This window comes from Peromyscus leucopus, chromosome 12 (genome assembly GCF_004664715.2).
Source record: "Peromyscus leucopus breed LL Stock chromosome 12, UCI_PerLeu_2.1, whole genome shotgun sequence".
Classification (NCBI taxonomy): Eukaryota; Metazoa; Chordata; class Mammalia; order Rodentia; family Cricetidae; genus Peromyscus; species Peromyscus leucopus.
This window is the reverse complement of record NC_051073.1, coordinates 77,833,192-77,976,277: the sequence shown is the minus strand read 5'-3', so window position 1 is coordinate 77,976,277 and position 143,086 is coordinate 77,833,192. Positions and strand designations below refer to the sequence as shown.

Here is a 143,086-nt window from a genome sequence, read left to right as displayed (position 1 = left end):
TGAGACAGGGTTTCTCTGTGTAGTTTTGCGCCTTTCCTGGAACTCACTTGGTAGCCCAGGCTGGCCTCGAACTCACAGAGATCCGCCTGGCTCTGCCTCCCGAGTGCTGGGATTAAAGGCGTGCGCCACCACCGCCGGGCCTATTAGCATAATTAATTGTACAAAATGATGGCACTAGCTGCTCTCACTGCTGTCGCACCCTACAGAAACAGCTTGGGAGAAAGGGTTTGTTTGGTGGCTCCCTGCGGCAGCAGAAGCCTCTGCCTGATTCTTCACATGGCAGCCAGGTCAGGCAGCAGAGAGGGCTCTGGATGGAATGTAACTTCCCTTCCCATCCACCGACCTGTTTCCTCCAACTGTGCCCCACCTCTCAAAGGCTCCGTAACCTTCTGAAGGTGCTGTCAGGTGAGGCACAAGTGTTCAGGGTTGTGGGGAGCATGTTACACATACACCAGAAGATGGTTGTGATCGTTTGAATGAAATTGGCCCCCATGGTCTCATAGGGAGTGGCGCTCTGAAGAGGTCTGGCTTTGTTGGAGTGAGTGTGGACTTATTGGAGGAAGTGTGTCACTATGGGGGCAGGCTTTGAGGTCTCTTTTGCTTTAGCTTCACTCAGTGTGACAGTCAGACCACTTCCTGTTGTCTGTAAGATGTAGGATGCTCAGCTGCTTCTCCAGCACCTCGTCTGCCTGCATGCTGCCATGTCCCTCCATGATGATAATGGGCTCAACATCTGAGTTGTAAGTAAGCCACCTCAATTAAATGTTTTCATTTATAAGAGGTGCCATATAATGGTTCTTTCTTTATATCTCTAGCTCTTGAATAATGACTTGGAGACTTTCTATTAATTATGAAAGCTTGGCCTTAGCTTAGGCTTGTTCCCAACTATCTCTTAAAGCTTAAATTAACCCATTTATATTAATGTATGTTTTGTCACATGACTCATTACCTCTCCTCAGTACTGTATGTCCGACTTCCTCTGCATCTGGCTGGAAAAATCCCCCTAGCCTCCAATTCTTTTCCAGAGTTCCTATCTCTCCTCAGAATTCCTGCCTATCCTCTCTTACCTAGCTATTGGCTATTCAGCTATTTATTAGTCCAATCAGAAGGTGCCTTAGGCAGGTGAGGTTAAACAGAGACATATCTTCACACAGTGTAACAAAAGGTTATCCCAACATATTCCCCTTTTAGTTCAATAAAAAGCTCCTTCTTGAACATCAATAAACTATATACAATAAGAACAATTATCAGGTAAGAACTGCATGTGGAGAAGGTATTCTATTATCTGTTCTATCTTGATGAGTCCAAAGTTTTGTACTTAAATCACTTTCTATCATAACTTGTATTACCAACCTAAAAAATATCTTTTTAGACCTTAAAACATTTTCTTATTAATTAATTAATTAATTAATTTTGGTTTTTTGAGACAGGGTTTCTCTGTGTAGCTTTGCACCTTCCCTGGAACTTACTCTGTAGCCCAGGCTGGCCACCAACTCACAGAGATCCACCTGGCTCTGCCTCCCAAGTGCTGGGATTAAAGGCACGTGCCACCACCGCCCGGCTCTTAAAACATTTTCTTTTCTTTTTTTAAATGCCAAGTGTCGTTTATTGAAGGAGGGAGGAGGTCTTAAATACAGGCTTACAGCACAATGGGAGAACCCCAGAGGGCAGAAGTTCGCTACCAATGTTCTACAATCTTGCATCTAAGCTGTTAATACCCAATATGCAGGATACACAGACAAGGAACTTCCCTTAAGCATTCAGGAGGGTGCAACCTGGCAGGGAATTAGCATAGGGAGGACATTAAGGTCAAGGTCAGCAAGCAAGGCAACAGTTACCCAAAACAGGGGTCAGGACCCTACAGGTCCCCCCTTTTTACTAAAAAATGAGCTTCTGACTTAGGTTGCATGGGACATCAGCAGATCACCTTACCTGTCATGGAGACGCCTGCCCAGGCCACACATGTGCTCTGTCTTAGGTTGGTGAACGCCCCCCAGGCATTACCCGTCTCTGAATACTCATTATCATAGAGGCTCAATCGTGTGTGAGCTGCAGAGTTAACTGCTGCCAAAGATCTTAAAGTGGCACTGGGCTTGCAATCTGTGTGTTCAACACAGAAAAGACCAACAGAAGTCCTAACCCACCCATTGCCATTAGGCTAAAGGCAACTGAGCCATTCCCTTCCTTAATGAGCCTTACTGCAAATTGGAGTCCTTATAAGATGGTATCCCAAAAGCAAATGGAACTTGAGTTTAAAACATTTTCTTCGATAAGCAATTTAGCTTTTATGTCTCTTAACCTATATAAACTTTACATCTCTTTTGTGAGTTTCTTTTCTGAATTTGGTTAACAAGGAAAACTGTAAAACTATAACTATCTAGTCTTCAACATCATCAGAGACCCAAGGATTAACTATTACCTGAGTAAACAGGAAGTACAGAGCAAGCAACTTCCAAAGCTATAGAAATGACAGAGACAGATGACCGCCTAGACAGTTACCCAAGGCTCCTCTGCAACATTGGGGCATCCATCTTCAGCCTACAGGCCTAGAATATCTGACAGACTTTTCTGTGAAGCAGGAATTTTTGAAGGACTGGCCTACCCTGTCTTGACAAAGTTTGGCAATCAACTTCCTTTGTGCACTGTTTGTTAAATTTGGACAGCATTCTGTCAGCAGTCAAGACAAGGGCAGTATTTTGCTCAGTGGATAACTTTGCCACATTTGAAGCAAACTCCATATGGAGGTTCTTCGACGCCCATTATTTTCTTTGAAATAGATTGGTGCTGCCAGAAGAGATGTATCTCACTATAATGAAAAGTCTTATGTTATTAAAACATCTTAAATGCCATATTCTGTAGATCTCTGAAGTGTTTGAATACCACATATCTATCTAAAATATAACTCTGTTTAACCTTGAAAACATACCTAACATGACAAAAGTTTGATTGTTATAGCTGACTAACTACTAACCTGAGTTTCTTAATTATCCTAAACAGTGTGTAATAATACCTTTCAAGAACTAGAACTTTACATTTTTAAATGAATTGCATAGGTGCAATACCTTAAACAAGAGTAGAAACATATATACAGCATGTTGTAACAAAAATAACCAATATACAAAAATCCATACCAATGTAAAATGTTTGAGACTAGTTGCTTTTTAGGTTAAAAGTAGATTCTATAATCTACCCTTTTATCTTATAGTTCCTACAGCCCCCCTTTTTTCTTTTCATCCTGTATCCCTCTTTCCCCCCAAACACTAGATAGGAGAGAATGAGGGATAGAGGAAAAAAAAGGAAAGAAAGAGATACCTAAATCTAACCTCCTTTGCTTAGTTTTCTCCCTAACCATGGCCAATAACAACTTGTAGCCATTCCCCCTAAATGATGACAAACGTCCATAACCCACCAAATGACCAAAAACCACATGTCCCACCTCTTGGAAAGGTGGACATTGTGTCTTTAAAATTACTTCCTGATGTCTGGGGGTCATGGCATCTTTAAGGGAGCCTAAAAAATTAGGATATTGACCCTGGAAGAGCTAGATGTATCATCTATTGTGCAGTCTTTGTGTGATGAGAAAGTACAGGACTTATCTGAAGTCTTGACTGGAGTAGTCTGTGAGGCTGGACCCTCTCAGCTAGCTGCTTTGAAATTGTCCTGGATGCAGATTTTTGAGGAAATGGTGACAGAGACATTCTGAGAGGCTGGATCACCTGGGCTACTTGTCTTCATTGGTATCTGGTCCTTTTGTTCTGAAAACACACAGACTTTTAAAAGCAACATACACACCTGTATTTACACAAGTATGGAATGTGTGTTGTGTGCCAATCAGCTAAAGATGATTTTTGTCCTATGTTTGAGGAGGTAAAAGGCATCTGTCAACTTTATAAATCTGTTTGGACTGCATAACCAAACTGTAATATAAATCTCCATCCATGCCATATGAAAGGATGGCTTGTAATAATAAGTCACAAGGACTCTGTAGCCAGCAAGATTTATCATGTCTCATCCAGTCTCAGAGCTGTTCCTATGTAGAGGGATCAGCATATACCTCACCTGTCCTGTAGTCTTCCTTGGTTTCCTTCTTCATGTCTGTAGCCAAGATTTTCAGGAGGTGTCTCCCAATCAAATCTGATCTTCATTAATTTTGAAGGAATCCATAGCTTTTCATTTCCTGTAGATACAAAAAGGCATAACCTCTCCCTCAATGCAACACATTTCCTGACTTCCATTCTGAAGTTAAGATATCTTTAAACTGTATAGGCTGGTTTAATTCAGCAGTTTTCTCCCCCCACTATCCAGCGTCTCTCAGCAGCTGTTTTTTTTTTTTTTTTATAATTGGCATTAAAAAAAATTAAAGTTAATAAAATACAATACAGGGTCTAAACACCCTGTGTTATGGTATTTCCCATCCTTATGTGGCTTTTAAAAAATATTACTTGGCCGGGCGGTGGTGGCGCACGCCTTTAATCCCAGCACTTGGGAGGCAGAGGCAGGCGGATCTCTGTGAGTTCGAGGCCAGTCTGGGCTACCGAGTGAGTTCCAGGAAAGGCGCAAAGCTACATAGAGAAACCCTGTCTCGAAAAACCAAAAAAAAAAAAAAAAAAAAAAAAATATTACTTTACTCTGTTTTTAAAGACTTCACTTTATTATTTTCAAACTATTATTTTTTCTTAGTGACTGTTTATACCCATTTTCTTTCTTCAGCTCCTAGGCAAGCACCGGGACTGCCTGAGAGACTGGTTGCTAGGAAGCCTCGTCTGGCTTTGTGTCTGGAACTTTTCTTAGCTTTCTCAAGTCCTATAATTGGATTTACATGCCTCAGTGTTGGATGCCAAATATAAGTCTTTCTTTATATAGCCAGCTCTCAAATAATGAATGGCACAGAGACCAAAAACCAGCTGGACAAACTTCACACTTAGCACCTCCATGTCTAAAGTTAAATCGCTCTCGGGATCTCCACCCCCTTTTAGTTCTGTTGACTGCAGCACACTTCTCTCTCTTGGGCTGGTTGCACTCCCTGTTAGCAGCTTTCCTTGGCAGGTGTTCCATGGCTCTGGAATCTCCAGCATCTTGGGGTCTCCAAGAGAATCCAGGTTTCGACTTCACAGCTTCATGAAACGGCCTCTCTAAGCCTCCATTCAGGGACACCCCTCACACATGCCTGGCCTCAGTAGCTTTCCTTAGGTGTGGAGGTAAATTTCATAACTGCTTTCTTCTTTCCTTAACTCTAAAGCCAGAACCATGTGGCCAAGTTCTGCTGCTTACTAGGGCTGGAACATGGCTCCTTTTTCAATTACATTTTCACCAGATTGCTGTCCTTCACTGCCTAAGTTTGACTGTCCTGAAACTGGACTTCTAGACCAAGATGAGCTCTAACTCAGAGAACTGCTAGTCTCTGGTAAGTGCTGAGATTAATGGCGTGCACCACCACACACAAGTGCTAAGATTTTCTTTAATTCCTTTTCAGAAGTTGGAAACGTTGCTGGGTGGGATCTTGCCTTGAGGTCTCTATTCCCTTTATTCCATTTCTTTATCTGTTTATCTCCTTAATCTGTTAATCTCCTTGAACAGAAGATTTAGCTCTATTCCACTTCCTGGAATAGTGCCCCTTTTCTCAATCTGCACATTTTGTATTTTATTTGCTCATTTTTCTCCTTTTCATTATAAATCTTCATTAGAATTAACACTAATAATCACACGACAAAGTCTATACTAGGCTGTTTTGAGATTTCCTCTGTCAAGGAATTAATCTAAAATCTTTCACTTTAGCCTTGCAGACTAGGACAAGGGAAAAAGTAGCCACATTCTTCACCAAAATACCACAGGAATGATATCTAGGCCCATATTAATATTCTTCTTCTCTGTAACTACTTGAGGAAGGTCCCTACAGTTCATTAAATCACATTCAGCACCACTGTCTTCCATGCTTCTACTAGTATGGTCCATTAAGCAGCACTTAAAGCATTCAACTGCCTTTCTAATCCATAGCCCCAAAGTCCATATTACTCTAAACAAAAACATGGTCCAGCCTATCACAACAATACCCCAGTCCCTAGTACCAACTTCTGTCTTAGGATTTCTACTGCTGTGAAGAGACACCATGACCACAGCAACTCTTATAAAGGAAAACATTTAATTGAAGTGTCAGCTTACAGTTCCAGAGGTTCAGTCCATTATCATCATAGTGAGACATGTCGGCATGCAGGCAGACATAGTGCTGGAGAGGTACCTGAGAGTCCTACATCTTGCAGGCAACAGGAAATCAACTGTCACAATGGGAGTCGTTTGAGCATAGGAAACATCAAAGCCCGCCCCCACAGTAACACACTTCCTCCAACAAGGCCACACCTACTCCAACAAAGCCACATCTCCTAATAGTGCCACTCTCTATGAGATTATGTGCTGCTAGCCACAGGAAAATGTAATGGAATTCAGCTACTGTCACAAAAGATACTACTTGGAAAAGTCAAGGACCTTTCCAAAGGTCAAACCATGGCTTAAGTCTTGGTGATATTTTAGCTGATTCCTACAATGATTTTCTTGTATGCTTTGTGTGCTTCCAAGAACTCTTAACAGTGTATTTATCTAAAATACCTATCAAGAATCCAAGGCCAAACAATCTTCTTATGGAAACAACGCCTGTCTCCTAGGTCAGGTGGATAGCTTTATTTCTTGTGCAGTTTAAGCTGAGACCCTGCTTTCTTATACAGCCTTACTAACATTATAGACTCATAACTTCTTACCTAACCACTTCTAGGAATGTAGACTGAGCACATAAATTCTCTTTTTTATATACTAACTGATCGTTAGTTCTCAGTTGATCTCCTCCTTTACCACTCCCACTTTGGGTTGTAAAAGAAAGCCTGGTGGTCACTGCCTGAGGAAAACTCTAACCTGCCTTCCTGTAGGATTCAAGCCTGGTGACCTGGCTGGAGGAGGGGGATTGCTATTGCTTTGGTTTATAACTGAATACCCTAGAGAACTTAAGGACGGAGGACTGAGAGGTATAAGGAGGATTCTGACCAGGGAGAACTTGAGGATGAGATGGAAGATGAAGAAGAGCCAGATGGGGAAGTACTAGATGGGTAAGAACAAGATGAGAAGGAACTAGATGAGGCAGAATTAAGATGAGGGAATTAAGATAGAACTTAGAGGGGACAGTAGATAAATGTAGAGAGAAATCAGGCAAGAAAGGAGGTAGGCATGAGAACAGAACTGAAGCTGTGTAGATAGGCTTTTATCCCAGAGGAATAAAGTAGACAGACAAAGAGCTTGGTGTACTTAGATTCATTTCCTGAAAATAATTCTCACCGTTTGTAGCTTCTCTTCTGGGCCCCTGGAAAAAGATTATTAAGGCAGGTCCTTGTTAATATTTGAGAACTATGGGGGCCAATGGCATTCAAACTACCGTAGTTCCTCTCTGGCCTAGGACTCCCCACTTAGGCTGGACTGGCTGCCAACAGCCCATTCTCTTGTCCCCACCTCCCCAGAACTGGAATTACAAGCATGTGCCGCCCACAATTCTTAGGTGGGTTCTCAAGATCACAGTTAGGTCCTCACACTTGCAAGAGAGAAGTGTTTCCTTGACTGAGCAAGCCTCACAGCTCCTTCCTTCTACCTTCATGTCGTGTGTGTGTGTGTGTGTGTGTGTGTGTGTGTGTGTGTGTGTGTGTACACAAAATCTAGAGTCTACCAGTAGAGAAAACATAATTGTCTTTCTGAGCTTGGATTATTTTTCTTAGAATGATGTTCTCAAGTTCAACCTTCTCTCTCTCTCTCTCTCTCTCTCTCTCAATATATTTTGTTATAATAGAGTGTCACTATGTAGCTTTCTTGGAACTCACAGAGATCTGCCTGCCTCTCCCTCCTGAGTGCTGGGATTGATGTGTGTGCTCCATGCCTGGCCAGCTTCCTTTATTTTTAATGGTGTGTTTCTGAGTGTGTATCTGGGGCTATAGTTACAAGAGGTTGTGTGCTCCCTGACATGAGTGCTGGGAACTGAATTTAAGGCATCTGCAAGAACAGCTCTGAGACAATTCCTCAGCCTTTCCTGGTGTGTGTGTGTGTCTGTGTGTGTGTGTGTGTGTGTGTGTGTGTGTGTGTTCATGTTGTATGTAAATGACATGTTCATATAGATGCCTGCTTTTGTGCATAGGGGTTCATGGGCATGTGTATGCATGCACACACGTAAAGGCCAGAGGTCAGTAAACGGTGTGTGTCTTTCTCTCTTGATTCCACCTTATTTTTGAGATGGGTCTCACTGAGCCTGGAGCTCACTGATTGGCTAGCCTGGCCGCCCTCCTGCTCTGCCAGGTTCTTGGGGTTACGGAAGTGCACCTCCCTTTGCATGTGGATTCTGAGGATGTGCGCTCAGGTCCTCGTCATCGTGCAGCAAGCACTGGGTCCATCAAACCTTCTCTCAAGCTTTATTTGTTTATTTATTTTGGGTCAGAGTCCCTCACTAAGTCTGGAGCTCATGGTTTGGCTGGGCCAACTGGCCAGTGGGCTCCAGAGGTTTGCCTGTCTCTGCTCCCCTCCCCAAATGCTGAGATTACAGACATGCACTACTGTACATGGCTTTTACATGTGTGCTAGGATTACAGACACGGCTTTTACATGGGTGTTAGGGATCCAAACTCCAACCCCATGTTCACACTGTGGCATTGTGCCAACTAAGCATCTTCTGACCTCTCAATCCATTTTCTTGTAATACCACAACTTCATTCTCCTTTTCTTACTTGTTTCTTGGCTTGTTTTGTTGTTGTAAAGCAAGGTCTGTAGCCCAGGTTGGTCTGGAAGTCACTATAGAGTCCTAGATAGCCACCAACTCAGGGCGCTCATCCTGCTTCAGCCTCCGAGTATGGGGGTCACAGGTGTGAGCCACCACACCGGGCTCTACTTTCCTTTGTTTAAATAGAACTCCATTCTGTGTGTGTGTTGTATGCACGTGTGCCGCATGTTCTATTTTTTTTATTTATTTCTATGTGTGTGTGAAGAAGTATCTAGAAGGTTCACACCAGACACCAAATCTACAGAAGCGGTGTGTACAGTCTCTCCACTTGCCTGGAGTCACATGTAGGACTTGGTCTTTGCCTTCTGCTCCAGGGTTCCTGCCTTGCAGACGAGCCCACTGCCATCCAAGCTCATCTCTCCCTCTGCAGACACCAGCTCCTTCACCTGCCATTCATGCTCCACACGGCAGCCATGGAATAATAAGAGGGTGGGAAGTGATTGGCAGTTATTCCTGCCAATGGTTGTTCACAACTTAACAAGACCTGCAAACCCCCTGCTGCGGCTTGGTCCCTGTCCTGGTTAGGGTTTCTATGGCTGCAGCAAAACACCGTGACCAAAGTAAGTTGGAGAGGGAATGGTTTGTTTGGCTTACACTTCCACACTGTAGTTCATCCCTGAAGGAAGTCAGGACAGGAACTCAAACGGCAGGAACCTGGAGGCAGGAGCTGATGCAGAGGCCAAGGAGGGTGCTGCTTACTGGGCTGGCCCCCTGGGTCTTGCTCAGCCTGCTTTATTAAAGAATCCAGGACCACCAGCCCAGAGATGGCACCACCCACCATGGGCTGGGCCCTTCCCTATCAATCACTAATTAAGAAAATGCCCTACAGCCAGATCTTATGGAGGCATTTCCTCAATTGAGGCTCCCTCCTTTCAGATGGCTCCAGCTTGTGTCAAGTTGACATAAAACTATCCAGGACAGTCCCCTGTGTCACATTTAAAAGTGGGATTTTGGGAAGTGAGGGGTCCTCGAGTCTGACCTAATCAATGAAGTCTCCACTGGTAGATCAGTGCACTGATTGGGCGGTGGTGGGAACTGTGGAGAGGGGCTCAGGTCGGAGGAGGGAGAGGCTGGAGCAGTGCCTTTGACGGGTCTGTCTCCCCAGGGCTTTTCCACTTTCTGCTTCCTGGCTATGGCTAGGTGAGAAGCTTTCCTCTGCCACACTGTCCCACCACACCACTGTGCACCTTTGCAAGCCTAAAGGTGATGGAGTCAACCAAGCACGCACTGGACCTCCGCAACCTGGAGCCAGAAGAGACTTGGCTGCCCTTAAGTTGATTTTCTCAAACATTTGTCGCAGTGACAAAGAAGTGAGGAACACCCCCACCCCCACCCCCACCCGCCACTCCCTACCCCCCATCCCCACTCCCCATCCCCATCCCCACCCCCATCCCCCATTCCCACCCCCTCACCCCCCATCCCCACCCCCCATCACTCATTCTCCCTCTGGGCCCCATCACTCTGGCGTCCCCCAGGCCGAGGGATCACTTGTGAGAACCACAGTTACACTTTAAGTTTTAATTGCTATGCCATAGAGATCCATGAGACAAAAATGCCTCTGGTCCATAAGCCCCATTGCCCTAGGATGGATAGTTCCAGAAGTGCTGGAGGCTACTGTTTATGGGAGACAACAAGCCACGTGTTTTCACTCCCCTGGACAGGTTTGTATGACCCATCTGTTCGAGTGTGCCTGATCACATGTGGGCGGGAGGCTCACGGGCAGGAAATGTGATGTGTGCTTGCCCCTGATTGGACCTGATGGGAAATGTGAATTGTAGGTTTGACCATCTTAAGCCCCTGCAAACCGTGACTTGGACCACTTCTGGGAGCCCCAATATGGACCTGGCCAGAGCCCATCCTCCTGGCCAGTATTTAATTAGAACTTGCTTCAAATTTGGTTTTAAATTGTGGTAGTGGTCTTATTCTCGGCTGGTGGGATTAACACACTGTGCAGTTAAGTCTCACTGCCTGGGATTCCATCCCCCTTCATCCCACAGTGCCCTCTTAATTCCTAGTCTTTCTTCAGCTCTCAGCTCCTGTATTCCACCCCTCCCCCACGGGCTTCCTCTACCTACTGTCTTTATGCTCTGTGATGACTGGCCCTGATTGTAAACTTGACTGGACTAAGAGCTGGCTCAGACAGATGAGACTCAGTCTGTGCATCTGTTGGGGGCATTTCCAGGAAGACTGGCATGTGTGACAGTGCCTAGAAGAGACACACCCTGGATGTGGGTGGCACTTCCAGCAGGCTGACACCCTGGGTGTTAAGGGGAGTTGGTGGAAGGCAGCCTGTGTGGCCCTTTCCCGAGTAAGTGCTGCCGTTGGCTGACACAGACTCAAGCTTCCTCAGCCTTTCAGCGTGGACTCAACACCAGCCACTCTCAGGGTCTTCTGGGCTTTTGGTGCTGGGCTAAAACGCTCAGGTCCACTCCTCAGTGGAACCTGGTTCTCCGTCTCTCCAGAATCACTCAGCCTCTTCCTTCTGCCACTGAGGACATGCTCCCCAGATGGCAGATGAAGCTCAGTCAAAATGCCCACACCAGACGCCAGATGTTGGCGCCTCCATTTGAGCTTCTTGGCCTCTGGAAGTGTAGGAAGTTCATGTCTGCTGTGTACAAATTACCGCTGTCATGTGGATTTTAAGTGTCCCCAAGGTCCATGTGGTAAAGGCTTGCTTTCAAGGGCAGTGATATTGGGAGGAGGTGGGGGCTTTAGGAGACAGAACCTGGGGTGTCTGAGGTCATTGGAGGTGTGGTCTTGAGAGGGAACAAGAGACTCCAGTCCCTTCCTCTCTCTCTCCTTCACCTCCCGGTCACACAAGGTGGATGACTTTGCTGTGCCTTGCCAGGATACGCCTGCTCACAGACCTCAAAGCTGTGGGCCAAGAGACTGTGGACTCAAACCTCTCAAGAAGAGACCTTTTCTCTTTATGAGACATTTAAAAGAGATTTATGATTTTTTTCTTTATGTGTAGGAATGGTTTTGCCTGTATGTATGTAAGTGCACCACATGTGTGCCTGGTGCCCGAGGAGGCCAGGAAAAGGCACCGGGTCCTCTGGAGCTGGAGCCGCTGTGTGGTGCTAGACACGGAGCTGGGGCCAGGCTCTTAACCGCGGAGCCCCGTCTCCAGTCCCACCTCCTAGCAGTTTGTTTTGTTTTCTTTTTCGGATTGTTGTTTGTTTGTTTGTTTTCAGAGACAGGGTTTCTCTGTGTATCCCTGGTTGTCCTGGAACTCCCACTGTAGACCAGGCTGGTCTCGAACTCACAAAGATCCACCTGCCTCTGGGATCAAAGATGTGTGCCACCATGCCTGGCTACGTCATTTTAATTTAAATTGCTGTTAATTTCTTTTTTAAAGACAGAGTTGACTGTAGCTCAGTCAGATCTCAAACTCACTGTGTGGTCAAAGCTGGCTTCCAACCCCTGTTCCTCCGGCTTCCATCTCCCAAATGCCGGAATTACAGCTACGTGCCACCGTGCTCGATGTCAGCTCTGGTATCTCTGATACCTAACACAATTACTGAGACTCGGATATTTTATTATAGTAACATGAGTGGAATAAGGCAAACACTGCATGTGTTTAAAAAACAATTGTATTTTGGAAATACTCTAATGCACAGAAAAGCAGAAGCGGTAATGAACTCGCGCGTACTCACCATTCAACCTCAGCAACTGTCAAGATTCTGCCATTTCACTTTTTGACCACCTGTGTGGTTCACACGGATCGTCAACTTGACAAGATCCAGAACCACCAGGCATGCCAGTTAAATTAGCCTCTGGCACGTGGTGAAGGAGGTGGAAGACCCCTCTTTACTCTGGACGGCACCATTCCCCGGGGTGGGGTCCTGAACTAATTAGGAAGGAGAGCGTGAGCTGAGAAGTCGCATTCATCTTGCTGTGCTCCTGACTGAGGGTGCGACGTGACCTGCCACCTCCGGCTGCTACACCGTGGCTCCGGCCACCGTGATGGACAAACCCTTCCTATTGAAGGTGCTCTCTGGGGTATTTTGTCCCAGCAATCTGCAAAGCAGTGAATACACAGCACATCATCTTTTCTTTCTTTTTCTTCTCTCCTTCCCAGGTCCTCAGCATATAAGGAGATAAACGCTGTTTGAGGAGAAACTCTATGTGTATCGGAGGCCAACGGCCGGCCCCCCGAACCGCACACAACCAGAAATCACCATGCAGGGTGGTGCCAAGGCCTTTGCAGAGCCTTCCCTTCCCCACACTTCATCTGTCTGTCTGGCCATCCTGGATGCTGCAAGCCACAGCAGAGGAACTGCCTCAGGTTCAGGTGCTAAAGTGATTTGGCCTTGAGCCCAGCCCACCCCCCCAGCCAAGCAAACACAAAGAGACGCGTCCCACCGATTCACCTACTTGGCTGAACTGTGCACCTGGTAGCCTCCTCGGGAGCTTCCTTCTTGGGTATTTTCCTCTCCTACACAAAGTGCCTACGCCATCACTGGAGAAGGACAAAAACAGGAAAGTCCCATCTTACGAGAGCTAACAGTAAAGGCTGGCGTGGCCCAAATCCACAGCGAAGACGTGAGGGAAGGCGAGGGGTGTCGCTGTCCACTTCTCGCTAAGAAGTATAGTAAGGAGAGGGAGGGAGGCTCACTCCCGCCAACGACTTCGACACTTGCGATCGTGAGCCGTAACGGGACAAAGGTGTTTATCCTGACTGGTGTCACAAATCATTTCGCAGCTGTCATTGTTGGCAGCTGCTGTGCTGGAGGGCTTGTGGTACATTATCGTCACCTCGGGGAAAGCTACCACAGGCCAAAGCCCATTGTCATCCTAGGGAAAGGAGACGTGAGGGAGAAGAAGGCTTTTCTTTTGTGAGACCAAGCCCCATGCAGCCAAGGCTGACCCTAGGCCACCATGTGGCTGAGGACGCCCTGGGACTTCTGACCCACTGCCTTCAGCTTCCACGGGCTGAGATTGCGGATGTGTGCCGCTCTGCCCGTTTATATAGTACTGGGGGTTGAACCCAGGGCTCTGCGCCTGCTAGGCAAACATGGAGTAACTGTGCTACATCTCTAGCCAGAACTTCTTAAGAGTCCGTCTAAAAGCATCTGAGGGCTGGTGGGGTGGCTTAGCGGGTAACCGCGCTTGCCGCTGGGCCTGGGGGCCTGCGTTCGTTTGTCCCTGGAACCCAGGGATGGCAGGAGAGAACCGGTTCCCGTAGGTTGTCCTCTGGCCTCACAGGAGCGCTGCGGTATACATACACAGACACACTAAACAAAAGCGTCTGAAGGGCTTTCCAAAAAGCAGAGTCATAAAACAGACCCGTGGGCAGAGGGCAGAGGCCAGCACAGAATGCTGGACTAGCAGGGCCACACCGAGGCTTTTGCGTCCCAGCACCCCAAGGAAACAAACAGAACAATGAAGCCAGGCGTCTGGTACAGCCAGGGCTTTGTCCGTTTGTCAGTCCAGTCTTACAACCATCACTAACGGTCTCCCGCGGCCAGATGACCTGATCAAGCTGAGCATGGCAGTGCACACTCTAGTCCCAGCACTTGTGGGCGGCGGCCGGAGGAGTGCTGCGAGTCTGAGGCCAGCTTGGGCTACAAGTCACTCTCAGGCCAGCCTGGGCTACACAGCAAGGCTTTACCTCAACAAAACCAAAACCAGACAAAAGCCAGATGAACCTGTAAGGAATCTTACAAAATGCACTGCAGAGAAGACCAAATCCCGTCCCTGTGGGCCGCAGACTCCTCCGCCCACGCTAGCCCCTTGTACCTGTCTCCCTCCGGCGAGGGGTGCCACGGACTCCTCCAAACTGTCCACCTGTGGGGTAGCCAGGCCATGTGGGGCTCGAGAGTCCTAAAGGCCAGAGAATCAAGTGACAGTTGTGCAGGGTAGGAGACTGGGGGCAGTGGGGGCACCAGAGGCTGAGAAATCTGAAGGCCCCCATGCTACTGAATCGCATTTTTCACACAAAGAAATATTAACTTAGAAAAGCCATCACTTCTTGGTCTTCGGCTAAGATCAAGTATAGAGAAATCATCATCCATGCACATGCTGGACTGTCCTTCTCCACCATGCCAGGGGCTCTGCCTGCCGTCCGCTGCACCTTCCTCTGTGACCCATGTTGTGATGTCACCCCCCACTAGCCACGTGTGCTGTCCTCCTGAAGGCGGAGGCCACTCACTCAACTCAAAGTAGCACAGTTTGTGTGTTCCTCTACGTCCCCTCACAAACCCCTACTTCAGTTAATATGAACAAGAAGTGAAAGAGAAGGTGTGTAAAGGCATGTTACTGCAATTTGGAGGAGTTTCTTCTCAGTGCCAGGTGATACCGGGGAAATTTGGGGGTCCCTCTTGGGGTTAATGAAAACTCAAGGGCAATTTTATTAGCTTTTAAAAGAAAAGGCTCAAAATCACACAAGCTGTACATTTCAGCAGCTTCTGGATGAGGAGAATGGAGGAGAGAAGGCATGCTGTCTACCACACGGCAATAGGCAGTTGCATGTGTGTGTTGGCGGGTTGCTTTGGAGAAAAGCAAGAAGTTGGAAGTGTTGGGAAAGCATGCTTAGAACACAGATGGAAGGAAGATGAGGAGAAGATGCAGTTTACTGGGTAACCTAGAAAAACTGGAGGCCTTACGAAGCCGTACAGCTGCGGCCTGGTGAGCTACTGCACTAGGCACGGGGATGCTGGGAAGGAAAGCTACAGTATTTCATTAAAAGACCGGTTATCCCGCCTATCCCCTATCATGGCAGGAAGCGAGCCCTCCTTCCTAGGAGTGGTCCTTTAGCCCAGCCACTCAACCTGCCTAACTTGACCAGCCTCCACTGAGGCCAGAGATTCTATTCTCTTGACCAGAAATTTCCCCTTAACCATCTTTTAGTTCTACTCTTGAAGTGACTAAGGTAACGCCACCTTGTTCAGACTCCATTTTGTGTCTGCTTAGACACTTCTTAGACAATCGTGTCTGTTCTGACAACACATTCATGATTTCCATGACCCTGACCATAGTCCAGATGTATTAATCAAATGGGTGCAAGCTAAACATAAAGTGAAGAAACTAAAAAAGGTATAAATCAAAATTAATTGTCGCTGGGCGGTGGTGACACACGCCTTTAATGCCAGCACTCGGGAGGCAGAGGCAGGCGGATCTCTGTGAGTTCGAGGTCAGCCTGGGCTACAGAGTGAGATCCAGGACAGGCTCCAAAGCTACACAGAGAAACCCATCTCGAAAAAACAAAAAACAAAAAACAAACAACAACAACAACAAAATGTCATATTGTATCTGAAATAACTACTATGTTCCTCCAGAAACAAATGTTGCAAGGTTAGTTTGACTCTCACCTTAAATAAATGTAATTTTGGGTTTTGTGGGTTTTGCATTTAAAAATGCTGGATCCTTGAGCTTCGACACTGAGATTTTCTGAGCATTAGGCCGCTCTTGGTTGCTGGCCAAAAATTAAATGACTCTTTTTTTCTTTGTGAGACAGGGTTTCTCTGTGTAACCACCCTGGCTGTCCTGGAAGTTGCTCTGTAGACCAGGCTGGCCTCAAACTCACAGAGATCCGCCTGGCTCTGCCTCCCGAGTGCTGGGATTAAAGGTGTGCGCCACCATGCCTGGCTGGCTCTTGTACTCTTAGTTGGCTTAATTATTATGGTGGTCTGCTTCTTTCTTGTGTGAATTATTTTACTCTAACATCAAGACTCAAAAGCTGATGGTTTAGGCTGTTGAATTATAGCTGATCCAGTGAGATCTCAGATGAATCAAACAGGGGAAGAACATGACCAGCAGTCAAGGATTAAGCTTGGAGGCATTATGGACCGAGTTCAAGACGTGATTCTGCCTCTCTCTAACTGAATGACCTTGGACCAGTTACTTACCTTACCTAACCTTCCTCTAGCCTTCTTACCCCTGTCCAGCTGCTGTGGTTGGACATGAAAGGTCTTCAGAGACTCACATGCTGAAGGCATGATGCCCAGCTGGCAGACCCAGCCATTGAGAGGTGACTGGATCATGAGGATTCTGACTTGGATTCATAATTTCATAGCCTATTTATTATATGGGGGGAGCTGGGCGAAGGTTGGAGGAAGAGTACCGGAGACTTGCAGGTAAGAGGTCTTTGTCTTTGATTTTTTCCTGTCTATCTTAATGACTTTCCATTGCTGTGACAAAACACAATGACAAAGCAACCTATAAAAGAAAGTGTTTAATTTGGGACTCAGGGTTAGAGGGGCTTAGAGTCCATGACCACCATGGCCGGGTTCATGGCAGCAGGCAAGACTCTGTGGCAGTTGCTGAGGGTGCTCCGCTTGAGATACAGCCAAGAGGCAGAGCCTGGGAATGGCACGAGTCTTTTGAAACCTCAAAGCCACACATCCCCCAGGACACACATGCTCTAACAAGGATGCACCTCCTAATCCTTCCCACATAGTTCCACCAACTGGAGCTCAAACATTCAAACATGAGCCTAAGGGGCCATGCTCCTTCAAACCACCACATGTCTTCCTATTTCCTGGCTGCCATGAGGTGAGCAGCTTTTCCAACCGGACTCTTTCACCACCATGTTCTACCTTCCCCTGGTCCCACATCAGCTCATGGAGGAACTGATACAAATAAGTCATCCCTCCCTTTAGTTATGTCAATGACTGAGTTACAGTGAAAAATCCTGACAAAAATGTCACCAACCCCCACCTCAATCCACCCCACATCCACCTTGCTCCAGCTCTACACACTTCGGTCTACCTTAGACCACCTTGCCACAAATTCACTCTGACTGTTAGTGAAAACTGTAATGATCACATTAAACACATGGGAAGTTATGTGGGATAATTAAGAAAATGCAGCTGGGCAGTGGTGACACACACCTTTAATCCCAGCACTCACCAGGCAGAGGCAAAGCGATTCTCTGTGAGTTTGAGGCCAGCCTGGTCTACAGAGCAGCTTCTAGAACAACCAGGAGTGTTACACAGAGAAATCCTGTCTTGAAAAACAAAAATAACAACAACAAAGTTAACCTTTAAGTGCTGAATCGATGGCTCAGCAAAGGAGCCAGGTTTAATTCCCAGCATCCACGAGGTGGTTCACAACTGTCTGTAATTCCAGTTCCAGGAAATCTGAGACCCTCTCCCATGGTGTGTGGACATAGATGCAGACAATACTTCTGCACACAAAGAATGAAATAACTCTTTGTGGGATGGAGAGTACCACACGTGGTGGCACACGCCTTTAATCCCAGCACTCAGGAGGCAGAGGCAGGAAGATCTCTGAATTCAGTACTATTCTGGTCTGGTCTCTATAGTAAGTTCCAGACCAACCTCAGAGTTACATAGTGGGAGAGTATGAAGGAGGAGGGGAGAGACAGAGACAGAAAGAGAGACACAGAGGGACAGATGTTTCTTGCCTTTGGGGTCATCCTCTTTGGCCACCAGTTTATGAACCTTCTGTGCCTGGGGCTCCCATTTCCCTGAAATTCAGGGCTCCCTCCTTCAGGAAACCCTCCCTACTCTGTCTTAAGCGAAGATAGAAAATATCTGGAATTAGATATAATAGAAGGTATTCTATGCACTAAAGATAAAATTATCTGGTTATGCGCCTGCCTGTGCTAGTAAATTACAAACACTTTTGGGGAAGACTCTAGACCTTTCTGTTTTTCTATCTCTGATGCATGTGCCTGGTATCAGGCCTGCTCCGGACAGGAACTCAGCTGTCTTAATGATCACAGCAGGCGTTTCATCCCAGACTCCACTTTAACCTGGAGCCACTGGAGCCTGGCAATGACGATCTCTGAAATTTCTCTGGAACTCTGCTTCCTTCTCTGTCCCCTCTGTTAATATTCTGACTAGCCCCTTGGGGCCACCCTGGGTCCTGATGTAAAAACCTCATTTTAAGGAAAAACTCCTCCCTTTCCTCTCTCTCTTCCGCACTCTCTCTCTCTCTCCATTCCCACGAGGTGTGCACATCTCCTCTCCCTTCTCTTTCTTCACTGTCTCCCTCTTTCCTATCTTTCTCTCCATCTATTATAATAAACTCTCCACGTGGATGCAGCGCCTGGGTGTGAATGACTTTCCATGCACAGCTGTCCCCACTGCATCTGCCCAGCATGTTTCCCCTCATGTATGGACCCTGGTCTGGCCAGCCTTGGGTCCCCCACGTGCATGATTCATAACACCCTCCGCAGTCCAGGTTCGTTTGGGCTTCTGTTATTCCTGGAAATCTGACTTAGACCTCCTTCCTCCAACATTCGCTGTGCACGATTCCAGTTCCTGTCTGGTTCCTGACCTACTGACTTCATTGAATCACACTTCTCACGGAAGTCTGAGCTGCACACCCTCTGCTCATGTGCTTTCCATGTCTGCAGGTGAGGGAACTTCCACGGCCTTCCACACTGCTTCCCACCTCCTGCCTCCTCACAGCCCCCGAACTGCTCCAGCAGCTGTTCCCACGCTGTGCAGGCACACACGCCCTGGACAGGCTCTTCAGACACTCTCTTTGCTAGGAGCACCCACTCCCACCTCATTCTTCAAGATCAAGTTCAGTACCAGTGAGATGGTGCGGTGGATAAAACTGCTTGTCTGGCAAGCGTGTGTCCCAAGTTCAAGCCCCAGAACCCACTGGGGAGGAAGAAAACAGACCCCGAAAGTCTTCTGACCTCTACATGCCCCTCGGCATGCTAATGCCCACATCCACTCACATATCTCACACATGGACCTATATTACATACACATCACACATATTACACACAAACACCCAACCCATGTGCATCACACAGGGCATACATACACACATCACACACATTACACACACACTTCACACACAGGGCATACACACCACACACATTACACACACACTACACACGTATTACACACATAGCACATACATTACAAGCATTACATACATCACATACACATCACATACACCACACACACATAAAACACACACCACATATCAAGTTGAGAAATCTCTTCTTGGGGAAACATGAGCCATTCATTACACCTCTCCCACACAGATCTACTCCTTGCCTCCACGCTGTGCCTCCAGGCTCTTTAAGAACTGTTATCCGCTACACCTTCTCCCCAGACCTCCTGGCACCCCACTGTAGCACCCAAAGCAAGCGCGTGCACCGAGTCACTCAAGTGGTCATCCGTTTCCTTCAATTTAATAGTCGGCAGCGTGCAACACATTCACTGTGCGTCCTCCTCATCTTAACAATGGGAGTGAAGAGCTCCGGGGATATGCCGTGCCTGGCCCCCAGCCACTCCGGACCTAGACTTGCCAATTAGGAATCCTATTTACCCATGGCACTTAGCACTTGGCAGGGGAGAGCAGGACTTAAAGACAGGGAGTGGTTTCCCAAGTGGACCTCAGGCCGCCCAGCTCCAGAGCACTCCATGCTTGGTGGACTGCAGCTGTTCTCTCCACAGCGGAGGCCAGCCACGCTGCTCTTGATGGCAGCTGTGTGCCTGGCTGCCTGTGTTGACCGGCCTGGGTGGCGATGGAGGGCGCAGCACAGGCACCGGCTTGCGTGCCGACCTCTGCTCTAGCGCATGGCCTGACTCTCTGGCACTCTTACCACAGCTTAGGTTACGGCTTAGCCAGGCGGCCTCAGGAGAACTTGTCCTGTTGGGGAGGTGGGGTCCCATGCAGGATCTGAGGTGGGAGATGCATGGGCTGAGCTAGGTCAGGGGAGGTAGTGCTAGGTAGGCAGGGGTAGTGTGCCAGCTCACGGAGGGGTGGCCATTGAGTGCCGAGGGTAAGATGGGGGTGTGTGTCAGTGTGCTGACGGTCAAGCTGTGGGACAGACAGGGTGGGCTGACATTTGTACCCTTTTCCCCCTTTGTTTTTTCAAGACAGGGTTTCTCTGTGTAGCCCTGGCTGTCCTGGAACTCACTCTAGACCAGGCTGGCCTCGAACTCCCAGAGATCCACCTGCCTCTGCTGCTACCGAAGTGCTGGAATTTACGGCGTGCGCCGCCACTGCCTGGGGATATTTGTACCTTTTGCTCCTGATTGTTGGCTTGTTCCTGTGGAGTTTCCAATGTGCAGCGAAGCCATGGCTGTTGTGGTAGTCTCCCTCTGTCTCTCTGGCTGAAAGATGCCCGCGTGTCGAGCAGTATCAACTCCAGCAGAGTTTGCAGAGTCAAGTTAAAGTTCCCCGATTTCTTTATCCCAAGTGCATAGGTGGTTACTTCTTCCTTAGTGGTTTCCTTGGCTGGAAGGCCTAGTGATCCCACTTCAGAGTGAGTGCCGCTTCGGAGGTTGGGAGCATGCCCTGGTGGAGAGGAGGCCAGTGGATCCCCGGAGAGCACTGGGGTGGTTTGGCCGTGATTATTACCGTTCATTGCAACAGCAGGTCACAAGCTGGGCGTGGTGACTCAACCTGTGATCCCAGGAAGCTGAGGCAGGAAGACACGGGTTTGAGGCCAGCCTGGACGACATACTGGAGCATGACCTCGTCTTATAAAACAAACAAGAAAACTTATAATTTTGTGTAACTGGAGCATTTAATGGGCCTCTTCCTGTGACCCTGGGACGATGCGTCAGGGCACAAGGGTAAAGACGCACTTAAAGATCTCTAGTATCCCATTCTGTAAAGAGAGCCCCAACACAGTAACACCCAGTACTGCTTCTCAAAGGGCTACAGAGCCGGCCCTGCCTTCCCAGCCAGCACCGCACCGCTGTGTGAGGGTCCACAGATCACCCCACCAAAGACCACCACTCACACATGCAAAGGCAAGAGCATTTATTTCTCGAGAAAAGAATTCCTGTATGCAGGAGTCAGCCACACAACAAAGTGGTGAGGACCCCCAGAGAGGCTCGCAGGTTCCTCTTATAGACAACCAAGAGGGGATTATGTCATCCTAAACAGGACTGGCCAAGTGAGCAGCAGCCACACTAATGTGTTTCTGATTGACTGGGACTGTGAGTGCTGATAGGCCTGGTGTGCCCTACCTCCCTCACCTGCCTTATCAGACACTGAAACAGAAACCTAAACAAAAACTGAAGCTCAGGCCTATTAAAGGCTGGGGCCATGAGAAGCCCACCATGGTTGGTGTTACCGTGGCCTCTCATTCCCCCATCTCGAATCCTAGAGATGTCCTGGTGTCAGGGCCTAGCGAGTCCTGACCTGGTGCTTTGTCTTAGGATCAGCACTGTGGAGATCTGCTTTATGACAAACTTGACCAGAGCATCGATTATACAGGGTCCGTAAGTTAGGGCCAGCGTCAGAGGGACCAAGGCAGATACCAGAGTCGTCAGTCAGAGAAGAGTGACTCATACCACCCCTCACTCCATTGCTTTTTGATCTGTCTATCATGCAGCCTTTTTCTGAGGAGGGTCATAGAGTCTTTGAGTGGTTGGCATGGAACCAACATTTTCTCCCAGAGTCAGACAGAGACCTCCTTGTTGTAGGAACAGCAAGTCTAGTCTCCGTCTATTCTGGAGTACTACCTCTGCCAAGGAAGAGGGGAACTCTTCTAGATGGGTGATAGATTTTTCTAGAGTGGCTATGTCAGCATCTATAGCCACACTTAAGGATCTATAGTTCTGGTCCTGGAGAATGAGAGCTGATGTTCCAACACCTGTAGCCCCGGCCAGGCCAAGGCCTAGGAGAAGGATACTAAGATAGCCATGAAAACCTCCCGTTCGTCCCGTTCTGGGGGTCCTAGCTGGTAGAAAATCTCCTCCTTGTGGAAATAGGTTGTCTTGGGGACTAATGGCACCAAGACACAGAAATCCTGAGTGTGATTCAGAACTTGGGCATGTACACAGGGGGTTAGGCTGGTGGTGCAAGCCCACCAGGCGTCATCTGGGGGAGTTAGGTCCCTGTCCCTGCTCGACTCTGAGTCTCGCTGCACAGATTGGCATAAGTGGGTGGCCCGGGGCCGGCCTACGCAGAGGCCATTCTCTGTCACAGACCGTAAGGCGTGCCTCCCTTTGCCTGACTGTTGCCATCTGCGTGACTGGGTGTCGAGGAGTCGGTACAGTCTCCCACTGCTGCGATCCCTTCATAATAGGGGGGGTTAAAGCCAGCAGGCTTCAGTGAGACGGGTTTTGAGGCATTTAAAACCAAATAGGAAGCTTTTAAAAGATTTAAAGGTCCTGGATTGGGGGGTAGGCCCGTGGGGGCAGTTTTACGTGTCAATGACAGTGTTGTAGTTTCTGTGGGCCTCGGGGGCAAATATGGGTCTGGTTGGGCTTGCTACCTTACATGGGCCCTGGGGCTGCCATGGTTGTAGGGGTGGGTGTCTAATTGTAGGGTGAATAACGCTCCCACATCTGTGGGTGCCATTCTGGCCTTGTCGTACAGCCTTAAACCCCAGGTTTTTCCTGATGTCCAACCAGAGGCCTTTTTGCCAGTGTCAGAGAATCGAATCAATACTGTGTTGCATGCCCCCTTTCCACCAAGCCCAGGGTGACAGGCCGGCTCATATGCCCTTTTTACTCTGATAAGGTCCCCGGTCTTTGGGGCCTCTCACCAAGGGTGACCCGTGGAGACACAACTCCATGAGGCACAGAAATAGTCACTTGCTCCCCACGGGTCCTTTGGCCTTAATTCTATCATGTCCAAGGCAAACACAGAAATAGAGATTGTGGTGATATTTTATTTGTGCTTTAATAAAGATTGCCTGGAGATCAGAGGAAATAGCAAGCCATTATAAGCAAACACAGAGGTCAGGCAGTGGCAGCACACACACTTAATCCAATCACTTAGCAGGCTGAGTCTCTGTGTGTTCAAGGCCACACTGGGGAACAGAGCCAAGCATGGTGACACATGCCTTCTATCCCATTACCAACCATAGAGGCCTGAAGGTCTGTATAGACAGAAAGTGACAGAGCTGTGTAGGAAGAGGAAGTGAGGTAGTTGGGCTTAGAGAGTCAATGAGAGGGCAGAACAGCAAGGCAATAAAGGTGTGGGTAGACAGGAAGTAGCTGGCATTTGGAAGCTGCAGAGTTGGTGAGGTAAGGTTTCCTGGTGACTTTCCCTATTTCTCTGATCTCTATGGCTTTCACCCCTATATCTATCTGGCTCCGTGTTTTTTATTTAATAAGACCATTTTAGAAATTCATCTACAGGAGATAATATTTTTGAATAAACAAGTCAGTATAGACACACCCATATGACACCAGGTTTGCCATTTTGGTGAAAAGTGCCCCCAAGTCAAAGTACAGATCAGGAAACCAGGTTCCCTAAGGGGGCAGATCTAATTTAGGACCTACCTCAAGTTGTATTGATGACCTTCCATCACTTAGCTGGTTCTATGACTTTCTGGATTTTTTTTTTTTTTTTTTTTTTTTTTTTTTTTTTTTTTGGTTTTTCGAGACAGGGTTTCTCTGTGTAGCTTTGCACCTTTCCTGGAACTCACTCTGTAGCCCAGGCTGGCCTTGAACTCACAGAGATCTGCCTGCCTCTGCCTCCCAAGTGCTGGGATTAAAGACGTGCGCCGCCACCACCGCCCGGCTGACTTTCTGGATTCTTAATTTGAGAGGGTCCTGTGGGTGTGTTACAGTCCTCCACAGTCCAGGGTTGGCCTCCTCCAGGGCGTAGTCCTCAGGATCAGTGTGTGGATCTACAGGCTTCACGCGGGAGCGGTGTATCAGGTAGGGATCCCATCCACTTTGACGGCTGTGGGCATTGTCAGGATGACGGTGTAGGGTCCCTTCCAGTCAGGCTCCAAGGTCTTCTCTCGGTGTGCGATTACTCCCGGCTCCGAGAGCCCAGCTGCCGAACTCCCCTCTCGCCCCTCAAAGCGGCATCTCCCTTGTGTGTTCCCAGTCCCTGGCACGCCCTACTGGGCAGCTCCTCTGCCCAGAGCACTAAGACGAGTGGTACCTGACCACCTTCCCGGCAAAGTGTGGCTCTGTGCTTGTTGCCGTATCGCGGGAGGGGTGTTTGTTTATTTGACACAGTCTCTTTGTGTAATCCTGGCTGGCCTGGAACTTTCTATATAGACCAGGCTGGCCTCAAACTCACAGATCGGCCTGATGCAGGTACCTCCTCAGTGCTGGGGTTAAAGGCGTGTGCCACCATGCCCAGCCCCCATGGCTGTTGATTCTAGGAACACAGTGCAATGTTTGACCTTGAGAGGGTCATTTCCAGGCCTGGCTCCTGACAGGAGGCAGCTGACAGTTCTTACACCATGTTGTCTGTATGGTAGCCCCCAGTTTCCAGGGCCTGCTTCTGGGGGGAGGGGGAAGGGGTGCTAGCCAGCAGGAGCCAGCTTCCCACAGTCCTGCCCCAGGCACAGGTCTTATCTGCTTTGACTGCTGCAGGATGGTTGGTGGCAGAGCTGGGCTGTCTGAGGAGGAAGGCAGAGGTATCTGCTGTATGCCCTGCCCGGTGACTTCTCCATAATTGTATTTATATTTGTTTTGTTGTAGAGATAAATAGTTGCATTTAAGGAAGGAAGTGGAAACAGCAATTCCAGCATCAGGAAGGAGGTAGAAGCAGAAGAATAACAAGGTGGAGACCAACCAGGTCTATAGAGAGAGATTTTGTTATAAATAAAGAAAGAAAATATAAAGAAAAGGAAAAATAAAAGATTCTTGTACCCCTGCAGCCCTGCTCCTCTCTAAACTGTTTTTCTTTCTGGTCGATAGTATGGTTAATCCTGCAACTGTAACGAGTATGTCCTACATCTTGATTTTGCCAGTATGCAGAACTGGGAAAATGAAAAAAGAACACGTTGATGGCTCCTCCCGCCTCTCAGCTTCCCCCGCCACCGACTTAATTTACTCCAGCCCAGCATTGTATAAGGCTGGACTATGAAGCACTTAGCTGAGATTCAGATTCCCACCGCTGGACAGGTGTTTGGGATTTGGGGTGTGTAACCGTTACTCTAGCTCGTTTTCTTGCTGATACTGTGAATTGAACCTGGGGCCTTACACACGGGCCATGGGGCCATTTGCTGGCCCAGTCTCTAGCTGATTCTTGTGCACACTGGAGTTCCAGCTTGATCATCCTCAGGCCTCACTTTGAAACTGTATTCATGTCACCTTTCTCCTCTCTGTGACAAAAGCAACTTATGAAAGGAAGGATTTGTTTTCTGTCACAGTCTAAGAAGCTACATCGCTGTGGGAAGGATGGCGAAGGAATGGCCGACGTCTGGTTATACTGGAGCACACACGCTGGAGACAGGGACAGGAGCTGCATCGCTCTGGGAAGGCTGGCAGCAGGAATGGCCGACAGCTGGCCACACTAGGAGGTGGCACAGCAGTGAAGAGCATTTGATGCTCTTTCAGAGGACACAAGTTCAATTCTCAACACAACCGTCTGTGATTCCGGTTAAGGGGCTCTGATGCCCTTTCTGGTCTCTGAGTGCACATGCAACCTAAGTACACATCTACACACACACACACACACACACACACACACACACACCACAACTTTAATCCCAGCACCTGGGAGACAGACAATGCAGGTGGATTTCTGTGAGTTCAAGGCCAGCCTGGTTTATATATCTAGATCTAGGCCAGCCAAAGCGACATGGTAAGACTCTGTCTCAGATAAACAATTCTTTTAATTTTTTTTTTTTAAAGAAAAGGAACCATAAGATCATCTATACAAATCTGGAAAAAGTTGACACAGAAACATTTGACAAAATAAAAGTTTCCCTTCGTGATAAAACATGTAATCAACTGGGAACAGAGAGAGAGCTCTCAGTCTGGTAAGGGGGTCTAGGGAAGTCCACAGCTAACAGGCAGCTCTTCCGGAGACCCAAGAACATTGTGACACTTTTCAGAGCTGTGACTGCCCTCAGCTAGCATCCTAGTGCTGTGAAGAATTCAAACCTGCTTTTTTCGGAATTGTCAACCCCCACATGGCAATCTGCTCAAATTGTTTGTTTTAGGGTTGATAATAAAGTACCCCCTCCACCCCCCCACACACTGTAGTCTTTGCTGTCTGCCATGCCATCCCTGGATGGGGGAGGGACAAACGCCTGGCACCTGAGTCATTCAAGAACCGGGAAGTCACCGGCTCAGAGTGACTTGGGTTTTGAGTTTCCAAGGTCTTAGTTCTCTGGGTTAAGCCGACATGAGTCAAGAAATCGAATCTCTCTCACTCATAGACCCCACAATGATAGTATCAAACCCAGTACTTTGTAAATACATAGAAAAAAATGGTGCTAAACACAAAAGGAAAGAGGTCCTGCTTCCTAGGACTAGACAATTAAAATCTTCAGAATAAATGCAACCCATATTCACATCCCAGCTGCCTCTTTTGAAAGACAGAAATGGGTAAGGTTATTCTAAGTTTCATATGGAATTGGACAGGACCTGTGATCCCAGATACTCCACCTGAAGCAGGGGAACCATAAACTCAAGGAGTTCCTGGGTTACAGATTGAGTCTGAGGTCACTTGGAGGCCTTATATAAAAATAAAAAAGGCTGTAGATACAGACCCATGGGCCAGCACTTGCTCCTCATATTCAATCCTCAGCACCACAAAGGGAAAAAAAAACCTACAGAGAAAAATAAACAGTTATGAAAACAACCATGTTGAAAGGTTCACTCCTGATATCAGTAATCAACATGATGTAATTCTTGTGTGAGCCTCAAGGTGCAAAACTGAAAACCTAGAGATAGGGAACTTCTTGGCTGATTTTGACAAAGCTGCCTGGAACATTCAATGGGGAAGTAATAATCTTTTCAATGATGATATTCCCATGCCAAGAAAAAAAGAACACGGACTCCCACCCTAGATCATATATAAAAATTAATTCAGCTGTGTAGCTCTGTCCTGGCAGCAAAACAAACAGAACCAAAAGTGGCCGAAATATCTAAATGCAAAAGTCAAACTGCAAAGCTCCCAGGAGAGCACTGAGGTGGGATTTCCTCCAAGCTGAAGCACCCTTCCCTGGAGTGAGTCCTGGAGCCTGTGGGGCGGGGTTAGGAAGGTTGCCAAAATTCCTTCCAAGATTCAGCCTCTCCCTCCCCAGGGCTTGAAAGCTGCAAACCATTGCTGGGGGACTCTGAGGAGCGGCCAGCTGCTGAGCAGGGAACTGCAGGGGTGCAGGCTGCTGAGCAGGGAACTGCAGGGATGCAGCTTTCCTGTGCTGGGGGAAGCTTTTGTGTGATGCAGCTGCCTTTGAGTCACCCACAATTCTGTAGTGTCCCGGTAAACTCTCCGAGCCAGATGTGGGAGGGTTGTTTCCTTGATCTGTTGTTAATTGCTTGTCTGAGGTGAGTACATGTTTGTTCCTCCCTGGGAAAATCACACAGCAGCTGAAAAGTCTTCCCCCCAGATACAAACAAAAACTGTAAACTAGCATAGTGCTGCATGACTTTAATCCCAGTATCTGGGAGGCAGAGACCAACATAATCTACATAGCGAGTCCAGGACAGCCAGAGCTATGTAGTAAGACTCTGCCCTATATCAAACAAACAAACAAACAAACAAACAAACAAACAAACAAGCAAGCAAACCACACTCAACAAAAACAGAAACTGGAAAACCAGGCATGTAGCTCAGACCTGTAATTTGAGCACATGGGAGGCTGAGGCAGGGGGATCACAGCAAGTTCCAAGGCAGCCTGTACTACATAGCAAGACCTTGTCTCACCTTCCCCTACCACCACACACACACACACACACACACACACACACACACTTGCTGAGGAACACTTGTTTAATGCACAGATGTGTTGCCGTCTTGTTTTTTTTTTTTTTTTTTTTTTTTTTTTTTTTGTTTTTTGTTTTTTGAGACAGGGTTTCTCTGTGTAGTTTTGCACCTTTCCTGGAGCTCACTTGGTAGCCCAGGCTGGCCTCGAACTCACAGAGATCCACCTGCCTCTGCCTCCCGAGTGCTGGGATTAAAGGTGTGCGCCACCACCGCCCGGTGTGTTGCCGTCTTTCATGCTGCATTTGTTTAACTCTGTGAAGCTGTGTTACTGTGACTGTCTAAAACACCTGATTGGTCTAATAAAGAGCTAAACAGCCAATATCGAGACAGGAGAAAGGACAGGCGGGGCTGGCGGGCAGAGAGAATAAATAGGAGGAGAAATCTGGGAAGAAGAGCTCAAGGAGTGAGAAAAAGGTTTGCAGAGGGTTCCAGGGCCCAAAGCTGGTGGCTGACTCCTGTCCCCAGGCCATGGCTCCTTTAGGTGTGTAGCTGCTTATCTGCACCCCCGGAACTGATGTCTGACCCCGCTTCACACTCCTTCATAATGTCTGCCGATGATTCTCTAAAATCACTTTCTGTCTGCTGGGGGCTCACTAGCTCCCCACATCCTCACTCGTGTTTACCGGGACTTGGGAAGACAGGGAGGCAAATGCGTGGCTCTGTCTGCTCTCTCAGACTTGGTCCCAGCCCTGATGGTCTTAACCCTGCCTCACTTCTGTCTCTTTGTGTCTTGTTTTGTTTGGTTGGGTTTTAGTTGTTTTTCTTTGTTTGAGATAGGGTTTCAGGTAGCCCAGGTTGACCTCGAATTCCCCCAGCAGCTGAGGCTGGCCTTGAACCTCTGCTTCCACCTCCCAAGTGCTGGGGTTCTGCATTCCTGCCTCCTGTGGATTCTCTTCTTCTCTTTTTGGTGGAGAGTCAAACTCAGGACCTCACAAGCTAACAAAGCTTTCTACCCCTGACTCGGTTGTTTGCTGCTGGGCTCTGGACAGAATGTGATGGGGCATATTCTCTCACTACAGAGGCAGAAACTGGTAGGGTTTTTTTTTTTTCATTTGTTTGTTTTGTTGTTTTTGTTGAGACAGGGTCTCTCTATTATATAGCCCTGGCTGTCCTGGAGCTCACTCTGTAGACCAGACTAGACTCGAACTCAGAGACCTGCCTGCCCCTGCCTCCTGAGTGCTAAGACAAAGGCGTGTGTCACCATGCCTGTCTTATTCCTAACCCTGTTCTGTAATAGTCTGTTTTCTATTGCTGTAATAAAATACCTAAGACAAGGCACTTCAAAAAGAAAGGGCTATTTATTTCACAGTTTACAAAGCTGAAAATTCCAAGGGCAGGGGACCTCACTGACTGAACCTCTGGTAGGGGCCCCTTTGGAATCACATGATTTGTAGACAGCATTGGGTTTGAGAGCGCATGCACAAGATCCTGTAGTGAAGGTGAAATGAGACGCCTCAGAGCTTCTCATAGCAAGTTCCAAGGCGGCCTAGACTTCGGCTGTGGCCTCTCTTTGGTATTGCTCTCAGGTTCCCATGGTAACCACTTTAAGCCTTTCAAAGGCAAGAGTGTTGGCTAAGCAGTGGCGCTGCAGCCATGAGGACGGATGTTGCGATGGCGGAAGAATCACGAGTCATGGTTACTTTTCTAGAGCTTTATTGGGAGAGAGAGGGATAGAGAGAGAGACAGACAGACAGAGACAGAGAGACAGAGAGACTGGATGGAGGGAATACGGAAGGAGAGGGTGCAGAAAGAGGGCACAGAGAGAGCACGCCCTCTTTTTAGGCTGGGACTCGGTCGCAGGCTGGTGACGTAATTAAGGACAGAATCCTTACACAGAGTGCCCACTGTTCTGACAAGCTCCCACCAGGCCCAGATTTTTAATGGTCCCACTACATCTTAATACTGTCCACTGCCAGTGAGCACTGAATCAGGCCATCCCATAGTACCCAGCCTCCCAATGATGTTGTTTCACCTTTCCTTAAGCTCTGCGAGGGGCCACCTAAGTGTGGCCCTTTGAGCTCCCTTCCAGGCCTCCACATGGCTTTTTTCCTACTGCCTTAGTCCCCATGCTGTTCATGATGCTGCTTGTGCACAAAGGCTCCCCCTGCCTGTCTCCACCTCCTTGGCTAGGTGGTTGAGAACTACTGATTTCTCTTGGTGATTCCCCAGCCTCCTAGAAGGGTAGCCCTCTTCCCTGTCATTTTAGGTTAGGCTGTAGGGCCTCTTTCATCCCTGGCTTGGTACACTGTAGTAGGACAGGCTCATAGGGTCAAGGAAATTGGCTCAAGCCAGTTGCCAAGGCATGCACATAATGTGCTTCCTTATGAGCCAACCTGGAGTGTGCCTGAGGGCCTAGCAACAGGTGCTATCAGAGTTCCTTGTCTCTGTCAGAGTTCCTGATCATGCCCAGCCAATGAGGGACGACCATGCAATGCCACCAGATTGTGACACAGACTGGGTGCTGGGAGGAGGGTATATTGCAGTGAGCTGCAAGAATATATTATAGAGATTCAGCTGTATATAATAAGCTATACCTTGACCGACCAAGGTGTCCTTCAAGAGGAAGCCATTTATTAAGGAATATTTAGTGTTATTTAGCTTATTAATATATATCATCTGTCTTCTGCTATAAAGTTCTTGTGCACCCATATACTACTAGGCCACAATGGCAAATAGAAAAGCTTCTCAGACCTACTGCTGATCCACTAGGTAACTAACACCCCCCCCCAGGGCCTAGGAGACAGGCGAGTTGTAGATGCATAGCTTTATTTTCTGTGGAAATGAAGCTCAGACCATCCCTTGCATTCAGGCCTAGTAGCATTGCAGAGCTACTGACTCAGGACAATAGGGCTTTTTGCATAACCAGGTGCAGTAAGAACTGGAGCCGAATTCCATAGGCAGGCAGAGCTGCATGGCCAGAGAGACGAGAACAAGGAGAATTTCTGTAAATGGTGAGCAGAGCCTCGTGGCTTAGAGAGATGAGAGGACAGCAGAGTATCTCAGAGCCAGGGTAAGGAGCAAGGAAGGAAAGATGGAGAATGAGGGAACAGAGGACGAAGTGAGCAAAGCATATGAGCAGTGGCAGCCTCCTGGGCAACTCGAGGCTTGCTCCACAGCATGTGCTGCAGGTGAGCCTGGCCAGGGCCACTCATGAGCTAGAGTCTCCATCTTGGGTGTCTTTGGTATAATATAAAGAGCGACAGGATGGAAGAACACATGAGTGTGCATGTCCAGGCCCTGCTAGCCTCCCCCACAGCTGAAGGTAGAAGGGACGCACACCACATCCCAGGGAGCCCTGATCCCAAGACCAGATCCTGGTGAGGGCTGCAAGCCCAAGAGTGGCCTTATGTTCCTGGCACAGTGTGACCTGGCCCTGGATGCCCAGCTCTGGCTTCTCCCTTGTTTGGGCAGGGCTGACCCAGGCCAGGTCTGGGTGCCAAGTCCTGAGGGCTGGACAAAGGCAGGGAGAGCAGATAGGATCTGAGGCCCAGCTCCTGGGAACTGTGAGGGTGCCCGCCCTGTGCTTATACTGACTTCCTGCTCCTGGGATCTCGGTCTAGCAAGTTGGGTGTGGGCACAGTCTGAGGGTAGGGAGGTGGGGTGGACATCCTCTCTCAGCCCTCCTCATGGACCCTGCACATCAGACACAGAGCAGTGGGAAGCAACAGTGTGTAGTGGGGTTTAAAAAACCTAAGTTTCTGGTGTTGTGTGGGAAGGGGGCAAACACACCAACTTCTAATGTTATTTACCTAAGAGAGGGAGCGATGACTGAGACAGACACAGGATGTGGGACAGACAAGAAGATAGACAGGAAAATGGGGACTAAGAAACACAATCCTGCACACACACACACACACACACACACACCACTCACACATACACCAATTAATTTAAAAGAAGATGGAGTTGGCCTACCTTTAATCCCAACACTCAGGAAACAGGTAGGCAGATCTCTATGAGTTTGAGGCTAGCCTGATCTACATAGGGAGCTCTAGGCCAGCCAGGGCTACATCCTGTCTCAAAAAAGGAGATGGAAAGGAGCATGTGGAGATGAAACATAGGATATTACAAATAAATTCAAATGCAACTGTAATTACAGAAGACATGAAAGATCACGAAAGGTCAAGTACTCTGGGTAAGGAAAATGCAATGTCTTATTTTATGTTAATAAAACAAAATGCCTGAGACCGGTTAATTTACACAGATTTTCTCTTTCTTTGCTCCAGGTTTGAGAAGACCAAGAGCATGGCCTTGGAATGTGCTTGGCCTCTAGTGAAGAGCTCATGTTGCTTCAGCTTGCGGCGGGAAGAGAAGGGGCAGGAGGCACATGACTTACAAAGGAAGTACAGGGCAGCCTTGCTTTGTGGTGGTGACTAACCCAGTCCCAGGGAGCAAGAACTGGCTTCTCTGAAGCAACATGAAGCCTTCACAAAGGTGCTGGGTTGGTGCCCTAAAGACTTCTGGCTAGGATCCACCTCTCAACCCTGTCATGCAGAAGCATGAAGACTTGGCAGGAGCATCAGCATGTTCAAACCTCAGTATAAAAGGCCTTTCTGAGACACTAAGACTTTGAAGGCCAAAGGACAGAAAGACATGCCACGAAAATACACCAGTTGTGTCCGATCAGATGACAGGCAGCAAGGCCATGAATGTGCAGAGATGTTAACAGCAAATCAAGCTCCTGGAAATTCTAATAAGAGACAGAGAGGAGAGCTGGGCAGTGGTGGTGCACGCCTTTAATCCCAGCACTTGGGAGGCAGAGGCAGGTGGATCTCTGTGAGTTTGAGGCCAGCCTGGTCTACACAGTGAGTTCCAAGACAGGCTCCAAAGCCACACAGAGAAACCCTGTCTCGAAAAACCAAAACCCCAAACAAAACAAAACCAGAGAGAGAGAGAGAGAGAGAGAGAGAGAGAGAGAGAGAGAGAGAGAGAGAGAGAGAGAGGAGGCACAGACGAGAACACACAGAAAGAGAGGGGTTCTCCGTCTGTGTGTGTTTTCTTGTGCTCGCCTCTGCTGCTCAGGGTGACTCTGAACTCTTCGGATAAAGTGATTCTCTTGCCTCTGCCTGAGAAGCTGCTGATACTGTAGGCACCTGTCATGTAGTCTACATTGATTTAGGAGTCAGTGGTATTTTTAAAATTCATTTTATGTATAAGTGTTCTGCATGCACACGTGTATGTACACTGTCTGTACTCAGTGGCTGCCAGGGCCAGAGGAGGGTACAGCATCCTCTGGAATTGGAGTCATGGACGGTTGTGACAAGCATGTGGGTGCTGGAAATCAAGCCCCAGTCTTCTGCCAAAGAGACAAGCATTTTTAACTGCTGAGCTGTCTCTCTGGCCCCCAGGAGTCAGCGTGTGTGTGTGTGTGTAGGCTGGAGGTCAGCCTTGGATATCAATCCTCACGAACCATCTCCTTGCTCTGGAAGCAGGGTCTCTCACTGACTCTTGCCAATTAGGCTGGATGACCAGAGAGCCCCACAGATCTTCCTGCCTCTGCCTTCCCAGCACTGAGACCACGGTGTGCTCTTCATGTGGGTTGTGGGAGTTGAACTCAGGGCCTCGTGCTTGCAAATCAATCTCTTTACTCTGCTGGGAGTCGTGAGGCCTAGTTTTGGGCCGGTATATGAGTGCTTGTCCAACTCCAGATGAGGCAAAGCCCACGGGGACAGTCTCACTGGGCAAGGACCAGAGCACTTAGGGACAGCGCGGCCGGCACCCGCCCTTCTCTCTCATAATATTGATGATCCTCTTGGCGGTTTTCAGTGTCACTTTGTCAGTCATGCATGGACAGATGTGATCATTCCTGGAAACCACTTTTTTTTTTCCTCCAGTATTTTTCCTAAAATTCTTTGGAAGCTGATGCTTGTCAGGTTTCTTGTCTGGGGACGCCAGCTGTCACTCCAGACCCCGGGAGCTGTCCTGACTCAGTGCTGACAGGATCAGAGGTAGAGCACCCCTGTTTCTGTAAACAGGCTTTGTTAAGTTTTGAACAATATTGCAGTTCTTGAAACTGTTTGCCTATGTCAACAACCTTTTGGTTTTGTAAGACAGGACGTACTTGGCTCAGTATTTGGCCAAGCTAGCAAAATGAAAAGTGTTGTTTTTTTGTTTAAAAGATGTTTTGATGTAAACGTTGGGGGAAAAAGCATATTGACATATTTGTTTTTGCTGGAGGTTAACGTTGGAGGGTGGGAAAAACATGACTGTCAGTGTGGGAAAACACGCTTGTTTTTTATGTATAAATAAAGATGGCTGGAGCCGGCCGGCCGGCCGGCCATTTGGGTGAAACTCATTTCTTCACGCCGACACCCCTTCCCCATCTCAGGACCTGAACCTAGGCTGTGATGGGACCACAGCATTACCCCAACTTTTGTGTCAACTTTTGCCAGAAAAATTGAAAACATATAGACTGGGTTTCTTGGGAAAACACAGTTTTCCAGAACAGACTGAACCTAAAAAAAAAAAAAAAAAAAAAAAAAATTTCAAATTTTGATGGCTTTACAAAATTATACAAGTGTCGTTGTCGTCGTCGTCGTCGTCGTCGTCGTCGGTGATTTAAAATCCTTATGTGCAGCCCCTCACACTGTTTAAATAGCTCCACAAGCAAACTCTGACTTTGAAGAAACCAATCATTCCAGTCATGAACCAATGATTTCAGAGACTGAAAAAGTAATGAACGTTTTTGTTTCATTTTGAAAAGCTAATACAAGCTTGATATGCAAACTACAGAAGAATAGGACAAAAGACAAAACGATGCTGAATTCAGCTCACAAGCAAAAATGCAAGCTGACTCTAATATTTGCAAAATGGACAACTCTTCACAGTCACTGTGCAGTTGGGCAGGGCGTGGTGGTGCACACCTTTAGTCTCAGCTTTTATATGTTCTTGGGCTCTGACTTGGTCCTCATGAGTATGCAGAAGCGCTTTACCAACACGGAGTCTCCCCTCAGCCCTCAAAGTGGTGATATTTGTAATAGGCCCAAATTGGAAACACCATAAATGTCCCGAAGGAAACTGGTGATCAAGTGCCATGCTAGAGTCACAGCACAAACTACAACTCTGTACTGAAACTGGCCAGTTGGAGCACACACCTTTAATCCCAGCGCTAGGGAGGCAGAGGCAGGCGGATCTCTGTGAGTTCGAGTCCAGTCTGGTCTACAGAGTGAGATCCAGGACAACCAGGGCTACACAGAGACCATGTCTAAGAAAGGGGGTGTGGGAAGCCGGAGAAATGGCCCAGGGATTAGGAGCACCTATTGCTCCTGGAGAGGACCTGGGTTTGATCCTAGGTCCCACACATTTGTTCACCGCTGTACCTATAGTTCCAGAGGAACTGACTCCCTCTTCTGACTTCTGAGGGCACCAAATGCTTGCATAGTACATACACATGCATGCAGGGAAAACACCCACACATAAAGTGAATAAGAAAGTCCATACACATGTAAATATGTATGCTGTGTTAGTGTTATGTATGTGTGTGTGCACATATGTTTGTGTTTCTACATCCACAAAACAAAAGAGAAAACTACATGAGTATTTCAGTAGATGCTGAAAATCACCCAGGAAACTCAATAGTCATTCACATACTGAATAAATTAACAATGAAAAGAGGAATCTGCTCAGAGAGAATGAAAAGTACTTGGGAGATCAGAAACACAGTGTAAACGCCATCACCCAAGACTATTCCTGAAAACCACACCCCATAGGCAACTTAAAGAAGGGTGGGTTTATTCTGGCTGTAGAGGTTCCAATCAACGTCTAGAAATGGAATGGTAAAGCAGCAGCCAGAGGAGACCAGCTCACCTCATGCAATGCCCTTGGGGTCTCTCCAAGTTGTGTGCAGTGGACTGGTCAGTTTTTTCTTTCTTTTTGAGACAACATCTCACTACTTAGCTCTGGCTGGCCTTGAACTCACAGAGATCCTCCTGCCTCTGCCTCCCTAGTGCTGGGATTAAAGGTGTGCGCTCCAACTGGCCAGTTTCAAGTACAGAGTTGTAGTTTGTGCTGTGACTCTAGCATGGCACTTGATCACCAGTTTCCTTCGGGACATTTATGGTGTTTCCAATTTGGGCCTATTACAAATATCACCACTTTGAGGGCTGAGGGGAGACTCCGTGTTGGTAAAGCGCTTCTGCGTACACATGAGGACCAAGTCAGAGCCCAAGAACTCACCTAAAAGCTGAACATGGCAACGTGTGTCCATAACCCCAGCACTGGGTGGGGTCCCTGTGGCCACTGGCCAGCCAGTCTAGCTAAGATGATGAGATTCAGTGAGAAATCCTATCTAAAAGTAGAGAATGAGAGGGAAAGAAGACCAGTGTTAACCTTTGCTCTCCATATGGACATCATGCATGCACCTGAGGGGAGGATTCTTAAAAATTAAAAACCAAAGCTTTCATGAACAGTCATGTGCATGTTTTGTGGGGACATGGTTTTCATGTTTTCTGAGATAAATCCCCAAATGTTCAGTTGCTGGATTATGTGGTAATATACATTTAGCTTACTGTTTTAGATTATTATTTTCTGTATTTTGAGTATTTTGCCTTCATGTGTGTTTGTGTACCACATGTGTGCCTGACCCCCAAAGAGATCAGAAGAGGGTGTTAGATCCCCTAGGACTGGAGTTAGGGATAGTTATGAGCTGTCGTGGGTGCTGGGAACCAAACCCAGGTCCTGGGCAAGAGCAGACAGTACTCTTAACCGCTGCATCTCCCCAGCACTCCGAGTTTAGCTTTTGAGGAAGTGGATGAACTGCTTCTGTGGGTGCCCATGTCCTTCCACTTTCCCAGTGGAGTGTGGTCTTCTGCTTTCTCTGTGTTCTCACCAGAGCTTGGTGGTAATGATCCTATTTTTCATGGGCCTGATGGACAGTGAGGTGGAACCTCCTTTTACCTGCTCCGTTTTCTCTGGAGAGAAGTCTCTTCATGTCTTTTGTTCAATTTATACTTGAGTTGCTTTGGTTTAAAAATGTTGAATTGGGACATGTTTGTGCATTCTGAGAGAGAGTCCCCCGTTGCCTGTGATAGCGCAGCCCTTTCTATGTGCTTTTTTAAACCTGTTTTCAGGTCTTCCACAAACCAAAGACTAATTTTTTTTTTTTTTTTTGATGCAGTAGCAAGAGGTTTTATTAAAGAAGCTTCTATATGGAAGGGCAAACTCCGCTCCTAAGAGCAAGAGCTGCATCTTACTGCAGCCACATGGGGGTTTTTAAAGGAAAAACCCACAAAAGCCATAAGATTACAGTTCCCATACAATTTCGTTTCACAAGATCATGGTCTGATCACAGAGGGGGTACAGTTACGTCAACAGGTACATTTTTCCTGAAACCTCAAGGGGGGATATCAAGGCAGGAGTGGAGTTTACACAAAGGTCACAGTGGTCCTTCCTGGAACACCTGCAACTATCCCAGTCACAGTTGAGCATATCCCTTAACAGAAATCTTTTTACATTGTTCTATGGTGCAGGGGAGATTGAACAATGGCTAAGTCAGGTTGCCCTTGGAACTAGATTTTTAGTTTCTCATTTCCTGGTGCTTGAAGTTTCTCTTTTCCTGAGGCTTGGGGGTGTAAGCCTGAAGGGCTAGGTTTTATGTTGTTACTAAAAATATTTGTGTTGCTATCTTTGAGTAATGTCTATTTTGCACAAATAATACTAATATAAAGAAAACATAATGCTCTAATTGAGAAACTCACAGTTGTCCTGATAAACACAAAAACTCACCAAAATTTCATAGGACCTTGTTTTCCATTAACCTAGACTTACCAGTCACATTATTCCATACTTTTGTTTGACTACAAAGAAATTCAAAAAAATTTTTTTTTTCAGGTGCTGGAGAATCTGGTAAAAGTACCATTGTGAAACAGATGAAGTAAGTTCACACAAGGCCTACAAGGATGAATTTCTCCCTCTTCATAAAAAGTTCATAATGTTTTTATTTTCCATTCATGGTATTGACTTGTGGCTTTTTTCCTTTTGAAGAATCATTCATGAGGATGGCTATTCAGAGGACGAATGTAAACAGTATAAAGTAGTTGTCTACAGCAATACTATTCAGTCCATCATTGCAATCATAAGAGCCATGGGACGGTTAAAGATTGATTTTGGGGAAGCTGCCAGAGCAGTAAGTATTTCTCATTTCCTCTTTTCTTGCTGCTCCTCTGTAGATTCAGTTAAGCCAAATTTGCGTCATGTTTTAGGGAACAAGAAGATAAGATGGATAAGATGGCGTACAATACTGTGTGCTTGTTTTTGAAGGGCTGTCTGTCTGACTCAATAGATAGTGAGTTACCACTGCCAGCAGAGCCCTGGAAATGGGGTTCTGTAGATAGACTGTAGGTTTCGGTGATGGCTCTATTCGGGGCTTCCTTCACAGTACCATTGACTTCTGTTTTATAATAGTTGATAAGAGTAAATATAGACTCTAAAAGACACATTGCGTATTTAGCCCTCCTTTCAGAGCTCTAGGGGTCAAGGGAAAAAAAGTTTCCCAAAATAGATTCTGTAAGGACATAACACAAACTCCCCAATTTAGAAATGATTTTAGGTAGGTTAAATATAACTCTTTAGTGCTTTACACACATCAGAATTTAAAAGTCAGTTAATAATAATATTTAGTAGACTTTGAGGGCACTTTGAAGTAGAATATTTGATGGCAGTGGAGAAAGGACCAGGATGAAGACAGGAGACCTTTATATTATCACCACCTCAATTTCAGGCAAGTGCTAGAGAAGTAGAGAGCCCATCAAAGGATGCCAGCTGTGGTCAGTGACACGCTACTTCAGTGCCATGGGAAAAGAAATGAAAGGGACTTGGGGGCTTTGCTTGGAAAGACAAAACTGTATGCTTGTGAGTAGCTTAGAGACTCTTATCAGCTACTCAGTTTATCAAGTGCAAGTTAATATTTGATAAGTGGGAAGTTGAAGGGGAAAATGTTAAAAGGGACATTGTGACTTCGATTTGTTCTTGAGTAGATATATCTTTGAGGTGAAGTAAGGGAACAGGATGTAGATTAAGTGATATGGAAGAAAAAAATGGCAAAAGGGGGGAGGAAAGTGTGAGTGACGTTCATTGTCATAGGACATACAGTTCAGGGCCTCTTCTTCCCCCGGGCATTGTACTAAGGGTTCAGCAACGCTAAGTGAATGAGTAAGTGAACAACATTTAGCCCAGAGGCTGTTTTCTGGCCTTTTCTTCTTTTTCTCTTTGAGTTTTATTTAAATTATGTGTATGTATGTATCTGGATGTGGATATGCACATGTCTGTGTGGATCCCCTTGGAAGCCAGAGGGGTTTGATTTTCTGGAGCTGGAATTATAGGCACTTGGAAGCTACTTTATGTGGGTGCTGGTTCTCTGCAAGAGCAGTACATGCTCTTGACTACTAAGCCTTTTCTTCAGACCCCCGTGTTTGGTTTTTAGAGACAGTGTCTTATACTATAGTCTGGGCTGGACTTGAACTCATAGTAGTCTTCCTGCACAGACTAGTTTTTTCTTCTCCTCAGGGAAATTTGGGAGTTCAATAAAGTCAGGTTTTTATTTTATCTCAGCCCCTTTCTTTTCTTTGTCTCTCATTGACTTTTCTTCTGGACTAGAATTCTCCTGTGTTGTTCTTCTCTCTCCTTCATGTTCTCTAACGACTTCTCTCTAATATTTGTTGTAGTTGATAGTTGATCAGTAATACTCTGTTTCTTGACGTTTCTTCTCTGTGTTGACCTGTTCTCTTCTTTATTCCTCTTAGTTTATTTCTCGGATGTCTTCCTTTTGCTCCCCTTCCTTCTTTTCCATCATCTTTCCACCTCTATCCCTCTCTCTTGCGTTTGCTTCCTTCATCAGATGTCATCAGGGCCTGTCCCTCTCTTAACTGTCTTCCTCAGGATGACGCCCTGCAGTTATTTGTCCTAGCTGGCAGTGCTGAAGAAGGGGTCATGACTTCAGAACTTGCAGGCGTGATTAAACGGCTCTGGCGAGATGGTGGGGTGCAGGCATGTTTCAGCAGGTCCAGGGAGTATCAGCTCAATGATTCTGCGTCCTAGTAAGTCATTTTCCTTCCTTGAAACTGAGACACGGGAGGAAGTCCAGTGTGTTGCACGTCTGTCTCCATTGCACACTTTTGCCATGGTCTGAATGCATGTCTAGGAGTGTTGGTTTAGCGGGATCGGCATCTTCACATGCTGCTGGTCATGGCGGCGGCTGCAGTGTCTCTCCCCCAAAGACTAATTTTTTTTTTTTTTTTTTTTTTTTTTGGTTTTTTGAGACAGGGTTTCTCTGTGTAGCTTTGCGCCTTTCCTGGGACTCACTTGGTAGCCCAGGCTGGCCTCGAACTCACAGAGATCCGCCTGCCTCTGCCTCCCGAGTGCTGGGATTAAAGGCGTGCACCACCACCGCCCGGCCCAAAGACTAATTTTTATGAACATCAGTTTTGTCATTTTTTTCCCTGTAATTGAGCATGCTTTTGAAGGTCTTTTATGCCTCCCCCCAATTTTTCTGTTCTCATCTAAAAGGTACTTGGGTAGCTTCCTGTCTCAGCTGGGAGCAGTGGTGAACTCACGTCCGTGACAGTCACTGATTTCAGCTCTTGTGTTGCTGAGTTGCTTTGAATGCTTATAAAAATGTGAGTTGGCTAAACGTGTGTGGGCCTAGTTCTGGGGTCTCCGTTGTTTCACTGAACACACGCAGCCGTCACCCCACAGTGTCACACGGTCTCTGTGGAAGCCCAAAAATATGGCATTGGGGGCTGGGGGCTGGCTCGGTGGGGAAGGTGCTTTCTGTGGAAGTGTGAGAGCTTGAGTTAGAAAAACCATCGTGCCGGGCATGGTGGGACACGCCTTCAGTCCCAGCACTCTGGAGGGGAGGCAGGCAGATCTCTTGAGTTCGAGGCCAGCCTAGTCCACAGAGTAAGTTCCAAGACAGCCAAAGATACACAGAGAAACTCTGTCTCAGAAAGCCAAAACCAAACTGTGGCTTAGACAGACACACAGTGTGAACAACTGTAATCCCAATGCTACTACAGGATAATGAGAGAGGTGAGACAAAAGAACTTCTGGAAGCTCCTAGGCCAGCTAGCCTGGCACAGACAGCAGGAAACAGCAAAGACTCAATTTTAAAACAGGGTAGAGGTGTTGGTTCCACCAACCTACTCCGTACACATTCATGTCCTCCTCCATGGTCTAGCCTATGAGCTTCCCTACCTTCAGTGCAGAGGCACTCTAGGTTTGGGCCAGGATCCCCCCCCCCCCACCTATCTGTCATACTCTAGGACTCTCTCACCTCTATCTACCCCCACACTCCCAGCTTGGAACAGGAAGCTCTGTCCACTTGCCTGAATACTACCCAAGCTACTTCTGACTTCTAGACCTAACCCACATCCATGCCCTCTCTTCTCCCCAACCCTGCTCCATCCATAACAAACTTAAAACTAACGGAGGAAGTCAACACGTCCAGATCTCATAGCAGTGACAGTTTAAAAGATCTGTTTCCTTGATTGGAATGAAATGTCTGTCTTCATCTTTTCTGATTAGTTTTAGTTTGAATTCTGTTTTGTCAGATGTGAGGATAGCAATGCCTGCTTGCTTCCTGATCCCATTTGATTAGAGCTCTTTGTCAGCTCTTTACTCTAAAGTGGTAGAAAAAACGCCTTTGACAAAATCCAACATGCCTTCATTATAAAAGTCTTGGAGAAGCCAGGCGGTGGTGGCGCACGCCTTTAATCCCAGCACTCGGGAGGCAGAGCCAGGCGGATCTCTGTGAGTTCGAGGCCAGCCTGGGCTACCAAGTGAGTTCCAGGAAAGGCACAAAGCTACACAGAGAAACCCTGTCTCGGAAAACAAACAAACAAACAAACAAACAAGCAAAAAGTCTTGGAGAATGTAGGACTAAAGAGAACATATCTCAGACAATAAAAGCAACATATGAGAAGAACACAGCCAATATCATCATAAATGGAGAAAAGCTTGAAGCAATCCCAGAAGTCAGGAATGAGACAGGAATGTCCCCTGTCCCTATCCTTTTCGACACTGTTTGAAGTAGTAGGAGCAGTAAGGCCAGAGAAAAATATTAAAGAGACACAAGTCAGGAAAAAAGAAGCCACACTTCCCTCATTTGTAGATAATATGATACTATCTGTAGAATTAACCGTCTTATTCAATAAGAAACACAGAGTCAATACAGAGATGAAAGCCAAGAGGTCAGAGCAATAGCTAAGAGCTAAAAACCTTACCCTTTACTCTTGCTGTTGCCCTACCTCTCAGAAAAAGACCTACTTCCTGTGTCTGCCTTTTTTTAGTTTCTGTTCTGCCTTCTCATTGGTTGTAAACCCAACCACATGACCTCCTAGTCATTGCCTGTCTGTACAGACCTCCAGGTCTTCTATGGTTGGTATTGAGATTAAAGGTGTGTGTCTCCATGCTGGCTGTATCCTTGACCACACAGAGATCTACCTAGCTCTGCCTACCAAGTGCTGGGATTAAAGGTGTGCACCACCACCGCCCAGCTTTTGCTATGGCTTGCTAATAGCTCTGACCCCCAGGCAACTTTATTTATTAACATACAAATCACATTTCAGTACAAATAAAATATCACTATAACTATCTATTAGAGATCACAAAAATTCTATCAGAAAACTTTTAGAAATGATAATCAAATGCAATATGGCAGGATATAGAATCAGCTTGCAGAAATCAATAGCTTTTCTGTGAATCAACGTCAAACATATAGAGAAGCTGATCATGGGCACACTCCTATTTACAATAACATCAAAGAAAATAATAAATATCCAGGAATAAACCTAACCAAGGAAGTGAAGGACCTCTGCAATGAAAACTTTAAAACTCTGAAGAAAGAGATAAAGACACTAGAGATGGAATGACATCCCCTGCTCATGGATGGATTCGTAGAATTAACATTGTGAAAATGACCACTTCACCAAAAGCTATTTACAGATTCAACGCAATCTCAATCCAAACCCTACCTCCTTCTTCTCAGAAACAGAAAAACTATCCTAAAATTCATATGAAACAAGAGACCAAAGACAGCTAAAGCAATCTTGACCACCCCCCCACCCCCACCCCACCCCCACCCCACCCCACCCCTCCTGCCACACACAATGCTGCAGGGATTAACATTACAGATCTTTTTTTTTTTTTTTTTTTTTTTTTTTTTTTGGTTTTTGGTTTTTGGTTTTTCGAGACAGGGTTTCTCTGTGTAGCTTTGCGCCTTTCCTGGAACTCACTTGGTAGCCCAGGCTGGCCTCGAACTCACAGAGATCCACCTGCCTCTGCCTCCCAAGTGCTGGGATTAAAGGCGTGCGCCACCACTGCCCGGCTACATTACAGATCTTAAAAGATATTGCAGAGACAAAGTAATAAAATCAATATGGTATTGGCACATAAACAGACATGTAGATCAATGGAGCAAAATCAAAGACCCAAATGAGTACACATAACTTCAGCCACTTAATGTTTGACAAATACATTTCACTGGGAAAAAGCAAGCATCTTCAACAAGTGTTTCTGGAAAAAATGGATGTCCCCATGCAGAAGAATGCAATTAGACCCATATCTATCACCTTGCACAAAAACTACCTCCTCATGGATTAAGGACCTAAACCTGAAATACTGAAATTGCTAGAAGGAAACGCAGGCAGTAGTCTACATGATACAGGCGCAGGAAATGACTTCCTAGATAGAACTGCACTTGTCTGAGAAATAAGGCCCAAAACTGACTAGTGGGAATCTCAGGAACAGCTAGAGAAACTGTCGACCAGGCCAGTTCCTGGGGGCCCAGAGTGGACCTGATCAGAGTCCATCCTAGTTAGTATTTAATTAAAGCTTGCTTCAAATTTGGCTCAAAAAAAAAAAAAAAAAAGAGGAGGAGGAGGAGCAGGAGGAGGAAGAAGAAGAAACAAACAAACAAACAAACAAACAAATAAAAAGAAAGAAACAGTCAACCAATCGAAGAGAAGCAAACAGAATGGGAGAGAGTCTGTCAGCTGTACATCTGACAGAGGATTAATATCCAAAATACATATAGAACTAAAAAAACAGACAAAGAAAGAAAGAAAATAAAAAGACCCTTTCAAAAAATAAGCCTGGGGACCTGAATAGAGAGTTCTCAAAAGAAGAAAAAGAATGACTAAGAAATATCTCAAAAAATGTCCATCTCCCTAGCAACTAGGGAAATACACAACAACTTTGAGATTTCATCTTTTCCCAGTCAGAACAGCAAAGATCAACAGATACATCTTCAAAACACTCCTGCACCTGAGGCTCAGGGAACCTTGCAGAAGAGGGGGTGGAAAGACTGTAAGAGCCAGAGGACCAGGGAGTTCTGTGAGGTTGTGTCTCCTAGCAACATCAGAAGCTACACCCATAAAGTCGCACTAACATGACTGCCCAAGTGTGAGCTGAACAAGGAGGACACCAACAACCATGTCAAACTGGACAGAGAAAAGCCTATGAGGCCTTTCTCTACACAAAGAACTACAGGCAAGTGAGTGAGCTGTGAGTGAGAGGTGGTTCTCCCCAGGGAAGAGCACACCAATTGGTTGTCCAGTGCCGAACTATCGGCTCTAAAAACATACATGCAAATAACATTATACAGACTTAATAGGCTATATTTAGGAACATATATGTATACACAAACACATATATGCATGCAATAACAGTTAATAAAAAAGAGGTCGTGGATTTGAATGAGAGCAGGGAGGGGTATATTGAATGGTGGAGAGGGAGGGGAGAAATGTAAAATTACACTCTCACAAACAAACAAATAAACAAAAAGCCAAGGTAGAGTGTTAGGGTTAGAGTGCCCTCTGATCTCCACATGTCTGCCAAGACACATTTGTGTGCACCCTGCACACACACACACACACACACACACACACACATACACACACACGAACATACACGAGCACACATGTAGACACACATCATGCACACACACAAATATGCATGATTTCATAATTTCAGCATATAATTCTACCCACATAAATCCAAATTTTGTTGGATTTATCCTTTAGTATCCCACTTTGGGATTAATTGTTCTGAAAAAAGAAAAAGCAAAGCAAAACTAAAATATGCCACTTGGAACCAGGCACCTGTCATCTCGTATTTGGAAGCATGTGGAACCACATGTGGAAGCAGGAGGAGGGTGAACTTGGGGCCAGTGTGGGCTACGCACACAAAAACTATACAACTCAGTGGATTTTTAGTATGTTTGTAGACTCGTGCCATTATGGTAAAACATATTCGTGACCCCCAAATAAAACTCTGTACTCCGTAGTAGTTAATTTCCAGCCAGTCCCATTCTCTGCCTTCCTCTCCAGGCCTATGCCAGCCACCAGACCACTCCCTGTGCACATATAGACTCTGGACACATCACACAAGGGAAGCAAGCAGCCTCTGAGCCTCTGTGTGCAAACTCTGCATTCGGCATGCTTCCTGGGTTCATCCCTTCGCAGGGCATGGACCACACGAGCAGTTTGTGGCTCTGTCGTTCAGCTCACAGTGTGTAGGGTCGTTAAGCCTTTTGGCTGATTGGTCCCGTTATCATTAAGTAACATTTTTTTCTTTGACCCTGTAAAGTTCCGTAGTGAATCCTATTTGATGTAAATATGGCCCCTGTATTCATTTGGATAATGCTGGTTCGTCTCTTCCTCACTCTTGAGCCTTCGATTCGCACAGCTCATCAGATTTGAGTTCCTTCTAAGTACAACACATTTGGGTTGGATAATCTGTCCACTCTGTCAGTCTCTGTCATTAACGCTGCTTGTGGATCATCCACATTTGATGCAATTACAGATGTGGTGAGGTTAAGTCTCATGTTTCATTTTGTTTGTCTCCCCAGCCTGGTTACTGCTTACTTTTCCCTGCCTTCCTAAAGTCTACTTGAAAATTTTCTAAGTTCCATTTTGAGTTCTCTATAGGTTTGGGGTCACATCTCTTTCTTTGGTTTCTAAGGGGTTGCTTTAGAATTGTACTGTGTGTTTAACTCAGCAAAGTCTCTGGGTGGCAACATGGTTTGCAGGTGAAATGAGAAAGATTTTATCTCCCCTTTTCTGCTACCCCCCCTTCCTGATGTCACATGTTCAGGTGTCTTCCCCCCCCTTCCTGATGTCACATGTTCAGGTGTCTGCTACTCCCCCTTCCTGATGTCACATGTTCAGGTGTCTGCTACCCCCCCTTCCTGATGTCACATGTTCAGGTGTCTGCTACCCCCCATTCCTGATGTCACATGTTCAGGTGTTGTGTCCTCTTTGTAAATGAGATCCACAACAGGCACTGTAATACTTTTGCTTTACTTATGAAACAGAGCTTAGAAAATGAAATGAGGGGCTGGGCGGTGGTGGCACACGTCTTTAATCCCAGCCTCAGGAGGCAGAGCTAGGCAGATCTCTGTGAGTTCGAGGCCAGCCTGGGCTACCAAGTGAGTTCCAGGAAAGGTGCAAAGCTACACAGAGAAACCCTGTCTCGAAAAACCAAAAAAAAAAAAAAAAAAAAAAAAAAAAAAGAAAGAAAGAAATGAGGGGAAAGTCTATTGTATTCACCAATAGTTTGCTTATCATGTTCTTTCTTCCCAACATCTTGGAGTTCTTCTGCTATGAAAATATCTGAACAACTTATTATATGAACTAGTATATAGTTAAATATTTAAGACAAATTGTTGAAGCTGGAGTGATGGCTCTGTGGTTAAGAGCACTTAATATTCTTGTAGAGACATCTGACAACCTTCTGTAACTCCAGTTCCAAGGGGTCCAACACCCTCTCCTGGCCTCCTTGGGTACCAAGCATTCACATGGTGCACAGACATACATGCAGGCAAACACCCATACACATAAAATAAAAATAAATAAATCTAAAAAATTTTAAAAATCCCCACAATTGTCCATTTTCTGTATTCAGGGATGATTAGCAGTAAGATGTGTTTTAAAATTAATTTGCTAGGTTAGCATAAAAGTATCTGGTTCCACATGTTTCCACCTCTTTTACACTTATTTTAAGCAGACCGTAATGATGTCTTTTAGTGATGTTTCATGTTTCTTGTACTCAATACTTCTCCAAGTCCCTGCATGGGTGGCTGTTGTGTTGTTAAATGAACCTGATAAGCTCATGTGTTACACTTGGCTCCCAGCTGGTGGCGCTATTTGGGGAGGTTTTGGAACCTTTAGGAAGTGGGGCCACCTAGCTGGAGAAAGCGGGTCCCTGGGGACAGGCTTGAGGGTGCTTCCATGCACCCCACAGCCATGCTTCCGCCATCACGATATCCCCTGAAAGGGTGAGCCAAACGTACTCTGCTCCCTAAGTGTCAGGCAGCTGGTCACACGGACAGGCAAGTCACGAGTCCAGGTGGTGTACAGTGTTCAACAAATCTGCAATTTTTCAGTTACTGTTTCTTCAGGCATATATTTTTCTTCTCCTTGGACTATTTTTTAGAGACGCTAACTACGCGTCCGTTCCTCTGTCCGAGGTGCCTGGGGCTCAGCTGTCTCCCACCTCGGCCTTGTTCCTTGAGTGTTGCACTCGAGTCAGCTCCTGTTTTTACATCTGTGTGTTCACTCATCATATCCTCTGCAAACTGTGCCAGATTTCTGTCTTTTTGTTTGTTTGACACAGGGTCTCGCTATATAATCCAGGCTGGCCTCTCACTTGCACTCCTCCTGCCTCAGTCGCCTGAGTGTTGGGATTACAGGTGTGCATCACTGCACCCAGTGAATTAATAAACTTTTGAAACTGCGGTTGTCTAATGCTGATCACAGGCAGTGAAAAGGTGGCCTCAGATAACAATATCAGCGATCTAACCTCCCAAATACAAAGAGTTACGAGCAAGGACACGGATAACAGTGTTGTTTGTAATAGAAACACATCACTTGCAGGGCTGGGAATGTAGCTCAATGTAGATTGCTTGTCAAAGACAAAACCATGGTCACTTGTCAAAAGATGCCTGGAGGGATGGCCAAGTAATTAGCTGAATGCAGTCAACCCTCTTGGTCTACAACCACAGACTCAGCCAACTATGTATGAAAATAAGTGAAGCCAGGTGAGGTAGCATATACCTTTAATCCCAGCATTTGGGAAGCAGAGGCAGGTGGCCAGCCTGGCCTACAGAGCAAGTTACTGGACAGCCAGGTCTATATAGTGAGACTCTGTTTCCACCAAGAAAAAAAATTGGCATGTGAAATATATAGACATATATGTATGTCTATATATTTTGTATCATATATGTGAAAGAACATATTTTCACATATATATGAAGAAAATTATATCTGTGCTGAACACTTCTGTATGGTTATGATTCTCTGAACAAAGTAGTACACCAGCTATTCACACATCATTAACAATTTTTTAGGTATCTAAAGTAACCTAGAGATGATTTAAAGTATGCACGGGAATGTCTGCAGACTGAAAGATCACACCATTTATACATTATACCAGCTCTGAGCGTCTGTGGATTTGGGGAATGAGCCCCTAGGTGACATTCTAACATTGATTAGTTCAATGTCCCTCTGAGCCAGAACTCACTCGAGTTCCACTAATCTCCACACCCTTTGGGGTTGTGGCCATTCCCATCTGTGACTCTCAGAGCTTCAGAAGAGGTGGACACATCCACACTCCACCTGCAAGTGTTGGGGACAGACACCACACTGAACACCACAAACGCCCCAATCATGTGGGCATTTTTAACAAAGTGGGAAGTGTTCCCAATCTGATGCCTAGTGACAAAGGAGACTCCAGAAGGACTCGGTGATTCCAAATAGACAAGGGTATAAAGTTGTGCAATGGTGTGTGTGACAAAGGATAGAGGTCATGGAGGTGCTAGACGCTGGAGAGTTGAAGTAGGTGGAGGGAGTGGAGGAAGCTGGTCTGGGTCTTGGAGCATCACTGCTACCTCTCTGGGGCTTGGGGAGAGGTCAGGCTGGACTGTATGGAGACTGCATCCAGTTTGGGTCTTGAAGGCATGATGAATCTACAGGACCCCAGGGCTGTCACATGGGGCTCCCTTCCCACCCTCACAAAACTCTCCTGCTCACTAAAGATGCTGAAAACACAGTGACCCCTGATGATGGCGAGTTGGCACTTACGTGGGTCTGAGGTTCAATGATCTGTGACGGTCAACTGAGCCAGTGAGTGACTTCAAGCCCCTCTGAGGCTCCCAGGAATAGCATCAGGGACATCCAGACTATAATTAGCCACTTCTACAAGTTTATAAACCTGAGGCAGGGGGCTGCTATGAATGGGGGAAATGAGGCACAAGAAGCCAAGCTAGTTTAAAAAGTAGGGACGAATTTAACTCCAGGTCTTCTCTGGGCCACAGAAGACGCCCATATCAACAACTGCAGGGGTCCATGCTTCCTACCCAGACCACCCTGGGTTCCCAACCCAATGGCTAGTGACATGGGAGGTCTCAAGATGCTGCCTTTGGGCCAGTGAGAGCCCAGGCTCTGGGCTTCCGCTAAGAAATGGCTCCGGGCAAGAAGAATTTCGTGGTTCTGTAAACATCTGCTGAACTAGGGGGAAGCATCCTGGACCAGAAGCTGGAAGGGAGGAGGAAGGCTGGCTTTTCACTCCCTTTGAAATAAAGCCTGTTAGCTAAGAGCTTCCCAAATCCAAGCCCTAAATAGATTGTCCATGGAAGGTCAACGGATCCCCTCAGGGCAGGGTCAGCCAGCAGCTGTTGGAGATAAACCTCGCTTTTCTGCAGACTCAGGCCTTTCTCTCACACAATTAATGGGATCCTGTGCCACTTCCCCTGGGGAAGCAGAACAATAGCTGTGCCGGAGCAGGTGGCCTGCCTGGCAATCCCCCTACCAGAGACTGGGATGCATGTCCCCATACAGTGCCTGGCTCTGGCTCCCTGCTGCACTCCAGCCATACTGACCTTCCCCTACTCCAGGATCAGATCCATTCGGAGCCTTGTCCCACCTCTAGGGCGACTGATTTAGTTTTATTTTATTCGGCGAGTGACGGAACTTGCTAAGCAAGTCCTTTACCCCCAGCTGCCTTGCCTAGCCCCAAATGCACAGCACATGTACACCAGGATTTCTGTCTGCTCCCTGGGAACTTCTTCCTGGAATCCTGCTGAGATAGCTCCTCTTCAGGGAGCCTTGCTGCTTCCCTTCCTACCTGGTGCTTCATTGGTGGTTTATTAAGTGTCCTGGGCTGCGTGCTCCGGCGGAGAGAGTGTCCAGAACACAACAAATTCCCAAGGAAGGAAAGCACTTTTCTGTGTCTTGATGGGTCGCTTGGACCACCTTCAATCTCGGAGGAGGCTTGAGGAAGCAATGTGAACCCTAGCTGCCCTTTTCTGGAGTGGTTCTGATCCCATTGCATGCTGGGGAATATGAAGTCTGAGGTTCCGTTGCCAACTCCTAGAGATACTGTGAGGATGTTACCACAGGTACGTGAACTTGCTGGGACCTCCCTGGGTGTCAGGATGGAAATGGTACAAAAATAGTGGGCAGGCGGGAAGGAGGGGAGCATGCCCTGTGGTTTGCAGACCCAACTGGCTGAAAGCAGTAAGCTACTTCTTGTCTAGGACAAATGAATGGCAATAATCACTGTGTTGAGACTCCAGACACTGGTAGGAAAGCCAACAGGCAAAATCTATCCTGGCTTGGACCTTCTGGGGCCTGGATGTAAAGAGGTATCCTCAGATGTGTCCATCAGTGCAACCTTACAGAATAGCAAGACAGACAGACAGACAAGCCAGCAGCAGCAGGAAGAACCAGTTTAAGACCCAGAGGAAGGTGGATCTGATCAATGTGTATGCTTCTGGCCAGTGAGAGCCATAGAGGATTATAGGCAAGGGCCTGCAGGAGCTGCCTTGCTGGGAGGTCTGAAGAGGCTTCAGCAGTTGCTCCAGGAAGATAGCACAGAACTTGAAGGGATGGGGCTGGCAAAATGCATTTCCCTGGCCTAGAGCAGGGGAGCAGGACTGAGAGGGTGAGCCTTGGAGTTTATACCCACTGGGCAGGGGAGAGGGTCTGCAGAAAGGCAGGGAAGGGTTTACAGAGGTGGAAGGCAGCAGAAAATATATGGTGGCTGGGAGGAGCTATTCTACCTATCAGGAGAGTTGGTTTGGTTCAGGAAGGGTGTGTACATGAGGTTCTCCCTGCCCCAAGGCCTGACACCTTGTTCTAAGCACCTTTCCAAGCAGGCACTGGGCTTGCCCCATTGACCTCTCACTCAGAGCCATCTCCAGGAGGAAGTTGGGGCCCAGAAGGGAGAGATTTGCCAAAATCCCCACGTCTGTGGCTGGTCTCAACAATGGCATCCTTTTTCTATAGAGGGAGGCCCCGAGTTCTTCTGAGCATAGGAAAACAACAAAACAAAACTCCAAACACAACAACGACAAAAAACCAGCCCATCCGGAGTCTAGGGCTATCTGGAAAGAAACAAAGGGAATGGGAAGGCGAATGCTGGAAAGGGGATGGTGCCCTAGCTGGGCTGTGGGGCCGGGTGCCTCCACCTGAGCCTCAGGGACCCAGAACGTCCAACCCAGTGGACCTTTCAAGAAATGGCTGGGCCATTGTGCAGAAGAATGCCCGGAAATCCCGCGGCTCCCTCCTCCAGCGAGGATGGGGCTCTTCCTTCTGGCCAGGAAACTCCAAGTTGGCTTCCGGAGGGTGGCCTGGGGGCTGGGGTGGCAAAGCATCACAACTGCTTGCAGGATGGCAAGGCACAGCCTCTTTATGTCCCTTTGTGTCTCTGCTGTGCTGGGACCATAGTCTATGTGCTGGAGGAGACTGGGGACTGAGTGATGGACCTCAGGGGATGGAGGCAGGGAGCATCACAGAAGAGACAGCACAGGCCTTTGCACCGCCCACTTTGTACCAGGCTCTAGGTTCTAGGGAAGAAGTGAGTGTAGGCAGGCGGTGGTTGGGCAGATTCTCTGATGAAGTTATAATCAAGGGCATGACCAACACAGGCTTGCCGAGCATCTCAGCTTGGTGTGCTGAGGGACAAGCAGTGTGGGGGTTTGTTTCACCTCTGCCCAGGGGCTCCGGGAACCTCCATGCCAAGCCTTTGCATGGAGGGGTTGGAATGATCTGGGATGTAGCTAGTGGAATTGGTCGGTTAGGCATGCAGCTAAAATGGAGAGACAGGGCACGCAGATCGCCTGTGAACCCTCCAAGGTCAGCCTGGAGTTGGACAGAAACTGGTAGGGTCTCAGACTGCTGCTGCCCTGCTGGGAGCGGGGGGGGGGGGGGGGGGGGGGGGGGGGGGGGAGGGAGCGGGACTAGTCCTGAGAGCTGTGGTTTCTTCAACTGTAACTGCCCAGGGGGTCCGCGATTGGCTGTAAGACCGAAGGTCTGCTCATGGATTGGCTGGCCTAGCTCGGGGCTGCGCCCTGGGGGCAGAGTCCGCCCCCCTCCTCCCCCAGACTTCAAATAAGAAATCCCCAACAGGCAAAGAAGAACCGAATTGGTGTTGTTGATCCTCCTTTCTGGTTCACGGTGCAGGAGGCGCCGGAGCCAAGGCACCAGAACCAGCTGAGCGCACAGCCCAGGCAGCACCGAGCGCACCCGGGAGGCCCCAGGGTCGTCGGGCATTCGGTCTTTAGCCATGGGGTCCGCAGCGTTGGAAATTCTGGGTCTGGTGTTGTGCCTAGTAGGTTGGGTGGGATTGATCCTGGCGTGTGGGCTGCCCATGTGGCAGGTGACTGCCTTCCTGGACCACAACATCGTGACGGCGCAGACGACTTGGAAGGGGCTGTGGATGTCGTGCGTGGTGCAGAGCACGGGGCACATGCAGTGTAAGGTGTATGAGTCTGTGCTGGCGCTGAGTGCCGAGGTGCAGGCAGCTCGGGCGCTCACCGTGGGCTCTGTGCTGCTGGCGCTGGTGGCGCTCTTTGTTACCTTGACCGGTGCGCAGTGCACCACCTGCGTGGCCGCGGGCCCAGTGAAGGCACGCGTGGCGCTCACCGGCGGAGCGCTTTACGCGTTGTGCGGGCTGCTGGCACTTGTGCCGCTTTGCTGGTTCGCCAACATCGTGGTCCGCGAGTTCTACGATCCCGCGGTGCCGGTGTCTCAGAAGTACGAGCTGGGCGCGGCGCTGTACATCGGTTGGGCGGCCTCGGCTCTGCTCATGTGCGGCGGGGGTCTCGTGTGCTGCGGCGCCTGGGTCTGCACCGGCCGCCCGGAGTTCAGCTTCCCGGTTAAGTACTCGGCGCCGCGGCGGCCCACGGCCAACGGCGAATACGACAAGAAGAATTACGTCTAAGGGCGGGAGGCACGGCGGGGCCCTTCCCGCAGCCAAGCCCGTGTTCGACGGACGCGGGAAGCCGCACGTGGATGGCAACCACAGCCGAGCTGAGTAGCGCAGACTCCGAGGCAAGTCAGGCTGGGTTCCGGCCAGACTTTTCCGCGCCCACAGAGGGTCCTCTGACCGTCACCAGCCAGCTCAGAACAGACTACGGGCACTTGTGAGGACCTGACCGAACTCCTTTTCTATGCGCAGTTGGCCGCGGCGTGGGTGGGGCTCGCGGATTTCATCGGTGAAGCAGGCACCAAATTGCAGCTGACGGTTCCTATTGAGACCCTGGCGAGTTCTGGATGCTGCCTTAATGTCCAGTAGCTCCTGCTGACCTGAGAGGGCAGCTGGAGAACCCGGGGCCCGCAGCGTGGGCAGCCAGAGGGATGTGTCAGAAAGGCATTTTCCTTGTTAGTGGAGAGGAGCCACTGAACCAAAGGACTTAACCTGGACCTCGTCTCACTCCAGCACTCCCCCAACGTGGGGGCAGGGGGGAGAGGGGCGCTGTAAGGTACCAGAGCCTTAGAGGGGCTTCCCTCCTCGCAGCTTGGGTGGGGTGGGGCAGGCAAGAATTTGCTTAGTAAATGGTTTGAACACTCCCAACCGTGTCCTGTCCTCTGTCCAGCTAGCCACTCTGTGCCCAGCACCGCTATTCACCCATCACCCTCCTCAAAGTCTCCCACAGGGATCCCCCCAGTCCTCAACTGGGAGATGCAGTTACATTTGCAAGAAGCCAAGAATGTGGACAGAAAATCCCGGGGTAAGTGCTGGAGTCAGGCTGGGATATATGAGGGGAAGCTGACCCCAGGAGGGGGGTCCAGCTGGAACTTCACCTCGTGAGAATGGATTTGGGAGGTGGGAAGTGCTGAGGGTAGGTAGCCAGGCTGCCAGCTTCTCCCGGAAGACCCTAAAGCATTTTTTCCCAGTGCTTGCTCAATACAGCCGGACCAGGCACTTCCCTCGTTTGTTGGGAGCCAGGGTGAATCAAGGATGTCACCACCGGTCCTCAGCTCGGACTGCAGTGCGTAACTGTTAAATGGGAGGAGAGGCACTTGCTCAGAGAACCTGGGTCTGACTCCAGCCCTTTGTCCTAGCTCCTCTGGTTAGTGTGGCTTTACAAAGGGTCTAGCGTCTGTGTCCTCAGTGTTGGTAATGCAACCGTGTTGACAACCACAGGGAGCCCGGAGTGTGACCATCCTGGGGAAAGACCCCACGAAGGAAAGGCAAGTAAAGCCATCAGCCGCACGGACAGCTTATTGTTTCTTCCTATTCGGGCAATTTTACCTTTTGCTAAAAGACCAGAAACAGCAGATGGAGGGAGGGGTTACTAAGCCCTGACAGCAGGAAGGCTTGGCACCTGCCCCCGACCCTGGCCTCCAGAGGTCTGTTCAGAAACAGTTGGGTCTCTTTCATTATCATGTTTTTCAGGCCTGGCTGGGTTCCTCACAGCAAGGAAGGTGTTAATCCTAAGACTATGAGCTCAGAGAGACTCAGGGTAGATTCTGGAATTGGGAACAGAGAAGGCAAGGGTGGGACAAATGGGGAGGCTGACTTTCCCAGTGAGACAATGCAGTGGGAACCTCATGTGCAGGCGCATGTGCAGAAGGGATCAGGGACAGCCGCAAGCGTGGGGACATGGGGTCCTAGAGCTGGCCCTGCGCCCTAGCTGGCACACTTGGCTGGTGGTGTACTCTTCGCACAGTGGTCTTTGCCCAGTAGTGTGGGAAGGGAGCTGCTCCACCTCCAAACGGCCAGGGTGGCCATGAGAAAGTAGTTAGCTGGTGGCACTACCAGCGGTCAGGAGAGGAGCCAGTCCCCACCCATTGTACCCCCTCATTCCCCCAAGAGCATCCTGGGTATTTGGGACCCCCCTTCTAGGTCACTTTGTGGGCTTCTCACGACTGACTTAAAATTACCACCAGTACTTGGAATAGAGGGCGATGGCTTAGGCTACCTAGTGAGATCCTGTCTCAAAAATCAAAACTGAAAAAAAGTTGAGAAACCTGCCTAAACAACTCCCCCTTCTAGGTCTGTGTGCCGTGCTGAGCTCGGATGCCCAAGTGGGTATCTCTTCCTACCATGTCTGCTCCTCCAGTACTTACGTCCCTAGGAAGTAACCAGTCCTTCTTCACCTTCCAGCCTCTCCAGGGACAAGGACAATGGCACTACCATTCTAAGAAGCGCCTGTTGCAGTTAAGGTGTCAGGGGCCAGAGGTTCCTCTATGTTGAAACGTTCTGTGGGTGGGTGTGAGCGATGCTGAGAGAAGCCTGGAACAGTGTTTCCATTCAGGCACTACTCAGCAGTTAGGCCTCCTTGACTTGAGGCCTTCCCCCATACTTCCCCATTTGCAAAGCAGTGTGACCCTGCATGCTGACCCTGCATGCCTGCAGGGACCACTGGAGCACCTTGAATGGTAGGGAAGCTGAAGGCCATGGTGAAGGGGTGGCGACCACAGTGATACAGCTACAGTCTGGCAGGCAGAGTCCGGTCCTTCCTGGCATTACCGGGCAGCGGCCATCGCAGGTACTGGTTGTGAAGATACTTGGTACTGAAGCCAGCCCAGCCTCTGCCTATTGCCATCAGGAGGCCAGGAGAGCAGGTGGGGCAGACCTTGTCCCAGGGGCTGAGTAGAGAGTCTCTGTATCTGGCATGGAGAATGGCAGCACACAGGAACAATGTTACCCTGGGTCCCAAGAAGGCTCAGAGTACTTCTAAATACTGACTAAGATCTTAGGAACAAATGGGATGGAACCACAAACAAACACTTTACTTTATTAAAAACCACATAGTCCCACACTTCAAATGTATCTTGCAATCTAATAGATGCCAGGTGATATAAATAAGGAAAAGGAGGTCACTTCTGGAGAAATCAAATTCTGGAAGAAAAAAAAAAAGGTTTCACACAATTCATCCTTTCTCCCCATGCATCAAACAGACTGAACAAGGCCTTCCAGGATCTGCTTTGAGTAGCTTCCACAGTAGGGTGAAGGTGAGTGTGGAGCGGAAGGCCACCCAGATCACTGTCCTCCCACATCCCTACAGCGTCTCAACTGTCCCCATGAAAGTACCCAGACCTTCTCACCTGACAGTCCTTGCCTGGCCACTTATCCTGCCAGGGCAGCTTCACGGCTCGACAAGGGCCCCTCCCTTGCCTGGCCAGTCTCCACTGCTCCCCCCATCATGTAGCAGCACCCTCCCCTTCCCTGCCATTACGCCCCTGCTGGACGGCCACACACACGGCAGTGCTGTGGACACAGTGCAGGAGGGAGGTCCGCCTCCGGTCAGCCCTGGCACACGCCGCTCCCCACAAGTCAGTACACACTTGCCACCCGTGGGCCAAGGATGCTGTTGGCTCTTTTTTGGAGTCAGACTGATTATTTACACAGCCAAGGTCACTGCTGATTACCTGCAAGTGTGACCAAGGATTCCCTGGTCCAGTCTGGACACCTTCCTTACTACGGCCCTGAATGTTCAGGCTACCCTGACTGAATGGAGTCCCCGAGACCCATTCTGGTCCCCTACAGCTCAGAGTTTAACAAGGATAGGGCAGTTCCTGTGTCAGAGCCTCGGAAAGGCCGCCTGACCAAACAGAGGCTGAGGAGGTTACACAGGCACAGCAGAAATCCCTACTTCCTTTTTCCCGTGTGGTCCTTCAAATAGAAGGATCATGTGGAAGAACAGCGAGGGCTTCACTAGGGAGGTGTTCTGGGCCACACACATGCAGCAGGCCCCTCAGGATAGCTGTCCACAGCTGAAGGCTCATGCGGAGCCAACATTCTGTGACCTGCAGCTGGGTAGTTGTCAACAGCTTCCTTTCTTATCAAAGAGAAGAACAGCCCAGAGTGCCACTTCTGTGGGCTCCAGCCCAGGGCTTGTGGCTATGGCTGTAAGAAACTTTGGGTGGCCCCTGGGGCTAGCACTGGCTAATCTGTGTGTCACACATGATGCTCAGCCCCATGGTGTGGGCATTCGAGAAAATTTAGGGTTTTCTGGGGGTCAAAGGTGCTTAATGAAATTAAGCTTTCTCAGAAGTGCTCCATTGTGGCCCTGCTGGATTCTTAGGGCAGACATTCCTGGGAAAAATCTGCAAACCCTGCTCTGATCTGGAACACAAGTAAAGCCTCTGTGGAGGGAGACAAAGCAGGAGCGGGGCTGGGGGCCAAGGACTGCCCACCCTGGCTTACCCTAGGACAGCAGAGACACGAGAGCATCCAGGAACTTGCTCCGGTCCTCAGCTTTCAGCTCAATTACTGAAGTAATGAAAGGAAAACATCTTGTGAGTGGGAGGAGTGAGGAACGAGGCCGAGCACATGAACTCCCCTCCTCCCTGAGGCCGACAACCCTCCATCGCATTCCACACTGCAGGCTCCCGCCAGGCTGGAACGCTCTGCAGTATTTGAGTTCATCTTTTCCCACTGTACTCCCACTTAAGATCTGCTGGCTGCACTGTGGAGAGGCCAGAGCCTTGTCCTGCAAGGACTCCCAGGGCATACAAGGGTCAACAATGTCAGCCAGCCGACGGACACAAGGCATGTGACGCCTCTGACAGACTTGGACAGGGATTGGCACAAATGCCTGTCCCCACAGTGATGCAGGCCACGCCGGCCCTGCTCTGTCCTGTGCTTCAGCTTCCGTGTCCGCTCCCGGAGAGGACACGCAGGCTCGGGGTCACGTGGGACGCTCCATGTTGCTGGCCAACTCCCCAGGAGTGCAAAGCCTTTCCTACCAGGCAGGTACTGACCACAGCCACTTCCACACCCCCTACCTCTGGCTCTCCAACCCTCAGGGGAAGCGAGGCATCTTCTAGCCCAAACCCTCCCTGTGTAATAAAGGTGGGCTGTGGTCACAGGCAGGAAACAGGAGCTGTTGTTCAAGGGGGACCAACTCCACAGGCCACAGCTACAGCTGCCTGGCATAAAGAAACCTACCCGAGACAGTGTAGGAACCTGAACACAGGCTAGTGTTATGGAATCAGAGCGTGGTAATTTCTGAGAGATTCAGATAAAATACTGAGGTAGCGAGGTAGTAGTGGCACACACCTTTAATCCCAGCACTTGGGAGGCAGAGGCAGATCTCTGTGAGTCTGAGGACAGCCTGGTCTACATAGTGAGTTCTAGGACAGCCAGTTACATTAGAGAGACCTTGTCTCAAAACAAACAAACAAACAAACAAAAACAACAAACCCAAACCTAAAAACAGAGAGGTGTGATAGAGTGAGCTGTGTTCCCCAAGTTCCTTTGTGGAAACCCCAACTTCCAGTATCAGAATACGACACCTGGAGACAGGACCTTCAAAGAAGTAAATAAGGTACTCAGGGTGGGTCCTAACCCAGCATGAGTTGTGTCCTTCTGAGATCAGGCACAGACACACACAGAGGGGTTTAAGAAAGAAGACAGCCTCATAGCCAAGGACAGAGGCCATCAGCCACTCTGACACCCTGACTTCAGGTGTCAGGCTTGGCACTGGCAGGAATTTTGTCGCCCAGTGAAGCAGTGACAGTAGTGTGTGGCTAAGCTGAATCTGCCTTACTCTAGAATGTGTCAACAAGGGGCTAGAGAGAGGGCTGGCTCGGCAGTTGAGAGCATTTGCTGCACTTGCAGAGGGGCCGGGCATGCAGGCAAAACACCCATAAACATGAAGAGGTGGCTTAGTGGGTAAGAGCACTGACTGCTCTTCCAGAGGACCCAGGTTCAAGTCCCAGCACCACATGGCAGCTCACAACTGTCTCTAACTCCAAGGCTACCTGGAGAAACCCTGTCTTGAAAAACCAAAATAAAATAAAAAATTGTCAACAAGAAGATAGGGCTAGGTGTGGTGGCGCACCCCTTTAATCTCAGCACTTGGCAGGCAGAGGCAGGAGGGTCTGTGTGAGTTTGAGGCAGCCTTGTCTACACAGTGGGACTGTCTTAAAAACAAGATAAGCTAGGCACAGTGGTGCACGGCTTTAATTTCAGCACTCAAGAGGCAGGGGCAGGAGCAGGTGGATCTCTGAGTTCAAGGCTAGCCTTGTCTATGTAGTAAGCTCCAGGACAGCCAGAGCCATGCAGAGAAAGCCTGCCTCACAAAACAAAACAAAACAAAACAAAAACAAACAACAAAAACCAAGACAACAAACCAGCCGACCAAACCTATGAAAGACATGATGGCCATGCTTGCAATCTCGGCACTTGGAAGGCCGAGGCAGGAAATTATGAGACCCAAGGCCAGCTTAGACTATGTAACAAGCCAAACTATGTCCTGTGCTGCGACGTGGTGAAGCTGTCACTGGGCTCTTCATTCTCTAAGTCACACAGTAAATGTGATGAGTGTCAAACTGTCTCGCAGGTACAGAGCTACAGCCTCAGGCAGGGCTCTTCATGCTGCCAACCTTGGGTTGCCACAGACTGCTGTTTCCTTGTCCACACGACAGAAACTGGCCCGACCAGTGAGGCTTGGGCTCGAGGGTCACACAGCTTGCCCTTCAGGGGCGGGAAACGATTTGCAGGGGAGGGCAGTAAGGCTGCATCCAGACTTATAGCTTCCAAGCCAGAGTTCTGTGGATGCTGACAACTTTGCCTGGGGCTGTTTTGGTAGGACAAGGGGCTGGCTGCTGGTTAGGTACCTTCCTTACCAGCTTGCCTAATTCCAGGGCCAGTGCTGGCCTGGAAGGTGTGAGGGCAGAAGTGCGGCCATGGGCAGACTCACCTGAGAGGTCAAAGTGGTTGTGTAGAGTCCGAGAGCTGGTGCTTTCTGCTGCCTTCTCAAATGCTCGACCAAAAAAGCTATAGGTACAGGACAGACATGTTGGGAGACAGACCACAGACAACAGACCCTTCCAACCATGTCCCTGTGATAGACACCAAAGGGCAGATGGCATCCAGGCTCGGCAGAGCTGGTGTGCCAATGTGCCGACACGCCCAGGCCTTCAGCCTTGCTGTCCCAGAGCAAGCAGCAGCTACTCACTTCTTTCTGTCTGAGCTGTCAGTCTCTGGGGGGATGCCCACCACGGTCACCGTGCCCTGCTCTATGCTCAGGGGGGCAGCCATCACCAAGGGCAGCAGCTTGCAGCGTCGATTCTTTGTCTACAGAGACAGGGGCACTCTCAGCACTGCAGAACGGAGCACACTGCTCAGCACCTAGAAACTGATAGCATCAGGCTAGCCCCTAAGGCCTACAGGGGTGTAGTCACCAGGGATGCTAGAATTCCAACTTGATATTTGGCTCTTAGCCTCCCAGTTATCTGCTGGCCCAACCCTCTTAGCACCCTAGCTAGGCCTTGCTTTCCTCCAGTCACCTCCTCCAGGTCTCTAGGAACACCTCCCAACGCCCCTGGCTCGTCTGTTCTCCTTCCTCAGTGCTTCCTGTTGGAAACTCATCCATGCATTCACGTCTCCTGGGTCCCTCCTGCACACAGTTAGGGTGGAGGTGGTGAGGTCTCCCTCAGTGACACACCTACAGCTCTCACAACACCATCCAGGTGACCACCTAAGTGGTCACGCAGTAGTTTATGCAGGACTGAGGTGAGACCCGAGATGTGAACCGGGTCAGCTGGCGGGTGTTTAGCAATGTCTGATAACTGACTAGACCCCTTCTACAGGTGAGGAAGCAGAGGCACAGAGGTCAGACACTCTTTCTCGAAACTGATACATGAGGCTGAGATGTGAAGGAAGCCAACAGGACTGCAAAGCTCTTGTTTGGTCTGGTTCATCTTTTGACACTAATCATTCCTAGGAGGTAAAGGGATCGGTTCAGGACTTCTGTGGACACCCAAATCCAATAATGTCCTGTGGTGGTAATCTAATTGTACTGAAATATTATTTTGATTGTATGTTAATAAATAAAGTTGTCCGGGGGTCAGAGCTATTAGAGCCATAGCAAGAGTGTGGCGGTGGTGGCACACGCCTTTAATCCCATAAGATCTCTGTGTGTTCAGGGTCAGAGCTATTAGAGCCATAGCAAGAGTGTGGCGATGGTGGCACACGCCTTTAATCCCATAAGATTTCTGTGTGTTCAGGGATACAGCCAGCATTGGAGACATATGCCTTTAAGACCTAGGGGGCTGTACATTCAGACAGTGACGAGGCAGTCATGTGTTTGGGTTTACAACCAATGAGAAGGCAGAACAACATACTATAAAAAAAACAAGCCGACAGGAAGTAGGTCCTTTTTCGAGAAGCTGGGACAGCAGGAGGAAGGGTGAGATTTTAGCTCTGAGCTCTGACCTCTCGGCTTTCTCTTTTACATTGTTTCTGTGTTTCTTATTTAATAAGACGGTTGGTTACAAGTTATTGTCAAGGGTTAGGAAAAAGGCTAAGCAAAGGAGATTAGATTTAAGGTTCTTGTTTAAAAAAAAAAAAAAAAAAAAAGAAAGAAAGAAAGAAAAGAAAAAGACAATTACTAGTTTTAAATACTTTACATTGGATTGAATTGTTTTATATTGTATACAAATTTGAAACTGATATTGTTAGAAAATGCTATATGTATATTTCTAATTGTATTTATTCCATCCATTTAACAATGTAATGCAAATTTCTGATCCTTGAATGTTATTATTATCAACTATTAGGATATAAAGAAATGAAAGCTAGTAGTTAGACATTATCATAGAACTTGTAGTCAGATTAGATATGTTTTAAAAATTAAGCAGAGATGTTTTAGACAGGTCATCTTCAAACCCTTCAGAGATCTACAGAATATGGCATTTAAAATGTTTTAATAACTTAGAAAATTTTTCTTTTTTGAGACATGTCAGCTCCTGGCAGTACTAATCTACTTCAGAGAAAATATGGGCATTGAAGAAACTGCATATGGAGTCAACTTTCCTTGTGGCAAAAGTTAGCCACTGGACAACAAAGTATCCTTGAATCAACAGGACAAAATGGACAGACAGAACACTAAACAAGGGACTACTGATTCTTGCCAAAACAAGTGTGGTTATGGCTTTATCAAAAGGCATCTTCTGAGGCCAGGACAATATGGCCCCATCCCTGAAGTGGCCTTTGCATCCGGAAAAGGTACAGTGCCCTTTTCTTCGAAGGCAGCTTAACAGGCAGAGGGCCGATGGATTCTGTTGTACAATGGAACAGCAGCTGAAAGCTCATGCCTCTCAAAAGTAGACTGGCATTTAATAGAGGGATGTGGAGAAGAAGGGGATGCTGAGATGAAGCCATATATACACAGCCAAGAAGAATGGACAGCTGAATTAAAAAACTGTCAACCATTTCCAGAATTTAAAATCCTGAATCATGACAGGACACTAGTGGAATTCAGGTGTTTCTGGTACGTGGACTGCTCTCACCCAATGTGAGGTTGAACTGTTGACCTTGTATACATCCTACTTCACAAATGAGTCTGTCAGATACACTAAGCCTATAGGCTGAAGATGATGCCCCAACACTGCAGAGAAACCTCAGGTGACTGCCCAGGCAGCTGGCTGTTTCTGTCAACTCACAAAATTTTTTGGAAGTTGCTTGCATGCACTTCCTGTTTTTATTTTTGTTAGCTAATATTATTCCCTTCTTGGGTCTCTGAGGGAGTTGAAGATTAGTTAGTTATGATTGAAGATTAGTTAGTTATAGTTGAAAATTAATTAGGATAGAAAGTGCATTAGATACATCTTGGATTTTCCAAAGTAGGATAGATAATGGAATTATTTTCTCTGATTTGTCAAATACCTGTTTAGGTATTTATTACTTGTATATATTGTATATAGTTATTGTACTTTTGTATATAGTTTTTCTTTTGTTAGTTATAACCTTTTGCTTTTTTTCTTTTTATTAAAATAGAAAAGGGGAAATGTGGTGGTAATCTAATTGTACTGAAATATTATTTTGATTGTATGTTAATAAATAAAGTTGTCCGGGGGTCAGAGCTATTAGAGCCATAGCAAGAGTGTGGCGGTGGTGGCACACGCCTTTAATCCATAAGATCTCTGTGTGTTCAGGGTCAGAGCTATTAGAGCCATAGCAAGAGTGTGGCGATGGTGGCACACGCCTTTAATCCCATAAGATTTCTGTGTGTTCAGGGATACAGCCAGCATTGGAGACATATGCCTTTAAGACCTAGGGGGCTGTACATTCAGACAGTGACGAGGCAGTCATGTGTTTGGGTTTACAACCAATGAGAAGGCAGAACAACATACTATAAAAAAAACAAGCCGACAGGAAGTAGGTCCTTTTTCGAGAAGCTGGGACAGCAGGAGGAAGGGTGAGATTTTAGCTCTGAGCTCTGACCTCTCGGCTTTCTCTTTTACATTGTTTCTGTGTTTCTTATTTAATAAGACGGTTGGTTACATCAATAATGTCCTCTTATGAAAACACTGTATAATCTATGTATGCCCTGCATACACTGTCATCATCTCTAGACCACTTAGACCTCCCAGCACAATGCCTCCACATCACTTCACTTACATGAAGTCAGTGCACAAACACAAGTTCTGTTTCTTACAAGTTTCTCAAAAAACTCTTTTCAGGGCTGGGGATCAGATATACTGACAGGGCCTCACATATACTAGGGAGATTCCACCATTGAGCTATTTCCCCAATCTTCACAAGAGAGTTGGATCAAAGACTGGTGAGTCTGAGGAGGCAGAGCCCCCGGGGACAGTGCTCGGTATCTTCAGAACATCAACATCACTGTTTTACTGGCTGACTTGCAGTGTGAGTAATTCTCCTCATAACCTTCATCCTGATGCAGAGAGAGCCTGACAGCTGAAGTCACCAGGAGCTGCCCTTTGTGCTTCCCTACCTAGAAATCCTCTATTAGTTGGCTTAGGACTTGTCTAAAACCAACTGAGTTAGGATGTGTTCTAATTAAGGTACTGCGCCACAAATCTACACAGAGACATTATTCAAACCTTTGTTGGGAAGCAAGTCTATATGACTAACCCCATCTTTTCCTGCTCTGCCACAGATGAATATAAATTCCAGTCACATGGCTTTCGAGGTGTCCCTCCCTATTAGCTGAATGACATGAATAGTGAGTGAGAATATCAGAGTTTGTAGGAAACTGGAAGGTTCCTAGAGGTTAGCTAAGTTAAAATATGGTTAAAATAAAGAGTATGTCCAGTCTCTGCGACTGGTGAATAGCAGGTAAGCCCGGGCCATCATCTAACACTTTGCTTGGCACATTTATCTGCCCTCTTGGACCCACGCCATTGCCGCCTCCTCCCCACTCCATCCAGCTCCTCACCGAATACACAAAGGACTTGAGCAGATGTCTGCTGAGCAGACTCAAGGATGCTGGCTTGGAGAACAGTGTAACATCGGGAGTGCCCTGGAAGGGAAGAGACGGTCAGAGGAATTCATGAGGGTGAGGTGAGGCCTGGCACTGCATGGGTAGGGAAGCCTAACCTCCATGAGGGAGCAGTAGAGAAAAGGGCCCTGGGAGGTGACGAGGTTGGTGCAGAGGCAGCTGGCGATGGTCTGCTGGGTGGCTTGGAGGTGCTTCTTGGCGAGCTCCAGACCGAGGTACAGCTTGTCCAGGTTACTCCTGAAACAGGGCAGACAGTGGCCTTACACGCTGCTTGTTGAGTGCTACTGCTGAAATGCCAAGTCATGAATAAAGAGCCTGATTCCTGGTTCAGGACGGGGTTAGGGATAAGAATTTATCTCCTCAGCCAGGTGCTGGTTGCACAGGCCTTTAATCCCAGTACTCAGAGGGAAAGGCAGGAGAATCTCTGAGTTCGAGACCAGCCTGATCTACAGAGTTGAGTTCCAGGACAGCCAAGGCTATATAGAGAAACCCTGTCTCGAAAATAAAAATTATCTTCTCTCCCTCTTGAGTTCCCCTTCACATGAGAGGTAGGAACAAAAATATTATAAACAGTGATGGAGTAAGAGATTCGAGACTCGGGATCAAAAGAAGAAAGACTAATGGGCGTGCTGGTACACATTTGTAACCCCAGCATTCAGGAAAACTGTGACTCTGAGGCCAGCCTGGGCGACCAAGCAGCGTGGGAATCTAAAGATCCCATAAGGAGGACTCAAGAAGGTATCTGGAGGGCTCTACTAGAGCAGGCTTAGTCACGCAAAGAGGAAGCATCAAGATTCCCCACACCCACCCAACAGGTGGACTCTTATTCTTTCCCCTTCTGAATATTTTAAATGAGCCCTTTGGGAAAGCAGGGCTGGCCTTCAAGCAAAGCCTCTATGCCCAACAAGTTGTGCCCAAACACCCAGGGCTCAGCCAAGATTCCACAGCTTCCTTCCTAAATACAAAACATACCAGACATCTGAGAAACACTTAGAAAGTGCTCCCGAAGGAAGCAGACGTTAGAGAACAGATGACAGGTAAAATGACTCCATTGTCCCGAGAGGTCCGGGTGACCATAACACTCCTTAACAAGAACAGGACACCATGAAGAAAGGTCAGAGACCAGACAGTGTTGGCAGAAGCGAACACTTTGGAAAGAAATAAAACATTTAGTCAAATGCCAGAGGACAAAGTTAGGAAAAGCTACCTCAAAATCCACAGTGAAACAAATCATGGGAACACAAAGCAAAAGCATAAAGCAGGACGTTCCGGGAAGACAGAAACAAGACTAAGTAGCTCTGATGCTGGAGGGTAAAGAACGGTCAGAAGCAGCTGCGGAACTGCAGCGACTTGTCTGCAGACGGAGTACAGTGGGGAGACAAGCTAGAACAGATCCTGCAAGCATCTGTTAGTGGGGCGTTGTAACGAAACAGCAATCAAAACGGGTGTTGATGACCCATACAGCAGCCTCGGCACTTGGGAGGCTGAGGCAGGAGGATCGTAAACTTGAGAGCAGCCAGAGATAGATACAGAAAAATGAAACACAGGAAACTACCGTCAATGAAACCCAAGCTCATTTGAGGGTGGAAAAGGGCGCTGTGACAGAGGGGATGCAGGGTGCCTACGACACACGCTCCTTCTCTGAGGTGGTCTGAGAACTGTGCTGTAGGAACACACAACTGTGGTGACACAGGCAGCCGGCCTCGCAGCTGCAGGTTCAAGCCAGGGTAGGACAATGGTGCAGGTTCTCCTGGAAAGAGGGACTGTGAGATGACATGCGGGGCTCAGTTGGAAGTGCTTACCACTTGAACTGCACCCCCAGCACCCTTGTGGAAAGGCAGCTACAGTGGGCATGTGCCTATGACTCTAGCACTGAGGAGGCGGAGGCAATGGGTCCCTGGGGCTTGTGTGGCCAGCTGGCTGAACTGGTGAGCTCCAGGTTCAGTCTGTCTCAAAATCCAGGGTGGAGAAGTGTGTGTGTGTGTGTGTGTGTGTGTGTGTGTGTGTGTGTGTGTGTGACACAGACAGGAAATGGACCTGAAGAAAGGAAGCAATTAAATTAAATCTTCAAACGGGAGCTGGAGAATTGGCTCATTGGTTACGAGTACCGTCTGCTCTTGCAGAGAACCTGAGTTTGACTCCTAGCATCTACATGGTGGCTCACAGCTGTGCATAAGTCAGTTCTAGGGGATCTTACACTCTCTTCTGACCTTCAAAGGCACCAGGCATGCATGTAGTGCTCATACAGATACGCAGCAAAGCATTCATACATGATAAAATAAAAAATTTAAAAACTAGAGAAAATATACCAAACCAAACAACAAAACAGAGCAACTAAAAGCAGACATTAAGGTTCTAAACTTTCAAGAAAACAAAAGAAGGGACCCCAAGATATAAGAAAAGTGACATCAATCTGTCACACAGCCACCATCACTGTGGGTGCTTGGAGTCAAGCAATGAAAACTCCAGGCAACTGGATGTTAGGTACCAAAACATTTATGAGAGGAGTTCTGCCCTGTTCAACGGCACATACGAGGGGAGTTTTGTCCTGTTCAACGGCACATAAGAGAACCTGATAAAGACCGAGAGCTGGAGCAGTGTAGCTCCAAGAGTCTACCCAGAGCTCTGTCTCCATCGCCCTCACAGAGAAGAACCTGCTCACAGTGGGACAAGAGAGCAGGAGAGGTCAGTAAGAAAATGAAAGAGGGGGGCTGAGAGTGTGCTCAGGAAGCACACGTAAGTGTGTGCATGCCCCTCGGTGTAACCCCAGTATGAAAAACAAGAGGAAAGGCACAGACAGACAGACAGCCCACCCTGGGATCTCACTGTGGTCTTGGAGGACTGACCTGCACAATCAAGCAAGGAAACTCATCATGAGAAATCCAGACGGCAAAGGAAGCACAGCCAGTGCCGTTTGCAGACCACGTGATCCTTCCCATCCAAAACTTAAGAGAGGCGACAAAAAATGTCAGACCAATGAGTTCAACAAGGCTGCAGGCACAGGCGTTGTAGAATATTAAGGTGCGTTACTTTTGTTTATGCTGCATTTGTTTAACTCTGTGAAGCTGCTACTTCGCCTGTCTAAAACACCTGATGGTCTAATAAAGAACTGAATGGTTGGCTGGGCGGTGGTGGCGCACGCCTTTAATCCCAGCACTCGGGAGGCAGAGGCAGGCGGATCTCTGTGAGTTTGAGGCCAGCCTGGTCTCCAAAGCGAGTTCCAGGAAAGGCGCAAAGATAAACAGAGAAACCCTGTTTCGAAAAAACAAAAAAAAAAAAAAAAAAAAAAAAGAACTGAATGGCCAGTACTGAGGCACGTGAGAGAAATAGGCAGGGCTGGCAGGCAGGGAGGATAACAAAGGAGAAATCTGGGGTGAAAGAAAAAATAGCCCGAGAAGGAGGAGGACTCCAGGGGCCAGCCACCAGCTACATAGCAAGCCATGGAATAAGATTTACAGAAGTAAGAAAAAGGGAAAAGCCCAGAGACAAAAAGCAGATGGGATAATTTAAGTTAAGGAAAGCTAGCAAGAAACAAGCCAGGCTGAGGGCAGGCATTTATAATTAAGAATAAGCCTCCATGTGTATTTATTTAGGAGCTAGGTGGCAGGCTCCCTAAGAGATAAAACAACAACAGGGTACATGATAAAAACACAAAACTGCTTGTATCTCTATGTAGCAGCAATGAGAAAATAAAAAATGAGATTGAGAAAAATCCAAATATTTATGTCGGAATTAACAAAGAAGGGGCTGGTGAGATGACTCAGGAGGTAAAGGTGCTTGCTGCACCAACCTGGCAACCTGAACTTGATCACCAGAACCGGAGGATGAGAACAGACCCCACAAAGTTGTCTTCTAATCTCCACACACGTCTCCACCCCATCATACATGTGTGTGTTTGCATACACACAATGATATTTTATAAATTTTTAACAAAGTAAGTGTAAAGTTTATACTCCGTTAATCAGGCAACATTCAGCCACGTGAAGCAGTGCATGCCTGTAACCCAAGTGCTTGGGAGGCAGAGTCAGATGGACTAGAAATTCAAGGAAATCCTTGGACACACATCAAGTTCAAGGCCTGGGCTTCTTATGCTCCACAAACTGACTGATCTACAGATTGAAAACAGGAATGGAAAATAGCAATGGAAAAATTCTTCAGGGACCGTTGAGCTGCTAATCCCAAGATTAAGTTCAAGTTACCTAGAACAGCAAAAATAATCCTTGAAAAAAAAAAAAAGAAAATCGGAAGAGTCATGTTTTCTAGCTTCAAACTTGCTACAAAGCTACAGTAATCAAAACAATGTGGCGCTGAATAAGGTTAAGATTTAGATGGATGGAGGAAAACCAACAGTCTAAAATACGTCTTAATGCTTATGGCCAACTGATTCTTACTTAATACAAGTGTTAAAATAATTCAATGGCAGGAAAAAAAAAAGTTTGCTTTTTTTGTTTGTTTGTTTGTTTAAAAAAAAAAACAAAAAACAAATAGACCCAGGAAAAGTAGGTATCCACATTAATAAAAATAAAGTTGGAAGTCAGTGAGATGGCTTAGTGAGAAAAGTCTGATGACCTGAGTTCAATCCTGGAACCCATATGGTGGAAGGAAAGAACCTGCAAGCTGCCCTCTGACCTCAGGCACACATACTGTGGCACCCATGTGCACACACAATAAATAAATGTAGGAATAAAGTTTTAAAAAGAATGAAGTTGCTGTATGTGTTCTTGTACTAACTACAAAAACTAAACTTCGAAGAGTTATACATCCAGTGTAAGAGCTAAAACTATAATGTACTTAGCAGAAAAACTACGTAAAATTGTTGTGATTTGGATTCAGCAACGGTTTCTTAAGAACGACCCAAAGCACAAAAAGGGAAATGAGATGCTCTGGACCCATTAAAATCAGCACCTAACTTACAAATGGGAGATCTGAAGAGACAGCACTTCAAACAAGCTGCACAAATGGCCCATCAGCACAGGGAAGGATGCTCTACATCATTACCTTAGTGAGATACAAACCAAAAGCACAAGCTACCACTTCGTACTTCAAACACGACTACAAATGTTGGTAAAGACAGGGAAAAACAGCATCCCTCATACACTGCTGGTGGGAACTGGAGCAGCTGCTATGGAAGATAGCCTGGCAGTTCCTCAGAAGGTCAAACCAAGACCACACATATAACCCACAATTCCACTCCAGCAGAAGACATGAAAGCACGGCCACACAAACTTCTACATGATTATGGAAGATCGTCAGAAGGTAGGAAAACCCATGTCCATCAGTTAGTGAAATGGTACATGAAATGTGATATATTCATCCAGTGGAATACGATTTACAATGAAGAAAAGTGCTTATTGCTAAAGCATAGACATTATAACTACACTAAGTGAAAGAGGCCAGATGCAAAACCCACTGCACATAGTTCCTACAATCTGCAGAAGCAGTTGTTCAGGGATAGGAGGGCTGGGCGGTGTTGGCTAAGGGGTGCAGAGCTTCTTCTGAGGCAAGAAGCTTGAAAACTGCACAGTGCTGGCTGTTGTACATGCTTTTCTTTGGGGTGTGCTGTATATGTGTTTTGCTTTTTTAGGATAGGGTATCACGATATTGCCCAAACTGGCTATTTTTCAACTTTTGAGGCTCCTGCCTCCACCTTCTGAGTACCGGGATTATAGGTAGGCACCATTACTAATGGTTGCATCATATATTTTAAATGAGAAAATGTCTGACAGCACAAGAACTATATCTTAATAAAATTATTTATTTAGAGAAGGGGGTGGGGGAGAAGAACTGGGGAAACCCAGAAGGCAAGGTCCTACATAAACAGCAGTTCTATTAAATTAGAAAAGCAACATGAACAAGCCTTTTTGTAAAAACCTATAGAATTAAATTCAAATATTTATATGACTAAAGTATTATAGTCTGGACCCCATGAAGTCATTATTAAAAACAGACAAACATCAAGCTGAACTGGGTGGTACACTTTTAACCCCAGAACTTGGGAGGCTGAAACAAGTGAGTATCTGAGACTTTGAGGCCAGTCTGGTCTATATAGTTAGTTCCAGGCCAACCTGGGCTACACAGTGAGATTCTCAAAACAAACAGGCAAGCAAGCAAACAAAAATAAACAAATAACAAAATGAGAAGCAGGGTGACATCACCTTTGACACACTAGTGTTCCAGAAAGTCACAACTCCAATACTGGAATGTCCTACTTCATGATACATTAAAATACAAAAGGAGAATTAGAAATAAAAGAATTGAAAAATGAAGAATTAGAAGAAAAACAAGAATGAATAACAATGTCTTAGCAGAGTCAGAAGGCAGAAGAAAAAGACAATGACAAAGGGAATGGAAAGGACTCAAGGATGCTGGGGATGGTGTGCACATCACCAACCCTAGGACTCAAGGATGCTGGGGATGGTGTGCACATCACCAACCCTAGGACCCAAGGATGCTGGGGATGGTGTGCACATCACCAACCCTAGGACCCAAGGATGCTGGGGATGGTGTGCACATCACCAACCCTAGGACCCAAGGATGCTGGGGATGGTGTGCACATCACCAACCCTAGGACTCGAGGAAGCTGGGGATGGTGTGCACATCACCAACCCTAGGACTCAAGGATGCTGGGGATGGTGTGCATATCACCAATCCCAGCACTTGGGGGGTTAGGGCAAAAGGATCATGAATTTGAAGGCAGCCTGGGCTAAGCATTAAATGTGAGGCCAGCCTGAGCTACAGATTATAAGTTCAGCCTAGTCTACAAATGAGTTCTAAGTTCTTATTTCAAGAAGAAGGGAACACTGGGGCAGGGCCAGCAGCTTAGCAACAGCTAACTCTCTGTAGCTGCTATGGAACAGCCGTTCTCATGCCCAGGGCATCCTTGTGATTGGTCTCCCTGTGCAGTGTGAAACTGAGGCCATGGGGTGGCTGCCTGGATCACACCCATTACCTGGAGAGGCTATCGAGAGCCTGGATGAAGTGGTCTGTCCCCGAGCCATCCTTCTCGGGACTCTCCATCAGAGACATGGTGGCAAAGACCACATCGCTGGCCAGGAATTTATGCTTGAACCCAAAATGAATGCTGAAAGTCTGCACACGCATGTCCTTCATCCTGTCAAGGGAGGAAGTAATGTGGCTGTCACTCTCGACTTGTGAGAAAGCTCTTATGCCCAGACTAGACTAACAGACACCCTAAAGTTCCTCATAGGTCCCCAAGAACGCTCAGTGTGACCAGTGCTTGGAGGATGAGGCAGACTAAAGCACCCAGGCCCTGCAGCCCTGACCTCAGTTGCTTGGCTGGCCTAGGGATGAGCAGGACATACCCATCAGGCCTGAGGTATGGGCAGGATTCTCGTCTATGCCCTAATATTAGCTGGCTGGGCAAGAGCACCCGGGGAACAGGGCCTCAGTGGTGCCTGAAGACCTGGTAGGACACACCATATCTGTACCTGGTCCTGGTGTCTTATTTCTGATTCCAGTATGTCTGTCTACATCACAGTACCAGTATTTAAAGACACTAAACATGCCAGGTGTGGTGGTGCACACTAATCTTAGCACTCAAGAGGCAGAGACAGGTAGATCTCTGTGAGTTCAAGTTCAGCCTAGTCTACAAATGAGTTCTAAGTTCTAAGATATATAGGACTATGTGGAAAGAAAGAAAGGAAGAAAGAAAGAAAGGAAGGAAGAAGGAAGGAAGGAAGGAAGGAAGGAAGGAAGGAAGGAAGAAAAGAGAGAGAGAAAGGAAGGAAGGAAGAAAGAAAGAGAAAGAAAGAAAAGCTTTAAACATTATGGGCAGTTTAAGAAAGTGCATTTTAGTTTTTTTTTTTTAAATCATTTTTGTAAACTTACTATGTGTGTCTATGTGTACATATGCCCAAAGAGCCAGAAGAGGATAGAGGATCCCCTGCAGCTGGAGTTACAGTTGTGAGCTGCCATGAAGGTGCTGTGCTAGGAATTGATCCTGGGTCCTCTGAAGAGCAGTGCTCTAACCACTGAGCCACCTCTCCAGCTCCACAGAATGCATTCTTAACTGCTGAACCATCTTTTCGGAACAGGAGGGTGCATTTTAATCCAAGGAGAACTCAGGATTTCAGAAACAGTCAAATTTGAGTCAGTTATAGTAGTTTGTACATCCTTGGGGTTAGTTCTTACTTTGGCATCAGTATGGTTAAAGCAGCTCTGTCTTTAGGGGGAGTAATCCAGATAAGCACTTACCCAAATTTATTTGCAGATTCTTCAATCATTTCCCGCAAATTCTCCTTCAAGGAGACGTCCATGGACTGAAACTTCTGTTTCACTTGCTTCAGGGGAAGCCTGGAGGGAGCAAGCTGTGTGAGTGAGACCTCAGATACCGACAGCAGGGAGACAGGCTTGCCCTGGGGCCACTGTGCGTGCCCACAGGGATGTCCTGACAAGTGCATTCAGACCCCAGCTAGGACATGGAGGAGGAACTGTACTTTATGTCCAAGTAAGTCACAACAGGGTGGGGACAGGGTAGGAGGCCACAGGCCAGGGCAGTCACTCACCCCATGTCTGCAAGGAATTCCTGGAGTCGCTTCTGCCCGTGTACGGACCAGAGCTTGAACCTGGCTGCGGTGTAGCTGGTGTTGTACAGGCTTTCATGGAGGGACCAGTGCTGATACAGTGCCAGGCGGAGGCTGGGTCCCAGGTCAAGGAGCACAAGCGGTGTCCACTGCCCCCTACCTGCACGGAGCTATCAGTGGCCTCTCCTTGGGTTGGTATGGACCCACCCAGAATTCTTAATGGACAGCCGGGTTGGTGGGACCCTTTTGTTGGGGCCTATCTGCACATCTATGTTGGGGGCAGCAGACCCCAGAGCTCTCTGACTCATTCAGGGAGCATCTGAAATTGAACCGTTTCCTCCCTGTGCACCATGCGCCATTTTTTCTCTGTGACAGACCAAGATGCAGAGCTCGAGTCAGCCGCTATGGTCAGAGCCCCATATACCATGAGAAGCAGAGTAAGCAGCTCAGGTTACTATTTCTGTTGCCCCTGGTCTGCCTAGCCCAGCCTAAGCCTTTTTTGTTTGTTTGTTTGTTTTTTGTTTTTCGAGACAGGGTTTCTCTGTATAGTTTTGGTGCCTGTCCTGGGTCTCACTCTGTAGCCCAGGCTGGCCTTGAACTCACAGAGATCCGCCTGGCTCTGCCTCCCGAGTGCTGGGATTAAAGGTGTGCACCACCACCGCCTGGCTACCCTCCCTATTCTTAAAGCCCTTCTTCCATCGTTCTTGAACTTGCCCTTCACCACTTTCAGCCTGAGTACACCTGGTCCCCACCAGAGGCCTCTCCTCTACAGGGATCAGGTTAACCGCAGTCTTGCTGGCGCCTTACCACTGCTCCACTGGCTACCTGGTGTACCTACCTCTCTCCTCTCTCCTTGTCAGTGCCCCTCCTTCCCAACTCCTGGGGCCCAGGGACTGCTGTCCACTTTGCGTCAGCTCTCAGCATGACCTCCCACATGACCCAGACACGGTCTGTGACCAGCAAATACACCATGAACACACTGCCCATAGGAGGACAGAGGCAGCTCCATCACCACAGCGATGGAGCAGAGAGCATCTGCCTAAACCCCAAGGCACTAAGCTGCAAAGATACTCATACTCAAAAGAGATCCGGGTGCAGTCTACAGAGAGCATGTTCTCTTCCGCCTCATTTCGGTGGTTATGCCGGGACACGTGACGCTGCAGGATGCCAACATCAGTCACATACTTCATTCTAGAAGAAAGCATGGCAGGCTGAACCAGCTCCTTCCCCAACTCAGGGAACTCTCCACCAAGCATATTTGTTCCTGAATGACAACTGAGGAAGCTTGTTTAGGTATGAACTAGCCAGCCAGGGATTGATAACAGAGAGCAGGGCAGGGTGGCCTCTGGCCAGGCTACATCCCATCTTTAGGTATTGGAACACCTTTTGTGAGCAGCATGGAGGGGGCTGGCTAGGTGTCCAGCCATACAATCAATTAGACCTCATAACAATAATCCACACAGAAACTAGACTAGCACATATATTGCCAGCAAATGCAGATGGGGTAGGCAGACCCCACTGGGATGGGCCACGCTGGTGACCAGAGGGTCTCATCTGAGGCTAAGAGCAGAAGTTCCTAATGCTGCATGCACTACCATTTCTAGATTCTATTTCACTCACATGCTTGCCCTACGCCATCCTTTTTTAAACAAGGTTAGAAGGCGTCAGAACCCCTGGAGCTGGAGTTATAGGAGGCTGTAAGCCTCTCAACGTGGGTGCTGCGCTGAGCACTGAACTCAAGTCCTCTGTAAGAGCAGCAGGTGCTCTTACTGCTGAACCATCTTTCCAACATCCCTACACCATCCTTAACAGGGAAGGACTGAGGCATCGCAAGGCCGAAGCCGGCTCAAAGGGGCAACCCAAGCAACAGAACGCTGATAAAGCTTGGATTCTTTCAACTTCCTGGGCCACCTAGAAGGTCTAGTACACAGTGGGGAATTTTGCAAACTGCACAAGGAAGGAGGTGAACAGTTAAAGGCAATGCTCAGGGACACTCGTGGGGGGTCTCCTGAAGAGGTTAGAACCCCAGGCCCGACCTGCTAATTCTCTTACGTGTCCCGCTTGATATCTAGAGGCTGAATTGCCTAAGGGAGCGAGTGAGAGACTACTTTCCCCAGTTCAGAGTCCACCAGAAGGGGAGCCTGCCACACCCACAGAGGACCAGACTCCACTTTATACCAGCCCTCCTTAAAGTCCCCTGCTTCCCTTTTGAGATCAAAGCCGTACTTCCTGGCAGGACCCCAGACCTTCACGTTCTCTTTCCTTACTTCCTACATGCGTCCAATGTCTCCCCCTACTTCTAACAGGCTACATCTTAGTGCCTGCCTCTAGGCCACAGGATGAAGAAGTCAAGCCAAGTCCTTCTTCCCACTGTTGGCTCCACCCAGTGGACTTCTCAGGGTGATAAAGAGGCCAAGCTAGGCCACAAGCAAAGACAGAGATCTGGTACTGAGCCCAAGAGCCCAGGCAAGGAGAGGAGGTCCCCCCTCCTCCCCCCACACACAGGGTTTTTAATGACACTGCCTCCTATCTCCTTGTGGCAAACTCAGGGACTGCCACATGCACACAGCACAGAGCTGTCCCCCAAACTGAGGGCATCTCCCTTACTGAGTGATCTTGTCATGCACCCACTGGTCCGTCAGTCCAACAATGGCCCACCTGGAAGGAAAGCAGAAGATGATGGAGTCAGCTACAAGCTGCCTAGAGTGGTAGGCTGTGTCTCATGGAGCCAGCTGACATGATGGACAGCCCAGGCTCCACATTCCCAGGACTGTAATGTTAGCATGGCCTCCCAACTCACTGTGCCCGTCCCAGGATTTGTAAATAATCATCTTAGGGCTTCTTTTCTACTGTGATTTTGAAATATTGACATTTTCAAATTGCACCTCTCATCTTAAAAAATGGGACACCTAAGGCAAGGTTTTTGTTAAGATAGTGGAAGAAACACAAGGTCGGGCTTCCAGTTCTAGGGCCAAGCTTGGGTAGACATAAACTATACATGGGTCAGACAGATGCCACCAGTGTAAACCAGTGACCTAAAGGACCCATCACAAGTCAGACAGGAAGGCATTAGGCCACCAACCCAGTAGAAGAAGTACTCTACGAAAGGTACACTGACACACCCAGGCCCAGCCCTCCCCAGTTCCTGCCAAAACTGGTTGCTGCTGGCTCTAGTAGGAAACTAATTTAGCTTGAATACAAAGCAATGTAGCCAGCAGGTACCCATCACTGGTACAGGAGTCCTGCCTCACTTGACTGTAGGATCTTTCATGATAGACTCCAAGTCAGTACTCAGCACACAAGCTGGCTGGGGCAGCTGGTGGGCGAGTGGCCAAGTAATGGCACACAGTGCAAGAATGAGAGCTGAGAATGGAGTAGGCCAACAGACCAGCACCCTCACACCTGGAGGATGGCGGAACACCCTAGGGCTAGAGGTGGCCCTGCAAAGTCCTAACCTGTCCTGACTCTATGCAAAGGTAACCATCACTGTGGTGATGGGAGCTGAGGAGCCTTGGTAGACAGTGCAGAGAAAACAAGTACCACAAACAAGGCGCCGAGGAAGTGGAGCCAGGTCAGACTGCTTCTCACTTATAAAGACCAGATTTTATTTCTAGATCAACCAAGTCGGCAGGAACTGGCAGGCCCACTGGTCTGTGTGTTTGTTCAAGGCCCTGGTGGCAGTCTGCACAGAGAAATTATAGGCAGGGACAATTCTGCATTGGACTGTACCAGTGCCAGGGCTGCAAGGATGCCTAGTAAGGGCTATCTCACTCAAACCTCAAATTAGTGTACTTACAGGGCATAAGGCTAAGCATTAGGGTGGAGACAGGAGCTGCACTGACCTCTACAAGTCCCCTAGCCTCACATTTAACCCCTGGAAGACTGGGGTTAGAAATCATCCTGGGAGGGGCCGCGCCTAACATTCCTGGGGGAAGCAAGGGGCCGTCATGTGACACTGATGTTGGCTGGTGTCAGGACTCCCAACATGGATGCTGTAGGGTGTACAGGAATGTGTGTGTGCTACATACCACAGCATGTCATTCAGGTCCTTGGACATCATCCATGCCAGGTCAAACATCACCATGGCTGACTGCAAGAAAGCAGAAAAGCCTGAAGCCAAAAGCCACTGAGTTCACAGAAGGGGCAATACAGTGGGGACAGCTCTAAGATAAGGAGCCCAGCCAAGGCCCACAAATCGGTATTCAGGCCTCTTTCCAGCACGTGAGAAAAATGTCCCATCAGACTGAAGGAAGGATGACAGAGTAATTCCACCGACTCAAACATTAGTCTCTGCTATCTAAAGTCACTTATATCTGTGTTTTTAATCATGTAGCAAATGAAGACTGGAAGAAAGTGCCACCCAGAGGGAAGCCCAGGCATAGCACCGTGCAGAGACCTCTGTACACCTTACAGGTGATGCTCAAGGCGACACTGAGAACCTATGTCAGGAGGCCCTGCTGTCTGACTGTCTACTATGCATTTGCATTCTTCCTGCTTGGAGGCAGCCTCAGATTCATCCCCAGGTCGCCGGGATATTAAAGTGGGAGGGGCTTCTGGACTCCCCCTGAAGAGAAGAGGTAACAACCTGAGTGGTGAGACTGTGAAGGTAACGGATGTCTGACCAGCACACTTAAGGTGAGATGGTGGTTTCCTCCAGGGAGCAAATTTTAAGGGAATTGTCCATGTATCTGGAGAAAGTCAGGTATCATTTCTGAGAACATCAGTCCCCTCCCTATGTACGGCAAGAGCTGAGCAGAAAGCCAGAGGCAAAACTTGACTACAAATGAAACATGGGAAATACAGTATCAAGAGTCCAAGGTCTAAGAGCCAATCTGAAGACTGAATACAGTGTTTTCAGTGAAAACAATTTTGATTTGTACTGAGCATATATCACTTTTGCACTATCATAAAGTAAACAAAAAAATCCTAAATCAAATTAACATATGTTAAGAACCATGTATCTTCTGGAGCTAGTGAAGGCCCAAAACTCTGGCCAACACTAACAGCCTAGCAACAGGCTTTCTACACTAAATTCTATTTAAAAATCAGATGTGCCACTGTAATTCTACACTTTAATCTTGCACAGAGATTAATACAGATGTATTTACTTATTTATTTTGAGATAAGAGTCTCATTATATAGCTCTGGATGGCAGTCAGGCCTTGAACTCAGAGATCTGCCTGCTTCCGCCTCCCAAGTGCTGGGATTAAAGGTGTGCCACTGTGCTAGCTAGTTTGATGTTAGCGTTTCATAAACTGAAGTCCTGAAAGGAGGGAAGCCTCATTGAGAAAATGCATCCATAAGGTCCACGAGCCTGTAGGCACTTTCTTAATTCAGGATGATAGGGGAGAGCCCAGCCCATTGTGGGTGGGGCCATCCCTGGTCTGAGTTGAGCAAATCACGAGGAACAAGCCAGTGAGCAGCACTCCTCCATGACCTCTGCAACAGCTCCAGCTTCCAAGTTCCTCCCTGTTCTGAGATCTTGCCCTGACTTCCCTCAGTGATGAAGTGAGGGAATGTAATGAAACAAACCCTTTCCTCCCCAAGTTTCTTTGGTCACGGTGTTTCATCTTAGCAATAACTAAAACAGCCACCATGCCCAATTTAATATGTATTCTTAATGATTTGATTTATTTTATGTGTGAGGGTTTTGTCTGTGCACATGTGTGCCTGGTACCCCACAGAGGAAGGGGGCAGATACTCTGGACCTGGACTCATGGACAGCTGTGAGCTGCCATGAAAGGGGACCAAACCTGGGTCCTCTCTAAGAGTATTTATTTGCTTTCTTAACTGTTGAGCCATCTCCCTAGCTCCGTTACTTTGTATTTCTGATGATGAACAAGAATAGCTGCCAGCATACCCGGCATGAGGGCAGACTACCCTAACAGCTGCCTCTGGAAGGAGTGGAGATGCCCTCAACTTATAATGGGTACACCCAACCTGGCGAAAACAAGACAAAATAAGCAGCATTCAATACATCTAGCTTGCCCAGCATTTTAGCTGAGTTGTGCCACCCTGCAGAGCATGTTTGGTTGCCCTGGACCCTTGGCTGACTAGATGCTTTAGACCACCTTGGCTGTGAGGCACAATCAGAGAGTAGCCTAGAAAAGTTCAAAATTCAGAATGTGAAGCATGGAGAACACACACTCTCTCTCTCCGAGACAGGGTTTCTCTGTGCAGCCGTGGCTATCCAGGAACTCACTTTGTAGACCAGGCTAGCCTCAAACTCAGAGATCCACCTGCCTCTGCCTCCCGAGTGCTGGGACTAAAGATGTGCACCACCATGTCTGGCTTTACTTTATGAAATAAAGTTTTGCTTGATTCTAGAATTAAAAATAATTAGCAAGTGTTGAGGGGTGGCTCATTGGTGAACACTTTCCTGGCACGTTTGAGTGCTAGGTTTGGTCCCTAGCACTACAAAATCTGAATAGAAAAAAAAGCATATTATTATTATTATTTACAAAGGGGAAAGATGTACTTTGGATTGCAGTTTCAGTCACCACAGTGGGAAGGGCATGGAAAAGCAGAACAGCTGATGTCAAGGCTTCCAGGGAGCAGAAAGAGTCTCATTACGGTCTTGGTAGGTATAGTAGTGTATAACTATACTCCCAGCTACTCAGGTGGAGGCAGGAGGATCATTTGAAGCCAGGAGCTCAGGGCTACCAGGGCTGTATAAGAGGGCCTTGTCTCAAAACATTTGATTTTTACTGATTATGTACCACTTTTGTACCACCATAAAGTAAAAAATAAATAAATAAAATGATAAGGCAAACCACCAAACTGCACTGGGAAGCATCCATTCTAGTCAGCTTCCAGAGGAACAGGAGCGGACAGCTCAGAGAGGCAGTACCACCACCCAAGGGCAAGTGCTGGGGAGATACAACTCTGACGCAAGCCAGGTTTTTCTGGCTGTCAAACCTTTGCTCTCTTACATCCTAGGACACTGACCCCTAGAGTCAGAACTTAATAGTGCATCAGATCTATTCATACTTACCGATGTCCCATAATATTCATACTGCTCGTAATCAAAGAGGATGTCTCTCCTGTAACAACACAAAATGGTGTCTTTGACTGGAAGCAGCAGGACATGAAAGCAAACTTTTTTAAAAGGCTAAAACTTTAGTTAAAAAAAAAAGCAAATTAAATGCTACCATGTGTTTTAACTTACTGATTCTTTAGCAGAATGTATACATATGTTTTAGGCAGGTATGATCTTAGAATCTTGTTCCTGAAAAATTATCTCAAAGCGATTCAAAAAACAAGAAAGACACAATACTGTGTGAATGGAAAAAAAAAAAAAAAAAAAAAAAGGAAGGGCGTAGCTGGGAGGTGGTGGCGCACGCCTTTAATCCCAGCACTTGGGGAGGCAGAGCTAGGAGGATCTCTGTGAGTTCGAGGCCAGCCTGGGCTACCAAGTGAGTTCCAAGAAAGGAACAAAGCTGGACAGAGAAACCCTGTCTCGAAAAACAAACAAACAAAAAAAGAAAAAAAAAAAGAAAGAAAGAAAAGAAAAAGGAAGGACGTGACTGCTCCTAGGTGTGGTAGAGGAGAAGGTTTACTGTAGATAAAAGGGAGAGCATAGCCAGAGGCAGGGACATCTGGGAGAGTCCAGAGTGACATGACCAGACTGGGCTGGGCCATGTGAGGAGGGAGGGAAGGGAAAGCCAGACCAAGAAGCCAGAAGGGTAAAGGGTAGACAAAAGGGGTCACTGGATATATACGGGAGGGCAGCCCAGCCCACGGGCTGGAGAGTTTAGGGTAGAGGGCTGGGTATGCCTGCCATACCTTTACAAGTAGGGACTAGGGGATGCTGGGAGAACCTGGCAGCCCGGTCCACTTTGACAAGTTAAATAGGCACCTCAGCCATTTGTCCCGGGGCTTGAGCCCTGACATTGTCTGCACAAAGCCATTAACCATAGACTTATTTGCAATGGTGAAGTACTAGAAGTAATCTACAGTTTAAAAATGGAGAAAGGGTCAGATATGGTGGTACACATCTGTGATGCCCGTGCTCAGGAGGCTGAGACAGGAGACTGAACAGTTGAAGGCCAGCCTGGGCTACAAGTTAGGCAAAGTCTCTAAATACACAAATAAAAAGGCTGAGGAGATAGCTCAATTGACTAAGGATACTTACTATGCAGGCATGAGGAACTGGATTGGGTCCTCAGCACCCACATAAAAAGCTAAGTGTTGTGTGTACTGGCGTTAGGAGAGGGGAGGCAGACATAGGTGATCCCCAAAGCTTGGAGGACAGTCTACCCAAACTATGGGCTCCAAGCTCAGTGAGAGACCTTGCCTCCAAAAAATAAAGTTGAAAGCAGTCAAGAAAAACACCCTGAACATATTCCAGCCCACAACTCCAGCGGAAACCCCTTGCTCCACCAGAGGCCATGCAGAAGGCCCTAACTCCATGTAAAGCCCCCCATCCTCCACCCCTGCCCACAGACTGCTAAAACTCTTAGTTGCTGCCCACCCTACACCAAACTTCCTGTCCTTGTCACTGCCTGTCTGGCATATGCCCAATCGCCACCCCCTCCCTGTCACCATATCCCAGCCTGCTGAGAATCCCCTGCTAGATCAGAGGCCACTCCTGCCACCATAAGTCCAGTCCCCAACTTAGGTGGAGACCCTCTACTTAATCACAGGCCACTTCGGCCAGAAGACCTGAGAGGAAACAGAAACCAAGGAACTGAACATCCATCAACAAAGACAAACTCAGAAATCAGCACCCAGACCTATAATCACCCCAAACTCAGATGCCTAGATGCTAGTGTAAGAACCCAATCAACAGCCAGGGCAATATGGCACCACCAGAGCCCAGCTAGCCTACTATAGCAAGTCCTGAATATTCCCACACAGCTGAAGCACAAGGAAACAACTTTAAAACCAACTTTATGAAGATGAGAGAGGTCCTTAAAGAGGAAATAAATCCCTTTTAAAAGCCAAGAAAAAAACAAACAGTTGAAGAAAACAAATAAAACTGTTCAAGTCCTGAAACTAGAAATAGAAGCAAGGAAGAAAATACAAACTGAAGGAATTCTGGAAATGGAAAATCTGGTTAAGCAAACAGGAACTACAGATGCAAGCATCACCAACAGAACACAAGACAGGAAAGAACAGAATCTCAGGCATTGAAGATACAATAGAAGAGATAGATACATTGGCCAAAGAAATGTTAAATGTAAAAATTGCCTGATGCAAAACATCCAGGAAATACGGTACACTGTGAAAAGACCAAATCTAAGAATAAAAGGAATAGAAGAAGGAAAAATAACCAGCTCAAAGGCCCCCAATTTTTTTTTACAACACAGTTTTTCTGTGTAACAGCCCTGGCTGTACTGGAACTCGCTCTGTAGCCCAGGCTGGCCTCCAACTCAGAGATCTGTCTGTCTCTGCCTCCCAAGTGCTGGGATTAAAGGTGTGTGCTACGACCACCCTGCTCAGAACATATTTTTAACAAAATCGTAGAAGAAAATTTTCCTGACTTAAAAAAGGAGGTGGCTATAAAGATACAAGAAGCATATACAACACCAAATAGATTGGACCAGAAAGGAAAATCCCCATGACACATAATAATCAAAACACTAAACACACAAAACAAAGAAAGAATATTAAAAGCTGCAAGGGAAAAAGGCCAAGTGACATATACAGGCAGACCTATTAGAATTACACCCGACTTCTCAATGGAGACTCTAAAAGCTAGAAGGGCCTGGACAGATGTCTTGTAGACTCTAAAGTCAAATTTAAATAACATCTATCCAAATATCTGGCCCTACAGAAAGTACTAAAAGGAAAACTCCAACCTAAGGATGTTGTGGATATCGCTCTATATAAATAAAGCACTGATTAGCCAGTGACCAGGCAGGAGGTATAGGCGGGACAAGGAGAGAGGAGAATTGAGGAAGGAGGAAGGAGGAAGGAAAGGGAGACTGCCTGGAGGCCCCGCCGCTGCTGCCAGGACAAGGAAGATGTAAAGTACTGGTAAGCCACAAGCCACGTGGCAAGTTAAAGATTAATAGAAATGGGCTAAATATAAGAGCGAGAGCTAGACAATCTCACACCAGCAAAACCAAAAGGGATGCATGTGCGCATACGTACACACTCTACCACCACCACCACCAACAAAATAACAGTAACTAATAGTCATTGGTCATTGATATCTCAATAGCAATGGACTCAACTGAATATTTTTGCATCTATGTTCATGAGGAAAATTGGTCTGTAATTCTATTTCCTTAGGGGTTATAGGTCTATTCAAATTGTTTATCTGATCTTGATTTAACTTTGGAAATAGAAGCAGTCATTAAAAGTCACCCAAATGCCCCCCACCCCCCAAAAAGCCCAGGGCCAGATGATTTTAGCCCAGAATCTTATCAGACTTATCATCTCATTAGATGCTGAAAAAGCCTGACAAAATCCAACATCCCTTCATGATAAAAGTCTTGAAGAGATCAGGGATACAGGAACACTCCTAAACATAATAAAGGCAATTTACAGCAAGCCAATAGCCAACATCAAATTAAATGGAGACTCAAAGCAATTCCACTAAAATCAGGAATAAGACAAGGCTGTCCACTCTTTCCCTATCTATTCAATATAGTAAATGAAGTTCTAGCTAGATAATAATAATAAATAAGGCAACTGAAGGAGACCAAGGGGATACAAATTGGGAAGGAAGAAGTCAAAGTATCGGTATTTGCAGGTGATATGATAGTATACATAAGCTGACCCTAAAAATTCTACCAGAGAACTCCTATATCTGATAAACACTTCAGTAAAATGGCTGGATACAAGATCAATTAAAAACAAACAAACACAAACAAAAAAACCAAAACATCAGTAGCCCTCCTATATACAAATGACAAACACACTGAGAAAGAAATCAGGGAAAGAACACCCTTCACGATAGCCACAAATAATATAAAATATCTTGAGGTAACTCTAGCCAAGCAAGTGAAAGACAAGAACCTCAAGTCTTTGAAGAAAGAAACTGGAGGAGATATCAGAAGATGGAAAGATCTCCCATGCTCATGGATTGGTAGGATTAGTATGGTGAAAATGGCAATCTTACCAAAAGCAATCTACAGGTTCAACACAATCCACATCAAAATTTCAACAAAATTCTTCACAGACCTTGAAAAGACAATACTCAACTTCATATGGAAAAACAAAAAACTCAGGATAGCTAAAATAATACTGTATAATAAAAGAACTTCTAGAGCTATCACCATCCCTAATTTCAAGCTATACTACAGAGCTATAGTAATAAAAAAAATGCATGGTATTGGCATAAAAACAAACAGGCTGATCAATGGAATCAAATCAAAGACTCAGACTTAAATCCACACACCTAGGGACAGCTGATTTTTGACAAAGAAGCCAGAAATACACAATGGAAAAAAGAAAATATCTTCCACAAATGGCACTGTCTAACTGGACATCAGCATGTAGAAAAATGCAAATAGATCCATATCTATTGCCATGCACAAAACTCAAGAACAAGTGGATCAAAGACCTCAACATAAAACCTGATACACTGAACCTGATAGAAGAGAAAGTGGACAATAGTCTTCAACGCATTGGCACAGGAGACAACTTTCTGAATAGAACACTGATAGCACAGGCACTATGAACAACACTCAATAAATGGAACCTCATGAAACTGAAAAAATTCTTTAAGGCAAAGGACACCATCAATAGGACAAAATGTCAGCCTACAGAATGGAAAGAGATGTCCCCCAACTCCACATCCAACAGAGGGCTAATGTCTAAAATATATAAAGAACTCAAGAAAGTAGACAACAAACCTAAACAAAATCTAATTTTAAAATGGGGTACAGATCTAAACAGAGAATTCTCAACAGAGGAATCTCAAATTTCTGAGAAACACTTAAAGAAACGTTCAACATCCTTAGCCATCAAGGAAATGGCTATTCGACCTACAATTTGTCTTGCCTGCAAGATGTGCTGAGGTAATGGTGATTCAGAACTTGTGGGAATGGCCAACCAATGATTGGCCCAACTGGAGGCCCATGTCATGAGAGGGAGCCCACACCTGACACTGTCTGGATGGCTAGGCTGTACAGCACAGAGACCCAGGATAGAACCACACACAACTGGAAAAAAATAAATAAATAAAATCAATGAAATGATTCCTAGTGATACTCTGCTACACACATAAATCAGTGCCTAGCCCAACTGTCATCAGAGACTTCATCCAGCCACTGAAGCAGACACAGAGACCTACAGTCAAAAACTAGGCAGAGCCAGGAGATCCCTGGAGAAGAAGGCAGAGGAGTGGAGGACACCATGAGAACAGGTGTCTCAGGGGCCACAGAGTCAGCTAAGCAGGGTTCAGAGGCCACAGAGTCAGCTAAGCAGGGTTCAGAGACTGAACTATGTCCTCTGCATATATACTACGTTGTAAAATTTAGTACTCGTGAGACTCCTAACAGTGAGTGGGGGATACCTTTGACTCTTTTGCTTGCACTTGGGACCCTTTCCTTCCTATGGGGTTGCCTTGTCAAACCTTGATGAGGGTTTGTGCCTAGTCTTATATATATATATTTTTTTCCGAGACAAGGTCTCTTTGTATAGCCCTGGTTGCCCTGGAACTCCTCTGTAGACCAGGCTGGCCTTGAACTCAGAGATCTACCTGTCTCTGCCTTCCAAATGCTGGAATTAAAGGTGTGTGTCACTACTGTTGGCTTGTTCCTTTTGTTTTGGTCTTTTATTAACATTAACTATGCATATTAATGGGGCTTAGTATGCTATTTCCATATGTGAATAAAACCCTCTTTTTTTCAATAGCACTGAAAAAAAAAGATTTTCAGTCACATTTTTTAAGTTTATTTTTTTAAGAATTTTTAAATTTGTTTGTGTGTTTGGGTGTGGTATAGGTGTGTACATGTGTATGGAGGCCAATAGCAGTACTTTCTTATACTAGCTCACAAATGATGACACTTATTACTAATTATGAAAGCTTGGTCTTAGCTTAGGCTTGTTCTTAACTAGCACTTATAACTTAAATTAACCCATTTATGTTAATGTGTGTTCTGTCACATTGTATTACCTCATCTCAATACTGCCCATCCTTTCTCCAAGCCTGGCTGGCGACTCTGCCTTTCTTCTTCCCAGAGTTTTCTCTCTGCCCGGAAGTCTATACCTCCTGCCTAGCTACTGGCCATCCAGCTTTTTATTACACCAGTCACAGCAATACATATTCACACAGTGTACAAATAACCAACAACAGGCCAAAGGTCAGCATTGGGTTTTTTCTTTTTCTTTTTTAAATTCTTCTCTCATACGTTACATCCCCACCAGTTTCCCCTCCACTCCTCCCCATCCCACCCCACCTTCCCTCTCCCCCAGATCCACTTCCCTGTTTCCCCGTCAACTGAATCTGGCATAACAAATTACAATCAGACTAAGCTGGGTGGTGGTGGCGCTTGCCTTTAATTGGGAGGCAGAAGCAGAAGGATCTCTGAGTTCAAGGCCAGCCTAGTCGACAGAGCAAGTTCCAGGACAGGCTCCAAAACTACACAGAGAACAAACAAATACTAAAAATTTAAATATTTATTTTATGAGTATGAATATGTACCTGTGAGTACCCAGAAGTTACAGACGCTTGTGAGTCACCATATGGGTGCTGAGATCAAACCTAGGTCCTCTGCAAGAGCAACAGGTACTCTTAATCACTGAGCCATCTCTCTGGCCTTTTTTATTTTTTTGAGGTAGGGTATCACTAGGTGGCCATGGTTGGCCTGGAACTTGCAGAGAACCACCTTCCTCTGCCTCCCAAGGGCTATACTTAAATGGGTACATCACCACACCCAGCCTTAAACACTAAGTAGTTTTTTTTTTTTTTGGTTTTTCGAGACAGGGTTTCTCTGTGTAGCTTTGCGCCTTTCCTGGAGCTCACTTGGTAGCCCAGGCTGGCCTCGAACTCACGGAGATCCGCCTGCCTCTGCCTCCCGAGTGCTGGGATTAAAGGCGTGCGCCACCACCGCCCGGCCACTAAGTAGTTTTTAAAAGACTATTCAGAAGTATAAAAATCGGTGACCTGAGGATATGGCCCAGGACCACATAAATTAGGTGTGGTGGCACATACCTATAATCTCCTGCAATCTCATCACTAGAGAGGTAGAAATAGTTAAGAACTACTAAAAAATAGTTAAGAAAGTTAAAGGTCATCCTTGGCTACATAGCAAGTTTGATGTTAGCCTGCACTACATGAGATTCTTGTCTCAAAAACAAACAAAAAACAAAAATGAATTCGGAAGTATAAAAAATGATTATAGTCAGAAATAGTGGTACCTGCCTGTACTCTTAGCACCTGGGAAGCTGCAGGTGCATCGTAAATCAAGTCAAGGCTAGCCTGGGCTATACAATAAGACCTTGTCTCCACTATTTTAAGTAGAAAATGCAAAATTAGATGTATAGTTTGATAGTAAAATATGCACAAATATGGATAATTCTGAGAGAAATTCAGCATATTTCAGAGAAAAATTCAGAAAACAAATCCAAACACCTTGAACTGTGATCAGCTTATGGACAGTTTTCCACTTAGCCATCCTTACACTTCCAGAAATGGCCTGACATTGTCTCTTATAGGAGGGGCAATCTTCTTTCCCGTGGTTGGTGGGCAGAACCTTCAGCTGGGCCACAGAGGCTGATAGCTAAGATCTTTAGCAAGCAATTCCTCCTGTGCCCAGTTCAAACACACGTTTACTTCAAGCTCAAATAACCATTCTAGCATTTTCATCTCAAAGTGCGCCACTTCTTTACACATGCAGTAAGAGAAATTATGGGTAACTTAGTTTCTGCTCATATTTCTTTCAATGAAAGGTTTTATACAATTGGCAGGTATCTGTTCTTTTATAAAAATTTTAATAAATGAAAGTATCTACATCTGAAAAAAAATCTGGCAAAGGCATCATTCCTAACAGAAAGGCCTGATTTGGGAGACTGTCCTGTCATTCTACGAACCCAAGGACAATACACAGGGTGATTCAAGACAATGACCACACACTCACAAAGTGACTGGCCCCAAGACTCCTCTCTTTTTTTTTTTTTTTTTTTGAGACAGGGTTTCACTTGTAGCCCTAGTTGTCCTAGAACTCACTCTGTAGACCAGGCTGGCCTTGAACTCACAGAACTCCCGAGTGCTGGGATTAAAGGCGTGCCCACCACTGTCTGGCAGCCTGGGAACCATACCCTAAAGGTATCGCAGAGCTGCTTCACGGGACTCACCTCCGGGCCTCCCACTCTCTTCGCTGCCTCCTCTTTGTGGTTCGTGCCGCAATCTCCTGAAATAGTGACAAAAGGAAAGTGTGGTGGTTTGAATGAGAACGGCCCCCACAGGCTCATGTTTGAACACTTGTTTCCCAGTTGGTGGGACTGCTTGGGAAGGATTAGGAGGTGTGGCCTTGTGGGAGGGGTGTTGCTGGGGGTGGGCTCTGAGGTTTCAAAAGCCCACTCGATTCTCAGTGTGCTCTGTCTGCCTCCTACTCGCAGTTAAGAATGTAAGTTCTCAGCTACTGCCCCAGTGTGATGCCTGCCATGGCAATGACAGACTCAAACCCCCTGCAACCATGGGCTCTAAGTTAAATGTTTTCTTTTATAAAATGCCTTGGTCATGGTGTTTTGTCACAGCAATAGAAAATCTAAGACAAAAAGGTTAAGCCTGACAAGGCACTTTGAAAGAAGCCCTAGGCACAGACCCCTTGAGGGAGAATGTGGGTTTTGTCCATGCTCCAAGTCCAGCCTATACCTGGAAACCTGAATGGCTGAGGAAGGGGGCGACTGGGTCACTTGGCCTCCAGAACTTGGCAGACACCATCCAAATACTGAAGAGCACAGGCTTTCCTTGCATGTGCTCCACGCTACACTCAGCATCTGGCCACTCTGCCTATAAAGCATCCAAAATACCTAGATATTACAGCCAGGAAGATAGAGCTGTGATCCTTAGTGCCTGCTAGACGTATCTAAAACCCACAGATGTTACAGAGGCTAAGTACGACTCCAAAGGTGGGAGCACAGGCACGAGTTAGGGACCCCTGTGTGGCCTGGTTTCCCTTTTTGGCTCACCCAGACTTGAAGGCCAAGAAGCTGCCAACCTGGGCACACCAACAGAAGGAGAACAAAGTCCCCAACGAAAGATGCCTTATCAAGGCGAGGAAGGGCTACATAGTGAGACCCTGCCTCAAAAAGAACAAACACCCCAAAACCAAAAATCTCCATAAAAAGCCAAAGGAAGCTCACACAGAATAAACCCAAACTCCTGAATATTAAAGAGAAAAAAAAAGGCAATAACAAAAACTCATGCACACACACAAAACAACAGCCAAAAAAAACAAAAAAACAAAAACAAAAACCAAAAAACCCCTACAATCCCTTATGTGTGTGGGAAAGCAGAATACATGACTGGATGTCTCCTCAGAAGCCACAGAGGCACAGACCAGTAGGCTCAGCATTCAGGAGGCTGAAGGACAGGAATGAAAGTTTGAGGCTAACCTGGATTATACTGCAAGACTCTGCCTCAAAAATAAAATCTAAATCGGGGTATGATTATGCTTTCCTCAGATAAGTACCAGCAAGTCTGCTGGGAAGTAAACAAAATGAAGGGATGGCTGGAGGAGCAGCGTGAGAGCAGGTCCGAGCCGACATCCCGAGACCACCCAGAGCTCTGTGACAGGAAGACGGGTGAGGACTGGAGACAGCAGGACACTTAGCTGTGAAGGACTCTGACCTGCCTCAGAATGCCACGCCTGGCTCACACATAACTCTCCTAACTGTGCTTCCTCCAGAGTGCCCACCCAGCCCAACGTACCTCTTCTAACCGCGTCCGCTTCTCAGAAGGCTCGGACCCATCATCACTCTCACTTCCTGAAAGATCTTCATCCTCGGCTTCATCCCTAAAGATGTCATCATAGGCAGGAACTTCGAGGTCATCCTCTTGTTTAATGAGCAGCTTGATCTATGTTATAAAACAAAAAAAGCAATCATGATTTTCTTCTCCCCCTGCCAAAAAACAAGTTCTCATGATGCTTGTGTAGACTCTTATTTCTTCTTAATCGGCTGACCCCCAAGTGTTGTGTGCATACGAACAGCACCTGTCTAAGAAGAGCCCTAGGCTCCTCCGTACCGCTCAGTACAGCACTAGAGCTGTCCCACATGGCATGCAGAGATTATGAAACTAAATTGTGAAAAGCATTTACAGTCTACTCTGGGCAACATTTCTTTCTTATGCTATACATTAAAAAAAAGTCCCATGGTTGGCTTTTGATAGAGGATGTGAAAATGTTGCTATGGTTGTATATTTGGATATGGTTTATCCCCCAAAGGGTCCACCAAGCCAGAAGCTTGCTGACCGTGTACGGTGTTGAGTAGAGCCATTTAAAGGTTCTGGAAAGAGTTAAGTCAGTCGCAACTCTTCCCTTGCTGATGCAGTAACACCATCTCTAGAGACAGAAGCTTGGTCTCCACCGGCAGGGTGGTCATAAAACTTCCTCAGCTTGCTGCTGTTTCCTGACTCACCATGGAATCTTTCTCCCTCTCCCACACACTTCCTCTCCTGGGAGACCATTCACCATAGGGGTCTCACAAGGGCACAGCAGATGTTTGTACCACACTCTTGAATATCCAGGACAGTAAGCTAAATGTAACTTTTATCTATAAAGTACCCAGTCTCAGATGTTTTCTTACACAGATACAAGTAGGTCGAGACTTACACTAAGCCAATACAATTTCTGTCTCTCATAGCAATTCCAGACTGATTTCTCTTGAAGAAGTTTCTTCTATGAGGATTTCAGAGTCTGAAGCCACGTGGAAGAAGACCAAGTCAGACTTGGTCTGTGCTAGGTTGCATATTTAAGGTGTAGAGGTTCAGAATAAGTACAGTAGAGCCATTTGGGGCTAAAATATCCTGATCCTTCACTTTCCAGATGATGCAATTCCACAAACGTGTTGTGCACATGCCCACGAGCAGGTAAGATGGGGTTCTTGCGCTGAAGATACCCCCTAACTAGAGAAGATCCATGCAATGCTGCCACGGCATAAGAAGGTACAGACTGATTAAAGGGAGAGCACACATAAGGGAAGGCTCTAAAAGGGCCAGGTACCTGAGTGTCATTGTACACATTCACAACGTTGACTGGCCTGTGGGTATCACACACAAAAAATACACTGTCTTCATCAGGCTGGAGGATATCCAACAGGTCTACGTTGGCTCCACAGTTTATGAGGATGAAATAGCGGAACTGAAAGGCGATAGAGACACTGTAAAGGAACTGCACCAAGGAGGCCCCACCCCCCTCAGCACCCACCCCCCTCAGCACTGTCAATCTCGGCGCTCCTCTGCCGAGCACATGTGGCCAGGCCCAGGAGGAACACTGCCCACAGCTGGCCTGGTTAGTGCCTTTCCCAGATGACACTGTAAAATGGACTGAGGCTTTCCGTGCTTCCTGAAGAGCATGCCGAGGCTCAGCAAACTCAAGCCTTGTGCACAGACTCAACAGTTAATGCAGAACAGACCAGGACTCCATGCACATACCAACGTCTCTCTGAATACTGCTAACTACACTGTCCTGCTGCCTTACCACATTCACAGCAAGCACTGTGTGGGTTAGGTTTGCAGGAAATCTTGGGCAGCCCATACATTATGGCCTCCTAAATAGTAAGTCCTTTATCAAAAGGAACCACCCACTACAGGAAAACCTTTCCTCAGTAACACCCAACTGCCTGGGTGGGCTCACACTTGTAATATAACACTTCGAAAGTCAAAGGAAGGGGGACTGCCCAAGAGTTCAAGGTCAGCACAGGCTGTCAAGTAAGGTCTTGTCTCACAGCACTGAAGGGAAAACTCAGTTGGTACAGGTACTTCAGTTACGAATAAATCTCTTCCAAGTCACCCTAGAATTGGTCAGGGACTCTAGAGGCCTTTGACACACTCTACCCACTCCGTACGTGTCCCCTTTCTTGTCCGGCCCCAGGTCGAGAGGTAAGGAGTCTTGGTTTTGCCATTTAAATGCAAAGGGAAAACATGTGTTTGGAAACTGGAATGTAGACAGCAGTGGTGTATCCTAGGAAAACACGTGAGGCCAGAGTAGGTGCTGTCCACATGCATACCTTTTCTATTTTTGAGACAGGATCTTGTTATGTAGATGAGGCTGGCCTCAAACTTGCTATATGTAGTTCAGGTTTGCCTCAAATTCCTGATTTTTTTTGGGGGGGGGGGCAAATGTTGATTCTGGCATCGTAACTTGAAGTGTAAGGAAACAGACACTTCAAAACACACTTACCCTACTAATCATTCTAAGATTCATTATTTCATACCTGTTCTTTATGTTCAAGAAATGCAGTTTCAAGTTCTTGCCACCCAGAAACTGGAACCAGGGTATACTGCACGTGGTCACACTGAAACAGGGCCTGGACAGAAAACACACTATCAGAACCCCGTCATTTAGGATAGCCTACCTTGAATCACCAAAAGCAAACCAATTAGCTGAGCTGAGGGAAGATCTACGTGATACGCTGTTTGGTAAAACATCAGTAGGAGCTGGGCGGTGGTGGTTTAATCCCAGCACTCGGGAGGCAGAGGCAGGCAGATCTCTGTGAGTTCAAGGCCAGCCTGGTCTACAGAGCGAGATCCAGGACAGCCAAGGCTACACAAAGAAGCCTTGTCTAAAACAAAATCGGTAGGAGAAGCTAGGTGGCAGGGGTGTGCGTGCTCAATGCACAGTTCTGCCAAATCTGTCAAATTTTGCCAAAGTCAAACACTGAAGGGAAAAGTAATTTTAATTACAGGTGTTCTGAAAAGTTCCTGACCCCCCCCCCATTGTAAAAACCACAGTACAGTCAAAGCCCAAACTAATGATCTTCTCTTTAATAGACAGGGAATCCTGTATTTCCAGCACTCACGATGACGCCACTCCCAGTTATCACAGCCCTCTCTCAAATTCGATCTTTGAGAGGTCATTTACACGTTCAAAGGTTTCAGAAGTGAAGCCATTTTTCACTCGGGTTATTGTAAAAACAAGACAAAGCAGAAACAAAGCACTACTTACTTGTCTCACTGTTCACGCTTCTCTAGTCCGGGTACAGTTCGGAGGGGGACCCCTGGGCCCCTCTCTGGGTCACCAGCTCCTCAGGCCCCTCCCCTCCCGCGCCCCACCTCCTGCCGGGGCCGACCCTGTTGCCTCACCGCTCGCCCCTGCCCTAACTTCCTAAGATACTCAAGGCTCACCTGAAGGATCTTGCAAGCACACAAGGCATCCACATCCGAGGCCACAAAGAGAAGGACCCTCTGTTGAAGGAAATGCGGACAGGTGGGGTGAGCCCGGGGACCTCAAACTCTGTGGCGACACCCCGTCCTGCTTGCCCACTCACGGACACTCGCCCCCATCCCTTCCCCCGGATAAGGTCTGGGCCAGGATCGTGGAGTGGGAGTCACCTGGCTGTGGACCAGCTCGTAGAACTCCTTGCGGAAATCGGACACGAACATAGCCACTGCGGCCGAATACCCAGAGCTGGCGCTGAGACACCGGCAGCCCTGGAGGTGGTCAAGACTCCCGCCAAACCCCGGCTCTTCCGATTGGCCCGTGCCAGCAGCCAATAGTTCTTAGCCTTCTCCTCCTTTCTGATTGGGTCCCGCTGGGCGACAGCCAATAAAGCTCCGCTATTGGCAGCTAGAGAAGTCCCGCCCCCTACCCACTCCTCCCCCAAAGAAGCGTCATCTGGAGTCAGGCTGCGAACCTTGTTACTCCCTTTGACGCTAACTTCCAGTCACTCAAAACCACCTACGCTCGGCGGACATCTTTACTTCGGGAAGGTATGCCTACCATTTCACCTGGGATGCTCAGGGAAAAAATACTCCTAGTCATAAAGTGAATTCAGTTACATATCGTTTGAGGACGGCAATTACGTTTTCAAGGTACTGTTGGTCGAGGCAGAGGGTTGGTATATAGCGTACTTCCGCCCGAGTCCATGATGGCTGAAGCCAAGGCCGGAAACTACCTGCATTCTGGGTATTGTAGTCAATAGCGAGAATGGAGCCTACCAAGTTTGTTCGTAAGGGAATGCTACCCAAACATTATAAATAATCGCTATCCTGTGAAGTAAGTCATCAAATGTTTTCGTGTATTCTTTGAATACTTTTCAAACTCCAGGCCTCTCCGTGACTTTCTGCTTTTCGCTGCCGACGCCAGGCCGCGGTACTGTCCCTGTGGTCTCCCTTCCGTCACTTCCGGCGAGCCTCTCGCGGGTTCTGGGTTTTGGAGCGGCGGCCTCGACCGTGTAGAGGGAGCTCAGGGCTTCTATTGTAAGATTCACGAAGAGAAGCGGCGTCACCGAGTGCCGTCAGTCATGGTAAGCTGGCTGGGGATCGGGAGCGGGACGAGACCGGTGCTGCCCGCGGCGCTCGGCGGGGACGGCCTGGATCTGGCGGCCGAGGTGCCGAGTCACCCGGGCCTGCGCCCCGCCGGCTCCGCTGTCCCGAGCGCTTCTGTCCCGAGTGGGATCCATAGTTACGAGCCGCCTCTTTTCCTCTTAGCTTGTCCGAGTCGTGACTCGTATGCTTCTTGGCGGGACTCGGGCCTTGAGAGTAGAGAGGAACCTGCTACTTTGTGTCCATAGTTCTCTTAAGAGCTCGACACGCAACAGGTTTCCATGAACTCAAAGTTAGCTGGGGAGTTCCTGGGGAGTGGCGCGAGGGAGGAAAATCCGAAGGACATTAAGCTTTTCCTAAGTTCTGTGGCCTTTTATGCAGCAGAGATAATGCCTTAGGACATATGTCACGTTGCGTTCATGAGGTTGTGATAACAACAGTAGACGACACCCTTATTTAACTCCTGCAGTCCCCTGGGAACATAGGTAGTTATTATTCTATGAACCGAGAGATGTAAACTTAAAGAGGTAGTAATCTCGAAAGTGGGACACTGAGATTTGAAGTCACACCCATCTGGCTGCAGTGATGTTTCATTACTACTGTATGTAGTGTTGACTTCATGTCACTTGTTTGTTAAAAACAAGAAGTGGTTATTAGATTTTACCCTGAGTGTCACTGTTAAATCAGATTTCTAAGTTCATTTATGTAACCAGTACTGAGTATTTGATGTGTTAGGCATCAAAGCTTTAAACATGGAAGACAGGAGCAGTAAAGGACGTGTTCATGGGTGAATGAGTTGGAGGGATATTGCTAGGGGTGTCTCGTACTCTAAGGATGTTGTTTATGTTTCAGAGAGAAGCAGTGGCCTAGGTGGATGGCATAGGGAAGGAACTTTGATGAGCTCACCTCCACTCTTCATTCAAAGGGGGTTTTGTGGGCCCATGCACCTAAGACTGAGTCAGACAGTTCTGGTGCTTAAAGAAAAAGATAAGCGGGGCGGTGGTGGTGCACACCTTTAATCCCAGCACTTGGGAGACAGAGCCAGGCGGATCTCTGTGAGTTCAAGGACAGCCTGGTCTACAGGCCGAGATCCAGGACAGGAGTCATACTACACAGAGAAACCCTGTCTCAGAAAAATACGGAAGAACCATCTTTTAAGATTTATTGGTGGGGGATGTGTGTGTGCAGTAGAGGTGGGGGGTAGGTGAGTGTGTGTGCTTGGGTGCACATCTGTGCGTGTGGAGGTCAGTAGACTACAGCACAGTGTACGCGTCTGTTCTGTGCTGTGAGCGTTCTGGAGAAGCACTGACCCTGCCTCATGGCCAGGCAGGGGAGGCTTGCTGAAGAAAGAAAATGATTGTAGTAAAAAAGCCAGATGAAGACAGGCAAACACGGGCTAGCATGCATGGGCAGCGGCCTTTCCTCCAGCTGGAATGCCATTTTGTTTTCCTGTAGGTCTCTAATGATAATCTCCTCCTGAACATTGTTAATATCCGTCCTCAGGTGCGCTCTGTCTCCATTCCTGCCTCTGGTCTTTAAGACTCCAAGGCATTTGTGTTTTATTGTTATCTTCCTTGTCTTTAACAAGAGATTCCCCGGAGCAGAGGTGGTGTCTGCCTTCTTAGTACCCCAACATTACTAAAGTGATGTTCCTTAGAGCCCAGATCAGAGCCGTGCAGATAGGAGGCACCTAACAAAGAGGTGGTAGTCTAAGGTAAGGGCGGAGGGGAAGGGGCTCCAGACAGCACGCCAGGTTAGGAGATGGTGGGTGGTCAGTATACACCTCAGTGAGGTGTATGTAAGGCCCAGCCTTGATCTGAGAATATAGCACAAAGAAGGGAAGGATAGTGGAAACCTGACCTGAGGGATGAGACGGGGGAGAGGAAAAGGATTTGAAGTTCATTGTGTTGCCTAGGAAGTCAGAACACTCTTGCCAATGAGATTTTAGTTTATTACATTCTTTGGCCACATTTATCACATGTTCAGTGTTTGGCTTGAAGACATGTACCTTTGAGCTAGATACAGTGTCTGCACTTGGAGTCCCAGTTAGTTATGTGGAAGGCTAAGTCAAGATCACTTGTCGGGCGGTGGTGGCGCACGCCTTTAATCCCAGCACTGGGAGGCAGAGGCAGGTGGATCTCTGTGAGTTCAAGGCCAGCCTGGACTATAGAGTGAGTTACCCTGTCTCGAAAAACCAAAAAAGAAAAAAAAAGAGAGATCATTTGAGCTTAGGACTTCACAACCAGCCTGGAGAACATAGTGAGTCCTCATCTTTTTTAAGCACCTGTGTTTGTTGGAAATAACAGCATTTCTTTCTTCCTTCTAGTTCTCCTTCAACATGTTTGACCACCCGATTCCCCGGGTCTTCCAGAACCGCTTCTCCACGCAGTACCGCTGCTTCTCCGTGTCCATGCTCGCAGGGCCTAATGACAGGTCAGATGTGGAGAAAGGAGGGAAGAGTATGTGCTTGTTTTTACTTTGAACAGTAACCTTTCCTGCCCCCTAGTCCATGAGTGAGCCTTGTAGTCAGTCTCTCCCAGCCCTTAGTTTGCATGTGGGCATCAGACACTAGCATTATAGTAAATGTCACTCATTCTAGGACATGGGGGGGGGTACTAATTTTGTTTGAAGACAGTGCCATTCAGAGTACAAAAGTAAATAACTTCACGTAAGATTCTTAATGAGCCGGGCGGTGGTGGCTCACGCCTTTAATCCCGGCACTGGGAGGCAGAGGCAGGCGGATCTCTGTGTGTTCGAGGCCAGCCTGTTCCACAGAGTGAGTTCCAAGAAAGGTGCAAAGCTACACAGAGAAACCCTGTCTCGAAAAACCAAAAAAAAAAAGATTCTTAATGAAAAGTCATTATGAAATTCTGGTTACCCTAAAAGCACTGTTTAAAGCTTTTAAAAGATGCATCAGAAAATATACGTCTTGCCTTTACTTTGTTCTATCCCTTTTATTTTTATTTATTTAATGTTCCTGAAATATTCTTTTTCACAGTAATTATGCCGCCCTCAGCCCTGGATCAGCTCAGTAAGTATTTCCTAAGTGACTCCACAATGTGAGTAATATAAGTATGGATGCCAGAAATGAGCATAAGCTCTTCCTTGTGCTCAGATCCAGGTAACTTTTGTCAGGATGTGGTTAGAATCTTCTTTGGAGGGTGTGCTAGGCTAGAAGGACCAAGGCCACAGTACCTTAGATGAGGCAAGGTGTGGTTGTGCTTTCCACTGCTGGGCACTATAAGCACCCTTCAGAGAAGGGGATTCCTCTCTCTGTCCCCTCCCATCCAGCCCCTTACTCCATTGCCTGGCTTGCCTCGATTGCTTTTCTAGATACAAAGGTGCAGTGCATAATGCTTAAGCAGTTCATACTGTGGTGTGGGCTCACTAGATTGTCCCCTAAAGGAAGAATGGTTGATTTACGAGAGGACCACAGGAAGTAGATTTTTGCCTCCTTTCCAGATAGCTCTCCTGAGCTCCAGGCCTGAGTTTCTCACCTCCAGTGTGACGTTGCATCCCCAGGAAACCAGAGGTTGAGCTATCACTTTCTTCCTATCCAGATAAGGCCCCTTGTGAGAGGAGCCACAAGCTTCCTTTCTTGGTTATGGACAGCCTTAATTATGGATGCACTCTTGGCTTTTGGAACTTGATGTTCCCACTTTGAATTCATCCTGTGGAGACTGGTTATGAGATGTAGTGGTGACTTGCAGAAAATAGGTTCCACTTTGCTGTGTTTGGGCTTTGCACTTTGCCCTGCCCAACTATTGGCTCAGCTTCTTTGGCTTTCAGTATCTCAAGCAGGGACACCATCAGTGTCTGTTCATTGGAGCTGCAGTGATAATTGGGAACCTGTCACTGGTTCTAGTGACAAGTGGGGAGGTGACCTATGTGCCAGGTCTAGCTGGGCTGTGTCCCTTGGAGGCTTCTATTTAGGCAGCAGGTGGAATGGAGCTGTGGGGTTCACAATAGACTGGGTCCTTGGTCTTGCTTTTTGGAGTGAGCTGACCAAGGAGCCCAGGTATGTCCCTTAGAACAGTGTCCTGGAAGGTACTTGGGACCTGGATCAGTGGGCTTCAGACCAGATTAGATCAATGTTCAGACCTTTTTTTTTTTTTTCATTTGCTTTGGCTGTACTGGGGATCAGGCAAGCTAGGTGAGTGCTTATTCACTGAGTTATACCCTGAGCCTTTAAAAGGTTTTCTTCTTTGAGACTGGGTCTCACCTAGATTAACTAGGCAGACCTTGAACTTAAAATCTTCCTGCCTTGACTTTGTGAGTGTCTGGGTTTTGGGTATGTGCCACTGTGCTCAAACATGATTGGAACGTGATGGAAGAAACCCTTTTTAACCAATTAAGGCCAAGGGAGTCCTGATTTGTGAAATGCAGGTTATTTCTCTGGCTGGAGGAAGTCAGTGTCACAGAGGACTGGGGAGCTTGAAGTCAGGCTCTCCATCAGTCAGTGGCTGAGGGATACTACAACAGTCTTGGATCTTTGGCTGGAGCCTGCTCTGGGGCACCCAAGTATGTCTAGGGATCAACATGGAGCTTCCACAGCTGGGGGTGTTTTAGTGATCCAGAGCCCAGCTCCTTGGCCCTGGGCTACTTGTCTCAGTTACACTATGCTTGCAACCTTAGTGAGGCTGTTTTCCAAGTTGCTTTGGAGCTTCCTACCCAAGCTCTTCCCTGATTCACTTCATCCATTCAACATTTAGAGAGAGACCAGAGTCTACGTTACCTCCCGATGCTAAGTGGGCTTTTTTTGCCCGAGGTGGTGGCATACACCTGTAATCCCAGCACTGGGTAGGTAGAGGCAGGCCTCTGAGTTGGAGGCCATCCAGGGCTGTGGAGGAAGTCCTGGTGTGTGTGCTTAGCCTGACAAGCTGCAGTCTACTTCAGTGACAGTGTTCCCAGGCTTAAGCAGACTTGTCCTGGATCCCAACATCACCACTCCTGAGCAGGGTAATTTGGGGCATGTTACTTTAGCCACATGTCTTGGTTTTTCCTATTAATTTAAAAAGGGAGAGATGCCAGTACCTTATTGATTATTGGAAAGATTAAACAAATGCCCAGGACATGGCAAACACTGTCAGTCTCCTTTCAGCCCCTTCCCCCAGTGTCCCAGGCTTTTCCTGCCTCGTGTGGCCAGGCTATCCTTTCTCTGCCCTGTGCCTGTGGAGTCAGTGTTCACCAGCCCTGCTTGCTGTCTCCTGCCCTCTGTGCAGCCCTAATTTAACTCTTAGACCACTGGAATGTGGACACATATCATGTTGTGACCTTGCTGAGTGAGCTAGGGCTCCCCACTGGGCCTGGATATGCGTTTCTGTTCCGTGCGTTCTCATCCTAGCCTCTCCCTTCCTGACTCAATCTCACACCCTTTCCTTCCCGGGTTCCTGCAGTGTCTGCTGGTGCATATCAGTTCACAGTCTTGCCTATCTAAATCAAAACCTTTAAAGGAAGAGATTTTTGTATGGCACATGGTTGGCACTTAAATTATTGATGAATAAATGAACGTGCTTCTTTTATGAACCATGGTTTTAGAAAGTCGTGTCTGTGCTGGTGCTGCATGATTTAAGTCACCAAGCTCCTCTAAGGCCACATGGTCTGTTCTTGCAGATGGTGATACCCTTCTGACTGGGCAGTATAGGGGTGTGGGGGTAGGCACTGAAGTTTAGGGGACAAGGCCACTGGATGGGGCAATTGGGTGAATAAGGTTTCCTTCACAGGAACTGGTGGTGGGTGGGATACCTGATTGTGTTTTATAACCTCTTTGTTCCTAGGCCGGCTCAACATTACCTATCCTATGCTGTTTAAACTGACCAATAAGAATTCAGACCGAATGACACACTGTGGTGTACTGGAGTTTGTTGCTGATGAAGGCATCTGTTACCTCCCCCACTGGGTGAGTTGGGCTGCTAGGGTCTGTAGAGAGTCTTTCCTTTGGGAACCTCATAAATAGAGACACCCCTTTTGCATGTGTTGTGCATGCCCGAGAGTCCTTCCTTCAAGGAAAAAGGCCCAGTAAGAGGAGGACCTCTTCAGCACTGTGCTGTACTGTCTTTAAACATTGTGCTTAACTGTGTAGACACAGCCCAAGCTGACGTGAAGGATGTCATTGCAGACGGGTACCTCATGGAGGGCGTGAGCAGGTACAGAGCTTTCCCTGGAGCAGGCACCTCAGAGAGGCTAGCAGAACTACCTAGCACTGGGGGAGGACCCTGAGGTGGCAAGCATTCTGTAGGGTGTTGTGGAGATTGTGCGAGTCCCTTTCTTCCCTCTGTCCGTCCCTTCTGTCCTCTGTCCACTTGACAAGCTCAGGTTTGGGAAGCCTTCCCAGGGAAGCCTGTGTCCTGATCCTTGTGCCTTCATGGTGTCAGGTGACCTGAAAGCCCCTGGGTAGGCTGTGGATGGGGCTGAGGACACAGAAATGGTTTGTCTGCTGTCCTCCACCCCTGCTTGTTCCATCACAGTGACCCACACATTTCAGAGGGCCAGCTTCTCTTTTTCACAGTGACATGGGATTCTAAAGGTCATTTCTTTTCCAGCCGGGCCCCGGGGCGCTTGATGAGTTGTGGCCGTGTTCTCCCCAGCAGGAGCCCTGCTTGCACTTGGAACTGCTTTCAGGCCTTTTCTGTGCTGTGTGTGCTCGTGCCCGGACTTACTGTGGGACTTCTTGCTAAAGCCTAGACCTGACCTGCTCCTCACTCCTGCCCTTGTGTCTGCTGTGCACAAGGCAGTGTCCTCCCTTCCTGCAGGGGCCCTGGGCTCAGCTACTGAGATGAAGTGGGAGGTGGCGACAGCATGGGCTCTGAGGAGCCTCCCGTTAAAAAAGTCTCAGCCTTGCCACGTGGGTGGCTGCTTGTCCAGATTCTTTGACAGCTTTAGCCCAGGCAGCTATCTGAATTCCTTTCTCTGAGATGCCACGTGGCACCTAGGAAGCCTGTAGGGTACAGGGCTGTTTTCCCCTTGTGAGCTGACCTTCCAGTTCATGGCATGGGCAGGCATTTGCCTACTATTTCCCAGCCTCTAGCTCAGGTGACAAGGTATGTGAGTGGGTTGTCAGTGGACTTTATCTTACCTGCAGCAGCCAAGTTTCAGGGAGAACCAGGCTGCAAGAAATGCTAGCCTGTCTCCTAGCTGCTGGGCCCTCACCTGTTAACCATACTTATCTTAGTTTGCCTGCCAGCATTGGGGTGCCACCAGGCCAGGACCTGCCATGCCATCTGCACCAAACTGCCCACTCATGGACCAGGCAGAGAGTGACATCTCAGGTCCTTTTCAGAAGTTTGTTTGTTCCCCAGGGCTTGGCCTGACCCTTTTCCCTGTGTCGTGCTGTCTGTGGCTCTGTCCTGCTTCTTTCTGTCTGGGGAAGCTGCAAGTACCCTCTTGTTCTGTGTGTTCCAGAGCCTCCTGTCACAATTGCCTTCTTCCTAAATGACCACTTTATATTGCTTTGACCTGATGCAGGCTGGCTCTGACCCTTAGGACACCTGTACTTAGGGTCACAGAGCCCTCACTTGTCAAAGCCAGCTGCCTTACCAACCTGTTGTGGCTGCCTGTGGCATTTGGAGGAGTGGCTGCCCTCCATTTCTGTTATTCCCAGCCCTTTAGTACAGTGTGCTGGCGCCTCTGCAGTCTCGTCCTGGGGCTGCTCCTCAGTACACCCCATTCTCCAGACCAATGCCTCCTTACTTGCACCATAGCCCTCTGCCCCTGCTTCTTCCTTTGGAATATTCTCAAAGACTTGCTTCAGTTAGCCTTTCATGGGAGGGGCCAGCATTGGGACCCCTAAAGATAAAAGGAGGTAGCCATGTCTTAATTACTGTTGAGGTATTAGGGAAGGCCAACGGAAATTCGCTTTGCAGTTCTTTCTACTCATCCATCTATGTATCCAACTTATATTCAGAAAGATTTAAAATGAGCAAAAATCCATTCTGGGTCCTGCACATCCCTCTCCCCTGAACACGCCTCCCCACCTCTGACTTGGTGGTACTGCAGTGCCCTGGTTCCCACATGCCAGAGTCTCGTGGCCTTTGTTCATGTCTTTCTGTCCCCATCCTCAGTCATTAGCAGCCTTACTGGGTAGTTAGTCAGTGCGCGTCTATTAGTGTTCTTATGACCCTCTGTAGCAGATATCTGGGCCTTCCGTGACCAGCCTTTCCTTGCGTGGTCATTCTATCCTAAGTGTGGTCCTGATTGCTTCGGGGCCTTGAATGCTGCTTGTGGGACAGCTTTGGAGCTGGGAAGTTGAGCATCCTAGGGAATGCTGTATACAGGAGGCTGGAAACTGTATGAATCCCTTACTTGGTCTGCTTTCCATGTTTGTCCCTCACTGGATTTTTCTTCCGTGGCCTCATATCATAATTAAATTGCTTGTTCCAAGTCTTCATCCTGGGCTCTTTCCCCCAAGTAAGACTTTGACCTGCTCAGTGTACTGACTGCCAGATGTTAGCTGTGGAGGCTTCTTAATTTTCAGGAGTTTCATGCAAATTTGTTCTTTTTAGATGATGCAGAATTTGCTGTTGGAAGAGGGGGGCCTGGTTCAGGTGGAGAGTGTCAACCTTCAGGTGGCTACCTACTCCAAGTTCCAGCCTCAGAGCCCGGACTTCCTGGATATCACCAACCCTAAAGCAGTGTATCCTTCTGACATAGAGTTAGTTCCTCTGTACAGGAGGGTTCCCGGCTGTCACTGCACAGCATGTGGAACCACACACTTGTTTCTGGTTGTGATTGATAGTGACAGCTTTGCTAGCACATCCCCTTGGTCCTGACTTGCAGGCACTTCATAGACTTCAAGGAGAACCTTCTTTTAGTTTTGTGGCTGCCTAGAACAGAGACCAAGAGCCACAGTATATGCTGTGGGATGGCAGAGCAGCTCATCGAGTGGTTCACAGCCACATAGAACCCAAGCTCCAGGGGACCTGATGCCCTTTCCTGGCCTCCTGGAGTACCTGCATGCACATGTACATCCATCCACACAGACACACCCAAAGAAAACGTTTTCAGTCTTTAGAAAGCCCCTGAAAACAATCTCCTAAGTCTGCGTTATAACATGGGAAAGCTCAAGACCCTAAAAGGTTACAGAAAAGACAAGACCCCTCCTGCACTGACAGCGAAACTTGATAGACTCCAAAGTCTGCCTTCAACCGTCAGCTCTGTGGAGCCCTTGACCCAGGTTCATCATGAACTAGGTAATCAAGTCCACTCTGCGCTCAGTTAGGACCCATTCACTTGAAGACGATAAAGGTGGACTGAGTACATTTTCTCTGTTTTAGCAAGCAGGAAGCAAACGTTTTATGTTTTTATTAAGATTTTTTTTTTAATGTGCACCTCATCTTAAACTGGATATGTGTATTTATAAGTGTGACCAGTGTGAATTAGGGACATACTTTGTGTCAGGTGTGTATAGCAAGATTTTGTCTAAAGAAAAACAAAACAAAAATCTTGAACAGCAACGTGGACATGTAAAAACAAACATACAGACAGAATCTGCTTGTAGATGTAACCAACCATCTTATTAAATAAGAAACACAGAAACAATGTAAAAGAGAAAGCCGAGAGGTCAGAGCTCAGAGCTAAAATCTCACCCTTCCTCCTGCGGTGTCCCAGCTTCGCGAAAAGAGACCTACTTCCTGTCGGTTCGTTTTTTATAGTATGTTGTTCTGCCTTCTCATTGGTTATAAACCCAAACACATGACTGCCTCGTCACTGTCTGAATGTACAGCCCCCTAGGTCTTAAAGGTATATGTCTCCAATGCTGACTGTATCCCTGAACACACAGAGATCTTATGGGATTAAAGGCGTGTGCCACCACCGCCACACTCTTGCTATGGCTCTAATGGCTCTGACCCTGAACACACAGATATCTATGGGATTAAAGGCGTGTGCCACCACCGCCACACTCTTGCTATGGCTCTAATAGCTCTGACCCCCAGACAACTTTATTTATTAACATACAATCAAAATAATAATTCTGTACAATTAGATTACCACCACATCTGCTCTTGCTTCCCTTCCTCCCTGTTAACTCTCCACTCACTGTAGAAACAGGCTGTTGTGCCAAGGGTCCATTCCTGGATGTCAGGGAGCCTTGTCAGAGACACATTTGCTGAACAGGTCCTAGACAGGATAGTCTTTGTGAGCCCCTGCTGGCTGAGTCCTAGACAAAAGGACATGTTGGATACTCATCTCCACAGTATAGACTGTAGCAGAAATGACTTGTCCTGCAGGCAGGGGACATCTGTTGGAAGAGCTGCTTAATTTGCCCTTCAGAATGACCTACAGATGTTTCGCTGTCAGTGCAGGAGGGGTCTTGTCTTTTCTGTAACCTTTTAGGATCTTGAGTTTTCCCATATTACAATGCAGACTTAGGAGATTGTTTTCAGGGGCTTTCTAAAGATTGAAAACTTTTTCTTTGGGTGTGTCTGTGTGGATGGATGTACATGTGCATGCAGGTACTCCAGGAGGCCAGAAAAGGGCATTAGGTCCTACCCTGGAGCTTGGGTTATATGTGACTGTGAACCATTGGATGTGTGTGCTGGGAACCACACTTTGGTCCTCTGAAGGAGTAGTATACAAGCTTAACCACTGAGCCATCTCTCCAGCCCCTATTATACTTTTTAATTATGTATATGTGTGGGTATTGCATGTGAAGACTAAAAGAGGGTGTCGGATACCCTAGAGCTCAGCAACCTCCCACAGACACTTGGTGGTTCAATTGAAGGTATACATCTTGTCATGTTGCCTTGACAGCATGTATGCAGATTAGAAAATGCATTGAGAAACTTTGCCTGTCTGACCACTGGAGATGTGATTGCTATCAACTACAATGAGAAGGTAGGTGAGCCTGGCTACCTTACCCCTAAAAGAATGCTATGTTACTGTGCCTGTTTATCCCAGAGAGAGGGAAACCACAGACCAGAGAGATAATTCCATCTAAGTCTGTTTTGGTGATCCAAAGAGTTTATTGGGGTGAGTTACAGGAGTATGGGTGAGCTGGGGTGTGGCTCATGGAAGCTGCATCAGTGGGGTTCTGTAGGTGGACTTTCCTTTCCTGACTGACAGTTCCCAAATAACCAACACAGAAACTTAATTATAAATGCTTGTTCAATAGCTCAGGCTTGCTACTAACTAGCTCTTACAACTTAAATTAACCCATTTCTATTCATCTATATGTTGTCACGTGGCTTGTGGCTTTACCTGTCCTCTAGCATGTCTTGCTCCCTCTGTGTCTCCTGGCGACTCTTCTGACTCTGCCCTTCTTCTTCCCAGAATTCTCCTAGTCTAACTCTCCCACCCAATCTCTCCTGCACAGTTATAGGCCAGTCAGTTCTTTATTAACAAATAAGAGTAATACATATTTACAGTGTATGAAGATTGTTCCACAGCAGAGTTCACTGTACAATTTACAGGCAGCTACTCTCAGGGAGGGGCCACTTGAGTCTGGGAACTTGTTGTCTTGGTGGGCACCAGGAATGCAATGGTGAATATACAGACATGCAGGCAAAACATTCAGAAACTTAAAATAGAAACAAATATTTCTTTCCCTTTTTCTTTAATTTGTTAAAAAAGCCTTTGTTGGCTGAGCCTGGTAGTACTTGCTAGTAATCTTACCATCTAGGAGACAGCAGGTTTCACGAGACTCACACTCTCTTCACAAGAGAATGTTTGAGTCCATCATCATTGTCCACTCTGGTATTGAATGAGGCTTCTTTCTAAAATTGATTTTTATCACTGAATTGCTGCCTATTTTTTAATTTTTTTCCCCCCTGGGTTCACATTTAGAGCCCTAATTCACTCAGTGTGATGGTTAATTTTTTTAAAGGTGTGTGTGTGTGTGTGTGTGTGTGTGTGTGTGTGTGTTTATATAAAGTAAATCACTGGGCTATCTCCCTAGCCCACTATGGTGGTTAATTTTGATTACTCCTTAATGGGATTAAGCGACACCATGGAACAAGTCTTTGAGCATGTCCGCAGGAAGGCTTTTGTAGATAAGGTTGAGATGGGAAGACCCACTCTAATTAAGGTGGCACTGTTCCATGGGTTGGGGTCCTAGACTGAATAAAAACAGTGCGAGCTGACCACCGGTCTCATTTCTGACTGGATGCAGTGTGACCAGCTGCCTTGAGCTCCTGCTGGAACTGTGAGCCAGAACAGACCTGGTTTCCTTGGTCATTTTCGTCAGGTGCTTTGTCAAAGCAATGAGAAAGGTGATCTACGTTCAGAAACTGTTAAGATTGATGACATTTATAGGCAAAGAGGCTTAATATTTACACATACTCATCATACTGCTGCTTTTAAAAACATCTATTAATGGGCTGGAGAGATGGCTCGGTGATTAAGAGCACGTGTTGCTTTTGCAGAGAACTCAGTTCAATTCCCAGCACCCGCATAGAGGGTCACAACTGCCTGTACCTCTGGTTTCAGGGGATCTGACACTCTCTTCTGGCCCTTGGGCACCAGACAGGCATCTGGTGCAAATATATACATATATACAAGCAAAACATTCATAAAATAGAAATATTTTTAATCCGTTTCTTTAAAGCCTTTGCTAGCTGAGCATATGGTGGTCGTGCTGATATTCTAACCCTCTGGGAGGCAGCAGGGTTGTGGGCTCAAGGTTGATGTAGACCACAAAGCAAGTTCCTTCCCTCTCCCCCCACCATCCTTTTATCTAAGCCAGGCCTTTGCCATGTTGGGAGTAACCCAAACCACGCTAACTGTGTCCCCTCCTTGTTACACCCTCTTGAAAGCGGGCAGCCCCTTGAGGAGCAGAGCCTGCTGTGGGAAAACGTGCTGCTGTGTCCTTGGAAGTAGAATTCAGCTGCTTGAGGATAGTGCCTCTTGGGGTCTCTTCTCACGGGAGCATACGTTTTCTTACATGGATCTTCCCTTAGCCGCTTCCTGACTTGGGTCTGTTGAATCTGAATACTGCTTACATTCATCCACGGTTCTCTGCTTCCCGTAGGTCTCTTATTCAAGACAACTTAGTAGGTGAAATGACAGGTGAGCTGTCACAAAGCTCAAGCAGGCATCACTTCCCCACCATCCACAGAGTTGTTGATGGAAAGTATAACATAAGTCTTGCCGTCTGTAGCAACAGAGCGTGACAGTGTGGCGCCTCTACAAAGTGATAGCTGTGGAGTTAGCTGGGACCAACCCCAGCCTGGCATAGCTTGGCCTTCTCTGAGACCAGTGCCAAACTCCTAGTCCCCTCAGACAGGTCCCCACAACTGTGCTCGGGAACCTGGTCAGCCAGTTCCTCACATGGTGTCAGTGTGGGGATCCAGCTGCATCTCTGGTGGTTCCCTTGTATCTTATGTGTTCAAGTCAACTAATACTGAGAATTCTTACTTCCTGTTTCTATTCATTTTAGATCCTAATATTTTGAGGGTATGAACTTAATAAATGTTCTTATCTTTAGCTTTGTCAGATTATTTTAGGTAATACCTTTTAAAATAAGCTTTTGTAGCTGGGCGGTGGTGGCGCACACCTTTAATCCCAGCACTCGGGAGGCAGAGCCAGGCGGATCTCTGTGAATTTGAGGCCAGCCTGGGCTACCAAGTGAGTCCCAGGAAAGGCGCAAAGCTACACAGAGAAACCCTGTCTCGGAAAACCAAAAAAAAAAAAAAAAAAAGCTTTTGTAATCTATAAGCAGCACAGTGTTGTTCATAATAAGGTGATAATGATTTTTTAATGGTGATATTCAAATTATTAATAAAGCTTTTGCACAATAAGGAAGGGTAGGTTATATATTACATAGCACATACATAGATTTGAAATGAAATTTAAATGCTCACTTTAATAAAAAAATCTTGTTTTCTTTCCTTTATTTTCTTACTATCATTTTATTAATTATTTTTAATGTGTATGCGTGAGAGTGTGCATGTGTGCATGTGTGTGAGAGGACCATCTCATGTGTTAGTGGGTACTGGTCCTTGACCTCTACCTTGTTGATACAGGGTCTCCTTGCTCACTGCTGCCTAGGCCACACTAGCTGGCCTGTGTACTAGCCATTTTCCTGGTAGGGGCATGTCTGGATTACAGATATTTGTGCCACTGTATCCAGCTTTTATGTGGGTTCTGTGGATCCAAACTCAGATTATCAGCCACTGTTTTACCCAGTAAGCCCCCTCTTCAGCCCCCGTCATTTAATTTTATTCATTTGCTTTGCAGGGCTGGGGATTGAACCTAGGGCCTTGCACATACTGTACACGTGCCCTTCAGCCAAGCTGCAGAGCTGGGGGTTGAACCTAGGGCCTTGCACATACTGCAGCCAAGCTGCAGGGCTGAGGGATGCAGGTAAAGAAGCTGATTCCAGGAGCCTGGTGATCACACAGTAGGAGGAGAGAACCAACCCCTGAGGGGTGTACTGTGAGACCTGTTCACTGTGGCAGATGCATGTTCATCTACACTCTAGGTCTATGTGAAACAATGGAGCTTTATATAGCCTTAGTCCAGTTTCCTCTCCTCTCCTCTGCTTTCCCCTCCCCTCCCCCTTCTCTCTGGTTTTTTGAGATTAGGTTTGGTTTCTCTGTGTAAATAGCTGTGGTTGTCCTAGAACTTTGTAGATCAAAGTGTTCTTGAACTCACAAAGATCCACTTTCTTCTGCCTCTGAGTGCTGGAATTAAAGGCATGCACCACCACACCTGCCTTTCTCTTCTCTCTCTCCCTCTCCCTCTTTTCCTTCCTTCCTTCCTTCCTTCCTTCCTTCCTTCCTCCCTCCCTCCCTCCCTCCCTCCCTCCCTCTCTCCCTCTCTCCCTCCCTCCCTCCCTCCCTTCCTTCCTATTTAAGCAATACAATTCATTTGTCTACTGATAGCATTTTGGGAGGATAGACTTAGCATTACTGGTGTGAGCATTCTTACATTTGTCTCCTTAAACACTTAGCTAATTCTTGTCTTAGAATAAATTACTAGATGTGAATTTCTAGGTCAGGGGTAATCTTTTGCAATATGATACTAACTAGCTGGTGGAATCAAACCCACATGTAGGGTCCAGTACCCTTCGATCGAACCCTGCAGCAGCATTGTCAGCGCCGGAAGGCATGGTGATGTGAAGCCAGGCCGTGAGCCACAGCAACAAACTTTCTGTTCTTTCTGCAGATCTATGAACTGCGGGTGATGGAGACCAAACCTGACAAGGCTGTGTCCATTATTGAATGTGACATGAATGTGAGTGACCTTTTCAGATTTTAGGGAGGTCAGGACCCCAGGAGGGTGTCACAGAGGGGAAGAGGGGAAGATGCTGTCAAGAGTGTAGGAGGAGGCCACTCACCTAGTAGTCCCTAGGGAATGGGAGTTGTCCGCTGACTACTGAGAAGAGTTACACCGTCTCTTTTCATTTATGTGACACTCTAAGGTGTCAGACTTTAGAAGTGGAAGACAAATGACTGGTTGCCAGGAACATGTGTATTATTGTAGTTCTATTTAGTATCTTCCTGTGGTGATAGATACACAGGACCACCATGGTGATAGCTATATTTAACTAACCACACACACACCTTCCAGTAACAGCAGTGTGTCTATAATGTTGGTGTTCTTGTAGTGATGCTGAACTGTATAAAGTGCTGCTGTTAGAAAAACTGGGCAGAACGCACATTTAGTGCTATTTCTTCGAACTCTCAAGCTACTGTTGTCTGAATTAGTTAAGGAGGCTGAGTGTGGCCATGTCTCAGAATTTCACCTTTTATTTTCAAATCACAGGTGGATTTTGATGCTCCCTTGGGCTACAAAGAACCAGAAAGACCAGTACAGCATGAGGAGTCAATAGTAAGTGGTTTCCTTGAGTCCTCTTTCTTAACCATGTGTGTGATATTTATACCCATGCTTCTTTTTGCGTGTTTTCATTACATTTAAATATGTTGTATGGGGGGCTAGGGGCACATGTGCCATGGCATGTGTGTGGAGGTCAGAGGACAACCTTTGGAGTTGGCTCTCCCTCCGCCACGTGGATACCACGGATTGAACTCAGGTCTTCAGGCTTGGTGGCAAGCATTTTTACCTGGTGAGCCAACTAACTTGCTGGCCCCTTCCTGTGTTTCTTTGTGAGTGGACTCTGAAGGGACTAGCTAGCACAGTCCTTGCTTTTTAGGCTTGCCTCCTAGGAGGACAGTGTTCTAGCTGATGGAGATTGGGGAGCTCTGGGGGAAACTGACCATCCACTCTGAGAGCTCACCTCCTGTTTTTCTGTCTTCCTGTCAGGAGGGAGAAGCTGACCACAGTGGCTATGCTGGAGAAGTGGGCTTCCGTGTGAGTACCAGGCGATGTGGATCTCTCTGCATCCTGATGCCAGGAACTGTCCTCAATGATGCTTTGTGAACATTAGCAGGACATGAGCTCTGGGTACCCATATGAGCAGACAAATAGGTCACTTACTCAATTACCAAACCTTTCAATATGTGCTTTCTCCTGGAACCTTGGCAACTCGGAAAGGCTTCCAATTTCTCTTGGTCCTTTCAAAACGTACACCTAACATAGGACTTGGGCATGGTCTCTAGGTATGGGGAGCGGGGTGTGTGTCTGCCAAAAGTCCAATTAGTATAATAGATACACACAGCCCTTCCTTTGGGTTCAGCAGTTGTTAGCACGTGTGCTTTGACCTCTGAGAACATCCTGCTTTTATTTGCCTGCACCATTTGAAAGTTTGCTGCATGTTTGCCAGCCAGGCTCCCTGGTGAAGAGAAGTGGCTCGTGTGCAGGCTGAGGTTCTGGGTAGAGTGGAGGGGGTATGACCAGACATGTGGGGAGGAGGGGCCTGGCAGGTGTTTGCAACAGAGGCCTGCCATCACAGCTGCTACCTGTTTCCTAGGGCTCCTTTGGGCTCCCTGCAGTTCTTGGAGGGGCTGGTAGAGATATCTTGGCTGGCAGCACTCAGGGGGATCTGGGCTCTGCCACCTATTCTGGGGTCTCTGAGTAGAATGCACACATTGCTCACTCTTGAGTTTTAGCATGCACCTCTTAACTTTCTTGTCTAGGCCTTCTCTGGTTCTGGGAATCGACTGGATGGAAAGAAGAAAGGGGTTGAGCCCAGTCCCTCCCCCATCAAGCCTGGAGACATTAAGAGGTAGGTCTGTATGTGTGTGTCCCTGCTGAGGGTTGCCATTTTGCCTGAAAGGTCTGACACAGACCTTTGTGCCAAAGCTCACGACACAGGAGAGCCCCATTTCAGTGCTGGAAACAGACCAGCAAGTTACTGGGTAGGCTCAAGCCCTTGCTTGTCCTCTGACAGTGGTAAAGCGTGATGGTGTTGGTCTAGGGACTCATGGTAAACCCTCTTCTGGTGGCTACCAGGTCAGGGATAGGGATGTGTTCGCTGTCTACTATCTGTGTGACCAGAAAGAGAACACTGGGGATGGGTTTCAGTGGAGCACTTTCAGAGAAGTCTGAGGCTGAGCCCAGAGCGCAGTCTCTGTCTCACAAGCCGTGCTTGTACTTGGTGGTTCCTCTAGCGGGTGCAGAGAGCAGAGCAGAGTATCCCAGAGAACTACCAAGAAGGCACTTGCTGTCTCTCCCTACCTTCCTCTTGATGGTCAGAAGCAAGTCTTAGTCCTTCTTGGAGCTAACTAACCTTCCTCCTTGTCTGACATCTTCACAGAGGGATTCCTAATTACGAATTTAAGCTTGGTAAGATCACTTTCATCAGAAATTCACGTCCATTGGTCAAAAAGGTTGAAGAGGTGAGTTTAATTTGTTGGTCAGTTTTACTTACTAGTAATGACGAGTGTTTTTGCCATTCCGAATAGGGTGCTTCTGTCACATTTAACCCCTTCTTGTGGCCCTGCTGTTCTTAACGGCTGCGAACTCTGTAGATCCATTGCAGGTCTGCTGGCTAAGGCCTGGCAACCCAGAGGCCAGGAAATTGAACCCAGAGCCTCACATGCTGAACTGTACCCTTGCTTAACTCTGGTTCTTTCTAACCTAGACTTTTTTTTTTTTAAGATTTATTTATTATGTATATAGTGTTCTGTTTGCGTGTATGCCTGCAGGCCAGAAAAGGGCGCCAGATCTCATTATGGATGGTTGTGAGCCACCATGTAGAGGCTGGGAACCGAACTCAGGACCTCTGGAAGAGCAGCCAGTGCTCTTAACCGCTGAGCCATCTCTCTAACCTAGAACTAGAGTTTGTCATTTCTGCACAGTGACTCCTGAGTAAGTGGCGTGGCTGTAAGGTAGGGACAGTAGGGCTAAGAGTCCTGCAGAAATGAGTACTGCGAACAGGCCCAGCTGGCTCCATCGCTGGACATGATGCCTGGGTATAGGTGCATGTGCTTGCAAGAAATCAAATCGACCAAAATCATCAAGACATTGACAGTTAGCATGAATACTGTCATGGAGGTTCAGACTTCTACAGGTCTGGCACTGCCTTACAGTGGTGACTAGCATGATACTAGCTCACAGAGCCTCTGTGTACATCGTAAGTAACATCTCATTGCTGGAGTATATATACTAGCGAGCCTGATGCTGTGATTGTGTCTGTCCAGATGCATGGGTACAGAGCCAGATCCCCGACCACACGTGGTGTCAATGTCACCCCGTTGAGAAAATGACCTTCACAAAGATATCAGGACAGCAGGCCTCTGACCAGCATGTTCCTGTCACGGGTTTGGGGGTGGGGCAAGGCTGCCTTAGAAGCAGGAGGCATTACCATATGGGAACTTACTCCAAGGTGTTGGGCATTAGTTTTAAGTGGTTCGTTCTGTTGCAGATTGCATTCTACACAGCAGTTGTGTCTGGAATACAATTACCCAAGTGTGACATGTGTTTCCAGGATACCCACATTAAACCCTAGGCTTTTCCGGTTCCTTTCTCAAAGGATCACCCTTAGCTGGTCATGGTGCATACCTGTAATCTCAGCAGTTGGAGGTTGAAGCAAGAGGATCCAGGAGCTCATAGCCAGACTTTGCTAAATGAGATCTGTCTTTATATATATAATGGATATATATATATCTCCCTTGAGGGGCTTCAGTAGCGCGGAGATCAGCTGTGCTGTGAGCCTACGTAGGAGGAGCTGCTGGACCTTTGACAGACGCTCTTGGCTACTGAACTCTTTCTCTCTAGCATCTGGGATGGCCAGAGACAAAGACTAGGGTGCTCTCTGCACATCTCAGGTTGACACCTCTTGTGGCCTTAAGCTGACAGTGTTGTAAGTTTTCTAGGCTCAAGGGAATAGATGTCAGTAGGCCTCTTGTACCTCCACAGAACCCTCCTGCGTCCTTCATCAGATGCAGTTAGGCTTTCATTGTGCTGACACTCCAGTGTGATTTTTAGAAGGAGAGTGAGGCTGCAGGCACAGCAGGACCTGTTTCACCATAACTATTTAAGCATGTGAGATTGAAGAATAGCTTTACTGTATTGTGGAAGCCACTAAAGTTTGATGAAAGGCAATGGAATAATAAATTTGGAAAAGGAGGCAACTTCAGCAAGTCTTTAACAGAAGGACAACCGGTACCTGCTTTTATATTGACCATAGACAGCGACATTCTAAGCTGGGCCTGGGGAAAGCCAAGAGGCAATTTGGTGTAGATTCCAGAACTCTCAGAAAGCACCTTTGGAAACAAGGGGTAAAGATAGAATACCTATCATAGTGCACTTTGAACCATAGAACCTTTCCCACACCATTGGGCTTCAGCCTCCCCCACTCCAGGAGAAAGGCCTCATGGGAAGTCAGTAGCCAGGACCTCTATCGCAGCACATAGTAAAGGACTGCATGTTTGTGTCTTGTCTGTTGTGATTGCCAATTGGCTGCTGCTGGACTCCAGACAGTGGCAGCCAGGCTTGCTTTCTGCTGTGAAGACCTAAATAATGATGCTAAACAGCAGGGTTCCGAAGAATGTTCCCTCCCAGTAAAGGTACAGAAAACTTGTGTGTCTGAGTTGGGGTAAAGCTGGGTGCTCGAGTGCTTGGTCAGTGTGGCCTGCTATCTGTCCCTAGCAGAGAGGCGACATGAAATGAAAGGGTCTGTCCAGGTAGTGCAGATGTGCAAAGCCGGGCATGGCAGTATGTACCTGTAGTCCCCGTGCTCAGGAGACTGAAGCACTGGATGACTTGAGCTTAGGAATGCAAGAGCAGCCTGGGCAACAGAGGAGACTTCATTGCAGAAATAACCGAGTGAATGAATGAAAGGAAGGAAGAGAAGGAGGAAGGGAAAAGAAATCGTGAAAGTAAGTTCTCTAGATGGAAGGCCGTTAGTTTGCAGATCAGACGGGACCTACTGCTTTCAGATAATGAATGAAAACAGCTCTAGACTGAGCAGGGAAAGATCTAGAAAGGTCAGAGGTCGTACCATAGGTTAGAGACATCGTCTTTGGATGCATGCACAGTAAGTTAGATAGTAGAACAGTGTCTCCAAAAATCTGTTCTCTAATAAGGGGACTGGAAAGATGGCTCAGTGGTTAGAAGCATGTGCTGCTCTTGCAGAGGACCTGGGTTTAGTTCCCAGCACCCTCATGGTGGTTCACAACCACCCCTAACTCCAGTTCCAGGGGACCTGACACCTTCTTCTCTACAGGTACCAGACACATACTCAGTACATATACATATACATAGGCAAAACACACAAATGAGTCTAAAAATTTTTTTAAGTTCTGAAAAGTCCTGAGGAAAAAGCTCATGGTTCCTTCCCCTTATAACTGAATTATTGACTATTGATAGGTTCTGGAGAGGGAGGGAGAGAGAGAGAGAGAGATTTGTATTCAATTGTACAGCCGCTGCTGAGCCCACCAGGTTCCAGTAGATAGCTCCAAACCCATGTGCATACAGACATCCTGGTTAAATCCAGTCAGTAACAAAAAGAACAATCGTACAAGAATAGAAAGATTGTAGGGAAGAGGGGCTGTGGCGTGTACAGGAGGCAGATAAGGTGGGGGTGAGATCAGTCTGTATGTGTTAATACATGTATAAACTTGGCAAAGAACACGTTTTATTTAAAAACATTTTCACAGGAAGCCAAGCATGGTAGCACAGCTATAACTCGAGCACACAGGAGGCTACAGCAGGATTGTGAATTTGAAACTAGCCCGGGCTACTTAAAATGACTCTTCCAGCAAAGCAAAACAAAATTCCAAGGGGAAAAATTTCCAGCTGGAAATTCTATACCCAACTCTTTCTGGGCTGAGTGTTGTCTTCACAGTGTGACTGTTTGGACACAGGGCTTTTGACAGGGTATAATTAAGGGAAAATGGGGCCCTAATCCAGTCAGACCTATGTCCTGGAAAAAGGAAATGTGCACATAGAGGAAAGGCCAGGCACAGACAGAGAAGGGCCATATTCAATCCAGAGAGCCTGCAGACACCTTGGTCTCCACTTTGCATCTCCAGAATGCTCACAAATTAATGTGGTTTTTTAGCCAAGTCTGTGACATGGCAGCTCTACACCAGAGTGGTCCACTAGCTGACCTACCATTGAGACACCAGGTTCAGAACAAAAGTATTTTCTGACACATTGACCTCACAAAAGACATCTTTGAGAAGCCTTTCTGGGGAATATACTTTGGGCTGTACCTTACCAAATAAAGCAAGTAGAAACAGCTGGAGCCAGTGGTGGTTCACACCTGTAACTCGAGCACTTACGAGGCTGAGGCAGATTAAAAGTTTATATGATCAGATTAAAAGGCCAATGTGGGCTAGAGAGCAAGAAACTGCTAGCCCCAGCTTGAAATACACACTTCAAACCCGAAACTGGTCAGTCTGCTGTGATCAGATGGACAGAGGAGGGAAATCAGAGCACAGGAGGCCGTGTGGCAGAGGACTGCATTCTGCAGTTCACATGTGCGCTGCCCTCCATGCTTGTCATCATATCAACACTGGATTAATTGGTTAAAACGTGATGAGGGAAAATCCTGCTGTGCTTTTTTGCAATGCTGAAGAAACACACTTTGCTGCTTGTGAAAGAGTAGTGCTTGGTAGTGTTTTCTGTGGGTGGTTGGCCTGTATGTAAAGAGCTTTTTAAAATATAATATAAAAATATACAATAATCCAGACTTCCAGGAAACAAACAAAACAGAGCTGTGTGCAGAGAGGAAGCTGCAGTTTAGGTATCATTGCCCTGGAAGTGAGGGGATTATGTTAGAAACTCTGAGATTGGGGGATTAAGTAAACACATGTACAGCAAAGTGACTGGAAATAACTTTGGGTTGGTGAAGTGGAAGGTGATTTTTCTCTTGCAGTGTTAGACCTTTTAACGTTGAAAATGATTGTTGTGGGGCTGGAGAGGGCGCTGACACACAGGACCTGGACTCAGTTCCCAACACCACATGGTAGCTCTTTTAAACCATCTGTAACTTTGTCCTAGGGGGAATCTTGTGCCCTCTCCTGGCCTCTATGAGCACTGCATGCACATTTCACACAGATATATGTAGACAGAACACCCATACACATAAAAAATTTAAAATACAAAATGATTATTATGTAAAAGGTCCTCAAACTATCATGGTTCAATTTATAATAGATGTTCAATAGAAACTGTACCTAGAGTTTTGAATTTTGATGATTTCCTGGGCTAATAAGTGGTGTGAGCCTTCTGAGTGCAGGATGACAGCAAGGAGCCACAAGTTCCCTTCCCTCCACATGGGCACAAGGGGGCGCCACCAGAACACTGCTGTGGTGTGTAGTGGAGCTGGAGTGCTTGGAAGGGAGATGTAGGAAATGCCTTTTCACCTTGACAATAACTCCAGCTGAAAGTGGCTATCAAGACATCGCCCTCCACAAAGTTGAGGGGAGGTTTGCAGTAAGTCTGAAAGTCACAGCTGAGATTTGTGGATTTCTCAATGCCATAAAATCCAGACCTTTGATGTGTATGTGTGTGAAGATGTGCTCCGTGTGGGAGTCCAATCCCTCGGAGTTGGAGTTACAGGCAATTGTGAGCTGCCCAGCATGGAGGCTAGGAACTGAATCTGGGTCCTCTGAAAGAGCAACACCCACACTTTTAACCACTGAGCATCTCTCCAGCCCTCCAGAGGCATTTATTATGAATAATGGAGTAGGGAAAGTAGATAGGAGACACGAGTCCATAGAATAAAGCAATTATTGTCAACTTTGAGAAGTTTCTGAAAATAATATCCTGTTTCCACACCTAGGATGAAGCTGGGGGCAGGTTTGTTGCTTTCTCTGGAGAAGGACAGTCGCTGCGGAAGAAGGGGAGAAAGCCTTAAGTCCAAACTGTCGGCTGGCTGGAAAATAAAGATCGTTTGCAACACACTGGCTTATAGTTACTGCCTCTGACAAGTTCAGAGAATGCTTATTTATGGTTTGTTTATAGAGTTACCAGCAAAACAGCAGAACCGGAGGTTGTGTGCTTAACTTGGGAAAGAGAAATCGCTCTCAGGTCCCATAGGTGGCCGCCTCCTCTACTTCATGCAATCTGCTCCAGGGCTCCCCCAGGCCATGCAGACCAGTTCCGCTTCCTGCCTTGGTCTTCCTTCCTAGGTCAGTATAGGGCAGTGTCTTCAGATTACAGCTACTCAGGCCAGGAGCTCAGTACCTGACAAAGATAGTATCTGCCTTTATTTATAGTCTTCAGAAGGGATCTCATCCAGACAAATTCATCCTCATTTTGATCTGCTGGCTGTCAGTGAGTTCCATGGGGAAGCCAAATGTGGAAGTTAGAATGAATAAATGCTGAAGTTATGCCCCCTATTGCAATTTTATTTATTACCCAAAGTTCTGATAGTTTGTCTGCTTTTTAAGTACTATGGTTGAATTAAAAACTCATGAATACTAAGCATGCCGCATACTCTGCCACCGAGGTTCACCCGTGCCCCATTTTCTTACTGTTTTATTGTCCTCACATCTGCACTTTGTATGACGTAAGATCTTTTGACATGCTGATCCAATTATTTAAAATTTGTTCCTTGAGAATAATTCTTATTCAAGAATTAAATAAACTGATTAAAACTCACCTCTAGCTGTTTGATTGGTAGTTTGGGCCACTAGCCAGAAGTCACAGGAATGCCCACTTATAGCAGCCCGACACTTCATCCTGTCATTAGAAGACTGCACCTCTGAGATTTGTGGAGGTGGTGGAGACGGTCAGACCTAAGAGGGTGCCCATGGAGGATTCACTCTTCCTATAGGATAACTAGAGTGTGCCCATTCACTCTTAGTGAGAAGTATCCATGAACATCATGATAATTGGCTCCTGTTGATAGTTGTTTTAATTATAAATGCCTAGCCTTGGCTTGTTTCTTGCTAGCTTTCCTTAAATTATCCCACCTACCTTTTGCCTCTGGACTTTTCCTGTTCTCTAACTTCTGCAAATGTTACTCCATGGCTTGCTGTGTAGCTGGGTGGCTGGCTCCTGGAGTCCTCCTTCCTCTCTTGTTCTTTGATCTTTTCCAAATTTCTCCATGTAATCTTTATACGTATCCTTTCTCCTGTCTTGCCATTGGTCATTCAGTTCTTTATTAGGCCATCAGATGTTTTAGACAGGCACAGTAACACAGCTTCACAGAGTTAAACAAATGCAGCATAAATATAAGTAACACACCTTAAAATATTACTCTCCAACATCCTGTCTCTGACACATCACATCACTGGCCAAATGTGGCTTTGGAAGTCATAAGTGCTGCAACCTGTCAGGCTGGAAAGATGGTGCAGTAACTTGCACTTGCAGAGGATGCAGGTTTGGTTCCCAGCACCCACATGGTAGTCCACAGCCATCTAATTCCAGTTCCAGAGATCTATGCACACGGTGCACATAACATTTATTATACATCAAATGAATGCATCTAATTGGTGGTGGCGCATGCCTTTAATCCTACCACTCAGGAGACAGGCAGAGGGAGCTCTGTGAGTTCGAGGCCAGCCTGTTCTACAGAGCAAGTTCCAGGACAGCCAGGGCTGTTAGACAAAAAAAAAAAAAGAACCCCCAAAGTGTATGTGACTACCAGGTGTGTGCATGTGGGGATTAGAGTACAGTTCTCAGGAGTCCCTTCTGCCACCTGGAGGGATACAGGAATCAAACTCAGGTCCTCATCTCACCTTATGATTGACATTAGCCTCCAGTTAGCTTTAGCTCCCCCTCCCTTCCTCCCTACCCCCCTCTCTCTCATGTAGGGGTGTTTTGCCTGCATATATGTTTGTACATTACCTGTGTGCCTGGCGCCTGCTGAGCTCAGAAGAGGGCATCGGATCCCCTGGAACTGGAGTTTGAGGTGGTTGTGAGCTGCCATGTGGGTGCTGGGAATCAAAGGCAGCCAGTGTTAACTACGAGCCATCTTTCAAGCCCCATATACATTGGCTCTTTTTTGTTGTTTAGAGACGGCCTCACAATATATTCCTGCCTGGCCTGGAACTCACAGAGATGCCCCTGCTTTGATCAGAGCGCTGGGATTAAAGGTGTGCCTCTAGAACTCCTCTCACCCTTAGCCACCCCACACCCGTTCCCTCCTTTCCTTACACCTGATTAAGCTCATCTACACTCTCAGTGTATGCTCAGACCAGATGCCTGTAGTCTGAGACCTCCAGGTGGGTTATTTGGAGTTCAAGAGTCTGTACTTGCAAAGCTGAGCCACACTGAGATTTGAAAAATAAAAACCGGGAGAGCTGGCCGGAACTGCAGGGTTCCAGGCTGTCAATGACAAAGCTCTGAAGCCGAGTCACCCGCCAGACCCCAGGTGGTGAGGCCTCTGACAGTCGGCCACTCAGTGAATACGTCCTGTTTAGCTGCGAATTTACTTGGACCTCATTGGCTCACGTCTCTGTCAGTCACACGGGGCCTGGACATGGCGGTCGCCGGCAGCTGGCAGGTGAGTGTGCTGGGCTGCTGGGCTAGGTGGGGTGTGGCGATCGATCGTGTCCGCCCGAGCTCACGCTGTCCCTCCCCGCAGCCTCCCCGGCCCTGCGAGGTCTACCGCGCCGAGTGGGAGCTCTGCCGCAGCGCCGGGCACCTCCTACACCACTACTACGTCCACGGCGAGCGGCCGGACTGCAGGCAGTGGCTGCGCGACCTGGCCAGCTGCCGCGAGTGGGAAGAGAGCCGCAGCCCGCAGGCCCAGGTGAGCGCAGGGTGTGGGCGTGCGCACAGAGCCTTCGGGGACATCCCCTCGTGCTTCCCTCCTGAGAAGTACCCCAAACTGCTGTATCGAAGGGACTTCAGGCCGCGTCAAATACAGACGGAGGCAGAAAGGAGGCACAGACAGGCTTGGGGGCTGGGCGGGGAGGACAACCGCCCAGCGTTAGGGTCATCGGCAGGCCCTTGGGGACAGGACGGAGGATGAAAAGAGCCAAGGTGCCTGGAGCATGAGGGTGGGCTGTAGAGGACATAGGAATGAGCCTGGGATACCTAAAAAAGTTCAAGCACGTGTGATCGGAGCTACTTTCCGAAGGCCAGCCTGGCTCTGAGAGCCGGAGAGTGCTGTAGAGGCCAGAGGCCAGCACTGGGGCTGGACCTTCTCTAGGGAGGTGTGAAGAAACCTCTACTTACTCTGAAAGCCTGTGGAATGACTGACGGACCAAAGAAAGGCTTCCACTTCATCTGGCTTGATGAACCAGTGACTTTGCTGGGTGACTCAGAGGCAGCAGCAGCATTACCTGAAGTCCCAGCGTGGCTGATCCCTGGAGCTCCGCGGACGCCTTCTGAGCAGCCCTAGAGTCCTCTCCCAGCCAGTTAATGCTTTTATAGCTTTGGGTAGGAGGCTGGTCAATTTTTAACTCTCTGAGCTTCTTGCTCCTACATTTCCTGTGCTTCCGGAGTCAGTGAGCCTCCCTCCTCCCTCCAGGTGGGAGTGATTCAAAGCCTAGGAACTCGCTAAGACACAGGTGGCTCCCGGTGTCCATTCGTTAAACAGTTGTCTCCTTGGGCGATCTCTGATACAGGGTGATAAGGGGAGCCGTGCCTTCCTGGGGCACACTCCAGTCTGGAGTCTGGTATTGCTTTCTCGGGCGATGTGATGGGGGGGACAAGGGACGCGAACACTCCAGGACAGAGTCCCTCTCCTCGCCAGCAGAGGGAGGTCAAGGAGCGAGATGTTAGGTGATGAAAACATTCCTAAACATTCTGTAACAGACAAACCGATGTGGAAAACAAGCTGCTGAAACTTTTTTCCTCCCCAAGACAGGGTTTCTCTGTGTAGCTGCCTGTCCCGGATCTCGCTCTGTAGACCAGGCTGGCCTTGAACTCACAGAGATTCGCCTGGCTCTGCCTCCTGAGTGCTGGGATTAAAGGCCTGCACCACCACCACCCGGCCCTGAAACTTTTTAAAAATCGCAGAAAACAGAAACATGGCAACCCCCTAATAAGTGAAAGTAAAAAACATGGCAGAAAGCTTGTTTGTATGGCAAGAAATTGGAAATTTACTGTCTGTAACTATATATGAACTATCATAAATTAAGGTAAAAAGCAAAGACGCCTCTGAATAGAGAAATGGACAAAGGTTACAGATAAGCAATTCACCATGAAATCAGAATACAGAAGCAATTATTTCTGCACAATTTCTAAAGTACTTTTATTCTTATTTTATGTGTGTTTCGCCTGCGTATGTCTGTACCATGTGCATACACTGCCCGAGGATCCCCTGGAACTGAGTTTCAGATGGTTGTAAGCTGCCATGTGGGTGCTGGAAATCAAACCCCAGTCCTCTGGAAGAGCAGTCAGCGATTTTAACTACTGAGCCATCTCTTCAGCCCCTATGACGTTAAAAAAAAAAAAAGTCTTTGTATAGTATGGGTGTGTTGTTGCATGCATGTGTATTTGGTGCACACATTGCATGCAGCGGCCCTCTGCTGGCATCAGGCATCTTCCCAACCACTCCCCACCTGATTTACTGAAGCAGGATCTCTCTGAGCCTGGACTTCCTTCCCTGTCTCCACCTCCTGAGTCCTGGGATAACAGGCATGCACCAACATACTCAACTTCTGTTTGCTTCTTAAACAATAATGACCTTTTTAGAGACAGGACCTGGCTATATAGCCCAAGCTGGTTTGAAACCTCAGATCCTTTTGGCTCTGTCTGCTAACTTCTGCCAATACAGCTAGTCACTACCACTCCCAGTTTAAGAGGCCTACACAGCACCTGACACCTCACCAGGGACACCCCTGTCATAATAAGGGGGACCTTTTATGCAGAGTCCAACAGTAACTTTGGATTGCTGTCTCTTCCTCACTCGGTGTCCCCACTTTCAGGCTTGCTCCAAACTCTCCAGGTCTGCTGTAGCTGAGGCCTAGGAGATGCTTTTAAATGGCTGAAGTCAGAGACTGGACATGGCTGTGCATGCTTATGATCCTAGCACTCAGGAGGTGGAGGCATCGATATCAGAAAGTGGAGGTCATTCATAGTGATCGTGAGGCCAGCCTGGGCTGCTTAAGACCCTGTCTAAAAAAACCAAAGAGCACAATAAAATTGCTGCTTAAGGTGATAGATCAAGATGACCTGTGCTGCAGAGAAAGCGTGGCCTAGCTGTGTGTGTGCTAAAATGGAACGGTTCTCAAGGTATGTTATGTAGAAGCAGCTGAGCCACGGATCTGTGTGGACCATACATTCCCATTTGTTCCTCTTCAGAAAAGTGATGAGGAGGAGGGTGGGATGGGTACCATGGGACAGTAGCAGGGGCGCTGGGACCCCGTTGTGAGGCAGTAAGTGACGAGAATCTCATTTGTGCAGCGATCGCTCTGTGAGAGTGAGCAGGCACGGGTCCAGGCTGCACAGAAGCAGACCCTGGTGTGGGCCTCGAGGCAGAGACCCCCTGCAGACTGGAACCTCCCTCTGCCACAGGAGAAGGACAAGTGATGAGTGACAAGCAATTGCAACCGGCTCTTGACCTGGACTTTGACCTGGGAACACATGGAAGGCATTCCAGCTCTAACTGCCTGTTGCCCACCTGCATCCGGGCATCGCGCCACTGTGATACTCTCAAAGACACCTGTGTCCACAATCACAGGAAACCAAGCACTGTGGCCGGTACCTGTGAGCAGCCAGGTTGGTCTGTCGTGCCCATGCCACCTCCCCTGAGAACACCCACACCACAGGTGGCAGTCCTGAGGTGTGAGAGCCTCAGGAACACAGAGGCAGCCCTGACTTGTGTGGATATGTGGTGCAGTAGTCAGAAAGGTTGCTAAATGGTTCTGGTGCAGATGGCTGTCTTTGACCAAGAGAAATGGACCTCGATGCCTTGGGTTTGGTGATTACTGAGTTATCCAAGCATGGAGCTTGGATATTTGCTCAGCTGCGCTGGAGATACAGTAGAGCATGCTCAGTGGGCAGGGCAACTTACCCCTCTGCATCAGCAACGTTTGCTGGTTTTACAGACTTTTAAAACAAAATACACACAGCCTTGAAGGAACCACAGAATCTGGGGTCAAGAAATCCAAGTCCCAAGCAGAAAGTCCGACTTCAAGTCCAAAAAATATGGGATTGAGGCCTCCTGATTCTTCCTTGTCATGAATGTATTAAAAGCTGTTTTGCATGTTTCATTCCAAAAGCAACCTGAAAATTAAAGCCACGTTTGTTACACTTTCTACCTGTCCTAGTTAGGGTATCTATTGCTTCGATGAAACACCATGACCAAAAGCAAGTTGGGGAGGAAATGGTTTATTTAGCTTACACTTCCAGATTGTAGTCCATCATTGGAGGGAGTCAGGACAGGAACTCAAACAGGGCAGGAATCTGAAGTCAGGCACTGATGCAGAGGCCATGGAGGGGTGCTGCTTACTGTCCTGCTCTCCATGGCTTGTGCAGCCTTTCTTATTAAACCCAAGACCACACTAGCCAAGGGATGACACCACTAACAATGAGCTGGGCCCTCATCCATCATTCACTAATTAAGAAAATGCCCACTGGGTGGTAGTGGCGCAGGCCTTTAATCCCAGCACTCAGGAGACAGAGGCAGATGGATCTCTGTGAGTTTGAGGTCAGCCTAGTCTACAGAGTGAGTTTCAGGACAGCCAGGGCTACACAGAGAAACCCTGTCTTGAAAAACAAAACAAATGCCCTACAGCTGGAACTTATGGAGGCATTTTCTCAATTGAGGTTTCCTTCTTTCATATAATTCCAGCTCAATGGTTCTCAACCTTCCTAATGCTGCAACCCTTTTATACAGTTCCTCAGGTTGTGGTGACCCCCAACCATAAAATTATCTCACTGTCTCTTCATAACTGTAATTTTGCTACTGTTATGAATCATAATGTACATATCTGATATGCAACCTCTGTGACAGGGTTGTTTGACCCCCAAAGGAGTCTCAACCCACAGGTCTAGAACCACTGCTAGCTTATGTCAAGTTGATGTAAAACTAGCCAGCACAGATTCATACCATAAAGATACATGCTCAGCTATGTTCATAGCAGCACTATTTGTAATAGCCAGAACCTGGAAACAACCTAGATGCCCATCAACGGAAGAATGGATGAAAAAAATGTGGTACATATACACAATGGAGTACTACTCAGCAGAGAAAAACAATGAAAGCATGAAATTTGCAGGCAAATGGATGGAACTAGAAAAAAAATCATCCTGAGTGAGGTAACCCAAACCCAGAAAGACAGTCATGGTATGTACTCACTCATAAGTGGATTCTAGATATAAAATAAAGACCAATCAGACCATAACCCATAGAACCATGGAGGCTATATATATAGTATGGAGGTCCCTAGGATGACTGTGACTTATAATAAATTTCGGTTTTACTCAATTATTGAAAAAAAATAGCCAAATGAATGGAAACACATGAACTATGAACCAAAGGCTGAGGGGCCCCAGCTGGATCAGGACCTCTAAATAGGTGAGACAGTTGATTGGCTTGATCAGTTTGGGAGGCAACTAGGCAGTGGGACCAAGACCTGTGCTCATTGCATGAGTTGGCTGTTTGAAACCAGGAACTTATGCAGGGACACTTGGCTTAGTCTGGGAGGAAGGGACTGGACCTCCCTGGACTGAGTCTACCAGGTTGATCGCAGTCCTCGGGGGAGGACTTGTCCTGGAGGAGGTGGGAATGGGGGGTATGCTGGGGGTAAGGTGAGGGCGTGGGAGGGGGAGAATAGGGGAACCCGTGGCTGATATGTAGAACTGAATGGTATTGTAAAATAAAATAAAATAATAATAAAAAAAAGAATTAAGGGGAAAAAAAAAGAAAAAACAAAAACAAAAAAACTAGCCAGCACAATGCCCAACAGTGATATACTCAAATTAGTATTTCGTTCTTTTGTAGTGGTTTAAATATTTACTTAAATACACATATGTGCCTGTATGCGTACAGGAGCATACATGCATGGATATATACCCACACACAGACACATGTGCCACACATGAACCAGTATGCACATATGCACACCCACACACACATAATTTATACACACACACAGGCGCTCGAGTGCGAACATACATAAGCATGTACACACATGCATACTCACATAGGCACACACACATGCATGTACATGCACATAGATACATGCACTCACTTACACATGTGCACAGGCACACACACAGAAGAACACTAGCTCTTAGAGAGGTCTCTTTATTACTAAGATGGCCAAATGCCTTGTGGCTGCACTGCAGGCCTTGTGTGAGATGCTAAGGCAGTCTGGTCCAGCTGCATGCCCAGCACTCTCTCTGTAGCTTTCCTGGACATAAGCAGTAGGGTGACCATCTCTGAGGCAGAATTATGGATCTCTTCAGAAAGGATTCATTGTAAAATAAAATCTCCCTCCTGAGCGTTCTGCACCGTTGTGAATGATGGCACTTGGGTGCTCACAGGAACTGCAGAGCAAGGAAGGGTCTAATGAGAAGGCGGGGTTTCCAGGGGGCGGTCACTTGGAGGGGAGGAGTCTTCAGAGTGACATTTCCAGGCAGTGAGGGCAGAGAAGGTGCTAGAGAGTGGCAGTCTGCAGAGCTATCTGCAAGGACAGCTGTTAGCTTGTTGAGCCGGCTCCTGTACCAGTTCTTCATGGAGTCCTTGTGTGGCCAACTTCCTGTCGCCTGCTTCTCTGTTCCAAGCTGTCAATCCCACACCAACATAGAACTTGGATAGAATTTTCCTGCATTTACCCTGTGTTCATTCATTTTGTTGTTCATTTCCAGTTGAGAAACAAAAGCAGGACATTGTGTAAGGGGGGCCTGGGAGTCAGCACAACACACCCAGACTTCAAATTCTCAGCCCAAAGAAGACTTATTACCCTGGAGGGACAAGTGTGTGTGGGAGGGGGCTGCCTCTGGATAAAGACAGCAGGTGTTTCTGCAGGAGTGGTTTTTAAGAGGAAAAGGGGAAGTCTGTGCTGGGATGGGTTGGAAAGTCCTGATTGGACAGGTTAGCTAGTGTAGCCAAATAGTGAATTTTGATTGGTGGACCTTGGTGTTTTAGTCAGGGTTACGGAAGTGGCCAAATAAGGGAATAGACGTTGTGGCTAGCTTTAGGAATGTCATCTAACAGTTTAGCACGGGGAAAGGACAAGACCTGCTGGCACCATGTTTGTGATGCTTGGGCCTGTTCCAGAGCCCTTCACATTATACATGCTCCGTGCACACTCGACCACTGTTCCAGAGCCCTTCACATTATACATGCTCCGTGCATACTGGACCACTGTTCCAGAGCCCTGCACATTATACATGCTCCATGCATACTCGACCACTGTTCCAGAGCCCTGCACATTATACATGCTCCATGCATACTCGACCACTGTTCCAGAGCCCTGCACATTATACATGCTCCATGTGTACTCTACCACCGAGCTGCGCCAAACAAGATCAGCTTTGAGACTGGCAGGTTGACTTCCAAAGGCCTGTGGTAGTTTAAGGGAAAGAAAATCATACGTCAGTAGCCTCTGGTTGGGAGTGTGGCTCTGAGATACACAACTTGCCTTGCTAGCACAAGGACCCAAGTTTGATCTCCAAGCACTGCAACCAATAAAAAGTGAGGTTAAACCCAGGTGTGATGGTGTGCCATGCTGTATAAAAAGTGAGGTTAAACCCAGGTGTGATGGTGTGCCATGCTGGGATCCAAGCGCTTGGGAGACACGGGCAGAAGGTTCTTTTGCTAGATGAGGCCTTCTCTGAAAAACAAACAACAACAACAAAAACCAAACAAACAAAATCCCTAACATGATGGTAAATGTTACAACAAAAGTGCACACAAGTGTAAGATGAAGCAGTGCCTCAAACTCTGGACGAACTCCATAGTCACAAGAGTATTGTGCATATTACCACTGCAAAAAGCTTCATATAAGTTTTTGTTTTGTTCTGTTTTGTTTTTGAAACAGGGTCTTACTATGTGGCCCTGGCTGTCCTGGATTTCACTATGTAGACCAGGCTGGCCTTGAACGCACAGAAATCTGCCTGCCTCTGCCTCCCAAGTGCTGGGACTAAAGGTGTGTGCCACTCTGCTTGGCTATTACTTGGGTTCTTATCTAAACTGTGGAGAACATACTGCTATTTTCATGAAGCTGATGTGCACATAACAGCAACTTGGATAAAACCCAAAAAAAGTACCCTGTTTTTGAAAAAAGAAATCTTAGAGGGCAGGAAAGATGGCTCAACCACTAAGAGCACTGGCTGCTCTTCCAGAGGACCTGGGTTCAATTCCCATCACACACATGATTGTTCATAACCCATCGGAAATTCCAGTTCCAGGGGATCCAATATGTTCCCTCTTCTGACCTCTGCAGGCACCAGGCATGCAAGCAGTGCACACACATGCATGCAGGGAAAGCACCCACACACAAAAGTTACATAAATCTAATAAAAATTAAAATAACCTAGTATTAAAAAAATAAGAAAAGGGGTCTTAAAAGGATACATGTAGGAGTCATGGGGCAGGGATATGGGAAGAGGGAATTGAGTCAAGGCCGACCCTTGGTAAGGAATCCACATGGCTGGGTTGGTAATTCTCCAGGGCTGTGTGATGAAATGTATACAATCTGATGCACACATAGATGAATGCAGACATAAGTGAGGAAATTGAAATGCTCTGTGCAGTAACAAGTGAGGCCTCCTGAAGGCCTCTCTGCTGTCTCAACAAACTAAATTAGACTGAATTGGAAAGATCAGGTTTAATGAGTAAAGCTCTGCCAGGTAATTCCCCGGCCTGCAGAGAGAAGGGGACCAGAGACCGGAAGAACCACGTGTCTGTTTTCTGGGATGCCCCTATATATACCCTGAGGGAGTTGTCCTGAGCCTCTCTGGGGAAGAGCTGTGTGTGGCGGGCTTTGAAGGGGCGGGTTTAGGGAAAGAGATGGGGAGGGGAGCCAAGGTGGATCTTCCACTAGACTCCTTCCAAACACTTCACAGAAATATTTAACAGAGTTTTACAAAGGATTAAGTGACTAACTCCAACTGGCCAAGATAACAAACAGAATTTAAAAAAAAATCATTGTTTATCGATCAATATCCACATGTGTTCAACATTACCCTTAAGTGCTGTCTTCAAAATTAATGGTGGATATTCACTTTTATAAGATTGTTTTCAACTTCTATTTGCTGGTTTCAGCAAAGGACACATACGCATTACTCTGGCCAAGGGCATGGAAGAGTAGATATTTAAGATTACAGCTGGGCATTACTTTAGGTTGTAAAAGTTGATTGCATGGGAAATCTAAGGCAAGTAAAGTTGATTGTTACATTGTTCTTTTAAAGGCAGGTTAACTAAACAGGCTGAGCATAGGTAGGACAACAGTCCTAAGTCTTAGTAACCCCAGGATATATTAACTCCGGCTGTGAAGTCCAGAAAAGGTTCCCATGTCTGAGGAAGTAAGAGGTCTTCACAATATTGCATCACCAGCTTCTTTTTTGTGTTATTAAAGAAGCATGGCCATGGAGGTGGTCACTGATGAAGAGCTGGCCAAGTCGTGGTGTACTGTGGGGGCAGTCTGAATAGGGTGTCACCTCATTCCAGGTGGTCTCTTTGAAAAGGGGATGAAGGGGATCACATGCCTTTAATCCCAGCACTTGGGGAAGGAGCTGTTGCCATGGGACAACTCCAGACTGCAGGGGCCCAGCTGTCAATCATGCAAGGTCCAACAACTTGGAGGTGTTGGTGAGATTGCCCTACTGATCAACCTGTTTAGCTGAGATCCATTCAGGAGAGGTTTCAGAAGTCTGCAGCCTGCAGTCTGAGGAAACAAGATCAGCTGAGGAGTTGGTGAGCGAACAAAATGCCACCTGAGAATCCAAGAGAAGGAACTGTCCAGTCACCAAACCAGATGACCAGAATCATAAGCCCACCCTACACCGACTGGGAACAGGTAAGGCCCCATCTCTTGACTGACAGACCAGGTCTCTAGCCCCTAGGCCCCAGCCATTGGAGCCCCAGGGACTAGGCAGCTACCTTTCCCTGCTCCCTCGCAAAGAAAAACCAGCCTCCACAAACCCAACAATCACTGGAGTCATAAGCCCACCCTGCACCAGTTGGGAACAGCTGCTCCCTGAGACAGAACCCACTAACACTAATTGGACTAAGCTGCTCCTGGAGAAACAGAGCCCAACAGCACAGATTCAACCAAGAACTCCCAGTGGACCAAGACTATCAATTGGAACAAGAGAGGCATCTTCAGACTTAGATACCTCCTGCAAGGAGCGGAGGAAGAGATGAGTAGACGCCAGTGCAAAAATACAGGCAACAACATAAAGACCTATATGACACCATCAGAACCTAGTGATCCTACACCTGTAAGACATGAACATACAAATGCAGAAGAAGCAGAAGAAATCAATCTTAAAAATGACTTTAAGAAAATGATAGAGGCCCCTAAAGAGGAAATGAAAAACTCCTTTAAAGAGGAATTGAAAAATTCCCATAAAGAAATGGAAGAAAAAACAAACAAAAAATTGGAAGAAATCAAAGAAAGCCAAGAAAAAGGAATTAAACAGATGAAAACAGTTCAAGATTTGAAAATTGAAATCAAGACAACAAAGAAGACACAAACTGAGGGAATACTAGAAACAGAAAATCTGACTAAATGAACAAGAACTACAGATGCAAGCATAACCAATAGAAGGTAAGAGATGGAACAGAGAATCTCTGATGTTGAAGATATAACAGAGAAAATAGATTTGTCAGTCAAAGAAAACACTAAAGCCAAAATGTCCAGGAAATTGGGGACACCCTCAAAAGACCAAACCTAAGAATAATAGGGATAGAAGAAGGAGAAGAATATCAACTCAAAGGCACAGAAAATATATTAAACAAAATCATAAAAGAAAACTTTCCCAACTTAAAGAAAGAAATACCTATGAAGATACAAGAAGCTTACAGAACACCAAATAGGCTGGATCCAAAATATAGTCCCTTTGCCACATAATAATCAAAACACTAAACATACAGAACAAAGAAACAATATTAAGAGCTACAAAGGAAAAAGGCCAAGCAACATATAAAGGTAGACCCATCAGAATAACACCAGACTTCTCAATAGAGACTATGAAAGCTAGAGGGTCCTGGACAAATGTTGTGCAGACACTAAGAGACCACGGATGCCAACCCAGACTATTATACCCAGCAAAACTCTCAATCACCATAGGTGGAGTAAACAACATATTCCACGATAAAACCAGATTTAAATAATACCTATCCATAAATCCAGCCCTACAGAAAGCACTAGAAGGAAAAATCCGACCTAAGGAAATTAAACACACCCATGAAAATTCATGCAATAGATAATCCCACACCAACAAATACCAAAGAAGGGAAACACAACACTACCACCAAAAAAATAACAGGAATTAACAATCATTGGTCATTAATATCCATTAATATCAATGGTCTCAACTCACCTATAAAAAGACACAAGCTAACAGAATGGATATGAAAACAGGATCCATCTTTCTACCACATATAAGAAACACCTAAACTTCAAATACAAACACTACCTCAGAGTAAAGGGCTGGGAAAATGCTTTCCAATCAAATGGACTTAAGAAGCAAGCTAGTGTAGCTATTCTAATATCTAATAAAATAGACTTCAAACTAAAATCAATTTAAAGAAACCAGGAAGGAGATTACATATTTATCACAGGGAAAATCCACCAAGATGAAGTCTCAATTCTGAACATTTATGCCCCAAATACAAAGGCACCCACATTTGAAAGAGAAACATTACTAAAGCTTAAATCACACATCAAATCCCACACCCTAGTAATGGGAGATTTCAACACACCACTCTCACCAAAGGACAGATCTACCAGACTGAAACTTAACAGAGAAATAAAGAACCTAACAGATGTTATGACTCAAATGGACTTAATAGCTATCTACAGAACTTTCTACTCTAACACAAAAGAATATACCTTGTTCTTAGCACCCCATAGAACCTTCTCGAAAATTGACAACAGGCTTGGTCACAAAACAAATCTCAACAGATACAAAAACATTGGAATAACTTCCTGTATTTTATCGGACCACCATGCCTTAAAGTTAGATTTTAACAACAACCAAAACTATATTAAGCCTACAATTTCATAGAAACTGAATAATGCCCAACTGAAGCACCAATAGGTCAAGAAAGAAATAAAGAAATAAATTAAAGATTTCCTAGAATTCAATAAAAATGAAAGTACAACATACCCAAACTTATGGGACACTATGAAAGCAGTGTTAAGAGGAAAATTCATAGCTCTAAATCCAAACATAAAGAAGTTGGAGAAATCTCATACCAATGACTTAACAGCACACCTGAAAGCTCTAGAAAGAAAAGAAACAAACTCACCCAGGAGGAATAGACACCAGAAAATAATCAAACTGAGGGCTGAAATCAATGAAATAGAAAACAAGAGAACAATACAAAAAATCAATGAAACAAAGAGTTGGTTCTTTGAAAAAATCAACAAGATATAGAACCTCTCTCCAAATTAACCAAAAGGCAGAGAGAGAGCATCCAAATTAACAAAATCAAAAATGAAAAGGGAGACAACAACAGACAACGAGGAAATACAGAGAATCATCAGGTCATACTTCAAAAGACCTGTACTCCACAAAATTGCAAAATCTGAAAGAAATGAACAATTTTCTGAATAGTTACCACATACAAAAGTTAAATCAAGACCAGATAAACTATTTAAATAGACCAACAAACCCTAAGGAAATAGAAAGAGTCATTAAAAGTCTCCCAACCAAAAAAAAAAAAAAAAAAAAAAAAAAAAAAAAAAAAAAAAAAGCCCAGGACCAGATTGTTTCATCACAGAATTCTACCAGATTTTCAAGGAAGAGCTAATTCCAATACTCTTGAAATTGTTCCACACAATAGAAACAGAAGGAACATTACCAAACTCTTTTTATGAGGCTACAGTTTCTCTGATACCCAAACCACACAAAGATGCAACAAAGAAAGAGAATTACAGACCAATCTTCCTGATGAACATTGATGCAAAAATACTCACCAGAATATTGGCAAACAGAATCCAAGAACACATCAAAAAAATTATCCACCATGACCAAGTAGGCTTCATCCCAGGGATGCAAGGATAGTTGAACATATGAAAATCAGTCAATGTAATACACCATATAAACAAACTGAAAGGAAAAAAGAAAAACCAGAGGATCATCTCATTAGATGCTGAAAAGGCCTTTGACAAAATCCAACACCCTTTCATGATAAATGTCTTAGAGAGATCAGGAATACAAGGAACATACCTAAAAATAATAAAGGCAATTTACAGCAAGCTGACAGCCAACATCAAATTAAATAGAGAGAAACTCAAAGCAATTTCACTAAAATCAGGAATAAGACAAGGCTGTCCACTCTCCCCATACTTATTCAATATAGTACTTGAAGTTCTAGCTACAGCAATAAGACAACAAAAGGAGATCAAAGGGATAGAAATTAGAAAGGTAGAAGCCAAACTTTCACTATTTGCAGACAATATGATAGGATACATAAGTGACCCCAAAAATTCTACCAAGGAACTACTACAGCTGCTAACTCCTTCAGTAAAGTGGCAGGATACAAGATCGACTCAAAAAAAATCAGTAGTTCTCCTTTATACAAATAATATAAGGGCTGAGAAAGAAGTCAGAGAAACATCACCCTTTACAATAGCCACAAATAATATAAAATACCTTGGGATAACACTAACTAAACAAGTCTCTGAAGAAAGAAATTGAAGAAGATACCAGAAAATGGAAGGATCTACCATGCTCATGGATAGGTAGGATTAACATAGTAAAAATGGCAATCTTACCAAAAGCAATCTACAGATTCAATGCAATTCCCATCAAAATACCAACACAATTCTTCATAGACTTAGAAAGAATAATACTCAACTTCATTTGGGAAAAAAAAACAAACCAGGAAAGCTAAAAGAATCCTGTACAATAAAGCAACCTCTGGAGGCATCACCATCCCTGACCTCAAACTCTACTATAGAGCTATAGTAATAAAAACAGCTTGGTACTGGTATAAAAACCAACATACGGACCAATGGAATCTAATTGGAGACCCTGACATTAATCTACACATATATGAACACCTGATTTTTGACAAAGAAGCCAAAACTATACAATAGAAAAAAAGAAAGTATCTTCAACAAATGGTGCTGGCATAACTGAATGTCAACATGTAGAAGATTACAAATAGATTCATATCTGTCACCATGCACAAAATTCAAGTCCAAGTGGATCAAGGACCTTAACATAAATCCAATTACACTGAACCTGATAGAAGAGAAATTAGGAAGCAGTCTTGAACACATTGGCACAGGGGATCACTTCCTAAATATAACACCAGTATCACACACACTGAGAGCAACTATTAATAAATGGGACTTCTTGAAACTGAGAAGCTTTTGTAGGGCAAAAGACATGGTCAATAAGACAAAAAAGACAGCCTACAGAATAGGAAAAGATCTTCACCAACCCCACATCTGTCAGAGGACCTATCTCCAAAGTATATAAAGAACACAAGAAATTAGACATCAAAATACCCAGCAGTCCAATTAAAAAATGAGCTACAGAGCTAAACAGAGAATTCTCAAAAGAAGAATCTCAAATGGCTGAAAGACATTTAAGGAAATGCTCAACATCCTTAGTCATCAGGGAAATGCAAATCAAAATGACTCTGAGATACCACCTTACACCTGTCAGAATGGCTACGATCAAAAACACTAATGACAGTCTATGTAGGAGAGGATGCGGAGCAAAGGGAACACTCCTCCACTGTTGGTGGGAATGCAAACTTGTACATCCACTGTGGAAATCAGTATGGCGGTTTCTTAGAAAATTGGGAATCTATCTGCCTCAAGACCCAGCCATACCATTCTTGGTCATATACCCAAGGAATGCTCAATCATACCACAAGGATACATGCTCAACTATGTTCATAGCAGCACTATTTGTAATTAGCCAGAACCTGGAAACAACCTAGATGCCTGTCAACTGAAGAATGAATTAAGAAAATGTGGTACATATACACAATGGAGTAATACTCAGCCGAGAAAAACAATGACATCATGAGGTTTGCAGGCAAATGGATGGAACTAGAAAAAAATCATCCTGAGTGAGGTAACCCAGACTCAGAAGGACAAACATGGTGTGTACTCACTCTTAAGTGGATTCTAGATATAAAGCAAAGGACAATCAGACTGCAACCCACAGATCCAGGTGTTGCTGGAGAGCTTCTCTCCAGGTTCCACCAAGCCCCACAGTCCCACAATCCACATATAAAATAATCACTCAGACGCTTATATCACTTATAAACTGTATGGCCGTGGCAGGCTTCTTGCTAACTGTTCTTATATCTTAAATTAACCCATTTCTATAAATCTATACCTTGCCACGTGGCTGGTGGCTTACCGGCGTCTTTACATGTTGCTTGTCCTGGCGGTGGCTGCTGTCTCTCCCCCTCCTTCTTCCTGTTTCCCCAATTCTCCTCTCTCCTTGTCCTGCCTATACTTCCTGCCTGGTCACTGGACATCAGTGTTTTATTTATATAGAGCGATATCCACAGCATCCAGGGAGGCTACCCAGCAGGGAGGACCCTAGGATGACTGTGGCTTATAATAAGTTTTGGTTTTACTCAATCACTGGGCAAGCTTTAGTGAGACATTTCATTATTAGGATAAGAATTTGTACTGTATCAAGCTGATGAGAGGATATGCTGGCTGTACTTCCAGGAGGGGAGGCTAAATTTTTTTTAGATTACAGATTAGCCTATAGAAAAATGTCTGCTGTAAATCAAACAGTGAAGGGGAAGATGAACAGGAATCTCACTTATACAACTTAAGTAAAACATAGCTCTCTGAACAGATGAAGATAGGTCTTTTCTGTATCCCAGAATCTAATCAATATTTATATGTATAATTCAGCTATTATTTGGCTGAAAAGGGCTTATTGGGAAATGTTATCATTTTTACTATTTTCTACAGAGAAAATATTTTCCAGTTTCAAATAACCCGGGACTTTTGAATTATAACCTGTTTTTATGTTAAAAAAAAAAAAGTCTATATGGAAAAAAAAAAATCCAGCTGGGCAGTGGTGGCGCATGCCTTTAATCCCAGCACTCGGGAGGCAGAGGCAGGTGAATTTCTGTGAATTTGAGGCCAGCCTGGTCTACAAAGTAAGTTCTAGGAAAGGCACAAAAAAACCCTGTCTCGAAAAACCGGAAAAAAAAAATCCAAAGTAAAAAAAAACATAAAGTTTATTTATTTGTTTGTTTAAAAAGAAAAGGAGACAAAAGACAAAAGCAGGGTAGAACTTTGAGGAGGAGGCAGACAAGCAGAATGGCTGTTTCTGTAAAAGAACATATTTTAAGATTTAATCCCGAAAACCAACTATAAGTGTTTAGCCAGTTAGATTAAAACACCATTTTATGTTTATTTAAGCATAGGAATTTACAGTTGCTGTGGTTTGCGTTAAGGCTACTGCTGCCATGGCATTGATAACTGTGGCAGCTATCATAGCTGCCAGAATCATTCAATTAATCTTTTTAAAAACATTTACATTCCAAGGCATAACTAAGTTGTCTTAAAGCAGATTGCCCATGCCATGGATGAGTCAAGATAGCAGGACTCCAGACATGACTGTCTGAAACTTAAAGCCAGGAGACCAAGCAGAATGTAATGAGAAGAAGCTTAGTAAATAGAGTAGAATTAGAAGTGACAGGCAGCTTCTATGTGGTTGAAATTCAGGAAAGTGTCCTTCTTTTGTTATAAGGTTGTTGTTGTCTTCTGGTACCAGTTTATGGGATGGCTTTACCAATCCTGCTGGAATCCAGAGGAAGCCTGTTCAAGGAAGCACAGTGTGGAGCCGCTCCGAGTTATGAAGGAAATGAGACCCGGATGTTGGCGAAGTCCTTGAGAGAATTTAGATAAAACCATAGTTTGGATAAAATGCCTTGCTTTTTTTTTTTAAGGAAGTATTTGTTTGCATAGACCTGGCTGTCCTGGAAGTCACTATTTAGACCAATGCTGGCCACCTGCCCCTGCCTCCTGTGTACTGGGATTAAAAGCATGTGCCACCACCGCCTGGCTTAGAGAAACTATTTCTTTTTCTTTCTTTTTTTTTTTTTTTTATAAAGATTTATTTATTTGTTATGTATACAGAAGAGGGCACCAGATCTCATTACAAATGGTTGTGAGCCACCATGTGGGTGCTGGGAATTGAACTCAGGACCTCTGGAAGAGCAGTCGGTGCTCCCAACCTCTAAGCCATCTCTCCAGCCCCAGAGAAACTATTTCTAATTAAAGTGTAGCTGAGTCTGATAGCACACATCTTTAATCCCAGCACTGGGGAGGCAGAAGCAGATGGATCTCTGAGTTCGAGGCCAGCTCAGTCTATACAGTGAGTACCAGGATAGCCAGGGATACACAGGGAAACCCTGTCTCAAAACAACAACAACAACAAAATTAAAATGTAACTTGCTCCTGGGAAGTTAATCCCTATTCCCCACCCCCACACTTTTTTTATTTGGTTTGGTTTGGTTTTTCGAGACAGGGTTTCTCTGTGTAGTTTTGGTGCCTGTCCTAGATCTTGCTCCGTAGACCAGGCTGGCCTCGAATTCACAGAGATCTGCCTGGCTCTGTCTCCCAAGTGCTGGGATTAGAGGTGTGCACCAGCGCCACCTGGCTTTTTCGTTTGTTTGTTTATCTATGTAGTTAAGTAATAAATGGATTTGTTCAATTATGGGGTTATAGGATAGTCATGGGACATGAATCCTCTGTGCTGAAATCCTCATTATAGAGAAAGCAGTCAGTGTCTCCAAACAGCCCAGCTGTTTGAGTCGTAGCAAAAATAAAGCCTGGAAAGGCTTCAATACAAACATAAACAAGTTTCAAATGACCAAAGGAGATTTAATTTTGAGGCAGTGTCTGATACTTTTAATTGTTTTCGTAAAGCTTTAGTGGCCAGGGCTTACCATAGTTACTAAGAGTAGGTTGATTTCTGAGAACTGCACTGATTGAAGTAGACTAGGTTAACATTGAGATGTGAGACTTTGAATTTAACATTGTGTGTATCATCTTTAAGTCTCCTCTCTCACACACCTGCAGCCACTGACCAACACCCTCACAACCTGCATAAACCCTCCCCTTTTCCTTTCCATTCAGTTTTCACAACGTGTATAAACTTTCTACCTTTCTTTTGTCTGGACATATCCATCCATTTTAACATTCATATGTAAATTCTTTACTAGAATCTTTCCATCCATTTAACCTGTTAAAGGATTTACTGTTTCCCCTCTTAATGCCAAGTCCCCCCACCCTTTTAATCATTAGAGCATAATGGATTAAATAAAAGGATTAATAAAAGCCATTTTTAAAAGTCAGCAGCAACCAGGCGGTGTTGTCTTGCCTTTAATCCCAGCACATGGGAAGCTGAGGCAGGCAGATCTCTGAGTTCAAAGCCAGCTGGGTCTACAGAGTGAGTTCCAGGACAGCTAGGGTTACACAGAGAAACCCTGTCTCAAACAAAACAAAACAACAACAAAAAAAAAGGGAGGAAAGAAGAGAAGAGAAGAAAGAGAGGGAGGGAGGGAGGAAGGAAGGAAGGAAGAAAAGGAAAAGAAAAGAAAGCAAAAGAAAGAAAAGAAAAGAGAAAAATAGCAGCAGTGGTATGGTAGTTGAGTTTATTTTTCCCCTCTGAAGCTTGTTTGTGAGTTTCCCTGTTTTAGTAGGAAAGGGAGGCCTGATGGTTACATGTGAAACATTTAGAGGCCTAGTCAGAATCTGTCTTTTTAAAAGCCATTGAAAGAAACAGGGTGGAAGCAATCTCTTTACTATCTGTCTTTTTGTAGTTGGTTGTAGGACACTAAGTCTGTGAAGGTCTTGGCAGGCTTTTGCTGTTAACGGAAGAAGATTCTGAATGTGTCCTAAGATAGGGACATTTATTTGTCTATTTACTTCCTTACTTACTTATTTTATGCCCTTGGGGCAGAGTCTGAGCCTGGTGGGAGGCTCCACTGATTGTCTATTAACCAACTGAGGGCTGGCAGGTAACTGAGCCTCAGGTTTGAAGTTTTCTTATTTAAGTGACCCCAGTAATTAAACTTTCCTTGAAAGATCTCAGATTTTTATCACGAACAAGTAACCTGTCTGTCCTTTGCATCCAAAGCTATTGCAGGGCCAGAATGTTCTTAAGGTGAAAGAAGACTTTTTTGCTTTGGATGGAATGGCCAGACATTCTCAGTTGAGGAACTGGTGGAGGCCTGCCTCTGCTGTAGCCTCGGATGGCAGGGCTGCTCCACTGTCTGATGAGGACAGGGGCTGGGACAAAGAGGCCCCACAGGAATTATGCATTCATGGTGTACCCAGACATGAAAGTTTACAGTCTTGTTTCAACGACGTCTTAGTTCTAACTTATCTAAGTAAGGCACTTAATGGTCTTGCATGCTGATGAGATACAGGAGGCAAAGAATTCCCCATGTTGAAAGCTGATAGAGAAGGCAAAATGGAAAACTGTACTCTTCCCTTGTGACAGAAGATGAAGCAGAGTCAAACTGGACTTGAAAAAGAGTGAAGCAAGGAAATAAAAGAGTTAGTGCTGGAGAAGACCCTTTGGGCATAGGGCCCCTGCTTCTGAGATTGACTGACAGGTTCAGCCAGCCTGGTGGGACCAAATTTCCCCTTTCCTCCAAAGTTTCCTTCTCCTCGAGATCTCTTCAACCCTGCAGGCAGACAAGCTGGGAGCTTTTAGAAGATTCCCATGCTCCTCTGTGGTGGTTTGAATAAGAATGGACCCATAGGCTCATATATTTGTATGGTGATATTTTATTTGTACTGAAATGTGATTTTATTTGTATGTTAATAAATAAAGTTGCCTGGGGGTCAGAGCTAATAGCAAGCCATAGCAGAAGCCACACGATGGTGGCACATACCTTTAATCCTGATCACATGACAGGCAGATCTCTGTGTGTTCAAGGATACAGCCAACATGGAGATACATGCCTTTAATCTCAAAACCAACCATAGAAGACCTGGAGGTCTGTATAGACAGGCAGTGATGAGGAGGTCATGTGGTTGGGTTTACAACCAATGAGAAGGCAGAACAGAAAGTCAATAAAAAGACAGATACACAGGAAGTAGGTCTCTTTCTGAGGGGAAGGAGGACAGCGGCAGCAAAGGGTAAGAAAGGTTTTTTAGTATCAGCTCTTAGCTACTGCTCTGACCTCTTGGGCTTTTAACTCTGCATTTGGCTCTGTGTTTCTTACTTAATATGACTGTTACATTTACATATTTGAATGCTTAGTCATCAGAGAGTGGCACTACTTGGAAGGGACTTGGAGGTGTGGCCTTGGTGGAGTAGGTGTGACCTTGTGGGAGGAAAGGTGTCATGGGGGGTGGGCTTTGAGGTATCTTTCTTTCTCTTCTGCTGCCTGTGGATTCAGATGTGGAACTCTCAGCTACTCTCCAGCACCATGTTTGCCTGTGGGCCACCATGCTCCCCACCATAATAGTAATAGACTAAACCTCTGAAACTGTAAGCAAGTCCCCAACAAATGCTTTCTTTTTTAAGAGTTGCCATGGTCATAGTGTCTCCTTACAGCAGCAGAACAGTGACCAAGACAAGGACATAGACAACTCTGTTTCAGAGTTGGCAGAGGGTGATGTAGAAGGGGCAGCAGTGAGTCCTTAGAGGAGGGCCATATAAAAGGCCAAGATAAAACTTAACAGATGGCAAAGATCCAGAACAGGAGACACTGTATGTGACAGTGTGCATCCTTAGAGCACGTTGTGTTATGTGAGTGAGGTAGCATCTGTGATATCAAAAAGTGAGACTTTTTGGACTACTACAATTCTTACTGAGAGTGTAGTTAAGAAAGTTTGGGAAGTTTTGCCCTTATTAGAGGAAGAGAATAGGTAAGAAAACAATTTTTAAAATAGCAGACTTTGTCATATGTGATGACTTCACCATCGTCCATTACCAGATGTAAAGTTTGGTGGAGGAGAATTTGACATTTTCTTTGGCCAGCAGCATAAATTCAGAATTGGTCACTGGGTCTCCTCTATTACAACTTTATGGGAAACACTGAGACAAAGTCAGTGGGGGAAAATCTTCTAACATCATGATTAATGTAAGTTTTGTTTAGTAAGGGAAAATGTAGTAATAGTACAACTGGCTGGACCGTGTCCTGTAGTTCCATAGAGGGATAAAGTAACTGTGTAGCCAGTTATTTGTTACACGTCAGACTCCTGCAAAAGCAGCCAGCACCTGGACGCTTTGTAACAGAAGTCAGGGCGAGCCAGCCTTAGTTCTACTGAGGTAGATCTTTTCCAAGCTTTCTGAGGAACAGTCCCACTGACTCCCTCCGGGGCTGTACAAGTTTGCACGCCCACCAGCAATGAGTAAGTGTTCCTGTCTCCCCACATCCTCACCAGCCTTTGTTTCTATTACCATAGCTGTTCTGACTGGGGTAAGAGGAAATATCAAAATAGTTTAAACTTGTATTTCTTTGAAGGCTAAGGATGGTGAATGTTTCAAAAGTGTTTCTCAGCCCTTTGTGTCTCATCCTTTGAGAGCTCTCTCTTAGTTCTATGCCCAATTTTAAATTGGGTTATTTATTTTCTTGATGCTCAGGGTTTTTTGTTTGTTTGTTTTGTTTTTGTTTTTTTCTGAGACAGGGTTTTTCTGGGCAACCCTGGCTGTCCTGGAACTTGCTCTGTAGACCATGCTGGCCTTGAACTCACAAAAATCCACCTGTCTCTGCCTTCTGAGTGCTGCATTAAAGGCATGCACTACCTCCACCCAGCTGATAATGCCCACCTTTAATGCCAGCACTCAGAAGGCCGAGTCAGGAGGATTTTGAGTTCAAGGCCAGCCTTATCTGCATAGCCAGAAATTTAAAACAAAAATGTCAAAAACGTTCTACTGCATTACCATGAGGGACTTGTTCTGGCCCCTTGGCCCTGCACAGAGAAATGGGAAGGTTGCAGTAGCAGCCTAGCTCTGGATAAAGAGGCTGTAGCCTAGTTACCTTGAGAAAGTCCCACAAGGTCAAGGGAACCAGTGCTGACCAGACAAGGATGCTACTCACTGTGATTAAGGATCTAGGTAGGATTCTTAGGCTGGTGGGAAACCGAAGCCCTGGCCTTTCATTTTACAGAAGTAGCTGACTGCTCCACACAGGAGAAGAGGGAGTGGACATGCTTTGTGAACAGAATTGGCTGCTGGAGTAGGTCAGGTCAAAGGTGGTAATAGCTTGGGCATCAGATATGGCTGGAGGGGTTAAGGAAATGGTTGCATGTAGTTTATACTTCGAGGCAGAGCCAAAGACTCAGAACCCTTATGTTACATTTTACCAGCAAACCACACAATAACAGCCCAGAAAGAGATCTTTGCATATATGGCCAAACATTTTTTTGTGGGGTAGTGGTGGTGCTAGGGCTGGAGCCCAGGGCCATTTATGCATCCTGGGTGAGCACCCACCACTGAGCTATACCTCACCTGGTCAGTCTTTGACGAAGGTACCAAGACCATTCAGCCGGGTAAAGAACGGTGGGTGGTTCGGGGGGATACATGCTGGCTGTGCAAGTGTGGTGGCTTCAGTTTGGATCTCCAGAACCCACAAGAAACTCGACATGTTAGCACACATCTGTAATCCCAGTTTTCCTAAAGTGAGATGGGAGACAGTTTGTGAGCCAGCTAGCCAGTGCTGCCTGGCATAAGTAGCTTTGAACAATAAGAGACCTTGTCTCAAACAAGGTAGAAGGTGAATGCTATATTTCTGAGGCAGCTTCAAGGGACAGATGCAGAAAATAACCAGCAACCTGACCTTCAGCAGGCAGGACTATGTTTATTGGCACAACCCATGGGAAGTTGAGTGGTCCGTCAGAGAAAAAAAGATGGCCGTGACCCTTTATAGGGGGTGGTGTGAGGGTCTTAGGAATGCAGAAATGGTTGCAGCATGCAGCCCACATTTACCCACTGCAGCCTCTCCTTCCCGAAGTTGTTTGCCCAAG

The 143,086-nt window shown here is 46.6% G+C and overlaps 4 protein-coding genes and 1 long non-coding RNA gene across 5 annotated transcripts; 3 read left to right on the top strand and 2 right to left on the bottom strand.

The window, feature by feature from the left end:
• The first annotated feature begins 52,617 nt into the window (after positions 1-52,617).
• Cldn5 (claudin 5) lies at positions 52,618-54,232 on the top strand. The gene has a single exon (XM_028854194.2). It carries the CDS (start codon positions 52,943-52,945, stop codon positions 53,597-53,599), a length of 657 nt encoding a protein of 218 aa, XP_028710027.1. The 5' UTR covers positions 52,618-52,942; the 3' UTR covers positions 53,600-54,232.
• Positions 54,233-56,371: 2,139 nt separating this feature from the next.
• Cdc45 (cell division cycle 45) lies at positions 56,372-94,325 on the bottom strand. Its single transcript, XM_028854172.2, has 19 exons — positions 93,858-94,325; positions 93,651-93,710; positions 92,741-92,833; positions 91,528-91,665; positions 90,237-90,383; positions 88,658-88,713; positions 80,400-80,448; positions 77,434-77,495; positions 76,013-76,063; positions 74,477-74,596; positions 73,388-73,519; positions 73,077-73,175; positions 71,812-71,973; positions 64,961-65,099; positions 64,800-64,883; positions 60,573-60,691; positions 60,315-60,391; positions 57,815-57,880; positions 56,372-56,506 (listed from the first exon to the last, which is right to left on the bottom strand). The coding sequence occupies exons 1-18, from the start codon at positions 93,906-93,908 to the stop codon at positions 57,816-57,818; spliced, it is 1,704 nt and encodes a 567-aa protein (XP_028710005.1). The 5' UTR covers positions 93,909-94,325; the 3' UTR covers positions 56,372-56,506; position 57,815.
• On the top strand, positions 94,145-117,982 carry Ufd1 (ubiquitin recognition factor in ER associated degradation 1). The gene is made up of 13 exons (XM_028854173.2): positions 94,145-94,235; positions 94,573-94,771; positions 97,117-97,249; positions 97,789-97,821; positions 100,568-100,689; positions 103,292-103,422; positions 105,551-105,623; positions 109,893-109,961; positions 110,493-110,558; positions 110,991-111,038; positions 111,764-111,852; positions 112,384-112,465; positions 117,862-117,982. Exons 2-13 carry the CDS (start codon positions 94,769-94,771, stop codon positions 117,934-117,936), a joined length of 924 nt encoding a protein of 307 aa, XP_028710006.1. The 5' UTR covers positions 94,145-94,235; positions 94,573-94,768; the 3' UTR covers positions 117,937-117,982.
• A 1,051-nt stretch (positions 117,983-119,033) lies between these two features.
• Positions 119,034-121,899, bottom strand: LOC119088825. Its single transcript, XR_005092566.1, has 3 exons — positions 121,209-121,899; positions 119,874-119,962; positions 119,034-119,226 (listed from the first exon to the last, which is right to left on the bottom strand). It is a non-coding gene; the product is annotated as an uncharacterized LOC119088825 (long non-coding RNA).
• C12H22orf39 (chromosome 12 C22orf39 homolog) lies at positions 120,436-124,237 on the top strand. The gene is made up of 3 exons (XM_028854193.1): positions 120,436-120,531; positions 120,613-120,780; positions 123,384-124,237. Exons 1-3 carry the CDS (start codon positions 120,508-120,510, stop codon positions 123,507-123,509), a joined length of 318 nt encoding a protein of 105 aa, XP_028710026.1. The 5' UTR covers positions 120,436-120,507; the 3' UTR covers positions 123,510-124,237.
• Positions 124,238-143,086: the final 18,849 nt, after the last annotated feature.

Coding starts and splice junctions, on each gene's coding strand:
- Cldn5 (XM_028854194.2), top strand. CDS start 52,943: ATGGGGTCCGCAGCGTTGGAAATTCTGGGTCTGGTGTTGTGCCTAGTA.
- Ufd1 (XM_028854173.2), top strand. Junction 103,423..105,550: donor ATCACCAACCCTAAAGCAGT/GTATCCTTCTGA, acceptor GCATGTATGCAG/ATTAGAAAATGCATTGAGAA. Junction 110,559..110,990: donor TACAGCATGAGGAGTCAATA/GTAAGTGGTTTC, acceptor TCTTCCTGTCAG/GAGGGAGAAGCTGACCACAG.
- Cdc45 (XM_028854172.2), bottom strand. CDS start 93,908: ATGTTCGTGTCCGATTTCCGCAAGGAGTTCTACGAGCTGGTCCACAGC. Junction 77,496..80,399: donor ATGAATATTATGGGACATCG/GTAAGTATGAAT, acceptor GCTTTCTTGCAG/TCAGCCATGGTGATGTTTGA. Junction 57,881..60,314: donor CAACCACTTTGACCTCTCAG/GTGAGTCTGCCC, acceptor TCATTACTTCAG/TAATTGAGCTGAAAGCTGAG.
- C12H22orf39 (XM_028854193.1), top strand. CDS start 120,508: ATGGCGGTCGCCGGCAGCTGGCAG. Junction 120,532..120,612: donor CGGTCGCCGGCAGCTGGCAG/GTGAGTGTGCTG, acceptor CCCTCCCCGCAG/CCTCCCCGGCCCTGCGAGGT. Junction 120,781..123,383: donor GCCGCAGCCCGCAGGCCCAG/GTGAGCGCAGGG, acceptor TCATTTGTGCAG/CGATCGCTCTGTGAGAGTGA.